The 144,179-nt window shown below is 33.5% G+C and overlaps 2 protein-coding genes across 4 annotated transcripts; one reads left to right on the forward strand and one right to left on the reverse strand.

Moving 5' to 3' along the window:
* Nucleotides 1-26,530: 26,530 nt before the first annotated feature.
* On the forward strand, nucleotides 26,531-90,153 carry LOC139528050 (neural-cadherin-like). Of its 3 annotated transcripts, XM_071323837.1 has the most exons (36): nucleotides 26,962-28,216; nucleotides 35,975-36,157; nucleotides 36,674-36,908; nucleotides 38,172-38,415; nucleotides 39,311-39,419; nucleotides 40,308-40,328; nucleotides 43,024-43,132; nucleotides 46,086-46,336; nucleotides 47,164-47,441; nucleotides 47,711-48,160; nucleotides 48,809-49,186; nucleotides 49,500-49,697; nucleotides 50,340-50,523; nucleotides 53,911-54,051; nucleotides 54,680-54,801; nucleotides 55,731-56,226; nucleotides 57,509-57,904; nucleotides 57,978-58,033; nucleotides 59,313-59,557; nucleotides 60,126-60,295; nucleotides 60,632-60,880; nucleotides 61,335-61,556; nucleotides 61,858-61,966; nucleotides 62,566-62,744; nucleotides 65,069-65,292; nucleotides 72,010-72,272; nucleotides 72,752-73,103; nucleotides 73,661-73,891; nucleotides 77,496-77,697; nucleotides 78,140-78,321; nucleotides 78,953-79,247; nucleotides 81,961-82,150; nucleotides 83,265-83,506; nucleotides 84,031-84,153; nucleotides 84,944-85,042; nucleotides 86,987-90,153. In XM_071323837.1, exons 1-36 carry the CDS (start codon nucleotides 27,199-27,201, stop codon nucleotides 87,241-87,243), a joined length of 8,703 nt encoding a protein of 2,900 aa, XP_071179938.1. In that variant the 5' UTR covers nucleotides 26,962-27,198; the 3' UTR covers nucleotides 87,244-90,153. The 3 variants fall into 3 exon arrangements, with proteins under 3 accessions (XP_071179939.1, XP_071179938.1, XP_071179937.1); XM_071323836.1 differs by lacking the exon at nucleotides 57,978-58,033 and having other exon boundaries at nucleotides 57,509-57,960; XM_071323838.1 differs by lacking the exons at nucleotides 40,308-40,328; nucleotides 57,978-58,033 and having other exon boundaries at nucleotides 26,531-28,216; nucleotides 57,509-57,960.
* A 5,325-nt stretch (nucleotides 90,154-95,478) lies between these two features.
* Nucleotides 95,479-117,738, reverse strand: LOC139528037 (WD repeat-containing protein 38-like). The gene is made up of 11 exons (XM_071323822.1): nucleotides 117,445-117,738; nucleotides 109,347-109,431; nucleotides 107,494-107,635; nucleotides 106,388-106,577; nucleotides 105,751-105,777; nucleotides 103,954-104,062; nucleotides 101,724-101,755; nucleotides 101,050-101,152; nucleotides 97,956-98,021; nucleotides 96,610-96,702; nucleotides 95,479-95,790 (listed from the first exon to the last, which is right to left on the reverse strand). Exons 1-11 carry the CDS (start codon nucleotides 117,669-117,671, stop codon nucleotides 95,659-95,661), a joined length of 1,206 nt encoding a protein of 401 aa, XP_071179923.1. The 5' UTR covers nucleotides 117,672-117,738; the 3' UTR covers nucleotides 95,479-95,658.
* Nucleotides 117,739-144,179: the final 26,441 nt, after the last annotated feature.

Consider the following 144,179-nt stretch of genomic DNA (forward strand, 5'->3'; position numbering starts at 1 on the left):
TCACGCATGACTTAATGAAAAAATGTAGTTTTTGGAATAATTAAGACGTCTGACAATCCCGGACAGCGTACACGCCACCAAAAACAACATTCATACCCATTGCCCTAAAAAAAACCTTGTAGGTCTGTAAATAGAACCATTTCAAAATTGAAATGTCACTTTTTTAGGCAATTTCTCGTGAGGCAACTGTTTTTGTAAGAGTTCAACTCTACGTACAACAGTAAATGATACATGTATTTCTTCGTTAAAGTATTCACCACAGCAAAGCATTCTCTGATTTTCAATATTTTGATCAGTTAAATAAGAAAATTGAGATTTAGAAATGTACATACCTTTTGAAGCGGTGACAATTACTCCACTCAAGCACAACCGGAAAATCCTCTCACGGTTTTCATTGCAGAACCAAATGTTCTGCGTGTGTAGATTACCAGCCGTGTAACAACAAACTGATTATATAGCTGTTTAAGTTACCTGTGTACATGCCATTTTGTCTCAGATTAAAGTTGTCTTTTCGACAATTGTTTTAATCTTTAACAAACAAGTCTGGATTATGGCAGTTGTTTATCATTCGTTTGATGTGTTTGAACTTTTGATTCTGACATTGAATTGTGGCTGTCGTTTGTTAATGTGGTTCATTAGTGTTTCTCGTTTCTCGCTTTTTATATAAATAAGACCGTTGTTTTTCCGGTTTAAATTGTTTTACTGTTCGGTGTGAGCCAAGGCTTCAGGTTGGGGCCATTCTTTGACCTATAATGGTTTACTTTTGACAAATTGACAAATTGTGACTTGGATAGATAGTTATATCATTGGCACATACCACATCTTCATATATCTTATTTGGCCTGGTATGAGCTGAAAATAGACAACTTTGCCAAACTCATTCAAGTTTTAATGTCACTACCAAATAGTATTATACTATGTGGTTGTGTCTTAATTCATTAGCGACACTGTTTCTTGGTTTAGGATTTTTTAATTTCCAGATCATTCGTCTTATCTGATTTCAAATCGTGTCATATAACCTTTTGGAAAAAATCGACCGATTTGAATGCCATGTGACCCAAGCATTGCAAGAAATATTAGCTTGTGGACGAACAGCATTGCGTCGTCTTAATTTAATGTGATCCAACCTTGATTTGTTTGTTAGGATTGGATTGGTCAGGTTTGCACAAAGGTGAACTACTGTAGCCTTTTATATAAATTAGACCTACATGTATAAGTCTTTAAAATAAAATTTGGTATGTAATTCTCAAATTTCTTCAAAATCATACTAAGTACATAACACGGTTAATTAAAAACAGTAAATAAATAAACATAACTATATACAATAACAAAAATACAAAAAAAAATGCTCAGAAAATCGAACAGTACAGATGTTAGTAAAAACACGTGTTGGTCTGAACATACCGGTATGCATTATGGCCCGTTAGAATTATGATCAGAAACATCAGATTTTCTTATTCTTCTGCATGTTTTATTATCGAAATGATCCCACATTGCTGATTTAACTAATCTCCGCTTGCGTCCAATGATATTGTCGCTGTAAGTTCCTACTGGTATATCAAAATACATTTTATTGTCTTTAAAATCCTAGATGAGTTGGAAAGTACTACCACAGTCATCATTATTGGAACCAGGAAAAATAACGTAGTTGATCCTGTCCGTGGGCAACATATGCCTAGATGGATAGTAGACTTCAGTTCGATGATGCAATGGTCCATTAGATAACCCAGTGCTTGTAGGATAATGTGGTATAGGATCATCTCGATGAACAAATCGCCAACTTTTTGTAACAAGTCTGTTATGTTCAAGTGCATACTGACTATTTCCGACTTTTGGCATACCAAATGTATATAATGAAATTTTCTCGTCTTTAATAATATGATTATATATAAGGCTTGCACTTGCTATTGATGCAATAACACCTCCTAGGGAATGGTCAGTAATCAAAATATTGTAATTTGGATAGCTTGAAATTTATTTGTTCCTTCAAAGTTGTAATTACACAAGGGAATATTCTGTCGTGAACTTCTTTGAAATATTCTTGGACTTCACCATTACCGTTGCCTCCCGAGACTTTAGATGAAAACAACACAGACTTCATTTCATCTGGGTACAGTTTAAACTCAGTACTTCCCTGATATGCAAAAACAATAACATTACGCTTTTATGATATCATAACAGTAGCTACACATTCCCAATAAGCGAGTAAGGATAAGTCCTCACAGTGACGACCAATCCATTCGACTATTTCAAAATCATTCATTTCTAACGAATTTAAACATGTACGCGCACCAGTGTGATCGTATATAGTATCGAATTCATAACAGTGTGGCTATGGACATTGATTGGCGCACTTTAATATCCTATTGACTGGGACAGATTAGGTGAACGTTTGTCTATAACGCCCATTGCTCACGACGTCCTTAATATAAACATTTAAACCGTGGGGTCACCAAAGGTTCTCAACGCCTATATAAAATAATTCGAAATACTAATCAGGAATTTGTGCTTTGATTTATATTGATTAATTAAACGTCCTTTACTTGTGTTTTTGTTATGTTTCGACAATCAATTTTCATAATAAGGTATCGCAAAGCCATGTTCTTTCAGAAAAAAGAATGACTTACTGAATGTATGTATTGATTGATTATCTTTTTCGGATTTAACAATTGCGATTGTCGAGTTATGTAATCTTTTAACTTTTATCTGGTCTAATTTTATTTTAGAACGAATGAATAATTCACTTTCAAAAGTTGTGCAAATACGAAACATAAAGACAAAATATACTTCTGCCCTGTCTTTTTCGTACTTGAAAGTTATTGGATAGTAAGAAAGCTATTTGGATTAAACCTTGTGAAATTTGCATGCATTTACGTTATGGTATTGGCTAAATGTATCATTTGGTGTATATAGGAAACTTAAACCGTTCTGCTATACTGCTACTATACTTGTGAAAAACACTTGGCAACAGAAACGCATTCATCTTATCTATATAAAAAAATCGACCCAATTTACATAGAAATGGACGTCTTCGTGCATTTGTGATCGCAAATAAAATATGTTCCGGACCTTATGAGTATTTGGACCATACGTGTATGGTTGGACCATATTAGTATGCCCTTATGGTCATGATATATGCGTATGGTCCAAATACTCATATGGTCCGGAACACATTCATGATATTCTGTGCGTTGTCGGTCGTCTATTAATTTTTTTCTTTTGTTGATGGATTTGACGTCTTTCTGTGAGTGATTATTTGTTCATGACTTAAAACTTACTTGCAAATAATTTAAAAACAAGACTTGATTTATAAAAATGTCCAAACAAACCATGATTTTTTTTTAAACATACATCACATCCATTGCAAAAGGCTAAAATTCGCCAGGTCTTTAATTTCAACTAAGTGAGTTGACTAAATTAATGTTGCGGACCATTTTCCAATTTCCATGCGGTATCCCTATTTTTTTTCTCGCTCATCTTTTATGTTTGTTTTTTTCATCCCAAGACCTCTTGGAGCTTTCATTCTATAAAGTGTGTATTTTGCTAATGATCGAAGGCCATACGGGGACCTATAGCTTGATAACGCCTGTTGGTCCCTGGAAAGAATGTGTCTGATTGTCTATCACACTTCATATTCTTATTTTAACATGCAGTTATATCTATGATAAGAATGAAAATTGAATTGTCATTGAGACAAAAACCCAACAAAAGAGCAAAAAAAAAAAGAAAAAAAAAAGCCCAAGGCAACATGTAGATCTTTCGTATCAAGGGAATTGCTATAAATATATTTATTTCAGGTTAATAGTATTAGGCCATACTCAAGTTATAAAATAGATCTTGTCGTCAACTTTTGCAACCAGCTTCTATGTTTCTATTTGCACTGTTCATCTTTTTTGGGCTTCGACTTTTCCATTGGACAGACAATTTTGTTTTCGACTGTTTTAAAAAGATGCATTTTTTTACAAAATCATACAAGTAGGGAGTCTCTGGCCTTTGGTAGTGTTGTATGTTAATTAATTAATGTTTGTTTATTTATTTGTTTAGGAAATAAGTATGACGTACATTTTCACTGAACTAGGACACTTTTTATATTAGTTTTTCGATATCGCTCGGGCAAAAATAATCACGAATATAATGCCTACCCATGTTAAAACTACAATAAAGTATAGTTTGCATCAATTATTTCTTGAACCTACCATTTTTTTTGTCTGTGTTGGATTTGTGTGGCATTGAAAAAAACCGGGTATAAACTACACAGTGCAGCTTCCAACAAGAATACAAGATTTATTGATTTTCAAAATGCGACCAAAATTAAAAATTTGCTCGCAGCGGAAAAAATTCAACAGTTTGATTTTCATTTAAATAAAATAATTTTTATGATTTACACACCGTTACTTTTTCCAATATAAATATTCGAACTATTTTGTTTGTTGTTTCCTTTATAAATTTACATCATTTTTAAAAAGACCACGCGTCTTCGATATTTAGAAGACTATAAAAGCGATGTTCATTATCTTTCTTCTGCTGTAAGTTTAATTTAGTTATTTTGTGTCATAATTGCCATCTCATATGTTTTAAATTTGAATAAAGAAGATTCAGGTTGTCTTATACGTCAATGATACACAAAACAAAAAACGATAACAAATAAAATAAGGTGCAACATTCATTCTCCATGAAAAGAATACATCACATGGATGTAATTTTTGTAAGAAAAATACCAATTTCGTGAGAAGTTGTGTGTTGGACTTCATGAGCCAAGGCAAACTGACAAATATCTGAATGAACGAATCGATTTATGGTATATAAAAAAAAACAAAGCCCACATGGTTAGCATTGAATAAATAGAAGGCCACTCTTAAATGATCACAACGTAGAAGTTTTTGTTCTCTTAATCAATAAGATATTTTCTGAAATAACGCGGGTCACTATTAACTTAAAAGTTTTTTTGTTTTTTTTTACCATGAATAAACTTTTGTTTTTATTATTATTATTTATTGATATCAGCTATGGACATTAATATTCTTAAAAGTGAAACTGTTGTAAGTGATGGTATAACAATTATTTAAAATAAATTCCTTAAATGATTTGTAAAAAGAAAGTTTCATTTTATGTATCAAAATTTGTAACAAATGATTATTTAAATCCCCACTTGAAGGCCTCCGATAGACTGAGTGAGCATAAAATCATCGCCCACGACAAACAAGTTAAAGGTAAACTTTTTCAGTACAATAACTAATAAACGTTTTACTGTCGACCACACTGTTATGAATTTCGTTCTATACGGAATAGCTGATAGTTTAAGTAGGTAGCATATACGCCTTAGCAGGATTGTATTCACTATACAACTGTGGTTCAGGACAATTCCAAACATCTGTAATTACCTGATCCGTGTTGCATTGATTATAGGGCGTTTCAGATCCTGTTGCATGACACTGCTCATCTAATTCACATCATTTACAGTTATCCCACCAAGATGACCGCTGAACACAATATTCACATCCCTTGTTTGTATGTGTATCGCAGTCTTCATATCCAAGTACAGATGTATTGAAAATTGATAATATCAAAATCATAATGCGTACACATCCCATACTCGTTGATGTATGTGGTTCCTAAAATAGCAAAATGCAAAAATGAATAAAGAAGATATCCTTCGTACGTCGAAACCCATCACTTTTATGACGTCAACAAAAATATTTTTGTTTATACCCCCTGAAAATGGGATTACTAATTATAACAGTAGTAAAAATTTGAATGTCTTTTCATATTTTGAATGCATCTAACATCTTTTTCAAAAGTTGCATTGTGTGTCATTTGTTTGATAACATTACAACATTAAAATATGAAATTTTTCAAAGGTTTGATTTAATAAAGACAACAGTAGTATAACGCTTTCAATGGTCATAAATCAATTAAGCGAAAGCAAATCCGGGTTACACATTAAGACCGAGGGAAACATATTAAATATAAGAGGGAAACAATGAAACAACAATAAAAGAACTGCAACAAAACAACTTTCATTGAAACGGAGTATTAGATAACCACTGCCATGATGTATAATTACAAAAATACCAAACTAAAATGAAAATTCAAAATGTAAAGTCGACCTTTATCAAATTACAAAATCAAAAGCTCAAACACAACAGACGAATGGAAAACAACTTTCATATTCCTGACTAGTACATTTCCTTATGTAGAAAAGGTTAGATTAAACCTGGTTTTATAGTTATCGAAACCTCTCACGTGTATGACAGTCACATATAATTCTTTTATATTGACAACAAAACAAACAGATATCATTAAAGATAATATGTCAAAAATTGGCGTACAGCAGCCAATATTTGTTTTAATCTGAATCACCAGAAACACAATTAAATAAGCATTCAAACAACAACAAAAAACAAAAGAGCACATAAACACAATATAGGCAAAGGACATAATGAAAAATAAAGGCAACATTGCACAAAAGACCATGTCACAATAACAAAATGGCGAGATATAAACAATACTGAGCTAAGCGAACAGTATATCACCAAAATGGACTAAACAATAAAGGTTAAAAACATGCATATTCAAATAAAAAGAACACTTTAACTATATTCAGTTGAATTTGATAGATTGCTGTTAAAGTGAGGGATTTATAATTCTCCAATAAAAAATCATGTCATATATTCTAGTACTGGGATGACAGATGACTGTGTATGTCAAATTCGAGGTATAAGTCTAAAAACGAAGCAGAGGGAGACGTTTCTTTAATCAATAGTTTTGGAAGATATATTAATGGAACCCAATCAGAAAAGTTTGGAAAGTTAATGGAAAGAACACCCTCAATATATCTGAGTGTGTAACTGAATTATCTGCTTTCTTTTATCATGTTTTTTATTCATGTCTGAAGAAACCACAACTCATATGAAAGTAAGAAGAGGTCCAAACAAGGTAGGTCCTCAGATTAATGTTCAATGTAAAAAATAAAAATCACAAACAAACTCCGTTATGTTCATGGAAGCAAAGAAGGGCTGATGATTCTATAAAATCGAATCATTATCAAAAGATATGTTTTTGTATGTGGGATTACCTGAATGCAATTGTTTTCCTATTTCGTTTTCAATACACTCGTAACACGATTTACATACAAAAACAATTTTATTTTCAGGAACAACAACATATTTCTCGTGAAGAGATGATAGACATTCCACAGCTTCCCTTTTTTCTGGAAACGGACCTTGGTCGATCATGGAATAACTTCTGAAATAAAATTCAATCCTTTTCAAACATCTGCTCCAAAAGTATTATCTGAAAATAATAGATGAGTGATTTGATAAATTACTTTTACAACAGCACTTCTGTGTGTTTGCATGCAAGGATTTATAACGTTTGGCCAGCGATAAGACATGGAGTTACCTTTAAATGAATCAAAAACATATTTGTACCTTGTCTTTAATGGTTTACTTTTATATATTGTGACTTGAATAATGAGTTGTCTCATTGGCACTTATACCACATCTTCCTATATCTATTGAAGTTTATTTGTATATAAATGCGTTTCCAACACAAGAGCTAACTTTCATTTCCAAACTTCTGAAGTCATTAAGGTACCAACATTATATTGTCATTAGTTTTTAACGAAAGTGCACCCCTGAAAGGTTCCTTGCTTGATTTGAATAGAACGTATACAGGCAGACGAAATGGCTGAGGCATATGTTGGACAAAAAAAGTCAAAGTTGAAAGGTACGGTTATTAAACAAAAACTTTTAGGAAATTCTGTTACTTGATAATTATTTAAGTTTCCCTGTTTGCAGATGAAAGATATAGAGAATGAACAAAACTCTCTCAATTTTGGAGTTCACAAGTCAAAGTGGAAGATCACTGTTACAAAATACGACATAAGAAAAAAGTTGATTTCCTCGAAAAGAAACTTAGTTTTTAAATGTGTAGCAATATTATCGGTCATGTGCTTCTATATTTGCAGGATTACTCAGTTTCAGCCTTCCCGACTTAAAAACAAATGTATTCTCCAAAAGAGTATTCCATAAATTGGGGCTCTTCATAAAGTATCGATGGGCATTTGTGTTTCTAGATATTAGATCTGAGTTTCTAGATACTAGGACTAGATCTAATTTTAAATCATATTGTCATCCCTTGGTAGATTATTTAAACTTATTTCTACTTATAGAGCTCCTTGATCAGCGGGACACTCCATCTGTTTGGTGTGTTCATCAAACAATTTACCATCATGTTCATCAAACAATTTACCATTATGTTCATCTTCTTCACAAGGTTAAATAAAGTAAGAGGTTGAAGAGCATAAAGAAATCAAAATTACAGCTAATTTCATTAGCAAAATTAGTTGTGGTATGTTTAAAAGAAATAAAAAAAAATGAAGTATGAATGGAATAAACATTGCATTATTTTCAGATATTAACTTTAACGTCAATGGATGATGAGACATCAAAATTCTAATAGAGAAGTGTGCCCTGACAAAGTCATTACCAAACTCTTCCTACAATACATGCAGACTTTATAGATGTCAAACTATTGCCAACCGTAGCACATGAGGGAAAGAGTTTGAAGACTGGAATATCTGGAAATATAATTTGACAAAAAAAACAACATAACATTGATTGATCTATACTGTTGTCACTCATTCTTTTATGTTATGACATTTCACAGTGCATTTCTATAGTAAGAGTGCGATTTGCAAGGGACTTGTTTTGTATTTCGGAATCATTTTGACCTGTTGTGTTGTATTGTAGTGTAACTTCAGATAAACAAAAATAAGGTTCGTGATGTGCTAATATGACTGTCAATAAGACAACAAGTCACTATAGACCGACGGACAAGGATGTCAACGTTACACCCCTCTTATTGGAGAACCGACTAGGCTCTCCATCATGGTATTTATACTTAATGATTTAAAAATTCTATATTAAAACATTGCATGATTATTTTTATTAGTTGTTTGTGTATTTGAAATAGCTGTCAGTAAACTGCGAGCACTCTCAGATCTATGTATGTATGTGCCTGTCCCAAATCAGGAGCCTGTAATTCAGTGGTTGTCATTTGTTTATGAGTTACATAAATTATTTGTTTTTCGTTCATTTTTTGTATATAAATAAGGCCGTTAGTTTTCTCGTTTGAATTGTTTTACTTTGTCATTTCGTGGCCTTTATAGCTAACTATGCGGTATGGGCTTTGCTCATTGTTGAAGGCCGTACGATGACCTATAGTTGTTAATTTCTGTGTCATTTGGTCTCTTGTGGAGAGTTGTCTCATTGGCAACCATATCACATCTTCTTTTTTACATAATGATGAAATTTATTAAAATTATGAAATACCTCTTCACCATCGATTAGACCAGTCTGTAATGAGACAATCGTTCCAAACCCAGAAGTTAGTGTGTGTGTGTGTGTGTGGGGGGGGGGGGGTCAACCATATGTCCCATTTAAATGCATTGATCGTCCAAGAAAAGTGGGTTTCCAACCCCCAAAACCCCCTTCCCTCAAAGATGCCACTAGGTTGATACAATTATGGAATCTGGAAAGGAGTAGGGGGTTAGGTTGGAGGGAGGTGAGTGTGTTTGTGAGAGAGAGTACCGAGTGCGGTAGATGTAGCACTGGTGGTGAGAGTGAGTGAGCGGGTGGTGTGTGACAGAGTGCGTGTGGGTGGGTGTGTTTGTGAGAGAGAGTGTACCGAGTGCGGGTGGGTGTGTTTGTGAGAAAGAGTGTACCGAGTGCGGGTGGGTGTTTGTGAGAGAGAGTGTACCGAGTGCGGTTGGTGTGAGTTTGAGAGAGAGAGAGAGAGAGAGAGAGAGAGTACCGAGGGAGTGGGTGTGTGTGCGGGAGAGAGTACGAGTACCCAGTGAGGGAGTACCCAGTGAGAGTGTAAGACAGTTGGTGTGTGAGAGAGTGGGAACATGGAGCGGTTTGAGTTGCGACAGAGTGTGTGAAAGAGAGAGAGTGGTTTTGGGAAGGAAAAGAGGATATAAGAGAGGGGGAATGAGAATTTTATAAAAAAATTATTTTATGAAATAATTGAAATAATGTATTCACACTTTTATAATAACAAATAAAGAAAGAACTATCTAGTTGGTTGGCTGTAGGTGGTTTGTCACCGTACTGAATATTGGATACTATATTGGGTCCAAATATTTTGCCACGGTATTTTAGACACGGTGTTGTAATACTTGCTATGTGATATGGATATTTCTACTGTTAAAGGCAGTATAATGACCTATAGTTGGTAACAATGTGATCTCTGGTTAATAGTTGTCTTCTTGGCAGTCATATCGTTACTCCTTATTTTAGAATTATTCCAAAGTTCAAAAACAGGGTGACACTGGTTACATTACGGTAGCATTATAACATACTCACCCCTTCTCGTCCAATGAAAAGTCAGTTTTTTTCCCTCTAATTTTCATAGTACATGGCTTTCCATGCACTATGAAATTCTACACATGGATGACTTTTCATTGAAGACTAATTATGAAAGTGAACTATTAATAACTGCACTAACGAAGTGTACACTATCCTGAGGCTTTTTTCCTTGAAAAAAAACCCTACTGAAATTACAAATGAACGAAAAGATTAAAACAAAAATATTTTGAATTTTGCAAATTTCATACAGTTTCTAATGGTATATATGTCGTGTACAAGTTGCGATTTTGTACAGGTTATAACATGTACAAAAACTTTGTACATGTTATAATTTGTACAATGCAAACATACAAGTTATAACATGTACAAAAGTACCTCATAGTACATGTTATAACATGTACAAAATATTGCTACGGTCTTGCCTACGGTAACTTTTGTCATCATTTGTTTACTCTTATATCTACAAAGTGCTTTGCACATCTTCAATGTATGTATAGCATCATAAATATGAGTAACTGTAACAAAAACATGCATTAGAATATAAAATATACGTGTGCATCACATCAACTTGGTAGAAAAAAGTGAAATCGATGGACAATTTTGCTCTCGTAGTACAAAGCAAATAATCTTTTATTGCAAATATTTGCATCAGTTTACAGCTAAATATATACTGTTTCAATATTCTTTTCGTATTTAAGTAGAATATTCGTATTTCCCATAAAACATATTGTTTTCCTTGAGGATCCCAAAATAAATTACTGTACGATCAGTCTAGAACTGACTGTATTCTAGAAGCGATTTCAGATTTTTTGACTGTATGACCAGTCGTGATTTTGAAGAAAAAACAACAGCAATTTGAAGGTTTATTCGTGTATATGTGATATTATGAACTATCCAGGGAACTATAACGTGAAATACTTTCATCAGACAATACAAATATATTTCTGATGAATTTTTTAGACGGCAAAGTAATTGTTTTTTTGTTCCATCAGTCTCATTTAAAATCAAATGCCTAAAAAGTAATACATGATTCGCTTGTGGACTTTGTAATAGTGTATCGTTACAGTTATATGTTTACACGCCTGGTAAACCATCTAATCTCAACCAAATGTTGAGACGGTAAAAAGTATTCTGGCACTTCCTGTTGAGCTTTTCTGGTTCAAAATATTCAAAATAAACACAGGGTAGGTCGAATTTTCGTCAATTACTGAAAATCAATGAGTTTTTTTGTAAAATCGGAGAATGTCATGCCATAGATATTGGAATTACAGTTTGTCTCGTGTATAACACAAATGAATATGATTTAAAATGACATCGTAATGACTTTTCTCCAGCAGGTAAATGTGGCCAGCGCAGTTGGCTATTGACAAAATGACAGTGATATCATTGATAAACTAGCATATATATATCAGTAAATAAGTATTTTTCTAAAACATTATAAACATAAAATTACAGTTTGTTCTTTTTCTTTACTAATATAATTTCCTAAAGCTAAATATGTTATAAAGTATGTCATGTTGAGATTTTCTGGTATCGGTTGAGATATTCTGGAACAATGTTGAGATCTTCTGGTGAATGAAATTTTAAACTATAAAAAGAAGATGTGGTATGACTGCCAATGGGACAACTGTCCACAAGAGACCAACATGACACAGACATTGACAACTATAGGTCACCGTACGGCCTTCAACAATGAGCAAAGCCCATACCGCATAGTCAGCTATAAAAGGCCCCGATATGACAATGTAAAACAATTTAAACGAGAAAACTAAAGACCTTATCTGTATAAAAAAATAATAACGGAAAACAAAGATGATTCAATATTCAACACATAAACAAACGACAACCACTGAATTACAGACTCCTGACTTGGGACAGGCACATACATAAATAATGTGGAGGGGTTAAACATTTTAGCGGGATCCCAACCCTCCCCTTACCTGGAACAGTGGTATATATAACAGTACAACATAAGAACGAACTATAAAAATCAGTTGAAAAAGGTTTAACTCATCAGATGAACAAAAATGCAATTGGACGTGGCCGGGTTCTTGAACATCCCGACAACAAAAAGACACTAGGAACAGATTTGAGAGTACTCGCAGTTAACTGACAGCTAGTTCAAAGCCACTAACAACTAATAAAAAAAATCATGCATCTAAGACTAAACTATCAATCCGTACACATCCAATGAATTTAGTGTAAAGACGTCATAAACAGTCAGAAAAAAACATGACCTTGTGTAGCTTAGTATCAATTACATATACAACTGTCAAAATTCATAAACTTGCCGTATATTGTTTGACATTTCAACAGTCATTTTAATCTTGTCTGTAGTTATGACAGCAGCTTCTAAAGAGGCCTTTGGTTGTAATAGAGTCTAAATAGTAAATAGTTGTGTTTTTAAGTACTAGTATTAAAGTTCTAACGCTAGAGATTAAGTCTAGCGTTTGAGATGCAGTTTTGCACAGAAGCTTTAACGTCAATAATGTTGTAATTGACATCTCCAGGGCTATTAATTATTTATTTATTTCTGTGTAACATATTTGTTGTTCGTTCATTTTTTTTATATTTATAAGGCCGTTAGTTTTCTCGTTACAATTGTTTTACATTGTCATTTTGGGGCCTTTTATAGCTGTCTATGCAGTATATGTGCTTTGCTTATTATTGAAGGCTATACGGCGACCTCTAGTTGTTACTTTATGTGTCATTTTGGTCCCTTGTGGAGAGTTGTATCATTGGCAATCGTACCACAGAAAGAACATTGATAATAAAACGGATACATACAAATTGAAAACAAATCGCGTAAGAAAAGGCAATTATTGGTATGTTAGTTTTCTTTAATATCATGAATATTTTTGGCTCAACTTCTCAATCATGATCAGGCAAAATTATTGGCTTTTTATTCTGACATTTTTTTATTCCTCTTCCACCCCATTTTTCGGCATATAACACGTCCGTTTTATTTGGCCATTACATCGGGGACTCCTAACGGATGCAAATTTTGTAAATGGAAAACGTTTGTTTATCCTTTCGGCGTTCGTTCGAGCTATCTGGTAAGGTGTGACCACAGTTTTAGCAGATATCGCATGCTTAGCATACACACAAATTATTTTTTTTTAACTATCTCCCACAGTTTAGCTACGTCGAATCCAGTTTTAAAATATTTAAAAAGAAAACTGAATTAATATTCAGAAATGGATATTCATTAAATTCATTCATTTCATCAAAAGTTATTATTTAAAGTAGATAATTGCAAAGGAGATGTACATACAATATAGATTACCTCTTACTGTCATAATCTGAAGGAGAACTGGAGGACAAATGTTGAACTATCTCCTGACACTTTAAGACAGTTCTAGCTTGAACAGTTCTAATCAAGAACTGATTTGGTAATTGGTAAGTTCTACCTAGAACTGATTTACACAGTTCAACCTGGAACTGATTCTGACAGTTCCACGGCTAAAACAATCTACGACTAGAACAGAACTGCGACCTGATTTCGCCACGATTGTTTTGAACATGTTTAAAGTTGGCTACTCTCAACACGATCACCAAGTAGCATATTAATCTATTGCAATAAAAAATCATAATATCTAATAAAATTTGTAGATTTAGCTAACAAAGTCCTTATATTTGTATAAAGTAACATTCGTTTATAGTGGAACATTGTTTTAACGTTGAATAAGCTACAATTAAAAATTGCTTGCTGGTCCCTCTCTGTGATTAATAGCATTATATTACGCTGGTTCATTTCCCAATCAATCTGTCACCAAGGGAAGATAAATAATTCGATTTTCGTTCATAGATAAAGGCAGATGTGGTGTGAGTGCCAATGAGACAACTCTCCATCCAAATAACAATTTAAAAAAGTAAACCATTATAGGTTAAAGTACGGCCTTCAACACGGAGCCTTGGCTCACACCGAACAACAAGCTATAAAGGGCCCCAAAATTACTAGTATAAAACCATTCAAACGGGAAAACCAACGGTCTAATCTATATAAACAAAACGAGAAACGAGAAACACGTATATATTACATAAACAAACGACAACTACTGTACATCAGATTCCTGACTTAGGACAGGTGCAAACATTTGCAGCGGGATTAAACGTTTAAATGGATCCTAACCTTCTCCCTTTTTCCGAAACAATAGCATAACATCACAACATAGAAAAACATTCGATAAAATATCAATTGGCAGACTTAACTCAATCAAATAACATATATATGTGGTGGTGTTTAACGACCTTGACTGGCCTTTCAGCCCTCGCACGGTCGGTAATCAAATAACGTATGATTAATAGTCTTTTTTTTTTTTTTTCAAAAATGATGAACGGTTCTTTATATTGGTATGTAATCATTTTAAACGTTTCAAATTTATGAAATTATATTCGTACATCAATGTTTTTGATACACCAATAACAAAAACTGAAATATATTGAATTGATACATTTTGTAATTATTCAAAATTATATCAGAAACCTAAACTTAATTATAAAATAATGAACCTGTTAAGGGGAGAGAATACTCGGATAACTTTTTCGAATTGGCACATAATACAACGAAATGTCACTCTTGCATACAAATGGCACATCAATATAATTAATTATCTGCGAAATCGTCCCCCACCTTCAATGATGATTCTAAATTATAAATATAACCAAAAGTTGTTAATCTATACAGTGGCGGATCCAGGGGGGGGGGGGGGGGGGGGGGGGTTCCGCACCCCCCCTTTATTTTTGCCGATCAATGCATTTGTATCGGGACATATGTTTTGCACCCCCCCCCCCCCCCTTTGCCCTGGGTTACCTGGGTTAGCACCCCCCTTTCGAAAATTCCTGCATCCGCCCCTGCTATAGATAGTTAAGACTAATGAAAGCTAACCCAATGTAAAAACAATTCTTTGCAATTTTTTAAAACTTCCTCAGAAAAATACTCGAGCCACTTGACTTTCATAGCTCAAAATTAACGTTTTTACACAATATTTGAATAAAGTAGTTGAAGATTATTCGCTTCTCAAAGTGTAAGACGCAATAAAAATCGTATGCTTGCACCATCCTACCGAAATACGGATTTAATTAAGTCCTGAACATTTCGACATTTCTTCGTATATTTTGAACAAAACCGGTTTTAACCAACTGCACTACGATCGTCAATAGCATTATTTTTTTAGAGATCGTAGTGCGATCACGACCTAGTGCAGGGGCGTGTCCAGGATATTTGAAAGGGGGGCGTAGAATCAAATATTTCGCCGAGCGAAGCGAGGCGACAAATTTTTTGGACCTTTTTTGGCTTAAAAACATAAAATAATAGAGAATTGCACTAATGTAACGGTTCCTGACTTGGAGCATGTATATTTCATAGTTAAAGTGTCCGGGTGTGACATTTTTTATGCCGAGTTTTCTCCATTAATTGTCTATGGTATATTAAAATGATTGGATGGATCTTGACAGCAGTAGACCAATAACGAGAAATTCCAAACTCAAGGGTATAAGGAGTAACTTAACATTTCAATACCTAGGCCAGGATTTGATGAACGAGAGGCGTGATTACGGTTGAGGGTCCATGGGGAAGCTCAGAAGCTCCTGAATTTCAAATCAAATTATGAAGTAATCCCTCTATTTTTGATTAAGTTCGGGTTTCGTTGAACGACACACATGATACAAGACAAATAAACACTGAAGAATAAAGTTCTTTCGTTCTGAGTATTGCTTTAATGTGGAAATATACATATTTCTAGTATACATGTACCTTGACGCAAAACCTAAAATGAACACAGAAAAATACTGACGGACTCTCATTTTCAATTACTAGTGTGGATTCATAAGAACCATTTTACGTGGATTTTTGACATCGACATCTTTGCGAATTCTTTATCACATCAACAACAATGGATACTAATCGCAGAGTCGAACACGCCGGACTCCGAGAAACGAAATTTTACGGTTGATGATGACCCATCAAATTGGGGAATCAGTATAAAAAGAAATCAGAGTATGTGTTTAATTAATGAATATGATAAATTGCCATCATTCAATACAATACTAGCAGATTATAACGATAGTTTTTGTTTTTTTTTTAAAGGGGGGGCGTACGCCCATTACGCCCTTACCTGGACCCGCCCCTGACCTAGTGTGAGAGGGTTATAATATAAATGTCGCTGAATATTACCAAATATCCTTAAGATGTGCCCTGAATGCAGTTGTAAACAAATATCTAAGTTTTATACAACACCTGTGATTACACTAAGTTGGACGTCACTTATAATACTTACAAAGCAATTTTAAAATCGTCATATCTTTTTTTGTGATAAGTATTATAATGACAAAAATGACATTTTTTACTCACATTTAAATTATCCTCACCCTGAAATAATGTGTACGTGAAAATAAACCTAGAAAATGGGTCCTGTTCGATTGTTTAGTTTTTAACTATTTTATTACTTTATAAATGTACGCATTTTCGGCATCAAATATTGTCTGTTAGGAATCGAATTCATCCAAATCATATTAATGAATAACCATTGTAAAATAATCTTATTTATATTTGTAAGTCATGCATTTTTCTATCGGCAATGCTTAAAATTGTATCTGTATTTAGATTTTATGTTACCCTAGACAGGAAACATGAATCAGGTTAACCATAAAAAAAGGTAAACTCGAATAGTACAGCGCAACCAGAAAGTCTCAACAGTGTGACAGAAAGACTCAACCAATACCTTTATATCTCAACCATTTATATTTTTTTATTTTTTTGCTCAGAGTAGGCTTGACAAACACATATTTGTGCAATTTACAGACGTGGTTATCGTAAAGCCTAAAAAAAAAACACAAATTATTGACATATTTTCTTGCTAAGTCATTAATATCATAGCACTTCTATCGGATTTAAAGAATGTAAACAAAGTGATTGTGACTTCAATTTAAAATATTTTAAACCAAGAAGAGACATATTAGTTACAATTATGATTTATCTATGGCATGACATTCTCCGATTTACAAAAATTTTCAGTAAATCGACAAAAAATCGACCTACCCTGTGTTTATTTTCAATATTTTGAACCAGAAAAGCTCAACAGGAAGTGCCAGAATACTTTTTCCCGTCTCAACCATTTGGTTGGGATTAGATGGTTTACCAGGCGTGGTTTAGCTATTACATTTTTAAAGATTATTTACACCGTCCGCCGTTGACCAATTGACATAAATCAAGCTTGTCTCTTTTAAAATAATAAATAAACAGCTGCGCCATGAGCGCATGATACGCCCGATGTCTTGTGTGGAAGATTTATGCAATAATCATAAATAGTTTCTGGAGAGTTTTAAGCAATTACCATTTATTGCTTTTGAGACACGGCGTTAATATTGAGAATGTCAATTTTAAAGGCAAATTAGCTACGAGATAAAACGAAAAATCAAAACATGTTTTTCTTTGTTCCATCAATAATGAAAGTCTAATACAATGTAGTAAAATAATAATTCATTTTTGCAGCCAGTTTGGTTCAGTTTTATAAAACTAAGATAAAACTGATTTTCAACCGTCTCAGTGATCTCGTGGTAGCGTGTTCGCCTCGAGTGCGGGAGATTTTGGGTGCTAACCCGGTCGGGTCAGGCCAAAGACTTTAAAATTTGGTGTTTGCTACTTCTCTGCTAAGCATGCATGCGGCATTAAGGAATAAGAGCAAAGACTGGTCAGCTTGGAGCAAGAATAGTGTGTCCGGGTAAGGTGACATGTCTCCCTGCGGATTGTTATGTTGAGAACTAGCAAGTTAAAAATCCAACTCAGCGTGTCGGTCTAGTACAAAGCTTAAGCAGAGTTAAAATTCATATTACATTAACATGTTCTCGTCCTGAATATGCATATTAATTTGCCGCTGGACGTTAAGCAGTCATTCATCATCATCATCATCATTATCTAACTGGTTAAGGCAATAAATCAACACAATCGAAACTTTATCATTTAAAATGTCATGTGATTACAAAGTAGGCCAATAAAAATATAAAATATTTTATGTGTATTGATTCCCACGAGAATTATCACATTTTAAGTATTTATATGACACTTATAAGGTTATATAGTTTGGATTTACAGTCGTCTTATTGACTTTGCTATATGTATATTTCCGTTATTCTGAAATTAAGCTAACATTTTTTAAATTATAAGATACCTAACAAAGTGAAAATAAATGTTCGAATACTCCAAAATTGGGAGGCTAAAATGAGAGGCTAAGAGAAATATATTTCATGATTTCAATTATGTATATTCAATACAAAATGTTTGACAATTGATTACGTAATTTCAGCATAAGACAAAACTGTTGTGCCTGTTTGAAACTGAAGAATTTAATATAAATACAATGGGTCATGGGGTTATTTTTTACTTCCTTCTATAACAATATGACGGACGTAATTTTACATCTAGTCATTTTCCTTTTGAATTATATAACTAGTTTTAATTAGTTCAGTTAAAATGAGGTCTGGGTTGGCATGTCAGTAACTGCTAGTAGTCCTTTGTTAATTTATGTATCATTGTCATTTTGTCCAGTTACTTTTGTTACCTTTTCTGACAGTGCACTCTGACTTCTTTTAAACTGAGTTTTACTGTGCATATTGCTGTGTCTTTCTTTTCTACATTGTCTCGACGTACAAAATGACGTATAGGAGAGGGTTGATATCTTCCTTTTAAATTCATGTATGAAAAAACCCGCCTTTGTGTCCGTGCTCCTGGCAATGTGCCAAATGTTTAGATTTTCGTTTGTATTGACCATAATATAGTACAATGGAAGGGTTCCACCCGACATTACTCTAATAACTCAACTTCCCCATTTAATATGTTTCTGGGTAATTCTTAAAAGGCATAAAAAGTGGGATTTTTCCTTGGTTTCAGTATTAATTTACAGAATTATGCAAATGAGGTTGTTACTAAAAATAGAATGAAATTCAAAACCGTGTGGCTTTGGCTATTGATTGACACATTAAATTCATCCATTGACTGGGACAATTAACGTGAACGTTTGTCTGTAACGACCACTGTTCACGACGTACCTACGATAGACATTTAAACTGTGGGGTCACCAAAGGTTTCGTAACGCCTTTAATTATAAAATAATTCGAAAAATTAATCAGGAATAACCTTTATGTTTTGATTTATATAATTGATATGAATCAAAACATCGTGTTATTTCTGATCAATTTTTCTAATTACTTTATTAAGGTGTTGAGAACCTTTGGTGACCCCATAGTTTAAGTGTCTTTAAAAAGTAAATAGTGAGCAGTGGTCGTTACATAAAAACGTTCACCTAAATTGTCCCAGTCAATGGATGAATTTAATGTGTCAATCAATGGCCACAGCCACGCTGTTTTGAATTTCATTCTAGATATTACGATTCTGGGAAAAATTAAGTGGTCAAATTCTTTCATTTTATGTCAAGGATTATCATGATTGTGTATGTCTGTATTTTTAAGTAATCATTATAATCCTATGTAGTTTGTTTTTTATAATTATAATTTTAAATCCAGTTTTCATGACCTTTGTTAGTCTTGTATGCAATTTAATTTTAGTTTATTTTATATATTTCGGAGTTTAGTATGACGTCCATTATCACTAAACTAAAACATATTTTTGTTTAGTGGCCATGCAGCTGAAGCACGACTCCGGCTGCGGGATTTAGTTCTCGCTGTATTGCAGACCTGTTGGCGGCCTTCGATTGTTTTCTGCTTTTTTGTCGGGTTGTCGTCTCTTCAACATATTTCACATTTCCAATCTCAATTTTATTCAAGAGTTGTAGTGGCTGGTTTCAATAATACTAATTTATCACTGAGATATACTTAGTACGCAAAATAACATGACAGAAATACTATATCCTCTCATATAATGATTGTTCATAATTTATATTTTTTTATTATCATACACAATACACAGAGTATAAAACACAGCTTGTTAATATTGTCATTTTATAGAAGGAATTTTTGTCATTTGAATTTTTTCACATTTGTCATTTCGGGGTCTTTTATAGCTGTTTATGCGATATGGGCTTTGCTCATTGTTAATGACCTATAGTTGTTAATTTCTGTGTTATTTGGTCTTTTGTGGAGAGTTGTCTCATGGCAATCATATCACATCTTCTTTTTTTATAATATAAAATTTAAAAAAATTGAAGTGAACGTTAAGAAAACAGAGGTAAAGTATCTCTTTCCCTTTTTTTGTGTGTCAAATGCTGGTAAGGATCAACGGGGGCGGATCCATTAATTTATCAGGGGATGTCAACAAAAACGATCGAACTTTCAAAATATTGTAGTTATTAAGTAGATATTGATGTCATTCAATTGAAGTTAGTATCAAAAAAAAAGATAACATATAGTTTACAAACTTGATTTACGTTTTATTTTTATGTTATACTCGTGGTCTTTTTGTACCCTCGATTGCAATAATGTGTCCGCGTAGGCTGGTGCGTATATATATAAGGACTTTGTTAAAAGCACGTTCAGAATTTGGTTTAGCATGTCTGATGCCTAAAAAGAATTATTCAATAAAAGACACTCTCCAATATTGGAAACGATAATATGACTTTTTTTTTTACAAAATCTATGTTTTGTTGATCTTGTATTGCTAATCATTGACCATTGGGCCAGGGGAGCTAAAAAGTTTAAAAGGGCAGATATAGTACGATGTTGGCGAGCATCAATGAGCGTCCGATAGGTAGCCAAAAAATCTAAGGCAATCTTTTCCTAGGTAGAAAATACAGAGTGTTTCGAAAGTTTAGAAGTTTTGTAAATAGTATTGATACTTCATGTAGTATACACACTTCTGTAAAGATTAAACCTTCCGTGGTTAAATCTGTTTCGGTTGTTATTCCTGTTTGCATTGATTTATGACATCAAATTGCATGCCAAAATGATTAACAAATTATGCAGAAATTTCAATACAACTGTTATATTGTAAATATAAACTTAACATCTTTTTGTTCCCGGGATGAATAAGAATGTGCAACGAATAAACTGGTTAAAACGGTTGCTCGTGAGAACCTTTGTGGTATAAATAGGATTTTTTTTTAAATGCGCTCACAGAATGAAATCTTAACAGATTTGGCTGTTTATACCTGAGTCGGAATATTTTTATTTAATAAATGCAATACAATTTTGTTTGGGAAAATTTTTGTTTAAAGAATTTTTTTATGACAAATGATCAGAGCCGGAATAATTTGTTCTAAAAATTCACAGGCCCCTAAAATATCGAATGGCATGTTCCTGAGAGGAACCCGAGTCGTTCAATTCAGAAAAAAAATAACTTTTTTTCATATCTGATCATGATGCGCCATATTCGGTTTTCTCGTGCGCGCTAAGCAGCGGCTCCCACTGGTTTTTTATTGGATAAAAATCACCAGGGTTGCGTTCAATATCGTAGCCGCTACGTAGCTGCTATCGATATCCATGTAGCAGCTAGTCTATAGCTACACGTTCAATAGTCAAAATCTAAATAGCACTACGTAGCAGTTACGATATTGAACGCGGCCCTGGCCACTTTTGTATGATGTTACAAAACATATACACCACGCCTTACTCATTAACATATTTAAACGAACTCATCCTGCGTATATATTCGTCGTTTAAATATGTTAACTCATAAATAGCGTTGTATATATTATACTTATGTGTTTTCAAGAATAAAATTGAGAATGGAAATGGGGAATGTGTCAAAGAGACAACAACCCGACCAAATAAACTAGAGGCTCTAAAGAGCCTGTGTCGCTCACCTTGGTCTATGTGCATATTAAACAAAGGACACAAATGGATTCATGACAAAATTGTATTTTGGTGATGGTGATGTGTTTGAAGTTCTTACTTTACTGAACGATTTTGCTTCTTACAATTATATCTATAATGAACTTTGCCCATTAGTAACAGAGAACTATATTTGGTAAAAATTTACATATATTTACCAAATTAATGAAAATTGTTAAAAATTGACTATAAAGGGCAATAACTCCTTAAGGGGTCAATTGACCATTTAGGTCATGTTGACTTATTTGTAGATCTTACTTTGCTGAACATTATTGCTGTTTACAGTTTATCGCTATCTATAATAGTATTCAAGATAACCAAAAACGGCAAAATTTCTTTAAAAATTACCAATTGGAGGGCAGCAACCCAACAACCAGTTGTCCAATTCATCTGAAAAATTCAGGGCAGATAGATATTGACTTGATTAACAATTTAACTTCTTGTCAGATTTGCTCTAGATGCTTTGAATTCATAGTTATAAGCCAAAAACTGCATTTTACCCCTATGTTCTATTTTTAGCCGTGGCGGCCATCTTGGTTGAATGGCCAGGTCATCGGACACATTTTTCAAACTAGATACCCCAAAGATGATTGTGGCCTAGTAGTTTCAGTGGAGATTTTGTAAAAGATTACTTAGATTTATGAAAAATGGTTAAAGATTGACTATAAAGGGCAATAACTCCTAAAGGGGTCAACTGACCATTTTGGTCATGTTTGACTTATTTGTAGATCTTACTTTGCTGAACATTATTGCTGTTTACAATTTATCTCTATCTATAATAATATTCAAGATAATAACCAAAAACAGCAAAATTTCCTCAAAATTACCAATTCAGGGGCAGCAACCCAACAACCGATTGACCGATTCATCTGAAAATTTCAGGGCAGATAGATCTTGACCTGATAAACATTTTTATCCCGTCAGATTTCCTCAAAATGCTTTGGTTTTTGAGTTATAAGCCAAAAACTGCATTTTACCCCTATGTTCTATTTTTAGCGGTGGCGGCCATCTTGGTTGGTTGACCAGGTCACGCCACACATTTTTTAAACTAGATACCCCAAAGATGATTGTGGCCAAGTTTGGATTAATTTGGCCCAGTAGTTTCAGAGGAGAAGATTTTTGTAAAAGATTAATTTAATTTATGAAAAATGGTTAAAATTGACTATAAAGGGCAATTACTCCTAAACGGGTCAACTGACCATTTTGGTCATGTTGACTTATTTGTAGATCTTACTTTGCTGAACATTATTGCTGTTTACAGTTTATCTCTATCTATAATAATATTCAAGATAATAACCAAAAACAGCAAAATTTCGTCAAAATTACCAATTCAGGGGCAGCAACCCAACAACCGATTGACTGATTCATCTGAAAATTTCAGGGCAGATAGATCTTGACCTGATAAACATTTTTATCCCGTCAGATTTCCCCAAAAGATTTGGTTTTTGAGTTATAAGCCAAAAACTGCATTTTACCCCTTTGTTCTATTTTTAGCCGTGGCGGCCATCTTGGTTGGTTGACCAGGTCACGCCACACATTTTTTTAAACTAGATACCCCAAAGATGATTGTGGCCAAGTTTGGATTAATTTGGCCCAGTAGTTTCAGAGGAGAAGATTTTTGTAAAAGATTACTTTAATTAACGAAAAATGGTTAAAAATTGACTATAAAGGGCAATAACTCCTAAACGGGTCAACTGACCATTTTGGTCATGTTGACTTATTTGTAGATCTTACTTTGCTGAACATTATTGCTGTTTACAGTTTATCTCTATCTATAATAATATTCAAGATAATAACCAAAAACAGCAAAATTTCCTCAAAAGTACCAATTCAGGGGCAGCAACCCAACAACCGATTGACCGATTCATCTGAAAATTTCAGGGCAGATAGATCTTGACCTGATAAACATTTTTATACCGTCAGATTTCCCCAAAAGATTTGGTTTTTGAGTTATAAGCCAAAAACTGCATTTTACCCCTTTGTTCTATTTTTAGCTGTGGCGGCCATCTTGGTTGGTTGACCAGGTCACGCCACACATTTTTTAAACTAGATACCCCAAAGATGATTGTGGCCAAGTTTGGATTAATTTGGCCCAGTAGTTTCAGAGGAGAAGATTTTTGTAAAAGATTACTTTAATTAACGAAAAATGGTTAAAAATTGACTATAAAGGGCAATAACTCCTAAACGGGCCAACTGACCATTTTGGTCATGTTGACTTATTTGTAGATCTTACTTTGCTGAACATTATTGCTGTTTACAGTTTATCTCTATCTATAATAATATTCAAGATAATAACCAAAAACAGCAAAATTTCCTCAAAATTACCAATTCAGGGGCAGCAACCCAACAACCGATTGACCGATTCATCTGAAAATTTCAGGGCAGATAGATCTTGACCTGATAAACATTTTTACCCCATGTCAGATTTGCTCTAAATGCTTTGGTTTTTGAGTTATAAGCCAAAAACTGCATTTTACCCCTATGTTCTATTTTTAGCCGTGGCGGCCATCTTGGTTGGTTGACCGGGTCACGCCACACATTTTTTAAACTAGATACCCCAATGATGATTGTGGCCAAGTTTGGTTTGATTTGGCCCAGTAGTTTCAGAGGAGAAGATTTTTGTAAAAGTTAACGACGACGGACGACGACGACGGACGACGGACGACGGACGACGGACGACGGACGCCAAGTGATGAGAAAAGCTCACTTGGCCCTTCGGGCCAGGTGAGCTAAAAACAACAGCAGAGGGTCACCAACAGGTCTTCAATGCAGCGAGAAACTCCCGCACCCGGAGGCGTCCCTCAGCTGGCCCCTAAACAAATATATACTAGTCCAGTGATAATGAACGCCATACTAATTTCCAAATTGTACACAAGAAACTAAAATTAAAATAATACAAGACTAACAAAGGCCAGAGGCTCCTGACTTGGGACAGGCGCAAAAATGCGGCGGGGTTAAACATGTTTGTGAGATCTCAACCCTCCCCTATAAGAATGTATTATATATATATAAGAAGATGTGGTATAAGTGCCAATGAGACAAAGTCACAATTTTTAAAAGTAAACAGTTATAGCACAAAGTATGGTCTTCAACACGGAGCCTTGGCTCACACCGAACAGCTAGCTACAAATGGCCTCAATGAGAAAACTATCCACTAGAGACAAAACTAGTGGCGTAGAAGTTGACTTTTTGAACTATAGGTCACCGTTATAACTAATGCCTTCAATCGTGAGCACAACCTATACCGCATAGAACGATATAAAATGTCCCGTAAATGAATACCCAAAGTAGCCCTCAAATGCAGATTTTGATGAAACCCCCAAATCTGTAACGTTTAAATCAAGTAGTAAACTAAACATTTAGTCAGATATCTTATAATTATCATAATTACCAGAATAATGATCAGAACTTTTTTGTCAACACATGCACTATATGTTGCATGTCAAGGAATTAAACTACAATGCAAAACACATTTACCACGTGCATCAGCTATAATACGGTTAGCTTTTTAAAAAAGCTTTTACCAGTATCAACCACCTTGCAAGCCATTACTTTGTTAACGGTAACTTTTAAATCTTCGAAAAAAATATATGAATTTTTCTATCTTAATTCATTAATTTGATATAGTTTTACTAGAGACATGTTATAGAGACATATAACATGTCTCTGGTTTACGTACTACTCCTATCAAAAAAGCTTCGTCAATGAATTACTCACTTTCGGTATGGCTTGTGTCGACACTAATCTTCGAAAAATCACTCTTTTTAGGTACTATTGTGGTATTGTTCCAATTGAGTACCAATGAAACAATATATCTTATTAAGGCATATTCTTTTCACAAGTTCGTTTCACGTGCAACCTCGACTTCTTCTCTTCTTAAATAATTATAAACAAAACAACAAAAAACAGCTGCATTTGTAAGACAGTATATATAATACTAGTCGGCCTTGAAACATCTATACCTTGAAAAAGATAACAAAAAATGATATATAAACTGTAACTTTTGATATGGATTCGTTGAGAAGAAAAATAACACCGAAAGATGATACAATAGTCACTCAGTGCATATAATTATTATCTTATCAATACGTGTCATATTATACACATGCACAGAGTCTGTTAACCCCAAATACCATTCTAATTATTCAGTCTTTATCAAACTTATACATTTTATACAGTATAGAATTATCAATATGGCAACAATTTTACACCACATGCATAACTTTGTTTTTAAATAATGCCATTTAAAACTGATAGTTTACATGCAATTATAATTGTATAAATATTAATTATTCTATCAGATTCCAATTATACAGTATAAAATTATCAATGTTTACATTGAATATATATATATACAAATATATGTTAAATTTTGTGTCAACAATTTTATATCACATGCATAACTCTGTGTTAAATTTTTAAATAATACCGAGTCATTGATTTAAAACTGATACATGCAATTATAATTGTATAAATATTAATCATTTTATCAGATTCAAATTATACAGTATAAAATTATAAATGTTTATTTATATGTATTATCTGTTCAACTTTATGTCAACAATTTTACATAACATACATTCAATTCTTTATCTCGTTTTTTGAAATAAATAATGCATAGTCATTGATTTAAAATTGAAACATGCAATTCTAATTGTATACAGATTTGTTTGAAGTATGTTTAAAATTGAATTGGTTATTATCTCTCACGTTAAATTCCTTTGAAATTTCCTAATTTTGATCATTAAGATAGTATTTTTAACCTGATTAGTCACAGCGACCCACTACATGTCTGTGTGACGCGACTATTTACCTGGATTTTTACCTGTACTATACAAAGGTGGGGATATAATCATAATAACATTCCATAGATTATAGTGTATTATTTCGAATTTCAAAATGTGGATTTTTTTGTGAGAAAAATGTGAACTTGGAATAATTTTGGACGTATTTTTATTTAAATTTGTACATATCATTTGTTTAATTTCATACAACAGTATTTCAAATTTGAAATTGATTGATCAAACTATATAGGTAATCCAAGATGGCGTCTAAAAATCAGGTAACAATCATTTATATGTGTTTGGAATTGTTACTATTTGTTTCGTTTATTTTCACTGCAACTATATTTAAAGACAATTTTGAACTAACGGTGCCAAGTAATGCTAAAACTGGACATATTATCACCAAATTAGGCTGTTTAGAAGACGATATATCAATCATACCGGAAGGAAGTCCACTGGATGAGCAACTATTTTCAAAACTATTTTCTATTGAAAGTGGAAATCTAGTCGTCAAAAGTGATATTTCATTATATGAAGGAACATATTTTTTGGTTTCCGCATTTTCAAACAATAACTGTTTCAGCAATGTGGGAAATAAACGGACGTTTGGCATTTTTATCAAAAATTCCAAGGATTATATGCAACTGGAGAAAAGAATATACCATGGGGTCATACCGAAAAGTTCTAAGCCTGGGCTTCTAGTTGAAGGACTAGAAAGTCTTGTCGGATTAATTAACTCAGATGCTCAAATTTCATGTGACATACATGGTGACAGTTCAAACTTATTTGAACTTGTATCCTCTGGAATCAAACTCATTTCAAAACTTCCAACAGAAAGTAAAGCCTTATATTTTTCCCTTCAATGTACGAACGGCAAAGGGCATGGACATGCCGGTATTCACATTACTGTAGCAGACGACAATCATGGAAACAGTCTGCCACAGTTTCGCAATAGTCTGTCACAGAAGACCAATGTCGCCGTCCAACAGGATAATCTTATCCAATCTTTCGATCAACAGTCGCACCGTCGAGTCAGACGCCAGGCTGTAACACGCACGTTGTCCGTTCTGGAAGATAAAACTGACATCCTTACTTTAGAAAGCCCCCAACCAGGGGTTACCACCCTGCTATGGTCAATTTCGTTAGACGACACTGGCACTTTTATAGTTAATAACCTAGGCAAAGTTAGTGTAAAACCAGGGAAAAAACTCGACTACGATTTCGGTCCACGGAATTATAACATACAGGTCCAGGTCAAATCATCAGATGGACAGCAAGGTAGGTTTATCGTATTCAAAATTTCAAATGTGCTAGAAGTTTATCAGGTTTATCATATTCACAATTTCCACTCTGCTAGAAGTTTATCAGGTTTATCGTATTCTCAATTTTCATTCTCTCCGAACTTTTATCAGGTTTATCGTATTCATGATTTGAATTCTTCCTGAAAACCCATCAGATTGAAAAGAGATTCCCAAAATAAGGCAACTTTATCCTAGCTGGACCTACATTGTACTGACGTCTATGGGGAAGCAACACAAAAACATGATTAACCAAAATAGTAAGACGTCAATATACATGTAGCTATAGAGAAGTGTCTATGCTTAAAACAAGCTCTATAAATCGCCTGGACTCAATAATTAATTTATAAAAAGACTATCAGGTCTCTTCACGAAAACATACAGCAACTTTATATACTGCAATGTTGACTCATATCTTTAAGTTAAACTTGATATTAACTAAGCAGTTACTCAAAAGAGGTATGAATTACTGAGTTGAAGTTTTCAGTTATAAGAATATGAGAAAATTCAGATTTTGTCATTTAACTTAAAATGTATTCATGATCAAGTCATTCAGCAATAACCTTTTCATTTGAGAATAATTTACATTAAAAAAAAAACAACGTTTAAGCAATAAAGGTTATACAAATTTTTATATTTTTTTTTGGGGGGGGGGATTAAAAGTTATTATATTTTTTTTTATAGCTGCTATGAGCATGCATTGCCAATGTAGACACATTTTCAAAACAAAAAGGTTTACTGTAAGTTTGAGGGTTTTAATGTATCAATACGAAAATGAGGTTTTAAAGAGTCACGCTGTTGCAGAAAATACTTCAGCAATTTTTCCAAAAATAATAAAAGGCGGGAATATCAGGATATGGAGTTATATATGTCATGTGTGTGTGACATGCCAGGCATTTGTATTTAATTCACAATACAAATGTTTTGATTGTTGCGTCAAGATCGTTTTTGTTCTGGTATTAAAAAGTTAAATTATTTCTAAACATTAACATAACTGCAGGCTGTTGAACGACAATAATGTATTTAACGTCCTCTAGGCAAAAGAGGCCATGTCAATGAGGTGATAGCCAGTATTTTATCGGTATTCGCTGGTATGATTATTATCGTTTTAACACTCGACATCAGTATGTTCTCCCTACAGTGGTATGGACAGGGAAGTGGTCAGCTCAGTTAATACAACTTGTTTTTGAGTTAAGAGAGTGTCAAAATCACTGATATCTGTATTAACCCGTTTTGTGTAAGAAAACTTATAGACGAACCATATTGTTAAATTTGACATAATTAACTCGTTTATGGCATCCCATTACGGTTCCGTTGATTCTGTTTCAACTGTTTTTTTTTTGTCTTTTGTATGCCGTCACTCTTTGATGACAGTAGTATGTTGTCATCGGTTGTTGCGTGTTTCAATCAAATCATAAATATCGTCTGTGTTATAATTGATGCATTTCTACTCATTGCCAAATTGCAATATTTCTGATTTTAGAGCTATAAAATAGTCCTTCCGAATTAAAAGTTCTACAGTTGTACATGTACATGTACTTCAAAAAAGGAACCGCATACGAGATTCAAGATTTTAATCGTACCTGGTCCATCAGAAATTTTTAAATAAAATCTTGAATCTTCAGAGCTTGCTTACAAAGCAATACATGTACAAATTCCTCTGTTGTAAAATTAGCAAAGCTTAAGTACAACATCTGCATTTTATTCAGGTTGTGCAAAATATCTTTGCTGAATCAATGCTTAGCCTAAACTTGACCCCTGTTGTGTTCACTTATCGCTAAAATGTTTCTCAGGTGCGAAGCTGTAAAGATGGAATGGCGGATCAGTTTATGCTTAGCCTTAAATACTATGACATTTTGAGTTTGGTGATATATTCAGATATGTCATAAATTGATGAAAAATCGTTTATGATAGATAATATTTTGACTCTTGTATAGTATTTTAATTGCATCAGGTTTCAAATGTCCTGTCCTTGGAATAATGAAAAAAGATTGGGGATGGAATTTGTCGTACCTCTTTCGTTATCATGGTGAAAAACCATTTTTGATGTAACTAAACCATGGAAATATTACCGTAGCCACAACACTCAGTGACTGCATTGATATTTTTATCAACCTCGTGTACCATTGTAATACTTAAAATTATCTTAACTATTCTGCATCGTATCTCAAATGACAAATGCTATATTCAGTTCATTCTCAATCTTGACAGGAAACGACATAATACAAAAGTGTATTTTTAAGATCTAGTAACGACATTACTCATCTTTAAACTAACATAAATATGGTATTATTCACAGGTGGTAGGTTATAGGACAATAAATTATACATTCATACAAGCTTTTGATCCGATCTTTGACGGAAGTTTGGTCAGGGCCTTTTAAAATCTTAAAGCCGTTTAGAAGATCTATCTGTGATCAATTGTATAATGATTATAATAGGATTGTAATTTGTTAAATAGATCCATGACCTTCAATTCCAATTGCTTTAAGGCCTTTTAAAAGTTGTGTCCTGACGAATATTTGCAGACTTATCTGTACATTAAAAAAGTATCAATCTAAATGTAAGCTACGCATGTTACGGTTGCTTAAACAAATACTTAATTTTTGAAATAAGTATCAGTGGCGGATCCAGAACTTTTCCTAAGGGGGTGGGGTGGGGATTTGGGGGGGGGGGGGCGCTGACTGACCTAAGGGGGGGCCCGCTTCAGTCATGATTCATTCCCTATATATAATCAACCATTTTTTTCCCACGAAAGGGGGGGGGGGCACCCAGGGTCCCCTGGATCCGCCTAGGAGTATTTTGTGGTCTTTTCCCATGCCTTGTGGCAAGAATAATTTGTTAACAAGTGGACATTTCGTTTTTTTATAACCAGTCAACATCTTCTGCATTGGATATCCACCATGCAAAATAATTAACTTTTAAAAGAATACACGTTGAAATTCTTCCCAAAAATTTTACTTTAGAAAACCTATTTTTATTACCTTTTTGATTCGGGAATTTCTTGCATTATAGTTATGTATACGAAAACAAAAGGAACACACAGTAATTTAGGTAAAGTAAATACAAGGTCATTCATTATTGACACAAGTTAGTGGTACTAAGGATACGCTATCTTACGTTCCCACTCTAAATGTTTATTTTTGAGATAAATTATACCCGGATTTATACTGCTGAAAGGAAATTTGTTGTAAAATATGTGTACATACACCATTACGTATATATATGTTAGTCATACTGTTTTATTTATTTTGAATTGTGGAAGAAATCATTTTTTTTTACCCATATATCTTCTCTCTTTTTTTGGAAAAAAAGCCAAGTGTTTTATTTGTCGCTTCGAAAACACACAAACGACAATCGATTGGACATATTTAGATTTGTTTGTCTATCTTTTCCATAAGTTTGAATGAAATCAAAGTGTTTTCTCCTGAAATATAACATCGAAAAAAAAAATTGAGAAATTTGTCACCCCCCTTTTAATACCCTGTTCCAACGGAAAATATAAATGGTCGAATATATCAAAGCGTCTGAATCCCAAAGCTTCTATGACGTTTAGTTATTCAGAAAAGTTCGATGAATGGTAAAATCCAAACTTTTTAATAAGCTTTGTTCAAAGAGATTTTGAATCGACTTAAATGAAATTATACTAATTAAAGCGCTTTAGTTAGTCATACACTTACACGTTCATCCCCCATGTTCGAGCGACAACATGCATACATGTAGTTATTAATAAATTTGACATCATCTTTAGAATGTTGTCATAAAATTTTCAACTATAAATTGATCAAATGTACACATGCAGGTCATAGTACCGCGTATGATGTCTTGTGATAATTGACATGTTGGTTCTGCATGTTGCCCTTTTAATCTCTTCTTTCAAAAAATGTTTCTTGTTAGTATTTTTAAGAAATCATATTTTATATTTACACATGCTGAATTGTAAAAGTTTTAATTGAAATCACAGACATGGTGATTAATACGATGTATACATAAACAAGGATAGGCGGGGAAACGAAAGTGACTCATTGAACCCGCATTCCAGAGGAAATATAACATTAATAAACATATATGTAATCATTGCACAGGTAAAGGATCAAACAAAAAGACGTGACGATATTTTGGTGAAATCGATATATCAATGTAATTTACCAAAATACAACATGTACAATGTGTGTTTTGTTTTTGTGCATTGAGTAATATTTTCCGGAATTAAATCCGAGATGTTTTGTTTTTATTCGATGAGGACAAAACCGCGGGAAACTGACTGTCAGTGAGCCGAAAATAAAAACAAAATTGTAAAAGATGAGGGAAATTAAAGAAATGATATAAAGCAAAACAAATATAACAATGTCAAATGAAAATTATCGTGACCTTACATTCATATTATTGTCTTTCCTTTGCCACAGCCATAGGCGCTTTTGCCAACTCTTCTGGGAGCCTGGGAATGAACCCCCCCCCCCCCATTTTTATTACATATTTAATTAGAGTGTCTATTGGTGATAGAAGATCAACATTAATAAACAACCGTTATTATAAATTCGTATGGAAAATCTCAAAAGAGCAAGAACACACAAAAAAACAAATTGAGTAAAAACGTGAAAAGTACACCTGTTACAATGTGTTATTGGACTACACATTTAGGGCATAACTTCCTGTGATCATTTGTTCACATTTTCTCCTGTGTCACCCTTGTAAGTAATACTGTCACAGAATATAAGTTCCTTCATAATACAAGTTCCAAATTGAAAAGGAAAAATTATTCTGGAACATTAATTCCACAGGAATAAATATTACAGTATATGTTCCTAACGAAATAAATGGTATAGAATATTTGTTTTAACAGGAATAGATATTATGACAATGTTTATATATTAAACAAAGTGTCCATTGGAACTTCTGTTAGGTGGAACAAATAAACATTGACAATACACCCTATCATATTTTTTACCAAATTATCAAGTAGATTTCGTAACATGGGACTAGTCCAAATAATTGTGACTTCTGGCAAGGCTATTTTAATTTTTTTCTGGGATGCCTTGCCAGACGTCATAATTATTTGGACCAGACTTGGGGTCAATTACATTGGAATGTAATTAATTAAATTACACATTACATTGCAAAAATGGTCAATTACACTAATTACACATTACACAGTTTTTGGAATGTAATTAATTAAATTACAATTACTTTACTAAAGTAATTAATTAAATTACACATTACATTTCATATATTCATGTAAACATAGTTTAAGCGTTGCATTTGATAACCATGAGTAATTTTAATGTTTTGTCATTTAGTCTGCATCTCTCTGGTCTGTACACTTTGACAGCCATTCTCAAAAGTATTTCTATAGGAACTTATGTGACATATATCGCTTGATTAGAACATGGAGGTATTATACTTCCATAATCAGTAGATGTGTTGATAGAAGAGGAAATTAGTTCCTATTAACTTGCCAATACATTAAGGGGTATTTTGACATCTCAGAAGAAAAGTAATTTAAATAAAACATCGCATGAATAAAAAAAATATAAATAAATAAAAAAAAAAATCACTTAATAATTATTAAAAGGTATGCTTGTCACAACATTGAAAATAAGTTTTAGTACAAACAATGTATATAATGTCTATATCTTAGCAATAATTTGCTAATTAGATAAAATATATAGTTATAGTGGCATTGCCCCTGGACATTTTAATTTGATTAGTTGCTGTTTGTTTTTACAGCTGTTAATTTTTATCTCTATAATCCTTTTGTGTATACTAATTTGACAAAATGATTGTGTGCAGTAAATTTAAATTCAAACTGAACTCTCATTAAGATTTTTCACACATTTTTTTGTTTTTGTTTAACATGGTGATTTACTACTTTTCAATCTATTTAGTTAAGATCTTTCTTAAAAACATATGTATTTTTTCAAATCATAAAACTATTCAGAAAAAAAATCTGTTGGTCAAATAAGAAATATAAAAACTTTAAAATAAATTACAGAAAGTATGTGATATCAATATTTGAAAAATAAATATAATTTTACAATTTATATTATTAAACATAAATCCTGATCATTAACACCATAAAAGTACATGTAATTAAAATGTAATTCTAAAGTAATTGTGCATTACATGCTTTTTTCATTGTAATTAATTAAATTACCATTACAAGTAATTAAAAAAATGCTCAATTACACATTACATTCAATTACATGGAAAATTGTAATGCATTACACTTAATTACCATTACATTTTCAATTACCCCATCCCTGATTTGGACTAACATGCATGGCACCTGCATGACAACATATACACAATGAAATAGATTAATTCTGGGGTCCGTTTTTAGAAAACTTGTTGTCCTGAGTGAAGTACAACTTAACACTGGCAACTAATTACATGTATAATGAAATCTAAGGACAGCAAACTTGTATTAGTTGTAACACTCTGAGTTCTAATATCATGAATATTATAATAAGGCCAAAAAAATAATACATTTGTTTGTCGGCTAATGTGTTGAAAAAGTAGGATGGGTAGGTAGGTACAAAAAAAATGTACCGTAGGCAATATCATTTTATTTTACAGACATTTTTTAGCTGGTTTTACTAGGGAATCGGTCTGACTTTAACAGTGTTTGGTACAATGTAGGCACTAAAAACAGTCAGAGCTCAGACATAAATAAGTCTGAATCTGCTTTTGACTTATAGATGTCTAAATTTGTAAGTTTTAGGATTTGTCTCCCTTTAATGCAAGACAAAATACGACTTAAATAAGTCAAATATTGTTAAGCAAGAAATGATTGACCAGAATCAAAAAGTTGCAAATATCGACTCCTACAAGTCGATATTAAGTTACCAAAATTGGTCAACTTCAAGACCCACGCATACTTATAAAAAGGTCATGCATCTAAATCAAATAATGACAACATTGAAAGCCAATGCCTTGTCTTCTAAAGAAAAATATGAATGAGAGTCTGAAAAATCGGAGATCATGTTAATTAACCTTACAATGCAACCACCTGGATCCACACTTAATGAGGTAAAACATCTGTGTTTAGTAAGGATATTCAATTAGATAATTAAATATAGATAGATCAAGTCCTTGTGAACTCTCAGACAGGTTTTTACTGTCAAAGGTGGTGTAGTTTGGCCACCAAGTCAAGTTAAGTTTTTTCATCAACATAAATAGACCATAACAAGTCTGTCCTTTTGTGACTTAGATAAGTCTAAAATTGAAAACACATTTTTATAAAGAATACATGTTTTGACTTCTTTAAGTCAAAAACAGAAATAGACTTGTTTATGTCTGAGCTCTGACTGAAAAATTAGGGTAGGTTGGGTTAGCAGAAACACATGTACAAAATGTATTATTCTTTTTGGCCGGAATATATGGAAATGTCTTTAAAGTTTTACAAAGGGTATTACCAATCTGTAGAAAGTTGGTAGAATTTGTGGAACACAGTCCTCAAAAATTAGCACACGACTAACAAGTAGAAACATTTTCATTTCTGTCGATGTTTGTTAATTTTGTAGTACATTCCTGACAAAAATTTGAAGAACCATCAATTTGTTGCTGTAATTTATGCCAAACCCCACTTCTTATATTACTGTGGACAGTTGAAGTATTTAGTGAACAACTAATAATTTGTGAACCGTTTGTTAACTGTTCTATTTTTTGAAAAATATTGGAATACATATTTAGTAAATTTGTACATGCCATTCAATTATATAAAATCTTAACCTTTGCAGTTCTGAAAACGTACCTAGTTGATATATCCGTCAATGACGTGAATGATGAGGCCCCTCAGATCACCAATCATCCTATTCCATACCAAGCTGCTGTAGAAACTGTCTCCTCCATAGGAACACTTGTATACCAGCTGTCTGCCTATGACCCAGATACTACCGCTGACGTAAAATTCTATCTTGATGGTATGTATGGTTTAAATGCATACTTAGAAAACAGGGTGTATAAAACAGTGAGATATACACAAAGTGCTGAATTCTAAAGCTTGAAACTTCAAAGCATTAATCAGGGTAGAAGAAAATATTTTCAAGGGAAGTAAGTTGGCTAGAATTATAAACAAAATTGTGGTTATTTCAAAATTGATTAATTGATTTTTACAAAATCTATGCAATCTGAAATTCAGAAATTATTATGTACATTAGTTATTGGGGTAAAGTTCAGAAAATCTGTATACCGGTACAGATATATATGACTCAGATATCAAAATGAGAGTTCTAATGATTGCTATATCCACAAGTTGGTCTCATGTGTAGAGTTGTCTCAGTTTCAATCATACGTACCACATCTGTTTTTATAATTAATGAAAATATCGCAAAGATATGATATAAATAGTATAAAATGAAAATTGAAACAAATCTCACTACCATTTTGATATATATATAATGCTACAGATTTTGATCAATCTATGAAATATATTACAGCGCCAAATGATAACTTTGATGTTGAACCCAATACTGGGTGGATAAAGACCAAAAAGACATTAAGTAATTCAAATTCCTTTGTTGTCCGTGCATATGCACAGGATACTGCTGCGACTGGTGCAGAACAGAAAAGTCCTATTGTTACTGTTACTGTATATACTGGTAACCTAAAACCACAGTTCAATGAAACAGCTTATCAAGCTAAAGTACAGGAGACCAATCAAGCAGATCAAACGTAAGTACTGTAAAATGGGTTATTTTCGCTGATATAACAAAATCGCCAAAATAAATTCTGCCAACTGAAAGTTCACATTCAAAGGTAATGATAAATTTTTTGAATACGCTAAAATAATAATCACAAAATATTTTGTATGCCTTATTCCATGAAAATCTGGAAATTTAACACCTACAAAAATAACCCGCTATATGGTATGTATAGGGAAAAATATTATTTTTAATCGATATAATCAAGGTGCAATTTTTTTTATACAGTAAAAAAAGATATGTATCTATTTTTACATAGACGGTTTTGCCTGTTGTCTGCTACTGGTTTTTCTGGAATTTCCTGTCTCGAATATTGTTTCTAATTAGTAGCCTGCTCATGATATTAAAGTTTAATTCTCTTACTTCCCAATTAAAGTCGGCATTTTTTATGCCCCTGCTGTAGGCAATTTGGGAATTAGGTGTTATCCCTAACTGTTTGTTTTCTGTCCTTCCATCCCATATTTTGTTTTGTTTGAAACTTGGAATGGGGGCATTCATCTCCTCAGACACATTCTTAATTTATTTATGTATATGTATTACAACATAATTTGTGACATGATGAAAAGCCAAGTAATATGTGTAAATTTTAAACAGGATGCTCCAAAACAATGCATGATGGGTAGGTTTTATTTAATCACTTGATTAATCAGTTGATTAAATTTTAACTCATTGATTATCAGTTGATTAAATTTTAATTCATTGATTATTTAATCGACACGTTAAATATTGTTGAACAACAGAAAATAAACGACTCGTTATGTAACGACTCGTTAAAAGATTTAATGACTCGTTAAATTTAATCAATCGTTAAAATAACAACAAGTTGAACAACAGACCCCTGATTGTATATAACATCAACAGTTTACATAGTTACAATGGTACACAAAATACTTTATCTCCAAACACCATATTGTTAATCCCACCATATACATTTATGTGGCCCACACAAGTAGAATTAAGAATGGAAATTTGGAAAAACCTGACCAAAATGCAGAAAACAGATCAATGTCAGCAATGGGTCTATAACACTACAGAAAATCCTACAATTTTACTTATTTAAAAAGCTCGGCAAGACATGAGCTTTAAATATTAAAATTTAACTGTCGCTAGTGGAGAAATATCGTTACACACTTGTTTCCGTGGTAGAATCTATATTTCCCCTTTAGTTTTCTAATTCAGATTAAAAGAAAAGTAAAAGTTTTGATTGATTTTAAGTTTTTTCTTTTCTTTCCAGCTTTGACACATTGTCACTCGATGGCAATATTAGTTTGGTGTATGCAATCAATTTCCAGAAAAAACTTGGAGGAACGACTACATACACAGTGTTGGATGGTACTTCAATCTCGGACAAGTTCAAAATTGATAATGATGGTAAAGGCGTTATGTTGACGTCACTGAATTATGAAACAGACCCAAAAACATTTTCACTGACAATCCAAGCAGAGGACAGTTATTCACAGCTAAAATCTACAGTTCCTGTAAGTAAAAAGTAAAATCACAAAATACTGATCTCGGAGGAAAATTCAAAAAGGGAAGTCTGTAATAAAATGGCAATATCAAAAGCTCAAACACATCAAACGAATGGATAACTGTCATATTCCTGACTTGGTACAGGCATTTTCTTTAGAAAAAAATGGTGGATAAATCCTGGTTGTATAGCTAGCTTAACCTATCACTTGTATGACAGTCACATTAAATTACATTATATTGACAACAATTTTCAATGTCATGTAATGTTGTCATTGTACTAGACATGCTAGATGAAGCCACATGTCAGTCAGTCTGTTTGTTTTCTTTTTTGAAGCAGTGATCAGTTTGACAGAGGTGATTAGTTTGGTTATTTAAGGGAATTTTAAAATGTTATGTGGTCTTTCATACAACGTATTAATGGGATAAAATTGTTTGAAGTAAATACAGCCTTTATTGGTGTCACATCTCTACATATATTTGTGCACTTATGTCTTATATATACACAATCATCAATGTTGTATACCAAGATATTCTAAAAATGCATTGAAAGCTTATACACCATGTACACTAAGAGTATGGGCAAATGAAGAATATGAAAATATGGCAGTAAAAAAAATCTATTACAGGTACTAGCTATAATATGTCATTGACTGCTGAATTGATTTTGAAAGCATTCCATTTTGTTAAATTTCTATTTATAAAAAAAATCTTATTTGGTATAAAATAAGAAAAAAGAGGCCATAAAACTATATTTATTGTCTTTAATTTTCGGTGCTTATGTGAAATATATTACTCTGTATCATTCATTGGTATTTGCTTAATGCCTTATCAGCACAATAAAGCTATATCGCTAGAAGATACTTTGTATTAAACTATTGATGATCAATCCTATTTGCATTATAGCTGACAGTTTTTTTGGAGGACAAGAATGAGTTTGATCCAACCTTCACCTTATCTACATACACAGCCAGGGTCCCTGAAGATCTAGCTATCGGCCAATCCATACTGACAGGTAATTACGAAAATGAGTTTCTAACTTGACACTTGTTGATATATCATATAAAAAGTCAAAGTTAAATGAAGAGTGCATGATTCGGATACATTATTTAGATTTTGATTAACCAATGTGACTGAAATACAAAATATGGGAAACGTGTACGTGCATCACTGAAGGATATTAAAAGTCCCATACTGCCTTTCTGTTTTAATAAAAGTTAAATTAACCTATAAAATTTCTGCGTCCAAAATTTTTAAGGTATGTATCATTATGAGAAAACCATAGGAACCTGAAAAGTCTTCATGACTGGAAGTAGGAATATGGTCAGATTTTAGTTAATAAAGTATTGACACAAGATCTGTATATCAATCAGAAAGTAGATCAACCTATATCAGGAAAACTCAGATTCAAAGGTCACATATGGGAAGTTTTAATAAAAAAAAAGAAATATAAGGGAGGTAATAAAAGACCAATTTTTGTAGATTCATTGATATTTTATGGGTACCAAAAAAGGAAAATATGGTTAAAGTAAATGTAAAACATGAATAAGAATGTCAATTATCAATATATTTTCCACAGGCTTTAGCTAACAAATGAAATCAGGAATATCTACAAATTTTTCTAATTTTATGTAATCCACCAAATTTGTTTCAAATCAATGTAAATTAATCTACTGTTATATACTGAGATTCTAGAAAAAACACCCTGCAAAATTGATTTGTTTTATGCTAGGTATATTTACTAGATTGCACATATCAATTTTATTATTTACATGTGAAATATGTATGAAAAGTCGTATTTTATGAGTTTATACTGAAATTTAATAACTGGTATATATATGTATATGTACAAATGGTACATATGAGAAGGTTTCTAAATAAGTTAACATTTTTCAATTTTTAGAACAAGGAATAGCTGTTACAGGTACACAAAGCAGTTTTTCTAATGTACCCCTATATGTGTATTGGTCTATTTTTATTAACAATTTAATTTCTTGTAAACTATTATGTACTAAGATTTTACTGTTTATACATGAAATATATTGGTTTAATACTTTATAATCAAATTCATACACTTTCTTTATTTGCATATATGCAAATACTTTTATAAGATAATTACTTCAATTTATACAAACATTTATGATTCAAATTTTATCAAACTTATATTTAAAGAAACAGTTAATTTTAATATGAAAATCTAGATTTTGGTGTTGATGGCATTGAAATAGGAAATCTTGCTTGAAATAGCATGGAATTTATGGGAAATGGTTTCATTGTTACTTTTTTTTGCATGCTTGATTTATGTATCAAGACAGAAGGTTACTGGCTAAACTAAACAGAAAAATAGTTACGTTTAGAGGTCATTCATCTTTTATTGAAACTTTTTTACCAGAAATATTGATAAGAAAAGTGCCCCTATAATATAATCTGAATACTAACTTGGACGTGTATATGTACAAAATATATATGTATATCATGTATTTATTGATTTCCTTTGTAATCTTACCACTTTGGTAAATTTGTCTTTGTACTCTTCAATGGTAGCAAACTAGCAACTGTGACCAACATTGTACTTCATTAGGCTCTCAGTAATCTATAACTGGCGTTTTGCATTTGCGCCGATTTTTTCTTTCATTTGCGCCGATTTTTGTTTTCATTTGCGCCGATTTTATTACAGGTAAATTACAGGTGAATAGATATAAGAAGATGTGAGTGTCAATGAGAGAACCTTCCATCCAAGTCATGTTATTTTTCATTTATCATTATAGACCTCTTCCATTTGCCACTTGTACAAATGTAATGAATTGTCAATCACAACATGTATATAACTGTTGTCCCCTGCTCACCACTGGGAGGTGGAAGAAGGCCTACATGATACATCTTCAGACTTTTTTCCTTGTTGTCCGTATCCGTAGTTCTTTATCATCTGTCTTTCGGACATTTACCACATGGTTATGCTCGATCTGTGTATTGACAATAGAATCCGTGGTAACTCTGACTTTTGAGAACACTGACCTTCCGATATGTATGGCCCTCAATGATTAAAGAATTTACTTCTCGGTCCGTTTCAATGTGCAATATGACCATCAAGTTACAACGAAGTTCCAGAACAATATGAATCAAAATTCACTTAAACATGGATGAAAAACAATTATAACCAGATTTTACCAATGGTATAGCACAGTACATGTACAAGTTTTAACTTACCTGTAAATCTAATTAGGAGCAAATATAAAATAGGCGCAAATGAAAAAATGAAATCGCCGCCAATGAAAGAATGAAAATTTTCAAAATCGGCGCAAATGTCATACGCCCCTATAACTTCAGAAATTATCTCTTGTTTAGAAAAAGAGTTCTTTACAGTGATTGATTAGACTTTCACAGCATTGTTCTCAGTCTTTTCACATCTCTTATGCAATTATTGTTTTTCAGAATTGATGAAATATTATCAACATTATATCCTTCATTTGGAGGAAAATAGAATTTATGATTAATTTTGCCGATTTAGTTCATGAGTACTGACAGAACTAGATCAACAGTGTTTTACATTAATGTGTCTCTGTCTGAAGTCAGTACTGGTTGATATCAGTCTTGTCCCCTATATAAGAATTATATAATATCTGATGGCAGAACCTTTTTATATTGTCTGTAAAATCCATTCTGAAATTTCTTGGACGAAAAATCATTGAGAGATAGCCAATGGAAAGATGCCATATTGACTCCTTTCTGGTTATATTGTTTGATTGTGTTTTTGGGTTGCTGTCCCATTGATGTTTGCCATACATATTCATAACTTCTGCGTACTCTTTTTAACAAGTTTCCTGTTCTTGTTTGAAATTTCTTCCTAAAAATTATATCCTCTTTTCTATATGGCCACAATTTCTTCAGAGAATCAATCACTTTTATCCTTAGGTTATAATTTTATTAAATGGATTGATTTTATTTTAGGAACTTTTATAAATTTGTGTACTATATTATAAGGTTTAGAAATTGAATCCTATTTATGCAATATTTTATCTTTCTTTGGTACTTTATAAAGTTTTATTTATTTTTACTGACTGTGCAAGGGCTGTATAGCCAGTCAAGGTCGTTAAAAACTTCCATTTGTTGTATTTATTTTTAGTTTTATAAATTTTAAGATCATCATTATAAGATTATAAATCTCCCAAAGACTAACAAATTATAGCAATGTATTATTCCTTCAACCTTCTGTCAATTCTCCATTCATGCATCCACATTTTTGGGAAAAACAGATTGTTACTGATCGCTTTAAAAATTTCACTTTGCCCTTTCACTGACAGCAGCCATAACAGAACTGAAGGATTCTTTTTTGCCCAAGAGTTACTGGAAATATTTCTTTATAAGGGAGACAGTGGGGAAGATACTCAAATTAATTTATTTTGGTTGGTTGCATTTTCCTCAGGATTTTAAGAATTGTAGGAAAAACAAATATCTTATTTTATCAGTGGTAGAGGGGTTTAAAAAACAAATTATATACCTCCACTACACCTGATTGGTTTAAGAATTAATGCTAATTAAAGGTTTTTAATTTTATTTCATATAAAAAAAAACTTCAAAATATTTCAATATAAACATGTGCTTTCCATTTATTATTTCAGTTACTGCTAATGATGAAGATTTAAACTCAGTGTTGTCATTCTGGGTTAGTGAACCATTGTTTAGAGTAGTCTCATTAAGTTCCAATGAAGGTCAGCTGCAAGTTAACAGGTAAGAAAGAATTAGTTTGGGGAGCAACGTATTTTTTGCAATTTGTGAATATAAATATAAACTTTAACATATCAAACTATTACTTACTTATCCTCTTCATCCCTAGTGGGACATAAGGCCACACACTCATATATATAATATATATACAACTCATCTAAACATCAACCCAACAATGTTAGATCTGTAAATTTGCTTTCGCAAATTTTTGGTTCTTCCCTCGCCGGGATTCGAACCCCTGCTACTGTGATATCGTGACACCAAATCGCTTGCACTGCAGCCGTCCCGCTAGACCACACGACCACCTGGGCTCTACTATAATAGAGCTTTCGCTGGCCGTGTGTTACCTTTATATATATATAAACGAGTCTAAATTGAAAATTACGTTCAAACCTATGATTGCGTTGGATAAAAACCGCAATTTTTATACGTGTGCATGTAAAATAAATTTCGTTGTAGAAGGGTCTAAAAACAGCACAAACAACATTTTCCAAAAGACCAAAAATATATATATATATATATATATATATATATATGAGTCTGATCCAATACCTATTAAGTTTACTGGTTGGTAGATTCTTATAGACTCTATATATATATATATATATATACAACTCGTCTAAACATCAACCCAACAATGTTAGATCTGTAAATTTGCTTTCGCAAATTTTTGGTTCCTCCCTTGCCAGGATTCGAACCCATGCTACTGTGATATCGTGACACCAAATCGCCTGCACTGCAACCATCCCGCTAGACCACACGACCACCTGGGCTCTCAATAAAAGAGCTTTCGCTGGCCGTGTGTTACCTTTCCTCGTCAGTTTTAATCTAGCGGCGTACTACAGTACATGATATATAAGGCATGAAGATGTTATTGTTACAGATCAGCTAAATTATCTATAGTAAAGGATCCTACAAATTAATGTAATATACAGTCACAGAAAATAATTATATTTATAAGTACGTCTGAGTCAGTGACAACTCTACAACAGATGTATCCATCGAATCGCCATCAATGATGGTGATACATGGCTGTGTACATAATGTATATACAACTCGTCTAAACATCAACCCAACAATGTTAGATCTGTAAATTTGCTTTCGCAAATGTTTGGTTCCTCCCTCGCCGGGATTCGAACCCATGCTACTGTGATATCGTGACACCAAATCGCCTGCACTGCAGCCGTCCCACTAGACCACACAACCACCTGGGCTCTCAATAAAAGAGCTTTCGCTGGCCGTGTGTTACCTTTCCTCGTCAGTTTTAATCTAGCGGCGTACTACAGTACATGATATATAAGGCATGAAGATGTTATTGTTACAGATCAGCTAAATTATCTATAGTAAAGGATCCTACAAATTAATGTAATATACAGTCACAGAAAATAATTATATTATACAACTCGTCTAAACATCAACCCAACAATGTTAGATCTGTAAATTTGCTTTTGCAAATTTTTGGTTCTTCCCTCGCCGGGATTCGAACCCATGCTACTGTGATATCGTGACACCAAATTGCCTGCACTGCAGCCGTCCTGCTAGACCACACGACCACCTGGGCTCTCAAAAAAAGAGCTTTCGGTGGGCATGTGTTACCTTTCCACGTCAGTTTTAATCTAGCGGCGTACTACAGTACATGATATATAAGGCATGAAGATGTTATTGTTACAGATCAGCTAAATTATCTATAGTAAAGGATCCTACAAATTAATGTAAGATACAGTCACAGAAAATAATTATATTCATAAGTACGTCTGAGTCAGTGACAACCCTACAACAGATGTATCCATCGGATCGCCATCAATGATGGTGATACATGGCTGTGTACATAATGTATATACAACTCGTCTAAACATCAACCCAACAATGTTAGATCTGTAAATTTGCTTTCGCAAATTTTTGGTTCTTCCCTCGCCGGGATTCGAACCCATGCTACTGTGATATCGTGACACCAAATCGCCTGCACTGCAGCCGTCCCGCTAGACCACACGACCACCTGGGCTCTCAAAAAAAGAGCTTTCGGTGGGCATATGTTACCTTTCCACGTCAGTTTTAATCTAGCGGCGTACTACAGTACATGATATATAAGGCATGAAGATGTTATTGTTACAGATCAGCTAAATTATCTATAGTAAAGGATCCTACAAATTAATGTAATATACAGTCACAGAAAATAATTATATTATACAACTCGTCTAAACATCAACCCAACAATGTTAGATCTGTAAATTTGCTTTTGCAAATTTTTGGTTCTTCCCTCGCCGGGATTCGAACCCATGCTACTGTGATATCGTGACACCAAATTGCCTGCACTGCAGCCGTCCCGCTAGACCACACGACCACCTGGGCTCTCAAAAAAAGAGCTTTCGGTGGGCATGTGTTACCTTTCCACGTCAGTTTTAATCTAGCGGCGTACTACAGTACATGATATATAAGGCATGAAGATGTTATTGTTACAGATCAGCTAAATTATCTATAGTAAAGGATCCTACAAATTAATGTAAGATACAGTCACAGAAAATAATTATATTCATAAGTACGTCTGAGTCAGTGACAACCCTACAACAGATGTATCCAACGGATCGCCATCAATGATGGTGATACATGGCTGTGTACATAATGTATATATATATATATATATATATATATATCAAACAATGAACTTGTCTATTATGAATACTTAAACAAAGTTTATGATATAAGGAAAAAAATTGTTGCAACATAAATTTGAAAGGACTAAAAGTGGGGAAATAATTGAACAAAAATAATTTTTCACAGGACATAATACTAAATGATAAAGGGTTTGATAAATCGTTGCAACCATGAATGATATTGGTATCATCTCGGAAGGCTGATACAGAGTTGCCATGATTGTACAACACATGAAACTTGTATTTTCTACTAAATAATAAATGAAATTTTTGAGATGTAACACAATTCAATATTTTGTTTTCAGCACTTTGGATTATGATCGTCAAACTAGTCATCGATATGAATTTGACATTTATGTTAAAGACAATGGCGTTCCATCTCGTACAAGTCAGGCTAAGGTACTGATTGATTTGACCAATGTTAACGATGAAAAACCACAGTTCCAAGATGATAACATGGTCACTACTATTAAAGACAACATTGCTTCAGGAACAGATGTATATTTGGTACAGGCAGTTGACCCAGATGGTGATAAAGTTACATACAGTTTTGAAAGTAAGTTGGATTTTGTTAAAATTCACCCTGTTCTTTTAACATGTTTAATGTGGTACCAAACACATGGACTAAAATAAAATTGGCTCTTTAAATTTTCGTAAAATTTTGACAAAAAATTACTTTGACCCTTTGTCAAAATTATGAAAATTTCAAAAACCACACATTTCATTGTATATATAGATGTTTGAATTACACTAATTTTGATCATTGAGATTCATAATATTTCCCTTACAATAGAACATGATTAAAATGTTTTGGGGATTTTTACAGAGTTATCTCCCCGTAGTGTTATGTACTACCTAAATGCAATTTTTACCAGTTTAATTAAACATTTTCAATTCAAAGAAATTCATTAATTTTGTGGGTACCACATTTCATTGATTACAGGAACATTGTATTTGAGTTCAAGTGAAGAATTGATTTTTTGATTGTTTAAGTTTTGCTTAAAATCCTCTGGCAAATTTGCATTCTTTTAAACACTCAGAATTTGTGGTAAACTTACATTGAAAAAGGATAAATTCACTATAAATAAACTATATATAAACATTATTATTTTACTCTGCAAAATTAGTACATGTATTTTACTTTGTAATCTAGTGCTTTTTGATACTGTAAATTCAGAAATTATTGCAAGGTTTTTATTAGTGCAAAAAATGCGACAAAGTTGTAAACTCAATAATTTAAACTTGCATTCAGAAATATTTTATATGAATTAAACATGATTTTTCTCAACATCGTAAAAATTAAAGTCTAAAGTGAAAAAAATCGCAATAATAAATACACGCAATAATTTCTAAATTTACAGTACATGATTGCTTTTTTTTCAGATAATGCAAACGTGAAAGACATTTTTCAAATAAATGGTCAGACCGGTCAAATCACTGTCCAAGGGTCTGTTCCACCCAACATAGATCAGTATAATTTAAAGATTTGGGCTACTGATGATGGTAGTTGTTGTACAGCAAGCCGACCTAATCAGAGACAAGAATCTACTGTTACTGTTAATATTGTTGATGCTGTTAACACCAAGCCATCGTTTACTGATTGTAGTTCATACCGACCAAAAGTTCTAGAGAATGAAGCTGCTGGTACTTCTGTTTTTACTGTAAGTTAAAAAGAAGATGTATAATAGTTTTCACTGGAATGCCAATTGTGTTGTGAACAAGTTTTTTTAAGACTTATTTGTCAAAACTAATACTATCTATGAAATATGAAATGAAATATAGTGACGCCTGTTTGAAATAAATTTTTTGATGAATTCCTAATAATTAGACTTTCAGTTCTAGTTTATTTTATCGCAGGTTTTAGCCATAGATAACAACAGTGGTGACAAGAGGGGTTGTTGTCTGTTGAATATTTTAATTGTTTTTGCAGGTTTCAGCAACAGATAACAATAGAGGCGACAATGGGGTTGTAGAGTATTTTGCAGTGACTGATAGTCAGACGGTTTATTTTACTATAAATCAGACAACCGGGGAAGTAACCACAGTCATGTCACTCGATAGAGAAAGTTTTGGATCTCGTTATCTTTTCTTCACTGTGCGTGCTGTTGACAAGGGCCAACCACCTGGTGACGATTATTGTACTTTCCCCATTACTATTGATGATAAGAATGACAATAATCCTGAATTTGGAGCAGCTCAATATGCTGGAAATGTTTTAAAAACTGCTGTGGCAAATACAGTTGTGATGACTGTGAAAGCAACAGATAAAGACATTGGCATAAACGCTGACGTAACGTACACTAAAGCTGTAGATACAGAATACTTCAATATCGACACAAACACAGGAGTTATTACTGTGGCAAAGACTTTAATGAGTGCTGTAAGTACCAGTAGTTTATAGGGAGATTGCTGTCTTACTCAGGAAGTGTTTTAAATGAGATGTTTTTTTTAGTCCCCTACCGATGAAGTTACAATTAGAATAACAGTGAACGAAATAAAGGGTATTTACATTTGCTTGAAAAAATGGAAAATCAAAATACAATTTGTTGTTGTGTCTTCAATATGAAATACTGCATAGTGGGTTGTTTTCGCAGGGTGTAAATATTTGCTTTTTTTCCCGATTAGTACAAAATCCCCGAAATTAATTCAGCCAATTTAAAAGTGCACATGCAAAGGTATTGAAAAAACTTTTGAATCCGCCAAAATAATAATCGCCAAAATATTTTGTATATGTAACCTTATTCATCATGTTCAATGAAAATCGAGAAATTTTACATTCACGAAAATATCCCGCTATATGGTACTTTCTTTGTAAGCGCAACATTAACATTGTTCTTAACATTATGTTGGTATCAACTGCTTTGTAAATAGGAGGACTTTTTCCTGAGGGGTTTTGTTTTGTTTCCCACATTAAAATTAGTAGCAAAAATGACAACACTATATAAATAACCAATCATCTGAATAATTTTTAATATAGGGATCCAGATGTATTAATAGAAAATGTAAACTTTTTACTTACATGTTTCAGCCTGACAGTGTTGTATTCCAAGTCAAGGCTACAGACAAAGGAGTTCCTCCGAGAAGTTCAACTAATGTAATCATAACAATAACAATTGCCAATGATGATGGTCAGAACCCACCTGATTGGAGTACAAACAATCCAATGTTTAATGTTAATGAAACAAGTCGACAGGATACGTTAGTCGGTAGTCTAACAGCCACGTCACAAATTGCAACTAGTTCAGGTGTCTCTTTTTCTGCTATTGCAAATGGTCAAGCTGGAAGTCAAGTACCGCCATTCTTTATTCAGCAAGATCAGACAAATTTAAACCAAGTTAATATCTACATCCTGGATTCCTTGAACTTTGAAGATGTTAAATCGTACACATTCCAACTTAGAGCAAGGGTAAGTTGTTTGATATTACAGCAGTGATAATGTGGATTCATTTATTTCTTTGGTACCAACTTTCGTGGATTGATGAAAACTTGTACTGTTAATTGAGAAATTACTGCCAGGTTTTTATTTTTGCGAAAATTGCAACAGAGATGCAATAATTTATACTAGCGGCTGACCAGTACACTAAAAAGCTTAAATTGGACCCTTGTTGGTAACAGACACATTAGTTTTACAATTGTTTGAAATGAAACTCCTTGTGACCCTCTACTAATTGGCTTGCTTGTGACCTCATACTCAATTTTTTTATATATATGATTGACAGGATAACATTGGAGAAGTATACAAAGATGTGTTCCCAGTTATTACAGTTCTAGATCAGAATGATGAAATACCTAATTTCCGTGGAGCTGATCCCCTGTCCACGTATATTGAAGCTTCTGTACAAGAAAACCTTGCCCCAGGAGCTGCAGTAACAACTGTGGCAGCTATAGATGAAGATATCAACCCTTTGTTTAAACAGGTAACTCTTAATTACATATGACATATATTTTGTGTAAAGTGATTTGTTTTGTGAAGTTCAATATCTTAATTTCTGTGGCAATTTTTTTTTTTTTTGTGTTTTTCATGTCCCTGATCATGATGCTGATTGTTGCTCTTTTTTGTTAAATTTAAGGTTGTTTTAACTATTCAAATAAATCACTAAAAACTTTTATTATACTAGTAATGAATTTTGGATCTGGAAACCTTTTATTAATTATTTAATAAACACTAATGTATATGGATATCTATATCCACATTACACTAAACCAGTGCTATTTATTGGAACTTGTATCAATTTATTGGAACTTGAATCAATTTATTGGAACTTGAATCAATTTATTGGAACTTGAATCAATTTATTGGAACTTGAATCAATTTATTGAAACTTGTATCAATTTATTGGAACTTGTATCAATTTATTGGAATTTGTATCAATTAATTTATTGAAACTTGTATCAATTTATTGAAACTTGTATCAATTTATTGGAACTTGTATCAATTTATTGAAACTTGTATCAATTGAATTTGAAATTAAATTTGGGAAATTCAAAATATTTTTCTAAAAAAGGGTTATATAAAATTTACAATTTATGTGAATTATAATGTTTTAATAATGTTACAGCTGAAATACTCTCTATATGGAGCATATGCACAGAACTTCAGCATAGATCAGTCTACAGGTGCAATAACTACTAGATCAAGTTTTGACCGAGAAGCCTCTATCAACCATTATTATTTGTTGAATGTTCGTGTAGATGACGGCTACCCATCAGCCAGACCTAGTGCAAATGGACAGCCTAATACTGGTAAGTATATGACCATTATATTGTGTTATATTTCTTTACCTTATGGAAAGAATATTATTTTATGTGAAAAACATCTAAATGTATTGAAAGAGGTGTCAACTTTTGAAACTTCCAATTTGAATATTCCCTTCAAAGCCTATGAAAAAATAATCATTACTAATTTCACCAATTTTTATTCGCCCGTCGTCTTTCAGACGGGACGTATTATGGTATACCGTTGTCCGTCCGTCCGTCCGTCTGTCCGTCCGTCGTCCACACTTCGGACAATAACTCAAAAAGGCTTTCACTAATGTCCATGAAACTTTGGTGAATTGTTTATATCTATTGATGTAAGCTCCCTTTCAATTTTTATAAATTTCAGATTTTAAGTTTTGGATTTATGGGGCTTTATTTATAAAAAAAGGGGGATTTTTAACACTTCGGACAATAACTCAAAAAGGCTTTCACCAATGTCCATGAAACTTTGGTGAATTGTTTATATCTATTGATGTAAGCTCCCTTTCAATTTTTATAAATTTCAGATTTTAAGTTTTGGATTTATGGGGCTTTATTCATAAAAAAAAAGGGGGATTTTCAACACTTTGGACAATAACTCAAAAAGGCTTTCACCAATGTCCATGAAACTTTGGTGAATTGTTTATATCTATTGATGTAAGCTCCCTTTCAATTTTTATAAATTTCAGATTTTACATTTCCGTGTTATGAATTTTTATGCTTAAAAAAGGGGTGATTTTCCAATTTTGGGACAATAACTAACACTTTCACAAAATTTTATGCAACTTTGATAAATTGTTTATATCTATTGACATAAGCTCCCTTTCCATTTTTATAAATTTTCGATTTTACGTTTTCTTAAGTAATGAATTTTTATACTTAAAAAAAGGGGGATTTTATTGTCGAGCCTGCAACTTTTGTTGCAGAAAGCTCGACATAGGGATAGTGATCCGGCGGCGGCTACGGCGGCAGCGGTGTTAGCTAACTTCTTATTGCGAACCCTATCTTAGTTTTCCATAGATTCACCTGCAAGTTACCTATCCATTTAAACTTTTGTAAGTCCTATTGTCCCATCTAACAAATACAACAGGTATTGTTCTCTGTGTAGTTTATTCACTCAGACCTTTAAATTTCTTCTAGGAGAAATATATCACTCATTGATTAATCTACCTGAGTAAAAAATTGAACTGTCAATGAAGAAAAAATACTTATACCAATACTAAGTAAGGACTCACAAAACTGCATGTGGTGTTGTATTTATTCGATACCTGGAGTAACTCGTTTTTAATGTGTTCAATATTACATTTGTAATACTGATTCAAAAATTAAAAGTTGATTTCTGATCAAATATTCAATATTTTTGTGTGTTTGATAAATAAAAAATTGAATATTATTATTTTTAAATTAAGGTCTTCATAAACATAAACATAAGTCTATAAATGAACAACAACAAAAACATGTAAATTCATTGGAAAGTACTAAAAAATGTGTCTGAAATAAACTTTTTAGTATTAAACCAGATTTTATATTGAACAGATTGAAAATATATTAATGATAATATTGAATAAATACAATATTGCATACAGTTTATGTGAGTTATTAGAAGTATTTCAATAAAAAAGAAGATAATTTTTTGGTCAGGTAAATTAATCAATGAGTGATATATTTCTCCTAGAAGAAATTTAAAGGTCCTAGTGAATAAACTACACAGAGAACAATATCTGTTGTATTTGTTAGATGGGACAATAGGACTTACAAAAGTTTAAATGGACAGGTAACTTGCAGGTGAATCTATGGAAAACTAAGATAGGGTTCGCAATAAAAGCTTTATATTTTAGAAGGTGGAAGACCTGGATGCTTCATACCTTGTATATAGATACCTCATGTTACGAAGTTTCCGTCAGTCACATGTCCAATGTCCTTGACCTCATTTTCATGGTTCAGTGACCACTTGAAAAAAAAGTTAAGATTTTTTGTAATGTTGAATTCTCTCTTATTATAAGTAATAGGTTAACTATATTTGATATGTGCGTACCTTGAAAGGTCCTCATGTCTGTCAGACAGTTTTCACTTGACCTCGACCTCATTTCATGGATCAGTGAACAAGGTTAAGTTTTGGTGGTCAAGTCCATATCTCAGATACTACAAGCAATAGGGCTAGTATATTCGGTGTATGGAAGGACTGTAAGGTGTACATGTCCAACTGGCAGGTGTCATCTGACCTTGACCTCATTTTCATGGTTCAGTGGTTATAGTTAAATTTTTGTGTTTTGGTCTGTTTTTCTCATACTATATGCAATAGGTCTACTATATTTGTTGTATGGAATGATTGTAAGGTGTACCTATCTAGCGGGCAGATGTCATGTGACCTTGACCTCATTTTCATGGTTCAGTGGTCAAAGTTAAGTTTTTGAGTTTTGGTCTTTTTATCTAATAATATATGCCGTAGGTCATCTATATTTGGTGTATGGAAATATTTTATGATCTTTATGTCAGTCGCGCAGGTTTTATTTGACCGTGACCTCATTTTCACGGTTCATTGCACAGTGTTAAGTTTCTGTGTTTTGGTCTATTTTTCTTAAACTATAAGTAATAGGTCAACTATATATGTTGTATAGAAGCATTGTTAGCTGTACATGTCTGCCTGGCATGGTTCATCTGACCTTGACCTCATTTTCAAGGTTCATTGGTCTTTGTTTAGTTATCTTGGTTAATGTTAAGTTTATGTGACAGTTGTATTAAAGCTTAGCTTTATACTTAGGACTATCAACATAATATCAATGATTAGTATAGAAGGCGAGACATTTCAGCGTGTGCACTCTTGTGAAACTTTGGTGAATATATTAATGTAACATCTCTTTTGATTTGTATATATATTTCTAGTTGATCATATAAATTCATTTAAAGCATAAAAGACAAGTTAAAAGAGCAACGGGCGTATCATGCGCTAAAGCGCAGCCCTTTATTAATGATATCTGTCATAATTACTGTAGTGAGAGTTCAAGATCATTGATGGATAGTATATTTACAAATTTGACATTCAAATGAAGTCAATTATATGTGACTTTGTCTACTTAACCAACTTTTCAAGTTGCTTATTAAAAACTCAAAATTTGAAGAAGAAAAAAAGGTTTTGATAAAACTCAAAGTTCTGAGTGAAAACATCCAATTATGATGAAGTAATGCTCTAAAAGGGCTAGATATGGATGTATCTTTCTCTGAACTAAAATGGACACCTTATGAGGAGAATGGTATTCAGGAGAGATTTTCAAAATTTACTGGGCTCCTATATATATAATTCGGTTTTGTACCAATCTATGGAATTTTTTGGTAATTTGATTTTAGTTAACCTTTACTTATAGATAAATAACAATCAGTTATTTCCCTTTGTAGATGTAGCCACAGTTAGAGTAAAGATCGGAGATGAGAATGACAACCCACCTAATTTTGAAAAAACTATTTATTATGCTAATGTCAACGAAGATGCCTTTATATCATCTATAGTCACTACTGTTGAAGCCAAAGATAGAGATGGTGAGATTTCAAAAAATAATGTTTTTCTTGCATGCATGGTCTTTTTATAAGTATTTTCATGTCATGACTGGGTTTTATTAAACTTAAAAATACCTAGAAAAATTTTAGTTTTACAGTTTTATTTAATTAGGAATCAGAATACCAATAAGAATCAGTACAACACATACAGTTTATTTTAGAAATCCGTACACCAAAAAAAGATAATGCTCATTTGTACACCACTTGAGGAAGTCACAGATTCAGATGGCTTTATTTAAAATAAGCATTTATTTGACAGTAAATTTTTTATGTTATTAGATCACTTGAAAATATAATGGAGTTTAGAAGAAATATTATTGAGATATGGTGTAATTTCCATGAGTCAATGACCAACTATACATTACTTAGGAAAAAATGTCAACACCTAAGAGTCCTTTTTGAAAAAAATAGAAGAAAAGATCCAAATATGGCAAACAAAGTGTTTAAAGAATGATCTGAACAGAAACTGTAAACCCCAAACAACTGTTATCTTCATGATAACATCTCTGTTGTCTGAGGAGAGAAATTTTCTTCTTCTTTAAATTCTATAAAGAGAATAAGTATCTAATTTTATTGTTCAGTGACTTATAACTCAGTCATTTTTATTCAGAGGCAACATTCCAGTACAATATCGTCCCTGGTCCTGGATCTTCATTCTTCTCTATTAAAACTCAACAGTTGGTTGGAGAAATTGTTGTAGCAGGAAATCTGGATTATGAAAATGGTGACAAAGTAAGTATATCTACCAATAAATAATTTAATTTTGGATGTAACCCTACTTCTGATTGGCTGACAGTGTTTTGTTTATCAGCTCATAGCCATAATTTAGTCATGTGACCATGACGTCATCTACATGTTTTCATGATTTACTCGGGCTCAAAAAGGAGTTTAGAATTAAATTATAAGGAATGACTGTAATATTATTTCTGTCTATTCGAAATAACATAAAAAATGTAGTGCACACTGTTAAATAACTTACTACCCAGGTTATTCAGTGTGCACCACATTTTTGATGTTATTTCTTCATAGACAGAAAAAAAGATTACAGTCATTCCTTAAGTAAAGTATTCGTGAAGAAAAAAGTGAAATTTGTGATATATTGTTTTTATGGATTAAAAGATTTTTTTTGAAAGTTTTATAATATACATTATATTTGTTAATTTCTAGTTCAGAATGATATAAATAATACTTTTTGTATCAATTGGAGTTTAAATATCATTCATGATACTTTGATAGATAAAAGCTTTCTTCTGGTTTCCCTTTAGGGCTTTTCCAGAATTAATTGCAATTGGGGGGGGGGGGTCGGGGAAGGAAGACACTTTTATTAAAATTTGATGGGTGGTGGTTAAGAAAGATTGCTTTAACATTTAAATGAAATATCCAATTTAAAATGTATCCATGGTGGGGACAAATAAAAAGTGCCTTCCTTCCCCTCCATACATTTATTTTTGGAACAGCCCTTACTAGAAACGCTCTGAGCCAAACATTTGAAAGCCAGGATTGTATAAATATATGTTGAAAGGTTAGGAGCTATATCATGATCTAAAGCATGAGGGAGTTAGAAACTTTAGAAGTTGGAAATTTCATCAAAATATTGTCAGAGGTGAATTTGTAAAACAGTATGTTGAAGATTGTAAAAAAATATATTGTTTCTTTTTTAGGCCTACAATCTAACTATCAGAGTGAATGATGGGAAATATACTGCTGAAACCTTGGTAGAAATAACAATTAATGACGTGAACGACAACCCACCAGTCTTCGACAAACCAAGTTATGTGATCAGAAACGTAACAGAAGAGATGGTCTACTCGCCACAGAACCCACTTATGTTGTTACAGGCACATGCTATGGACCCAGACACCTTCAGAGAGAAAGGCATGGAGTACCGAATCTCTAATGAGGATCCTGTCATTGCTAACTTGTTTTCCATAGATGCCAACACTGGCATTTTGAATCTGGTCGGCAAATTAGATCGAGACAAACCAGATGGCAGAGAAGTTTACCAGTTTAACTTACTTGCTATTGATGAGCCAGGGGAGACAATCAGATTAACAGGATATGCTACAGTACAAATTTTCCCGATTGACATCAATGATAATAAGCCTAAGTTTATACCTGATAACCCAACAGGAACTGTAAATGAAATGTCTCCAGTTGGTAAGTTTTTTAACCCTCTTTTCCATTACTGTAAATTCAGAAATTATTGCATGCATTTATTATTGAGATTTTGTCATTCTTAACTAAGGCCTTTTTTTTTTAATTAGTTGGTTTACGGATCCGCCGACCCGATTTTGTTTAAAAGTGAAATAAAATTAAAATTTTGATTTCGTGTTGTTTTTTATTCCGCCGACCCGATTTTTCGAGTGCTGTGAATAAAAAAATCCGAGGCGTTCCAAAACGTTTTGTCTGTGTCAATAAAGCGTTTGTAGTGAACGGCGTATTTTGAAAAGCTTCGAAATGACGCAGACGAATTCAAAAACCCAACGAGGGAGGACCATGGAGTCTGACGGCTTCATCTACTTTCAGTTGAATATTAACTTTGATGGTCAACGTACTGAGAGCACTTTTATCAAATGCAAACCTAAGCAAACAATCGGCGATGCCATATTCGACAATATGGCTGATGAAAATGTTGCCATTGTCAAGGTACAAACAGTTTCGCCACCAAACAAAACTAGGGCAGACACCCCTACCAGTACACCCGTAGAAGTGCTTGCGTCCTTTGGGGCAAAAATTATATTTGTTTCATTTCTCATTATCATATTCTCATCCTAATTATGCATCTGATTAGCCACTAGACATTAAACAACAATTGACCATCCATCCATCAAATGCAAAGCATATCAAGATAAGAGCTAAACTATTTCTCCTCCTCAACCCCTGTAATGTCATGAATGAACAGCATTTTTTTTTTTTTTTTCCTCCAACTCAAATTTTTCAGAACAGTTATACGTGAACAAAAAAAAAATCTAAGATTGCTATTTTATTTTTATTTTTTTTACCTCCTCCGACCCTAACCTTTGACACTAGTTGTCCGTAAACCAACTAATTAAAAAAAAAAGGCCTAAAATATGATTTTTTACGATATTAGGAAAAATCCTGTTTAATTCATATAGAAAATTTTTAAAATGTGAGTTAAAATTATTGCGATTATAATCCTGTCACATCTTTTGTATTTTAAAATAAATACATTGCAATGATTTCTCAATTAACAGTATCAAAATCAATGGTTTATTTTAACTTAATTTTAAGATCTGATTCTAAAGAAGAAGAGAAGTGTACAATATTTTATTTCAGTTCTTATACATCCTTTGCTCTCAGATTTTTTGGCTTTGAGTGTTCCTGATGAAGGATTTAAAACCCAGAAAGCACTTAAGTAAAATGTCATTTATTTAGCCTTGTTTTCAGTTGTTTTTACAGTATTTTGTTCACTTTTCAGGAACCTCTGTAATGAGAGTAATCGCTGAAGACTATGATGCTGGTCTTAACGCTGAATTTACATTCCAAATCATTGGAGATGGTACCCCAAGAACAGCCTTCAGAATAGAGGGCGACGGACAGGTGTTTACAACAGTAGCAGACCTAGACAGAGAAAAACATGCTCAGTACTTCTTTGTTGTCCAAGCAGTAGACAAGGGAACTACTCCACAAACCAGTTCAGCATCCGTCACAATTAACATCATTGATATTAATGATAATCCACCAGTGTTTAATGAGTCTGTATACCGTGTGACCATTCCGGAGACCCATTCTGGCGCCATTCTTACGATTAAGGCTGATGATCCTGATGTGGATGAGGTGTTGAGGTATTCCCTCAATCAAGATGCTTACAAACATTTCACCATTACAACCCAAGGCAGAGAGGGTATCATTGGAGTGTACAATGGCAGTGTAAGTATAAGTAAAACATTTCACCATTACAACACAAGGCAGAGAGGGTATCATTGGAGTGTACAATGGCAGTGTAAGTATAAGTAAAACATTTCACCATTACAACACAAGGCAGAGAGGGTATCATTGGAGTGTACAATGGCAGTGTAAGTATAAGTAAAACATTTCACCATTACAACCCAAGGCAGAGAGGGTATCATTGGAGTGTACAATGGCAGTGTAAGTATAAGTAAAACATTTCACCATTACAACCCAAGGCAGAGAGGGTATCATTGGAGTGTACAATGGCAGTGTAAGTATAAGTAAAACATTTCACCATTACAACCCAAGGCAGAGAGGGTATCATTGGAGTGTACAATGGCAGTGTAAGTATAAGTAAAACATTTCACCATTACAACACAAGGCAGAGAGGGTATCATTGGAGTGTACAATGGCAGTGTAAGTATAAGTAAAACATTTCACCATTACAACACAAGGCAGAGAGGGTATCATTGGAGTGTACAATGGCAGTGTAAGTATAAGTAAAACATTTCACCATTACAACACAAGGCAGAGAGGGTATCATTGGAGTGTACAATGGCAGTGTAAGTATAAGTAAAACATTTCACCATTACAACACAAGGCAGAGAGGGTATCATTGGAGTGTACAATGGCAGTGTAAGTATAAGTAAAACATTTCACCATTACAAAACAAGGCAGAGAGGGTATCATTCGAGTGTACAATGGCAGTGTAAGTATAATTAAGTAAATTCGCAGAACATGAGAAAAACAAATGCTGATATGGCAGTGGCAGCATAATTATTTGAATAAAAATTTATATTTCAAAAGGGAAGAGATCCTTAGTACTAGTAACTGTGGTTCAACAAATGTTCAAGAACCACTTAAAAGACTACATTTTTTTTGTCAAATAAATTTCTCGACAATTTTTAGCAATAGGATAACTGGTATATGGAATTCTTAGATACTATAATCAATAGGTCAACATAATTTGATGTATGTAATATGATATTGTTAGGTGCACATTTTCATCTGGCAGAATCAACTGAAGTCAGTTTTACAAAAAAAACTTATGACTAAGATTGATCATAAGTCATAAACATTTCAGTATACTTATGATCAATCTTAGTCGTAAGTTCTTTTGTGAAAAGGACATTTATCTAGTTTTCATTGTTCATTGGTTAATGTTAAGTTTTTATGGTGCAGTCTGTTTCTCAGATACAATAGTCAGTAGATTATATATATTTGATGTATGGAATGATTGTTTGGTTTACATGTTCATCTGCCAGAGATTCATCTGACCCTGACCTCATTTACATAATTAAAATATAGGCATATTTTTTTTTAACTTATAGAACCCTGATTATGAAGCAGGAGAAACATTCTTCAATTTAACAGCTACAGTAAAAGATCGTGAAGATAAATATACAGCATCCACCAATATTCAGATCACTATTGAGGATGTCAATGATGAGAAGCCAATATTCATAATCAAAAATAAAGAAATCAATAGGGATGAAGGAATTGCAACTGCAGTCGACACGGAACTTGCCACGTTTACCGCTACCGATCGGGATACCGGCCTAAACGGTGAAATCAGGTTTGTGTAGAAAATTTTAAATTTACACAGGACTTTGTTGAAGGCCGTTCTTTGACCTATAATATTTTATGTTTACAAATTGTGACTTGGTTGGAGAGTTGTCTCATTTGCACTCATACCACATCCTCTTATATCTATTGAACTTGTAGCTGTTAAAATATTAATTCTCTATTTTTAGAGGGTGAACAGTTAGTAATGCATCTTATCTTCCATTATGGAATAACACAATGATATAAAGGCATATAAGTTTCAGTATGAGAAAAAAAAAACTTTTTGAGAAATGACATAAATGTATGAAATAAAATTATTTGATTGGTTCTTACAAGTAATCTGCTATTACAGAAAAAATTACTTCTGTCATGCTCTATGCTGATTATAACAGCTTTAGCTTTAAATTAAGATAAAAAATTCCATGCACAATATTTTTGCATTTTTTAAACAGGAGGATGGTTTTAGTTGACCTTCATTGAAGATTTTCATCTTTTTTTATGTGTTTTGCCTTAGATGATATAAAATTATAATAGATTTATCACAATTTTCACAGTAAGTACATATTTTCTTTTTTTAGCTACTTCATTGGAAAAGACCCCAGAGATGAAAATCCAAAAGAATATTTTAAATTGGAGGAATATGTTGATCCTACTACTTCTAAACTGTCTGCAAGAATCAGACTAAATAAGCTGCTTGATAGAGAACATATTGCTAAACATACTGTATACATTTTGGCTATGGACAAAGGTAAATAGGTCAATATGTAATTAGAATATTAACACTTCAAAATAGTGGCATGTCTTTTTGAAAAATAAACTGTACCAGCAGTAAGGAGAAAGAATATATGCAAGTGCATGTTGTGTATAACAAAAAAATCTATTATACTTTTTTTTTAAAGTATGCCTTTACCATGCAATTATGCTTATGAGTGGTTTTTCAAGAGAAAGTTTCTAACATAAAAACAAATAATTTGAATATTTTAAAACTTCAAACTAATACCTTTATTTGAAGTTTTAAAATATTCAAATTATTTGTTTTTTAAGGAACAAAATCATTGCTTAAATTGAATCAACTTTTTTGTAGGAGTTCCTAGTTTGACCGGTACTGCAACCTTGACCGTCAGTGTAAATGACATCAATGATGAGTTTCCAAAAATCAAAGGTGTTCCCTATGCTAAAATAATGGAAAATGCACCAATCAGTACTCTTGTAACAACTGTGTTAGGTGAAGATCCTGATCTACCTAACAATGGGCCTCCTTTTGGATTTGATGGAATACCATGCACTAGCCAAAGTCAAGCACAGTGTAAATTTGATGTCAACTTTATGGCAGGTAAGACGAATAATGTCTGTTGAGGATTTTCAAAATTATGAAGTTGAACTTGGATTTTTTCTCTTTTAGTACACAGTTTGTAGAAACATCTCCTTGTGCATACTTCACCAGATGTTAATGAAACTTTGTTCATTTTAAGATTTTGACATGAAGATGTGCAAATTTGTAATACATTTGCCAACAAATGCCAGAGTTATGCCCCCTTAACATGTAGACTGAATCAGTAATTGTCTATATTTTATAGCAACAAAAGAACACATAACATTTTGTTTAAAACTCATATTAATCTGCATGGTTATTTTTAAAACAAAATCTTCTTGGATTTTACCTTACTAGTGAAGCCAAAGGCTAATAGAGTATTTAACTTTAGATATCATGAGGATTAGAAGTATATTTGTAATTTAAAACAAAATATCCTCAGTTTTTAATAACAATATTTGTTTTCTCACACTAGCACTGGATGGTGGAAATGGAGGAGCTCAAATCAAATCAAAAGAAGTGTTTGACAGAGAGGTTAAGAAGTTTTATTACCTACCCATTAAAATGTGGGATAAAAGAGGAGTTTCTAATGCACTGAGCATGACTGGTACCAATACACTTACTATTGAGATAGGGGACATAAACGACAACCCACATGGACCAGGAACACAGAATATACATGTGTATAATTACAAAGGTAAATATCAGTCACATGACCTATGAAAGTCACAGACGATTTATTAATAAATTTTAGTATTCATTTACTGTGGATTCATTAATTTTCGTGGTTTGAGGAAGACTTGCATATTCGTGGATATCAAATTTCTTGGTTTTGGCAAAATTTGGATACATTCCTTTAGACAATTTGTAATTCTTTGAACATTTAAATTCGTGATTCCTCTGTACCCACGAAATCCGAATTGAAGATTTTTGGGTTATTGTCTTCTATAAACCCGTTATTGTACACATATTGTGATTATTCCATACTTATCTTTCAGGAATGTTTAAGAATATTGAGATTGGAGCTGTAAACTATGCTGATTTAGATGACCATGACATTGACGACAAGACCTTTGTTGGCCCTGATAATTATCAGAAATTTTTCAGGTAAGCCATCTATGTAATTTATATTTCATCAAAGCTTTTTACAGTTAATTTACCATCAAATTGACTGCTATTTCATTTAGAATTCATGCGAGTTGGTTGGAAGGGACTATGTAAATATCCCTGCAACATTTAACATAAAGTTTAAGTGAAAATTATTACATTTACATTTATACCAAACTTCTTTTTAATGCAAAATACTAAGAAATTCTAACAACGCTTCATAAAATAAACTGATTTTATGTCTAAATCCATTCTTTAAAAAGAGACTCAGTGTGACATTAAAATGTTACAGGATTAAACAGTATATTGTAAACAAACTTATTTTTGCGAGCAATTTATTTTCGGGACTTTCACGGATGAAAAAATAAAGCGAATATAAATCGTCCCGAATAAGTAAATCTTTATTAATCTACATCAAGTAAATAAGAAAATTGCCAATTTTAAAAGCCGCGAAATGGACGAATTGGTATAATGCAAAATAAAGTATCCGCGAAAATAAGTTGGTTTACAGTATTGAATCTGATGTGTCCATGAACATTGATTGAATTAACTTATTCAAGTCTGCAGCAATAAATAAACCATTTTTGTTTCTTTTTAAGTGTTAACCGGGAGTCTGGGATGATAACCATGCTTCACAATGTACCAACTGGCAAATGGACATTTAACGTGGATGTGTCTGACAGAGTCGATAAGTTAACCACGAAATCCTCCGTTACAGTTACTATTGAAGAATTGCCAGAGGAAGCTCCATATAAATCAGGATCTGTTAGACTCTCAGGTGCGTTTTTATGATATGCATTCAAAGATAGTTTTATTTTGTAATTAAAAAAGTCTGAAGAATTGATTTATAAGATAAAAAGTATCATAATAGTTTTACAAGAGACTGTCAAATCCTAGATGAACCTTGATTGATGTCGTGACATTTACAGATAGAACTTTTTACCTCCCTTTTTAACTAATTGTTAGAAAATTTTCCTTATGGATCAATTGTGAATCAACTTTTATAGATTAGCATTTAGATTTTATTTTAATACTAGCCATTGTCAATTAAAAAAATAGCATGCCCTAAATCTTCATTTGTTTATGGGTGTATAAAAACTTAATATTTGTGAAGATAAAACCAAGGTTGTCAAGTATAACTGTTATTTTGCGTCTAATGATACCATATCCAAAAAGACTTTAAAAGCAACATTTTTTATTCAACTTAAATTTGATAAACGACTCTTAAATTAATCCTTCTTTTGATAAGCATCTTTTGGAATTTGATTTTTGTCGAGCCTGCAACTTTTGTTGCAGAAAGCTCGCCATAGGGATAGTGATCTGGCGGTGACGGCTACGGCAGCAGCGGCAACGGTGCTAGCTAACTTCTTAAAAGCTTTATATTTTAGAAGGTGGAAGACCTGGATGCTTCATACTTTGTATATAAATGCCTCATGTTACGAAGTTTCTGTCAGTCACATGTCCAATGTCCTTGACCTCATTTTCATGGTTCAGTGACCACTTGAAAAAAAAGTTCAAATTTTTTGTAATGTTGAATTCTCATTTATTATAAGTAATAGGATAACTATATTTGATATGTGCGTACCTTGCAAGGTCCTCATGTCTGTCAGACAGTTTTCACTTGACCTCGACCTCATTTCATGGATCAGTGAACAAGGTTAAGTTTTGGTGGTCAGGTCCATATCTCAGATACTATAAGCAATAGGGCTAGTATATTCGGTGTATGGAAGGACTGTAAGGTGTACATGTCCAACTGGCAGGTGTCATCTGACCTTGACCTCATTTTCATGGTTCAGTGGTTATAGTTAAATGTTTGTGTTTTGGTCTGTTTTTTTCATACTATATGCAATAGGTCTATTATATTTGTTATATGGAATGATTGTAAGGTGTACATGTCTAGCAGGCAGATGTCATGTGACCTTGACCTCATTTTCATGGTTCAGTGGTTATAGTTAAATTTTTGTGTTTTGGTCTGTTTTTTTTCATACTATATGCAATAGGTCAACTATATTTGTTGTATGAAATGATTGTAAGGTGTACATGTCTAGCGGGCAGATGTCATGTGACCTTGACCTCATTTTCATGGTTCAGTGGTCAAAGTTAAGTTTTTGAGTTTTGGTCTTTTTATCTAATACTATATATATGCCATAGGTCAACTATATTTGGTGTATGGAAATATTTTATGATCTTTATGTCAGTAGCGCAGGTTTCTTTTGACCCTGACCTCATTTTCACGGTTCATTGCACAGTGTTAAGTTTTTGTGTTTTGGTCTATTTTTCTTAAACTATAAGTAATAGGTCAACTATATATGTTGTATAGAAGCATTGTTAGCTGTACATGTCTGCCTGGCATGGTTCATTGGTCTTTGTTTAGTTATCTTGGTTAATGTTAAGTTTATGAGACAGTTGTAATAAAGCTTTATACTTAGGACTATCTACATAATATCAATGATTAGTAAAGAAGGCGAGACATTTCAGCGTGTGCACTCTTGTCTATAAATAACACAGATTATGAAATTTTCTTTTGAATATTCATTCCCCTTGCTTTATATTGCAATAAACAAGCATACATATTAAAACCAACTTGAAAATTGCATAAAAATGACAGAAGTATAAAGTAATGTTAAGTTTATGAGACAGTTGTAATAAAGCTTTATACTTAGGACTATCTACATAATATCAATGATTAGTATAGAAGGCGAGACATTTCAGCGTGTGCACTCTTGTCTATAAATAACACAGATTATGAAATTTTCTTTTGAATATTCATTCCCCTTGCTTTATATTGCATTAAACAAGCATACATATTAAAACCAACTTGAAAATTGCATAAAAATGACAGAAGTATAAAGTTTATGAGACAGTTGTAATAAAGCTTTATACTTAGGACTATCTACATAATATCAATGATTAGTATAGAAGGCGAGACATTTCAACGTGTGCACTCTTGTCTATAAATAACACAGATTATGAAATTTTCTTTTGAATATTCATTCCCCTTGCTTTATATTGCATTAAACAAGCATACATATTAAAACCAACTTGAAAATTGCATAAAAATGACAGAAGTATAAAGTAATTTTTAATTAAACATTATTATAGGTACAACACCAGAAGAATTCATTACACCAGATAGTGAAGGGCTGTCACCTTACGATAAATTTAGAACACGTCTTGCTAATAGCCTTGGAGCAGAAAAAGAGAACGTACAGATGATCAGTGTTTTAAAGAAAGACGATTTCACAGATGTCAGGTTCTCTGCTCACGGCTCACCATACTACTCCAACACCAAAATGAATGGAGCTGTACTTAAAAATAGAAACGGAGTAAGTTTGTAAAAGTAATTTGAAAAGATACAAAAAGTGTTGATTCATAGATATAAAAAAGTGATATTTATTGATTGGTTGGTGTTTGCTTGGTAAAAAATAAATAATGGATATAGTTATATACATGTAAAATAGAGAAAAACAAATGAGTTATTATGAGGCAGGTGTTACCTGTGATAGGTGACAAAGTCGGAAAACCTTTAGAATACTTAAGTAAATTCCGTGAACAGCAGATTTATATACAAACGTTTATTGCAATTCTCCATTTCTCAGCATAATCGCAGTATGATTTGATTATTAAAAAAGGGGGAGGGTTCTAATGGTTCCAAACTGTAAATAAAACTGCAGACACACCACATATGGTCAAAATAAGATTAAAGAAAAAGACCTCACAAAAAGCACTGAAGATTGAATCCAAGTGCTTCATAAGGGTTTCAAAAGCAGTTCTTTCTCCATTATTAGTAGTCATAAATTAGCTAATGGCAACTAAAAAATTCTATATTGATTTCAGAAAGTACAGGGCACCGCATGTAGCACAGCAATTAGTGATAGGTTAAAAATATTTAATTGAGACTTGTTACACTATTTATAAAGTTATTTATTTATATATAAAGAACAAGTGTGGACACAGATGAGTGTGGATAGTATGTATGGATGTTTGACAGTGTCTTATGACAAAATGAGTTCTATGTTTTTTCTATATGGTGTTATTAACTATGTTGCACGATGACAACCAATCTGAGCATTATGAGTGTTATTTATTAAAATTTTTATGCCCCCACCTACAATAGTAGATAGGCATTATGTTTTCTGGTCTGTGGGTCCGTTCGTTCGTTTGTCCCGCTTTAGGTTAAAGTTTTTGGTCAAGGTAGTTTTTGATGAAGCTGAAGTCCAATCAACTCGAAACTTAGTACACATGTTCATTATGATATGATCTTTCTAATTTTAAAGCCAAATTAGACTTTTGACCCCAATTTCACGGTCCATTGAACATAGAAAATGGAAGTGGGAGTTTCAGGTTAAAGTTTTTGGTCAAAGTAGTTTTTGATGAAGCTGAATTCCAATCAACTTGAAACTTACTACACTTGTTGCATATGATATGATCTTTCTAATTTCAAAACTCATAACTGCTCCAAAAGTAATCTGATAGAATTTCAAGCATTTTAAGCCAATATTATCAACATCTACTAATGAGTCTTAATATGTCTACATATCTAAAAAGTCATAGTATTCAAAAGGTAATGCAAAATTATTCCTTTTCATTTTTTTTGTTATATGGATACACATTTGAGTGATACATGTACCAATACAATATTTGTTGTGGTATGAAAGTGCAGTAATTAGCATTTACTGTAACTATGTTAATTCACACAAATTGAAAAATAAACAAATGAATGGACCAGATGCTCCGCAGAGCCCAGCTTTATACGACTGCAGAGGTCGAAGCCTGAACAGTTGGGGCTAGTATTGACACAACATTCAAGCTGGAAACAGCTCTGAGTTTGAATTGTGATTAAATAGATGACACAGCTTAGGTTTCTGACACAGAATGAATGTGGTCTAATGAACTTAAATATTTGTTTTGCTTTTGTGTTAGGAGCAATTCACTATGCTGCTGAATATTAATCCTTTCAAACAAAAATATCTAAAGAAATTTTCTTTTTAATTTCTGAAATGAGAAACATTTAGAGGAGACAAACTTCAGTTAAGAGATCAGAAACTAAAAAAATGTATAATTTTTCCATTTGTAAAAGGGCATACCCTAGAAAGTGCTTGCAATCACTGAATGGTTATTAATGACTGCTTTAATTTATCAGTTGGTAATAAAGTGAATATTGCATTGTATATTGTATAATTGATTTAAGTTGACTGAACAAAGAAAGATAACTCCAATTTTCAAAGAAGATTTCATAAAGCATTGGTATTAGGTAATTCAAGAACCATTCTGGACAAACTCCAATTAAGGGTCTTGAATTTACAAAAATGTTTGTTTTTGGTCCGTAATTATTAGACTGTTTGTCCCATAACCCACACAATATATCCAAACCTTCTACTTATGGTATTAAACATTGTGGTACAATTTCAGAACAATTGAAATACTTATACACAACTTTTTAAACCGACACTAGATTAAAGCTTGTTTTGGGCACCTTTGTACCCCTTATTCCTAAACCTTAGGGACCATAACCCCCAAAATCAATCCCAAGCTTCCTTTTGTGGTTATAAACGTTGTGTTATAATTTTGTTGATTTCTGTTGACTTATAATAAAGTTATTATCCAGAAACCATCTTTCGGACAGGATACCAATTTACGACCCCAAATTTTTTGTGGTTGTGTAAAAATGTTGAACATGTGCAATGAAGTATAGTTTTAGAAATCGATTAGGGAGCTACCATTTGATTTTTATGTGGGGGGGGGGGCTAGGATGAAAAATTTTGTCCTGCCTTTTTTTTTAGTTGTAATCTCTGTCCTGCCTTTTTATTTTTCAGTCTATTCGGTCCTGCCTCTTTTTTTCTTAGCTTATCCTGACTTTTTTACAACAATTGTCATCCTGCCTTTTTTTTTTTGCCAAGTTACTCATCCTGCCTTTTTTTTTACTCAAAATCCTGTCCTGCCTTTTTTTTCAAATTTCATCCTAGCTCCCCCCATAAAAATCAAATGGTAGCTCCCTTAGACTGGATAGGCCTTATAATTTTTTTCCCTCCTAATTGAAGGACCGTTTACACTCAGGGCCGAGTCATCAGATGTATTAAAACAACCTAGCATCATATTGCTAGTAGTGGGAGTAGCATTGTCCGGTAAATTTGTTCCCACTTTTTTTTATAAAATGTATGGTTCAAATCAAAATAGAATGCTTTTATCTCCTGAATACTTACATTGTACATAGAGATGATACTACTTTGACAAATCCTTGTCCATTAGAGTTGTCTGTCAAATCTTAATTTCACAAAGAATGAATTGCATAACAATGAACTGAGCTCAAAGCAAAGTACTTTAATAATACACTTAGACAAAGAGCTAAATCCAGTGATATACTTTGTACTACAGGTCCTTCATGACCATCCATCCACCCAAACCATATCTCAATAACATTCCATACTACATGATTGGATTCAGAAGTCCTGAAAAAGACATGACTTTTTTTATCTTGTTTTAAGTATATATGCACAGGTTAAACCTTTATTGTGGATATAATCATTCAGTATCTAGCAACTATCAATTTGCTTCATGCACATATTGATATAGGTTGATTGCTCCTCTGTTGGAAATTAGAACACACCTCCATCTAATTTTAGTCAACTGACGAAGAAAAATTCAAAACTATATAAAATGTTATCTAAGACTTGTCAGTGTCTATTTCCTTTGCCACTGAATAAGATTCCATATTTACAACCAATGAAAATCAAATATCCCTCTAATAGACTTAGCATTGAAATCGTTTTCTAAAATGGTAGTTATGTGGAACCTAGAACTAAAAAAATTGAAACAATATATCTTAAATATTTCAAATGCATGTACATTTAATAATTCTCCAAAATTCACTTTATTTTTCCTTTTTTGGTTTTCTGTTGGAGACTGTATATTGACCTCTATGTAGCCTTTTCAACTTATAAAAGGGGGGATACATTTCCATAGAATTAAACTTTTCTGAAAGAATTGATTCCATTTATTTTCAATAAACAATAAATATTGAAGTCTATAACAGGCATCTAGGAACAGGCTCAACATTATTTCTAAACATGTATTAATATATACCAAAATGTGGACAAACCTACATTAAATATTCTACTTCAACGACTTTAATTAGTGGAGTAGATCAAATTAAAAAGTCACAATGGTTAAAAACTCCAATGGCAGTCTTTCCTGCTAAAATCTTGATGTGTAGAATGTGATATACCATTTTTGGGTCTATATACTGTCCTTTAAATTTAGGTCATTTTGACACGGCAAAATATGAAAAAAAATGTAAACTATGGTCTGGAAAGCACACAGTTTGTGATATTTTAAGGTATCTTTACTAAGCATGCTAAGAAAACCTGCAAATCTCAGTGGCAGATCCAGAACTTTTCAAAAAGGTGTGGGGGCTCTGATGGACCAGAGGGTTGCCCACTCCCATCAAGCTTCAATGATTTCTTACATATATGTCATAAGCTAAATTTCCCCCACCCCCTTGGTCTGTCTATGCATCTGTTTATCGTTCTGCGAAATAGTACTAATACTAATTTTTCCCCTCCCTTACCTGGCCCTAGACAGTTGCTTACCTTTGTAAACATTTTATAATTATAGTCAGGTATATATTGATTGAGAGTAACTTACATAGTAGTTAATGGGACTCTTTTTCACACGGTTCTGTGAAATATAATACGGCAAATATATACCCGTACATACTATCCGCATAACACAGAAATCCGATAGATTTTCACTCCTCTGGGAAAAATCAACCTGTGAAATGAAATACCATGCCTGGAAAAAAATTACCAGGACAAATTATCCTCAGGATAAAATATCACAGAGGACGAAATAAACCGTTACATTACATGAGAAGCCGGTTTGGTTACAAATAATTATGTCACGTGAAGGCGCACTGACGTCACAATTTGCATTAATTTTGCAATACACTACAGTTCACTCATACAGAACCCATTATCATGCAAACATGCAACGTGAATGTGATTGGTTATCAAATAATACAGAATTTATGCACGTACAGTTAATATAGAAGAAATTAGTTCATCAAATGTGAGTTCGTGATCTTGTGGTTAAGACCGATGGCTACAGTGCTGAAAGTCCTGAGTTAGATTCTCACTTGGGGTGCTAAAAATATCAGTACATCAGAAGGGTAATTTTCACCCTCTCACACACATCTTTGTTAATGTTCCGGGATTGTTGAAAACTTGCATATTCATCAATATTTGATTTTGTGGTTTTAACAATCCAGACAGACAAATAGCAATAAGGTGTTTAGGAAAACATGACCTAAAACCTCCTTCATATATGACAAAAATACATGGGAACTCATATTGAATGGTCAAATGTGTTCAATATGAAAATTGAAATTAAGATGGTAAAATCAAATATTAGCCGTTACTGTAAATGGACTTAAAGTATGACTTTTCAGCAAATTTAAAGGGAAATGACACGGAAGGGGCCAAATAGTGTTCAAGGGGAGCAAATGCTATTTAAATTAGTATGCAGGTTTTAAATATAGAGGGAAGTTGAGTCATCTTTTTGGGTGAAGTTAAATACTGACTAGTGTGTGGTTCTCATTGGGTCTAAGCGTGACCAATATTGACAATTTTTCGCAAGCGTGAAACGTGAAAGTCAAATTATTGTGTCATGAAAACGGGAAATGAGGTCTGTCGTGAAAACGGGAAATGGGGTTCTGCAGGACCCCGGAAATGACAAAAAAATGAAAATTGCTCATGTACATAGTGTAAGCGGGATATGGGAATCTGACAAAACAGTAAGTGGGATCTGGGATCAGAACACCACCCCCCCCCCCCCCCCCCCCCCCCAATGAGACCCCCTTATGTAGATTTACCTTCTAATTCTATATAAAAAAAACACAACTAAGAACTACGTTTAATTCACTTTGACTACTGATATGCAAACCTAGAAATATTTCATAAAATAGTGATTGAAAGATTCATAACACTTTGAAAGGATAATTCAGACACGTGTTACGCGGGGAGCATGTTTTAAATTTGTTTACAAATAATAATGTCAAGTGATCGCGCACCGACCTCAAGTTGCATCGCCCTTACAATTCACTAATACATGACCATTTTCATGCAAACATGCAACGTGAATGTGATTGGTTATCATATAATACAGAAATAATGCATGCACAGTTTAAGAAGAAATTAGTTCAATAAATCGATGCGATTTTCACTTTTGACACGAATAGGTCGGGTTGACATTACTGTCATCGAGATAATATTGAGATAAATGGGATAAAACGGACCGTCAAAAAGGTCTAGAGGAGCACATCAGTAGAACCTTAACATTAATAAGTAATACTTACCAAAATTTCTCTAATTAAAGAACTATATAACTGAAATTTCACAAAGATAACGGTAAACATTTTGTTGATGGTGATGATGCTATTATCGATCCGTTGAATTCAGGGTCAACGGAATTTTTTGCGTTGCGTTTAAATCATTGAGGCCATCTATTTTTATTGCGGGTTCCACATATATAAATCGGAATTAAAGAAAAAATGGAATGTTGTTAGCAGAATCAAAACAGAAATGATGAACATTGCAACATTTTCAGCAAAATATAAATAGGATGGAGGATCTGTGTATTCACATTATTTGTAAAACTCTCCTTATTCATGTGAAGCGTGTGCTTTACATCGAGGCTTGCTATGCTTATCATTGACGCCACAGTACTTCAACCAATCAGACAATGTTTATTTTGGGCATTTGACTTTTTTTAACTCAGATTTTGGAATATTTTAATCGAAATAATAGAAAAATGGAATGTTGTTAGTACATATAAAATAGAAAATGATGAATACTTTTAGCTAAAGATAATTTGGATGGGGGTTCTGTGTATTCACATTATTTGCACAACTCTCCTTACTGATGCCATATTTTGGAATTTCCGTGACCTAAATGGTTCGTGAAAATTAATATTTTTATATATAGTATAGTAATTACTGCAGATAGTGAAGATTTCCTGAAGTTTACTTTATAATTTTATATTTACAGTTTGCGCAAGATGCAGGTGCTACCATTGAAATGATTAATATTGACGAATGTTTAAAGGAATCTTGTGAATCTGGCTGTTACAACTACCTTAACGTGACAGGCAAAGCAAACTTGGTGAACGTCCGGGGTAACGCGATTGTTGGAGTGGAGACGTTTGTTCAAGGGAAGTGTGGATGTCATGAACCTGTCAGTCAGACGGAGTGTGATCCTACATATTGTTATAATGGAGGAACATGCAAGAAAGATTACTGGAATGTTTTGAGGTATGTTGAGAGATGAAGGTCTACTTTTGGCTATCAGACTTAAGCGTCTTACACTAAATTTCACTCATTGAAAATACAAATTTTTATCGTATTTTACATTTTTAAGGAAATTATATGTTTTTCATAATATACATGAGTAAAACAAGTTAGGGGTAAATTATATCCAAACAAGATATGTTTACGACCATCGATATGCCATTTCCAATCACAAGTATATGCATACTTATATTTTACTTTCAAAGCATTGTAATTTCTATGGTTCCTAATGAAGTTAAATCAAGAAAAGCGCTTAGCATACACGAAATTTCTGTGTATCAATCAATAACTAAATTGCTTAATCATGATAAATGACTATGTCAAAACTTAAGTAGGTGTATAAAAATAAATCCACTGCAACTATATTAAGTAAAAAAACTTTGCAAAAGAAACAATTTAGAATGAGTTTATTTTCTATAAAAACAATTATATTTATCTTGTAGCTGTGAATGTTCGGCAGGATTTGATGGACCACGATGCCAGTCAACACGTCATGGTTTTGACGGAACTGGCTATGCCTTGTACAAACCTTTGGAACAGTGTGAGAACTCTGAAACTAGTATAGAATTCATTACTTCAAGTGATAATGGGCTAATTATGTATAATGGTCCTGTGTCAGATAACTTCCAACCTCAGGATTATATGTCCTTGGAATTGGCAGGGGGTTACCCAATTCTAAAAATAGACCAAGGATCAGGAGTACAGACACTGTCTATAAATAGTAACTCACTGAATGGAGGAAGTAAACTCAGTGATGGTAAATGGCATCATATTAATATCAGGAGAAGAGGAAAGGTAAATTTTTTTTAATTTATTTTAGAATGTGACAATTAGTCAAAATATTTTGAAAGCAATTATGTACAAAACCCCAAAGCCGTCTTAACATATCTGTTTTATAAAAATTGTCAAATTTTAGCAACTGATTTATAAATGATCTACAGTGGTTTCATTATTATTCATAGGATACAAATTTTCGAAGAATTTTTAGGTATTTGTAAACCACAAATTTTCTAAAGGTTCATGTATGTATTCAGACTTTGGCAGAACTACAAATTCAAATATACAGCGAAGAACAAGTTTCCTGAAGCTACAAATATTTATACCCACGTCAAATTCAGACATAATTACATTTGACGAAACCAGGAATTCAAATATCCACCAAAGGAACAAGTTTCCTGAATTAACGAAAAATAAATAAATCTACAGAAGTTAAGATTCAAAAACTGTATTTACCGGTACTCTCATTCAGTATCAGAGGTGTAAAGGTGTAAAAAATTATGAAACTTTAGAGTAACTGTATATTTCAAAAATGGTGCAAAATAAGAAAAAAATCTGGTCTATTTTTATTTTAGTTGATCACCCTGACGGTTGATTATTGTAAGGACATTGCACCAACTACTGATGGAATTGTGGATGATAGATCAATATGTGAGATTACTATGTCAACTCCTGGTGAAAATATGTTCCTGAATGTAAATGCTCCATTACAGTTGGGTGGCAGACAGTCACAACCAAACCTACCAGCTGGAATTACCAATAACAAGTTCAATGGATGTGTTAGAAATTTACGACACAACAATGAAGTGAGTTTACTATTTTTAACACCTTTTTAGCTCACCTGGCCCGAAGGGCCAAGTGAGCTTTTCCCATCACTTTGCGTCCGTCGTCCGTCGTCTGTCGTCCGTCGTCGTCCGTCTTCGTTAACTTTTACAAAAATCTTCTCCTCTGAAACTACTGGGCCAAATTGAACCAAACTTAACCACAATCATCATTGGGGTATCTAGTTTAAAAAATGTGTGGCGTGACCTGGTCAACCAACCAAGATGGCCGCCACCGCTAAAAATAGAACATAGGGGTAAAATGCAGTTTTTGGCTTATAACTCAAAAACCAAAGCATTTTGAGGAAATCTGACATGGGATAAAAATGTTTATCAGGTCAAGAACTATCTGCCCTGAAATTTTCAGATGAATCGGTCAATCGGTTGTTGGGTTGCTGCCCCTGAATTGGTAATTTTGAGGAAATTTTGCTGTTTTTGGTTATTATCTTGAATATTATTATAGATAGAGATAAATTGTAAACAGCAATAATGTTCAGCAAAGTAAGATCTACAAATAAGTCAACATGACCAAAATGGTCAGTTGACCCCTTTAGGAGTTATTGCCCTTTATAGTCAATTTTTAACCATTTTTCGTAAATCTTAGTTATCTTTTACAAATCTTCTCCTCTGAAACTACTGGGCTAAATTAATTCAAACTTAACCACAATCATCTTTGAGGTACCTTGTTTGAAAAATGTGTCCGATGACCTGGCCATCCAACCAAGATGGCCACCATGGCTAAAAATAGAACAGGGGTAAAATGCAGTTTTTTGCTTATAACTATGAAACCAAAGCATCTAGAGCAAATCTGACAAGAAGTTAAATTGTTAATCAAGTCAATATCTATCTGCCCTGAATTTTTCAGATGAATTGGACAACTGGTTGTTGGGTTGCTGCCCTCCAATTGGTAATTTTTAAAGAAATTTTGCCGTTTTTGGTTATCTTGAATACTATTATAGATAGCGATAAACTGTAAACAGCAATAATGTTCAGCAAAGTAAGATCTACAAATAAGTCAACATGACCTAAATGGTCAATTGACCCCTTAAGGAGTTATTGCCCTTTATAGTCAATTTTTAACAATTTTCATTAATTTGGTAAATTTATGTAAATTTTTACCAAATATAGTTCTCTGTTACTAATGGGCAAAGTTCATGATAGATATAATTGTAAGAAGCAAAATCGTTCGGTAAAGTAAGAACTTCAAACACATCACCATCACCAAAATACAATTTTGTCATGAATCCATTTGTGTCCTTTGTTTAATATGCACATAGACCAAGGTGAGCGACACAGGCTCTTTAGAGCCTCTAGTTTAAATTTTAAATCCCATTCCAAAAGGAAAAGCACTTTTGATAAAACAAAATGAATAATTTAAAAAGCAATTTTTAGGAAAACATGATATTTTCCAGATTTTTTTCCACCAAAAGGCAGATTTCCTGCCAAAATATTTTTGGGAAAGAGACTTGTAAATTAATTGCCTAATTAACCCAAATATTTGTCCATTTTAATAATTTCATATCCTTAACAAACGTACCGAAATTTCTCAAAGGGCTATATGATAGCAGAATTGCCCTCATAAACAGTAAGAAATATGACATCCATTATCACAGAGCTAGTACACATTTTTAGCTCACCTGGCCGAAAGGCCAAGTGAGCTTTTCTCATCACTTGGCGTCCGGCGTCCGGCGTCCGGCGTCCGGCGTCCGGCGTCGTCCGTCGTCGTCGTCGTCCTGCGTTAACTTTTACAAAAATCTTCTCCTCTGAAACTACTGGGCCAAATTTAACCAAACTTGGCCACAATCATCATTGGGGTATCTAATTTAAAAAATGTGTCCGGTGACCCGGCCAACCAACCAAAATGGCCGCCATGGCTAAAAATAGAACATAGGGGTAAAATGCAGTTTTTTGCTTATAACTCAAAAACCAAAGCATTTAGAGCAAATCTGACTGGGGTAATATTGTTCATCAGGTCAAGATCTATCTGCCCTGAAATTTTCAGATGAATCGGACATTTCGTTGTTGGGTTGCTGCCCCTGAAATGGTAATTTTAAGGAAATTTTGCTGTTTTTGGTTATTATCTTGAATATTATTATAGATAGAGATAAACTGTAAACAGCAATAATGTTCAGCAAAGTAAGATCTACAAATAAGTCAACATGACCAAAATGGTCAGTTGACCACTTTAGGAGTTATTGCCCTTTATAGTCAATTTTTAACCATTTTTCGTAAATCTTAGTAATCTTTTAGAAAAATCTTCTCCTCTGAAACTACTGGGCCAAATTTAACCAAACTTGGCCATAATTATCATTGGGGTATCTAGTTTAAAAAATGTGTCTGGTGCCCCGCCCTATCAACCAAGATGGCCACCATGGCTAAAAATAGAACATAGGGGTAAAATGCAGGTTTTGGCTTATAACTCAAAAACCAAAGCATTTAGAGCAAATCTGACATGGGTAAAATTGTTCATCAGGTCAAGATCTAGCTGCCCTAAAATTTTCAGATGAATCGGACATTCTGTTGTTGGGTTGCTGCCCCTGAAATGGTAATTTTAAGGAAATTTTGCTGTTTTTGGTTATTATCTTGAATATTATTATAGATAGAGATAAACTGTAAACAGCAATAATGTTCAGCAAAGTAAGATCTACAAATAAGTTAACATTACAAAAATGGTCAGTTGACCACTTTAGGAGTTATTGCCCTTTATAGTCAATTTTTAACCATTTTTCGTAAATCTTAGTAATCTTTTAGAAAAATCTTCTCCTCTGAAACTACTGGGCCAAATTTAACCAAACTTAGCCATAATCATCATTGGGGTATCTAGTTAAAAAAATGTGTCCGGTAACTCGGCCAACAAACCAAGATGGCCGCCATGGCTAAAAATAGAACATGGGGGTAAAATGCAGTTTGTGGCTTATAACTCAAAAACCAAAGCATTAAGAGCAAATCTGACAGGAAGTAAAATTGTTGATCAGGTCACGATCTATCTGCCCTGGAATTTTCAGATGAATCAGATAATCGGTTGTTAGGTTGCTGCCCCTGAATTGGTAATTTTGAGGAAATTTTGCTGTTTTTTTGTTATCTTGAATTTTATTATAGATAGAGATAAACTGTAAACAGCAATAATGTACAGCAAAGTAAGAACTAAAAATAAGTCACTATGACCAAAATAGTCAATTGACCCCCTAAGGAGTTATTGCCCTTCATAGTAAATTTTTAACAATTTTCTTAAAATTTGAAGATTTTCAATAACATTTTCCACAGAAAATACTGTGATATAGAGATAATTGTAAGCAGCAAGAATGTTTAGTAAAGTAAAATCTACAAACACATCACCATCACCAAAACACAATTTTGTCATGAATCCATCTGTGTCTATTGTTTAATATTCACATAGACCAAGGTGAGCGACACAGGCTCTTTAGAGCCTCTAGTTGTTTAGGGGCCAGCTGAAGAACACCTAATAGTGTTGGATTTTCTTGCTATATTGAAGACCCATTAGTGGCTTTCAGCTGTTTTTTGCTTTGAGTCCGGTTGTCTCATTTACACAATCCCCATTTCCATTCTCAACTGTATTTTATTTTTCTAGTTGTATGACCTGTATACCGGTTCTGGTACCTACCCAGGAAGTTTTGATGGTTGTCCTAAGGAAGACGATGCGTGTCAAAAGAACAGTGTAAACATACCCAAGAAATGTGGAGATAATGGCGACTGTCAGATTACTGATCTGGCCACTGGTGCAACTATCTGTATATGTAATAGCGGATGGAGAGGTGATACTTGTGATATCCGTAAGTACTTTCACTCTTAATCTGAAAGATTAATTTACACAGAATAATGCTACAAGTATCAAAGTTATGCATCTATTATATAGAATTGTCTTTGGAATTTTCCCATAATTTTTCCAGTTAAAAAATTTCAAAAATTGTTCATGAAAACATTGTAGAAAACATGCACAAGGTTATGCACCTCCCTCTATGAAGTTGTTTCCCATTTTCCACATTCCCATTTCTCTGAATTTAAACGTTCATACTTTATTTTTTTTAAAACATTTTGTGCAACCTATCTATTTGTGTCTTTGATTCATTTTCCAATTGTTAAATTGCCCTCGTTTTTTCAAATAGAAATTATCAACATAAAATATATTTCATTTCTACAAAAAGAAAGACAGTTTATTTGTAACCAAATAGACTATAAATATTTAATTTATTACATGCACATTTTTATTATCAGAAACCTCTATAAAAGATCTACAAGGAACTGGAAGTTATATGGACTGGACCTTAGAGTCAACCTTCCAGAGTTTGTTATCTCACTGGGATACAGATGTCCATGTGATGTACAGAACAAGAGACACTGATGGAGTTATCTTCCATGTCTCTTCCACATCCACCAATGAATTTGTCAGACTTGAGGTATGACCAATTATGAGGTCTCTTCTGAATGTTTGTATACACATGGGATACATAATTACAAGATAACTTGGCAAATACCAAAATAACACTGATAAATACTGTTCACTCTAAAAGATATCGAGACCTGAGAAAATTGAGACTCAACAAATTTAGTTTGAAATGAAAATGATTTAAAAGCACTGAAAATAGCAAAATGACCTCAAACTAAGGACTGCATGTGTCAGCTGTTGAAGAAAAGTCCATTTTTTTTTTTTAATTCAAGAAAATTCAATTATGATATTTTCAATTTTTCAGAGATTTGAAAATTACTTTTAAGTAGATAAAAGGCTATCTCACGTATCCCAAAATTTATATACTCCCATGATCACATACTTCATATTATTTGTCCACCATTACTGGCCAACACAGACCTTCCTGTAAAATTTGGTGTCGTCAGAGAAAATGTCTGATGCAACAATGGAAACGGGATTGTTTTGTGACATCTATGGTTCAAGTGACACAAACCTAAGGTCAAGTGTCACAGAAATGGTCTATTGACAGCACGTGTCACAAAATTTAGTGTCAGAACATAAACTTTATAAAGCTTTTTCATAACAATGTCTGACTATTTTTATTTTTTTCATCATTTCAGATTGTAGGCAATCATCTGCAGGTGTTATATAATTTGGGCGATGGGAATCATGTAGTTAGTCTTGACAGAGTAATGGCAAGTGATGGACAATGGCACAAAGTTCTTATAAAAAGGCGAGGAAAATTCTTGGCTCTGGCAATGGATAACGGGGAAGGGCCTCGATACTCAGAAACACAAGGTCCAGATTATGGACATCATTTGATGCCTATAAAGAATAACCAGATTTACGCCGGAGCAGCCTTAACTTATACCCACAACACGATCACTGTTTCAAATGAAAAAGATCTTAACAGTAGTAAGTAGTTGCTATCTAGTAGAGTATTTAAGCTATGAAAGACTTTTTACAGGGAAGAAGACGTTTTTTTTTAGAATTTTGTGAAGATGTAGAGGGGTATTATACACAATTATACAATCTAAACACAACTGACAACATTAAATTAGGTTATATTTTCAATATTTCACGAAACAAAAGCTTAGTTAAACCACTTTGGATACATACATATTGATTGGCTTAACAATATTTCTTCTTTTTTTTCTCTGACAATAAAAAGTTTGGTTTGAAAAGGCTATTAATTGTTTTATAAGACCACAAAAATTAAAAAAATTTTGGTCGTATATTGGTATCACGTGGTCATCGTTGTCTGCATCGTTGTGTTCGTCTTTAGACGGATTGTTTCTGGGTAATAACTTTTGAATAAGTAAAAAGAAATCAATAAAATTTTAACACAATGTTTATAATCACAAAAGGAAGCTTGGGATTGAATTGTGGGGTTATGGTCCCAAAGGTTTAGGAATTAGGGGCCCAAAGGGGCCAAAAACAGCATTTATCTAGTTTCAGGACAAAAAGTTGTGTATTAGTATTTCAGTTGTTCTGAAATTGTACCACAATGTTTAATACCATAAGTAGAAGGTTGGGATTTATTTTAACCCTTTCACCGCTACACAAAAAAATAGAAAAATGGCTGCTGCTGCTGCATTTTTTTTGTGTTCATTCATTAGAACAGTATATTCCTTTTCAGACTGCTGTATCTTTTTTATTGTAAGAGATACAGAAAAGGTTATTGCATGAAAAATGCTCAGGAGAGTATGAACTGTAATGTTAGGCAGTTATTTCAGTAAAATTTTGATCAGGTTACCTGCATTTTCAGGTAATTAACAGGTAAAAGGTGTAATTTGTTACATATGTGTTGAATTTTGAATAAAAACTACTTTTCGTCTTCATCTATTTTGTTTTTTTTATCTGCCATATAATAAACAAGACACCAATTGCTCGATTCCGTAGCATATTGCACCATACATAACGTATTATGTAATCATGACACAAATCAGTGGCTCCGTCCTCAAAATTTTCAGTCAACCTCCGTTTTCCCCCCTTTTTCTACATCTCGTAATGATTGATCAAATCATATTTCCCACACTAATTGAATGTAATAAACACATTGAGATAACAAGAAACCTTTGAACTAATCCTCGTCATCAGTTTCGCCATAGAAATGCTGAAATATTTCCATATTTACAGCTTCGTTTCCGATTTCCGCCATTTGCATTTGTCAAAATATTTGTTTTTATTTTCCTTCAATTTTCCTTCTACAGTACTGCATGATTTTACAATAAAAATTGCCGGGATTTCAAGCGCAAATGAGACCTTGCATATCCTCTATTCATACAAGGAAAAATTAGAGAGGACCCGAATGAAAACCGAATGGTTTAAGAGTTCTTATGAAAAATCCGTTGTCATCGCGGCATATGCCGGGAATAGCAGTGGCGGACGGCGTATGTCATCGCAGCATATGCCGTGTATAGCGTTGAAAGGGTTAAGGGGTTATTAGGCAAACAGGCTAGGAATTAAGGGCCAAAAAAGGGCCAAAAACAGGCATTTTTCTAGTTTCAAGACAATTACTTGTGTGTAACTGTATGGATCTCTCTGACATTGTACCACAAGTTTTCATATAACACAGGGAAGGCTGTGATTCAGTTTGCGGTTATTTTTCCCAAATATGTAGGAATAAAGGGCCAAAATGAAGCATTTTTCTAGTTTACAGACAATGACTTGTGTTTAAGTGTATGGATTTTTACAAGAAGGTTCAATACCACTAAAGGAAGGTTGGGATTGATTTTGGGGGTTATGGTACCAATAGTTTAGAAATTAGGGGTCTAAAAGGGGTCCAAAATAATCATTTTTGTAGTTTTGTAGTTTTCAAACAATAACTTATGTTTCAGTGTATGAATCTCTCTGAAATTAAACCAGAAGTTTCCATACCATTAAGGAATGGTTAGTATTGACTTTGGGGGTTACAGCTTAAAATGTTTTGGAATTACGGGCAAAAAAGGGGAAAAACTAGGTATTTCTGGTTAATGGACAATTAAGACAATTTAAAAGCAGTGTTAGGGAGGTAATTTTAAAACATTTAACATACAATGTTGGGTATGTTTGGATTTACCTCCCTTACACAACTTGTATATTATGTAAAAAGAAATGTCAGGTTTTGGACTATTGCAAAAGAAAGGGGGTGGTAGTTTTCCAAATTTTTGAAAAGTTAAAAGAAGAAATCTTTAATTGCACAATATTGCGCAATAGATTTGTAAGATCTTGACATTTGTTTTGTGTCAGAAACTCATATTATATCAAAATTTGATCGCAATCCAAATTCAGAGCTGTATCAAGCTTGAATGTTGTGTCTATACTTGCCCCAACTGTTTAGGGTTGGACTTCTGTGGTCATATAAGACTGCACACTGAGGAGCACCTGGTTCAATATTGAAATGAATGTTGGTTGACAAGAAAGAACTTCTAAAATATCCCCTTTAACCAATTATAAAAGTGTGTTTTATTATGCATACATCAAAAGCAACCACAACAATAAATTATGCATGACCCTTGTCCAAAACTAAAAATTCATACCCTTCCCACCCTCAGGCATTTTAATAGAATAGTCCTTGGAGAAATTTGTTGATTACACAAGGTTTAGTTTATACAGGTTTAATAGTATTTCTGATTATTTATTACAGCTTGTTTGAATGATATTAGATTGGCCAATAGCTGGTTTCCAATGACAGCAGGTGAAAGTCAACAAAATGTCAAAATTAAACTTGTAAATGAGCAGAAAGTTACGGATAACTGTGTAAGGAATGACTGTGTTAATGCAGCATGCCGACTTCCATTTGTCTGCCGTCCATTGTGGGAGAAATATGAATGTGTGTAAGTAAACATTACTTAAAACTTTTAAGACACAGCAAGTGTAAACAATATTTTATTATCAATGAATGATAATACCGTATAGTGGGTTATTTTTCGCAGGGTGTAAATTTTCGCTTATTTTCGAGGATAGACCAAAGTGGCCAGAATAAATTCTGCGAATTTAAAACGACACATGCAAAGGTATTGATAAAAAAATTTTAATCCGCCAAAATATTTTGCATACCTTATTCAATGAAAACGCTAAATTTTACATCCTAAAAAATAACCTGGTATAACATCATATGGTTGCATTCACAAATAGGATTCAGAAACAAGCAATAAGTGCTTTTGTTAATCTGTGTCCGTAACATTGATATAATAATTGATTTTGTTTGGGTAAAATATTAAAAAGAAGATGTGGTATGATTGCCAATGAGACAACTATCCACAAAAGACCAAAATGACACAGACATTAACAACTATAACAACTATAGGTCACTGTACGGCTTTCAACAGTGAGAAAAGCCCATACAGCATAGTCAGCTATAAAAGACCCTGATAAGACACTGTAAAACAATTCAAACGAGAAAGCTAACGGCCTTATTTATGTAAAAAAAAGTTTAGAATATTAAGCCTTTCAAAATGAATACTAGCCACGAATCTAATTATTGTTTGTCAGATTGACATGAATTGGTATCTGTGACATATATTTTATGATAGATTGATTCATATTAGTATTCATTTTTCGGGGTTGGTAACTTTCTTGGATTGAGGAAAAATTGTGTTTTTGTGGATATTTGATTGCATTGTTATTTCTAGGTCAGAATAGAAACTTATTGAAAAATAGGAATTCATTGAACATTTAAAATTTACTTACATCTATGTAATCTACAAAAATTGGTACCCAATGAATAATAATAAATTCATAGTAGGCCCCATACACCTTATAGCTATTTGGAAATCTGCACCACTTGAAGTATTGATGTCATACAACAACCACTTTCCCATTGTGGCATCAGATATTTTGTATTATGACGTAAAAATTTAACTGGACCTTTGTGATGTCCAGTTATAATGCCAGACAAGGTATATTGTGCATGATGTAAATGTTTTAATGATACATTATTCTTTGTAGCTGTCCTCTTCACTACATTAAACAAGGCAGTACCTGTGTGCCCTACGACTATTGTAGAATTGACACACCATGTCATCCAGATGCTGACTGTGTAAATGATCCTAAAAATGAGTATGGATATGTTTGTAACTGTCACTCTGGATGGGAAGGACGAACTTGTTACACTCTGATGATAGTTGATTCAGGTTCTGCTGGAGTTGGGGCTTGGATTGTGGCACCAATATTAGTTATTCTGTTGATACGTAAGTATACACATAGAGATGTTTTAAGTTTATACAGGCTACATCAAGCAAATTTGAAAATCACGCAATTAAATCGCATGAAATGGGCTAGTTAGGGCTAAATGCAAATTAGTATCGACAAAAAAGTTGATTAACAGTATATTAACAATATAGTCATATAGGAGAATTCATGTATTGTCATGAATTTTATTTAAAAAAAATCTTTTAATCTAATCTGATTTCTTTAGTTGGAACCAGTAAAAGAATGGTCCAAATTAGCACATAACCTGGTTTCTTTTATATTTTGAAAAAAAAAGAAAACAACATGTTATCAATTTCATTTGTCTGAAGTGATAATCTAAACTAATCTTCATCAGGAACACTCAAAGCCTCCAAATATTTGCAAGCCAAGGATATTTAAGAAGTGAAACAATTGAAGAGCTATATAACCTAAATGAAATTAAAAAATAACAAAATTCACTTCATGATGATGTTTTTCATTATTTTTCATTTTTTCATTATTTTGATTTATTTCATTATTACAGTGGTCATTGCTGCCCTTCTTTGGTGGAAGTGTAGGCAAACAGATGAGGGACTGATTGAGGATGACGAAAAGGAAGATTACGAAGTGAGGGAGAATGTGATGGACTATGATGAAGAAGGAGCAGGTAATTAATGACTGGTTTATTTAACTAATTCTGTCAGAAGAACATTGTACAAAATAAATTTTGAAAAAAACACTTAATTATGTCTTTTTGTGGGGCAAAAGATACAAGAGGGGCATTAAAACTCATAAATCGAAAAATAAACTGACAACACCATGATAATAAAGAAAAAGACAACCAGACAAACAATAGAACACAAAGCACAACATAGAATAATAAAACTGGGGGTTGAGTTGATATGCTCTCTAAAGGTAAGCAGAGCCTGCTCCACACGTGGCACCCGTCCTTGTGCTCATGTTAGTACAAACCCAGTACTAAGTCTCTATTCGGTAGGTCACATTTCAGAGGCTGATTTAAGGGGGGGCCCTATTTCAGAAAATTTTTTGTTGGTTATATAGGGAATCACTGAAGAGTGACGGAATCGGCCCCCTCCCCCCTTTTTTTAGGCAGTCAGTGGGCCCCTTCTTATGAAAATTTCTAGATCCGCCACTGCATTTGTGAAAGGGGAACAGGATTGTAGTTGAAACAGAAGTAACATATTGGCTATCATCTGTGAAAAGGATATTCCATAATGGTCAACCAACTTGTGATGGCCTCAGTAAAATTTAACGAAGGGATTATTTCAACATCACCAGTTGGAACTCTTGGTTTAATAGGTTCCTAGTTAGCAGCAATCCTTTATAAAGGAAATCATGATATGAAATACAACCCTGGTAATATCATACTTTTAATATAGTTATACAAAAAATGTTGCTGAATTTGACCTTGAGACATTTTTATTATATTTTTACAGGTGAAGATGATTATGAAGGTCATATACAAGGAATTGGCAGGTTGCCAGATCATTCTCATTTTGATAAGCCTGTCAATGTAAATCATCTAGGCAAAAGTGGTAAGTGTAAGCAGTAGTTAAACTTGCCTTAACGGTCAACATTTACTCAGTATGATAATACCCTATAAGATAAAAAATAAGAGTGACAAAAATCTTTTTTTAATTTATTTATTATGTGCAGATTTAAGTATTATTGTATAGAAAATGGTTTCATCCTTATACAAACAGGACCACCAACTCTGTAAAAAGATTTTTTTTTTTTATATAAAAGATAAAAAAAAAAACACTATTTCTAAAACAGCAGCATTAGTCATTTTTTCTGACACGGACAATTGGTGTTAGTGCTTTGTGGTATTCTGCAATAATATAGTTATCTCTCTTTTGGCCCCATGTCACATGACAATCTTTATGAAAATCAGGAGATGGGGTATGTGAGCAGTGAGATATCTATCAACCAAATAAGATGGTACATTGTTATGAACAACTCTTTGTCTCTGTTTTTGGGATACGATTGCTTTCAAGCAATCTGTAGACTTATACTGGTGGCTCAGAGCATTGCCCTCACGTCAATTGTTTTATTCTAAACATTAAGGAACATCTCAGATTCTTATGATTGTCTTGCTTTAAAAGGTAAAAACAAACAAAGGGATTGAACTTTAACAACTTTCCTATAATGTTCTTTTCATAATCTTCATGTTTGATAATTCCCTTGACTTATATGCGTGTTTTTAACAACACGGAAAATCAGAATTACGCAGTATTTATATTTAAGTGTTTTTCTAAATTTAGAAACACGTTAGAGGGAATTCCCAGTTTGATAAAATGCGAGAGTTCTCTGAATTCCGATAAATCTATTTCTGTCATATAAGAACTGAAGTGGAGTTTTTCTTATTACCTTTATGAAACTGATATTTGAGATTGTACTTCCATAAAGAAATAGAGAACTATCTAGATCGTTTAATAAACATTTAATATACGTTCTTGCTCCAGGTTTTTTTTGGAAATTATGTGCTTGCGTATAGTTTTCTTGACTTCGAGGGGTTTTCGATTGAATGGTTGCTCTGGATTCCCCACTCAATTAATTAATTTTAAACTCATGGGATCTTTTCTATGTATGTCTGCTATTGAAGGTCATTATTGTTGCATAATTTTAAATCATATGCATCATTTAAATTTAAATAAATATAGTCCACATCGTAAAACACCCCTTCAGGCGAAATGGAGTCTTCCATATTATTGTTTCGAGTTGTCTCCCTTCTGGAAGTAACTTCCGTGAATTCTGAATTAAAACAATACGTCGAGTATTAGCTCGTTCTGTCAATAAAGTGTATTATATTAAAAATGATCGAAATTTAAACCGATAAATGTGTACGGAAAGGAGTCATGATCACTGACCGAAAGGAAATTCAATATTTAAAGAGTTAGGAATGGGGTTCCTCCTAGAATTAACGTAGGAAAATAGGTGATAAGATATGAAGTGAAATACCTTCTCTCACTCTGAGTCTCAGTGACTGCTGTGGAAAGTAAACTTGGAATTGATAGTACAAAAATAAAACACAATAGGCCTAATTGCATTGTTCATACACTTTTATCCGGGATTGGCTATTTTGTAACTATTTTACATGTGCAGTTGAATTAGTTTTGAAAATAATATTATCCAGCTACATGTATACATGTACATGTGTCAACGAAACAACGGCAATCGTATCCCTCAGAGCAATCTGCTCTTTGATTGTAAGAATACTGACACTAACTCGTGAGAAGCCTCTGATATTCTTGCACAATCTAATATCAAGAAACAATCAACTTTGAGGATGATAAGTTTTTGCAACAAACTTCTTAATACCTTATTCAGTATAATCTGTGACCCATTTTAGTCAACTTGAATTCAGGAGAAAACTTGTTTGTCACTTGTTGAAAATGTTAGAGAAACTTTTTTTATCATGAAAAAACGAAAACAAGCATATTATAATAATTAATTGGAATTGCTTTTATTCTTTTCAGCTCCACCACCAGGGGGACCAGGTATTGGTGATTTTATTGGTGACAGACTGGATGATGCTGATGATGATTCAGGTGCACCACCATATGATACAATGAAAGGATTTGATTATGAGGGAGGTGGTAGTGATGCTGGGTCTCTGAGTTCTCTGAATACCTCCACGTCAGGAGGTGACCAAGACTATGACTATCTTAATGAATGGGGACCTAAGTTTGCCAAGCTAGCTGACATGTATAATAAATATGACGATTCAGATTAGATTGAAAAAGTGCATAGAATGAACGTGCCAAGCTTGCTAGAGTAGAACTCATGCATATGAATAATTATGCAATGTGCACACGATCAAATCAGTGGCAGCTGCATCAATGATTATGCAAATTAAATGCAAATATACATTCAGTGTGGAGAAAATCAAATGACTGAAAAAGTTCTTACATGACATATTGTGATATATATATTTCGGGGAAAGTAGACATGAAATTTAAATATATTGTAATTAGCTTCATTTTTTATATGACTTTCGTAGAATTTCAATGAGCTAATGTTCAACCATATTAATATAAGTTCGAAATGTAATATTTTACTAATTTAAAAAAAAAAATTCTGAAAAGTAATTATCAATGAGCATTTTCATTCTAATACATTTGTGTATAGTTACATGAGTTGCAAAATATTTCTAACAAGTGCTCTGTAACTTAATGTCTCGTGTAACTCATTATATCATAATGAAACCAACATTCCAAAGTCATCGTCTCTTGAAATTTATTTTAGCGCCATCAATATTTTGGCAAATCACATGCATGTAATATATTAAAGCTTGAAGTATTTATTTAAACAAAATTTCCAATGTTATCATATGAACGAGGAGGTTACAATGTAAAACCATACACATTTCGTTTTTTTCACATTTTCAGGCATTTTTAACTTGAGATGAATCTCTATTTTTTAACTATTTTTGTATGAATGATTTTTTAAAAGATAAAATGTATCAATTACATATCATTGTTAGTAATGTTGATCCAGTGAAATCTCTCTTTTATTCAAGAAATTTAAAAAAAATAGTGATTTTGATTTATTTTTTTTTTAAGAAATTATAATCAAATGTGATTGATATTTTTATTTGATGTCAAAAATATATATAGATTTAAAGAAAACATTGTGCATGCAAGTGGTGTTGATCAAATTTGTCTGTATTATCAGCTTGAATAAAAGAAAGATTTCACTGAAATTTCATTTCGCCAATCATTCCATTATTCGTTTATTGTAGATAATATTACTGTTGCAATGAGACAATTTGTAAATAATGTAAACATATCATATGACTACTTTATTACCAGTATTTTTGGTGGAGATGATGTGTAGAGTAAAAGAATTAGATCCCATTTGATGTATGGTATTACTGTGGATTCATTTATTTTCGTGGGTACCAATTTTTCGTGGATTGAGGCAAACTTGCATTTTCCTGGATATTTGATATCCTGGTTTTGCCAAAGTCTGCATACAGGCATATATAAAATTTGACATTCATTGAACATTTTAATTTATGGTTTACCTGTAACCACGAAACCCATGAAAATTGGTATCCAAAGAATAATGAATTCACAGTAAATAGATTTTATACCAGTAATGATATATGTATATATGGTAATGTCTCTCAGACATTATTGGAAATCCAATTTTGTAGGATATACTATGAAAATATTCCTTCATAATTCAAAAAAAATTATTAATACTGCTGTACTAATTATTGTTAAAAGGAGAGAGTGTCTATCAAGAAATGTAATTTATATATAAATGAAGTGATTAAAGCTGTATTTGTAAAAATTCATTTTATAGTCCTAATTGACAAATACATAATTTATTCAGAATTTAAGGCATTCTGTATAATTTTAAAAGCGTACACCAACATGTTGTGATTGGCTATACATAACATCTTTAACTACTTGAATAGAAAAAATAGATTTTTTATATTATATACTGTTCATCATTAATTCATTATATATTAAAACCATTGGTGCAGATTTTATTTAGATGTTTATGTCTTTTGTATTGTGATTGTAAATATTCTGAGCCAATTTGTCATGACCTTATTACATGTATATTGTTGGATGTTCCTATCTAGAGAAACTGATTTTAGAACTGGTACCTTTTTCTGCCTAGAGTTATCTCCCATGAAAAAGTTGTAGACAATTTTATCTTGGGCTGGTAATCTCTGTGTAAGAAAAGGTTTCAAAATTTATGAATGTAAAGCTAGTATTTATATTTCTGCCTTTATAACTGAGTTATTATAAGGCAAGAAAATTGGAAAGTACATACATGTACCTTTTCCACAGAAATAAATCACAAGAAGTTATATAAACTCTTTGAGTATTGATACAACAGTAAAAATTACATAAAATAATGATGCTACAATTCACTGTTTCAGAATCTAATGCATTCTGGTTAATATTTTTAAAAGTGTACACCAAAATTCATGATTGGTTAAAAATTTCTTTTAAAATGGAAATTCAACCAATGCATAAAGATTAATGAAACTACCAATAGTCCTTTAAATTCTGAAATGGGGAATTGATTTTCCATGTGACATGGTTTATCCACCAATATATCATTGTGAGCACTCCTAAAGTGCTTTTTGTTGTGAATCTGCTTATGCTTTCAGTTTATGTAAATTATGCACAATCAGCATTTTATTTTTATTGCTAATAGATTTGAGTTTATTTGAAAAAAAATTCTAGATAATTTTGTGATAATTATTTTCATGTATATGCTAACTTTTGATATGTCAGATAACTTATTACTACTGTTCAGCCTAGCTTTTTTTTCATTTAAAACAATAATTCTTTGTAATTCATAATAAATGGATCAAGATTCAATAAACAGAGATTTACACTTAGTATTATAATACCAAGAAATTCAAATATAAGCAAAACATATTTTTCAAGACTACAATGGCAAATATATGCATTTTTTAGCACAGGTCATGAACATATATTATTTATTTTTTGACAGAAATCCATTTATATTCATTCCCATGGTAACAGTTAATCAAAGGTTGTGATGATGTTTTTTTTACTTCAGTCAATTTATACACGTCATTATTTAGAATTACATAGATTATGTTCTGTTTATAAACATGATTGGTCTAGAGAAATTAAATTTTTCTAATATATTTTTTGTTTATTTTCTTCAAACCAGTATTTAACACATAAAACAATATTTAGCAGGGATTGTCAATTATATAATATACAAATGAGGAGGTGTGGTTTGATTGCAGATGAAACAGCTACCCACCAAAAAAGTCATATGACGGATGGAAGCAGCTGCAAGTCAAAGTACAAACCTCAACAAAGAGCCAAACCCACTTTGTAAAAATTTGCTATGATTAAAAGGAGATATAAGGGATACATTAATCAGACAGCAATACAACAACACAAGCAAATGTAAAGTATAAAATAGTTCATGTGAACTCAAGCTCAACTAATCAAAGACAAGTTGGTTTAGATTTTGGAGTTCAGAAATCTGTAGCAAAAAGATATTTTATAGAATTTTGGTTCTACTGCAATGATGTAAAGGGTTTAAACTAAGTTGTTGCACATAAAGCTACTGTAACAAAAATATTCTCAGGCCTTAGAACGTCTTGAAAATGAGGGACTTTAAACCATGTAAAAATCATTTCAGTGCTGTTTCAAATTATTAGATGTACAATATATATGGATATTTTGGTGCAGCCTAATAGACCCCTTTTACTAACAAGCAGTGGTTAAATTTCGTTACACATCCATTATTCAATATTATATCTTGATTTGATGCTAGTAGTGTTTTATTACAATCTTGGACAAGAATTTCCAGCACTTTCAAGATTGTTGGTTTTCACTTGGTTCTCTAGTAACTTCCACCAAATAAAACACGCCTCAAATATATTGCCAAAGTTGCCAAATTTGATATTTTAACATAAAAAAGCAAGAGTGCATAAGCTGGAATGTCTTGCTGCTTAACAGACCCTGGTTGATTTTATGCTCATTCCAGAGAAAGTTTTGCTACACGTATCGCATAAACTTATCAATATCAATTATCCATGAAAATACGGTCAAGGTCAGATACACCAATCCAGACACGTGTTCACCCAACAAATACAGATGACCTATATTGCTTAAAGTAGACACAAATTCAAAATCATGAACACTTATTTCTCGATAAACCATGAAAATTAAGTCAGTTAGGTGAACCCTTGCAGAAACATCTTCACCTCATTCCATGCATTAAATATATGTGACCTTATTGCTTATAGTATCTAAGAAACACAATTAACCAGGAAAACTTAACATTGGACTACATATGAACCTTGAAAATGAGGCTACGTTTGTATGTTAATTGCCATACTGACATGCACACCATACAATCATTCCATACATCAAATATAGTTGAGATACAACTTACTGTATCGAAGACCTAATCACTCCAACCTTGATCATTGATCCATGAAATGAGGTGGAAGTCGGGCATATGCTGTTTGATAGAACCTGAACCATGCAATAAGGTCAGAGACAATGGACATATGACAGATGGAAACTGTAACATAAGGTATCTGTTTACAAGGTATGAAGCTTCAAGGTCTATCCTCTAAAAGTATGCAGCTTACATTTTTATCTATTTACAAAGTATGAAGCTTATCATAGGACGTTTCACTTTTCAAAAAAGGACATAATTATATATAATTCCTGAACTCACAAATCTAAACCAACATGTTACCATGGGAATGAATATAAATAGTTTATGCTGCATGATTGTCTCAAATTTTGAAACTCTTGACACAGGCAAATCAACAAACAAACAAGTACAAACAATTAAGGTTCAATTGTTAGCTAGCTGGCATATATAGTGATAAGCCTGGTACCTGTGATGAAGACTTTTTATAGATGAATTTATAAGGTAAAGTGGAACAGTGCATCAAAATAATAACAGTATTTGTTTTATTCATGTTTATTGCAATGCTGATAACATTTAATACACAACACAGAAGTGAGATATTAGTGATAACTTATGATTTAAACAAAAATGTGTCCATAGTACACGGATGCCCCACTTGCACTATCATTTTCTATGTTTAGTAGACCTTGAAATTGGGGTAAAAACTCTAATTTGGCATTAAAATAAGAAAGATCATATCATAGGGCACATGTGTACTAAGATTCAAGTTGATTGGACTTCAACTTCATCAAAAACTACCTTGAAGCTGAAGCTGGACAGACGGACGGAAGGACGGACGGATGAATGGGTGCACAGACCAGAAAACATAATGCCCCTCTACTATTGTAGGTGGGGCATAAATATTTTAGATTGAACCATATGAACAAACAACAAACACTATAATAAATACTATATATATTATGCATGATCAAACTGTTTGTACTTTGTACCTAACTCTATTTTTTTGTGTGTAATTTAATGTCTTCTACATATTGTGCATTGTTACTTGTGATCCATTTTAATGGAAAATCAATATTTTATTTTTTTTGTCCATCAAAATGCACTATATATGCATGAATGATTAATAATTTTTATTTTTCTTACATTAAACACCATGCAAATCTTAAAATAACAAGAATGTGTCCATAGTACACATAGTACATAGTTCAGTGGACCATGAAATTGGGGTCAAAAATCTAATTTGGCATTTAATTTAGAAAGAGCATATCAAAGGGAGAATGTGTACTAAGTTTCAAGTTGATTGGACTTTGACTTAATCAAAAACTATCTTGACCCAAACTTTAACCTAAAGCCAGATAGACAAACAGACAAAAGGACGAATGGACAAACTGACCCACAGATCAGAAAACATAATGCCCCTCTCCTTTCATAGGTGGGGCATATAAATGGCAATTCTTAAATATGTTATCTATACAAAACATTCAAAGACTTTGAACCTTGATTGAAGGTTCAAGGTCAAATTATTGCAGTGGAAATTAGAATAATTTATTCTTTTACAATAACATACCTATTAAATTTTCTTAACAATAGTGGTTCCCAATAAACTGACCTAAACACAAACTTTTACATGTAACCTATGAAAAGTTTCCATGGCTAAGGGTACTGAGCTATGTAATATCCATCAAAATGAGACTTACAATGTTAATAAAACTGCAACCCAAAATCATTGACTAACAGTTAGTGACTAATCTTGACCTGACCTAATTACAAACCTTAACATGTAAATTATGCAAAAGTTCCAATTAATATACCATGACTGATTGGTTGATTAAAAAATCTCCATGGATATGAGAAGTGCAAATGATGATACATCTGCATACCTAATTTCATTGGCCTACTGTCAATGATTTACCTAATCACAAACCTATATATTGCTGAAGCTGCCAGCAGACAAAGCAAAGTTGTCTCACGTATGTGATTTTGCCAAGATGAAAGCATTTATGAGATTTTGCGATAACAAAGAGCAAACTGAATAATAAAAAAAAAAATATAAGTGCATAGGGGCCTGCCCCTTGGATTTGTAAATGAACCAAAAAGCCATATTAATATGCACATCTTCATGTTAAAATTCAATGATTACCTGGTGAAGCCAAGTTAACAAAGTGCGTACTGAATATTTAATTCTTTTCACAAAATTTATTATCATACAAAAACCTCTTTAAAGATAATTCTAGTTATACATTTAAAGGGTAGATAAAACAAGAGGCTCTCAAGAGCCTGAATCGCTCACCTGAATTTTTTTGGTTTAATCTCATATCAATGATTATTTTGGCTTTTCAATTTATTTAAATGTTCTTTGAATCGTCCTATTTTCTTCAAAAGCAAAAAAAAATCATTTTCTCCTATGTTCTATTTTAGCCATAGGAGCTATGTTTCTTTTGACATACAAGGAAATGAAATATAAAATTTATACTAGATACTCTGAAACTCTAAAACTCATTTAGCCTAAGTTTGGCTGAAATTGATACAGCAGTTTCAAAGGAGAAGATTTTTTAAAGTAAGTCAACATGATGAACAAATTGTGAAAAAAGTCTTTAAAGGGCAATAACTCCTTAAGAGGTCAATTGACAATTTTGGTCAAATTGACTTATTTGTAGATCTTACTTTGCTTAACATCTTTGCTTGTACACACCAGTTTATCTGTATCTATAATAATATTCAAGATAATGACCAAAAACTGCAAAATTTCCTTAAAATTACCAATTAAGTGGCAGCAACCCAACAATGGTTTGTTTGATTCATCTGAAAATTACAGGGCTGATAGATCTTGACCTAATGAACATTTTTATCTCATGTCAGATTTGCTCTAAATGCTTTCGTTTTTGAGATATAAGCCAAAAACTGCATTTGACCCCTATGTTCTATTTTAAGTAACGGCGGCCATGTTTTTTGACGGATCAAAAATCGAAGCACACACTTTCTGCAGGATAATCTAAGGAACAATCATGCTAAGTTTCATCCAAATCCATTTAACAGTTTCAGAGGAGAAGATTTTTTAAAGTTAGCAAATATGATGAACAAATTGTGAAAAATTGTCATTAAAGGACAATAACCCCTTAAGGGGTCAATTGACAATTTTGGTCATATTAACTTATTTGTAGATCTTACTTTGTTGATCATTTTTGCTGTTTACAGTTTATCTTTATCTATAATAATATTCAAGATAATGACCAAAAACTGCAAAATTTCCTTAAAATTACCAATTAAGTGGCAGCAACCCAACAATGGTTTGTTTGATTCGTCTGAAAATTTCAGGGCTGATAGATCTTGACCTAATGAACATTTTTACCCCATGTCAGATTTGCTCTAAATGCTTTCGTTTTTGAGATATAAGCCAAAAACTGCATTTGACCCCTATGTTCTATTTTAAGTAACGGCGGCCATGTTTTTTGACGGATCAAAAATCGAAGCACACACTTTGTGCAGGATACTCTAAGGAACAATCATGCTAAGTTTCATTCAAATCCATTCAGTAGTTTCAGAGGAGAAGATGTTTGAAAAATTGTTAACGACGACGACGACGACGACGACGACGACGGACGACGACGGACGCCAAGTGATGAGAAAAGCTCACATGGCCTTTTAGGCCAGGTGAGCTAAAAATTGGATTGTATGTTATAATTCTAATTTCTATTGAGATCACTGTTGAATGTTCTTACATGTATCTTCTGTAATACTATTAAATGAAAGTTTCAATGGATTTTTATTACTAAAACTATGGATTTTCACTTATTTTGATGCCAAAATGTTTGTTCTGTGTAAAAGATTTTTAGAACTTTATAATACTCAAACCTTCATCAATATGTTGAAGGGAAATAACTCATAATTTTATTAAAGGGAGATAATTTCTGGCACCCAAAATACTAAACTTTGACCCAAAAGCAAAATATTAAACATCTTTTATACAATACAAAATCTGAAAGAAAGAAAAGATATTCTTTTTTTATATTGCATTGAATTTATGAATTGACATAGGCTTGAAGAAGCATCCACATAGCAAATCCAAAGAAGATAATTAAAAAAAGTACTTAATTTTTTTTTTAAATTAATTCAATAAAATTTAAGATATTCAATTCGACATGAATGTCCCCAAAAATATGTAACAAACAGTAATTTTAGTCTGCATTCATCACAAGTGAAAACTATCTGTATTTCCCGTTAACATCCACACACAGCCATCTCTTGTTTAAAAGTCTTTCTCAGGTTTCATCACATAAATTCTACTTTTACTACCGACAGCCATCAGTGGTTTATTGCCTATTTTATCATTGTCTATACAGTACACTCCTTGGGGAAGATCTGTCAGTAAGCCTTTTGTCTGAAAAACAAATCCAACAACCTATGAACTGTTAATTTAGAAATAAATGAATTCATTTATTACTGTGAATCATTGACCGCTGGGGAAAATGCACAAATTAATCAATACAACTGACAAAAGGTTTATGAAAGAAAATTACTACTAAAATTATGAATGCATGTTTTTATTATTGTGAACCTGCCACTGTCACGTTTTTTTGCATTAATGAAAACGTAGAAATAATTTCTGAATTTATAGAACCATTACTATAACAAGTGTTCAAATAAAATATTTTCCAATATCAACTGCTTTATACATGTTTAATCCACCAGTGTTTTGAATTTTTCATTGTGACTGTGGTGGAACTATTTCTTAAGCATAATTATATTTCTTGTATTAATAAAATAATCAAATATCAGCAGGCCTAGCAGATTATTGTCCATGCTTGTTTCAGTAGCTGTGGCAGGTATATTTTGTTTTTTTTCCTCTTTTTGACCCTACTTCAGCTGGTGTTTTTTATGAGAATATATTTATAAGCTCCCAAAGGGTGCATGAATGGTAGAAGTGTCTATTTGGTCAACAACGCATTCCAATGATGGAATTTATGAGTGAAAGCATGTTTTTAAAATGTGAAAAATTGAACCATATTGCTTGATGATTTTCATTTAAACAGAAATTAGCATAAAACAGCCTCTTTTATGGCAACTCGTCTATGAATACAACAAATTAGTTTAAGTCTATCCAGTTACATTCCATTTGTACAAGACATCATTTTTATTTTTTGTTGGCAAAAAATCTTTAATTGTTAATTGTTAATAATATTTTGTATGGCATACATACACTTAAGGTAGACCAGTTTACTACTTTTGCCATGTTTCCATCAGAACCTCCACATAGAACACTCTCCTTAGCCAACCACTGACAACAGTAAAGCTGAAACAAAACATAAGTTATTATATACACCAAGATTCAAACTCTTTCTGCAACAAAAATGTCTAGGACTTCGATTTTCAAGGATTGTATCAGAATACATTGATGAAATAACAATAAACTAAAGTGACTTAAAGAGACATATGGACATGCCTTCATGTATAGAATTTATTGAACAGTTCAAAGTAGAAGGCATAAATGTGAAATTTGAGAAGGAGAAACAGACATTTTACAAGAAGCTGCTTATATAAGAAATCCAAGTGCATCTCCATGGATTTTGACATTTTCACACATTGAAAGGATATTTTAAAGTCTGAAACCACTGACATAACATTACAGTTATCTCTTACAGTTTTCAAAACAGAGTGGGAACCCTGATAAACTAAATGAGCTGTTGTTAGATTAATAGATACAAAACTGAAATTGCTCAGAAAGCCAACATAATTTAGTCTTAAATTCATGATATTTTTTATTAGTTGTTTTTGACTTTGAACTAGCTGTCAGTAACTGCAAGTATTCTCAGATCTGCACTTGGTGTCTTTTTGTTGTTGGGATGTACAAGTACTTGGCCACATCCACTATGTGCTTTTCTTACAGATATTTCTATTTGCATCCATCTGATAAATAAAGCCTTTTTCAACTGATGTTTATAGTTTGTTCTTATGCTGTATTGTTACATCATAAACGTATTTACACTTTTGGTATTTAGCTGCATCTTGCCTCCGAATGACCTTAGATCTACTTCGAATCACCTTTTGACGTCAAGTAACAATCACTTTTAAATTGTGACGTCAAATATTTTAAATTATGATGTCAAAGTTTACGGGAACCTGTGTGATTTTACGTAATGGCAGACAAATTTGCATACAAGTGTAAATACGTCTATTGTCCCAGGTTAGGAGAAGGTTGGGATCCAACAAACATGTTTAACCATGCCACATTCTGTATGTGCCTGTCCCAAGTCTCTTGTGAAGAGTTGTCTCATTGGCAATCATACCACATCTTCCTTTTTATATACTGTGGATTCATTATTATTCGTTGGATACCAATTTTCGTGGATTTCGTGGTTACAGTCAAACCATGAAATTAAATATTCAATGAATGATAATTTTTCTATAGGTTTGTATGCAGACTTCAGCAAAACCACGAATATTTAATATCCACGCATATGCAAGTTTTTCTTAATCCACGAAAATTGGTACCATGCACGAAAATAAATGAATCCATAGTATACATTAATTGTGACCTAGTCCTACCTGACAATGACACAGAGGTTCAGAGGGAATATCTTTCATCTTCTTTCCAGTATCAAAATCCCAAACCTAAAATATATGATAGGCATAGTAAAAGTAGTTTAAGAATATGCTGCATAACACAACTTGTAAAATGATTAACTGTGTAAATTGTTTTGTTATAGTTCAGGTCATTACAATGATTGCAAATGAGACAACTATCCATCAAAATTCAAATGAAGTGGCTGTAAGCAATTACAGACAACAGTATGGTCTTCAACAAGCTTATCAAGTGTTTAAATACCCTTGCTGGAACACTGCGAGTCTGAGTGATCACCAACCCAGAAGCCAGTACTACCATATTGGCATGAAAATATGGATATTGTTTGGGTAAAATTTGCTGCTATAAAATTTTGGAAAAAACTTTAAATAAATAATACATCTGTCTCATGCAAAGGTTTGATTCCTTGTTCAGATTTGACTATTCTGTAGGTCCTCCACTCTTCAATATTTTTAAAGATTTTGGATATTTAAATATTTTTGCCTTGCACATGATTGAAGAGACAATAATTGTTGAAATGCACACCTCGTGCAATAAAATTAGTACAGTTTATGTTATTACTACCCAGACTTGGGGTAATTGTAATTGTAATCGTTAATCAGCTGTAATTGATTACTATTTTTCAAGTAATCAGTGTAATCATTAATCAGCCAAAAATCTGATTACATGTAATTTAATTTAATCAATTACTTTTCAAAATACCCTGTAATCATGATTACTTTTTGATTACATTCTGATTACAATGAAAACAATCTAAAATCGTGTTTTTGGTCTTTAAATGAACCTCTTTGTTATTCATATATGATAAATTTTAAACATACTAAAATGGTTTGGTAACTTCAAGCATGTCTACTTTATTAAAAAATAAAGTTACACTATTGAAAAGTCATCATTAGCCTAAGCAGAGAAATATAATACAATTATATATCTTTTTGGTAAAAGATATTGTACATACATGTATATTCATTGTTTTATAATGATCTTCATATTAATTTTTTATAATAACTGTTATAGATTTAAGTAATACTTTTCTTTAACCCTGAATTATAATCTTTTGTTAATTTTTGTGATTTTTGTCAACTTTGAATTGACAGGTAGGAGACTAATTAATGTTTGTTTTTATTGCAATTACCTATTGAGTATAGCTGTAGGGAAATATATATGATAAAAGATAAATCAGACATGAAAATTTATCTAATTAGCACATTAATTAAAAGTTGGACAAATATGTTGTTTCATTTTTTTTTGTATTTGGACTGGACATGTAAAATGCAATGATTTTTACTTACATATTGTTTACAATTTGATTAAACATTTCTATTAGAATTTAACATAGTTTTAACTGGTAACTTTATTTCATCCACATTTAAACTTCCATAAACTGCAACTTGGAATACATATAAATTATGAAAGAGGTCAGAAGAAAAACAAAAAACTCTTGATTATGAAATATCGTTATTAAATGTATTTCAAAATAATTCAGAGATCATAGGTGATAAAGTGTAATGTATATATATGTAGTGAAATTTAGTGTTTATTTAAATAAATGAAGTTTAATTTAAAGTTATCATTTTATAATTGAACCAAATGAATTACTTTCTCAAAAATGCTATAGTTATATTGAACGTTTATTCATTCACATCATTCAAAATGTTTTGTTTTTAAATTCATTGTAATCAGATGTAATCATGATTACTTTGTCAATGTAATCATTAATTTAATTAGATACTTTCAGAAATGATGTAATCATTAATTTAATTTAATCGTACAAATGACAAAGTAATTGTAATTAATCAATTACATTGAATGTAATCGGACCCATCTCTGTTACTACCACTGGGTTGATACCTGTTTGTAACTATTATAGTGGTTGAAAATTTGGAAATACAGTCGACTCTCGTTATGTCAAAGTCAGCCGGACACGAGAAATATTTCGAGATACACGTAGTTCGACTCAAACGAACACCAGAAGTTCGACAATCTAAGGGACACAACTCTTGCTTAGCTTGGTAAAGCTAAAATAAATCCGGGTGAATATGGAAAGGGGATTGATATTCTAGTATCAGATCGATGTATTTGTATGTCACAGTCTTTTATTATTATAATGACTCTTATTTTTACTTATTCAATTGTTTCAATTAAAAAAAAAAATCCTATGGCTTTTCCAAGAGATTATTTCCAATCGACAGTTTCGTAATTCAGGTCGCTAATAGCTGACAAAATTGTTTATTCTCGGATACAAGAGATTTAAGAAAATTTTGATTTCTATTCATTTTGTTTTATCTCACTCTTTCTTCTCAAAAGAATATATAACAAGATCAAAGACGCCGTTCGAGTAGTTTTTAGGTGATCATCAACGGAAGCCATAATCCTCACTTTATACACACCCAAGCTCATTAGTGTAAATCACAAATTAATTGTTTTGTAAACAATTTAAATACTTTTTTCATGAACATTAACAATGTATCACTAATTATTTATAAAAATTCTATAAAAGATAATCTTAGGTAATCACTCATGGAAATAGCATGTCATAAATCAATACAGTGGTCAATGACCGAAAATTTAATTACACGTGTATTGTCAGATTAACTCTTTAATACATTTAAATCCCGGAGGTCATGTTTTGACATATGTGTATTAGTTCGAGATAAAAAATTAATTTTGAATGCGTTTGTTAACCTTGGGACAGTAAATTTAGTTCGACTCAACCGAAATTTCGACTCTTCCAATTTCGACTCATCAGGAATCGAATAACATACTTTTGTATGGAAAAAAGTTCGGGACCACGTGAAAACTTCGACTCATCCGAAATTTCGAGTCAACCGAGTTCGAGACAACGCGAGTTAACTGTAACAAATTTGAAAACTTGGAAAATTGTCAAATAAAACAAAAATATCACAACAGCAAAACTATCTCAATTTACTGAATCAGTCATAGCTCTTCGGACAATTCTGATGAGATTGGATACAAACATTAAAATATAAACATGCTCATCACACTAACACATTTGTGTGTATTTATAAATAAGGTATTGAGGTTATAATATTAACCAACCTCTAATGGACATTTTCTCCTCCACGAACCAGTTAAGACGGCTCTTTTACCGATAGGATCAATGTCTATTGCATCACCACATATATGTGGACCACTTATTGATCTGGAAAGGAAAAAACATCATAAAGAATCTTATCTAAATAGAAAAAAATATAATAATACTGACATTTTGTTGATGTGGTTTATATGAGTTTCTTGTTTCTTGTTTTTTATATAAATTAGACTGTTGGTTTTCCAGTTTGAATGATTTTACACTAGTATTTTTTTGGGGCTTTATAGCTTGCTGTTTGGTCACAGTGAGCATAGTTCTTTTGACCTTTACTGGTATACTTTTAAAAATTGTGACTTGGATGGAGAGCTGTCTCATTCACACTCATATCCTATCCTCTTATATCTATGTGTCAAGCACCAGAGATAAGATGCTAGATATTAAGTTGTGAATAATTTTTGCAGAGACTAACAAAGATCTATCATTAAATTGTTTATATCAGGAATCAATTCGAGACTGCATGTTATACCTACATATCAATTTCAATCAAGGTTCTTCAAAAGACGAACACTTTTTATATTTTAATTGAACTTCTCGTAACCAATTAAACTTTTTTTTGTAATTAATGATTTTTTATCATGTATGAAGTGTAATGATCTGTGCTATTGATACAATAAATACAAACCTAATTGAATGCTTCTTTCTGTCATCCCAATACTGAAATAAAATTGTTTCAAAATTATCATATTATCATTAACATTGGTTTCTCTTTTACTATTAAATAATGTATCAGAATTTAAAAGTGTCCTAGAAAGTATGATACTGTTGATTCCGTTTTTTTTTGTTGGTACTAATTTTTGATGATTAAAAAAAAATGTATTTCTGTTAATTTTTAATTTTGTGGTTTAACCCAAGTTTGCATACAAGCCTGTAGAAAATGTGGTTTTCTTTTAACCTTCAAATCCATGGTGTACCCATATCTAACCAATCTTGGAAAAAAGGGGTGAATTATCAATATATATTATTTTATACTGACATGCAATTTTATACATTATATGTTATTCTTTTAAAGACAAACAATCATTCATTGGTTTATATATGATATTTTGCTATCATAATGTCTATCATCAAACTACTCTGGTAATGATTTCAAAATGTTGTATTACATAGGATTCTTTACTTCTGATGACAATAACTTTATATAGTGATAAATCAGAATACTTCACATTCATTTATTTTTGTGAATGTTAATGGAAAATCAAAGAGCAGAATGCTCTGAGGGATACGATTGCCATAGTTTTCATTGACACATGTACATGTTTAGCAGTTCTGCCAACTTTTCATTAAGCAAATGGTAGAGATTTGGCCAAAATTAAAAAGATCAAAGAAGTAAAAAATAGATCCAAGGATACTGCCACAAAAAAGCATGAACATGCTAGAGTCTCACGCATTTTTGGCAGCCCTGGTACAGCTGGATAGTATTATTTTCAAAACTAATTCAACTGCACATGCAAAATGTAATAATCTGAATAGTCACTCAACTTTAAAAATAGTCAATCCCGGATACAAGTGTATGAGCAATGTACTTATTGTGTTTTATTTTTGTACTATCAATTCCAAGTTTACTTTCCACAGCAGTCACTGAGAGTGAGAGAAGGTATTTCACTTCGTATCTTATCACTGTTAATTCTAGGAGGAACCCCATTTCTAACTCTTTAAATATTAATTTCCTTTGGGTCCGTGGGCATGACTCCTTTCCGTACACACTCCTCTGTTTAAATTGAGATCATTCTTAATATAATACGACGTTTATCGACATCTAACGAGTTAATTTTTCTTGACGAGTCGTATTTCGACTTTAGATTTTGACGGAAAATACTTCCGGAAGGGAGACCACTCGAAACGATAATATGGAAGACTCCATTTCGGCTGAAGGGGTGTTATAGGTAAACACTACATTTATCTTAATTTAAATGACGCATATGATTTAAAATTATGCAGCAACAATAACCCTCAATAGCAGACAGACATAAAAAGAATCCAATGAGTTTCAAATTAATCAATGAAGCGGGGAATCCAGAGCAACCACTCAATCTGATACCCCTTGAAATCAAGAAAACTATACGCATGCGCATTAATACATAAACAAACCCGCGACTTGCGATTTGGAACAAGAACGTTTATTAAATAATATGATGAATGGTTCTCCATTTCTTTATGAGAGTATCCTACAGTAGTCTAAAATCGGTCATCTTGTCAGTTCGTTAGGTTTTTGTCTTTGAACTTTACACATGGGGAAACTACAGTATCAAATATCAGTTTCATAACGGTAAAATATGGAAAAACTCCACTTCAGTTCTTATATGACAGAAATAGAATTATTATCGGAATTCAGAGAACTCTTGCATTTATCAAAACTGGGGAATTCCCTCTGACGTGTTTCTAAATTTATAAAAACACTAAACATAAATCCTGCTTAATTCTGATTTTCCGTGTTGTTAAAAACACGCATATAGGTCAAGGGAAATATCAAACATGAAGATTATGAGAAGAACATTACAGGAAAGTTGTTTATGTTCAATCCTTTTGCTTGTTTTTACCTTTTAAAGCAAGACAATCATAAGAATCTGAGATGTTGCTGAATGTTTAGAATAAAACGGTTGACGTGAGGGAATGCAGCCCTGAGTCAACGGTAAAAGTCTACAGATTGCAATCGTATCCCAAAAACACAAGATTTATTATTGCAATTTCAGTAAAAGCTGCGTACAGATATTGATATAAAAATCTAAAATTTAAGTATTTTTTAGGATAATAAAAAGATTGCAAAACATTTTGAATTTATAATATGCATATTTGCAGTTATAAGATGATGTCTTTAGAATAAACTTATCACCTCATTAATATTTGTTACTTACATGCACTGTGTCATCCCAGCCTCCAGAAAGAAAAAGATGTGGTTCATCAGGGTGGTATTGAGCTGCAAATACTCTAAAACAATGGCCGTCTAATTTCTGATGAGTATCACTAAAAATCGGATTGCAAACAATTAAGAAACAATGTAGCATTATAACAGAATTAATATGAATTGCTGTTAATCAATTTGGTAAAATTTAGTATGCTATGTATGATCTCCAAGAAGTTTTATTCATTTCTATATTACTGTAATAACCTTCAACATGATGCAAATAAAATTTTCAGAAAGGTAAATTTTCTTGATTTGATAGCATATATATAGCACACTTGTTAGTGGTATAAAGTAGAAAAAAATAGGGTTTATAATTCTGTTCAAATAAGTACATCAATTTCATTAAAACTGCATACATTTTGATTTTGATTTGATTTTTGGTGTTTTAACGCCACTTTTAAGCACTACATTTAGGCTATTTCGTGGCGGTCAGTTTTTATTGGTGGAGGAAGCTGGAGTACCCGGGGAAAACCACGACCTTCGACAGGAAAACTGACAATCATAGTCAATTAAGATTGGAATTGAGTGCACCCGCACAAGGGGGGTTTGAACTTACAACCTCAGTGTTGACTGGCTAGTGATTACAGTAGTAACTACCTAGACCACTTGGCCACTGAGGCCCAAAATACATTTTGAATATAGATTTAAAAGGTATGGATTCTTTTGTTATGTTTTCAATAATTTGTGGAATCAAACATAAAACTTGAGTCTATCTATACAATGATATAATAAATTGCTTTGCCAAGCGCAGCTGGATACAACCGCAGAGGTCCAACCCTGAACAGTTGGAGCAAAAATTGAAACAATATTTGCGCTTGCTACAGGTCTGAATTCGGATTGTAATTCAATTTTTGATACATAATAGGTTTTTGACACAGAATTACTGATGTCAAAGAACTTAGAATTGGTTAATGTTACGAATTAATAATCATTTTTTTTTTGCTTTTGAGCAATACACTATGCTGTTGAGGTCGAGGTCAAGTGAAAACTAACTGACGGGCATGAGAACCTTGCAAGGTACGCACATACCAAATATAGTTATCCAATTACTTATAATAAGAGAGAATTTAACATTACAAAAAATCTTAACTTTTTTTTCAAGTAGTCACTGAACCATGAAAATGAGGTCAAGGACATTGGACATGTGACTGACGGAAAGTTCGTAACATGAGGCATCTATATACAAAGTATGAAGCATCCAGGTCTTCTACCTTCTAAAATATAAAGCTTTTAAGAAGTTAGCTAACGCCGCCGTAGTCGCCGCCACCGGATCACCATCCCTATGTAGAGCTTTCTGCAACAAAAGTTGCAGGCTCGACAAAAAATCGCTGTAACCAAGTGCATGAGTATAATATGTTTAATCACATGATCCCATCTAAATTGTGAAGTGACAATAACTTTCAAAACACTTAACTCAATACAAAACTTCAGTATAAAGTAAGAAGATGTGGTATGATTGTCAATGAAGCAACTATACACTAAGTCCAAGTGAAGCAGATTTAAACCAACATATACATGATATATCACTCTAGGTTTTGCATAGTTTAATGTATATGTATTGCCATTTGGATTCAATATTTGCATCTTAAAATTGCAAACAGGTGAGACATATCTTGGTGTTCATCTTTATCATTTATATTTTACTTTTTTCCACAAAACATAGATATAAAATTTTAAGTTTCACACAGTCACAGGTGTCTTAGTGCATTCCTTTACCAAATGTCTTTAAAAATATACAAATACTTGCATCGGAGAAAAAGAAAGAGTTGATATGCTGCAATAAAAAATTTGAACAACATCAACATCTTTTAATATACAAATAATTAAAATGTACATCTAAATCCTACAATTACTTGTCATTACCTGTATGAGCCTTTCAACTAAGCATAATTCAATTAAATTGTACAGCATCTGAAAAATTTCAAAGTGCATTTTGAGGCAATTCAGTGACGTTCATATTACTTTGTACTAATACATGTATGCAACACAAAAAGAAAATTAAGGGTAATTTCTGCAAATTTCATAAAAAAATATACTACATGTAGTAGTAGTCATATCAATTTAAGATCTGCAAAGAAAAATTTAAAATTACCATTCCAAATTTATCAGTTATTTAACTCTATATTTTGTGAATGACATTATGGTTGCTGATCAATGCAGCCATTTTCCATCTTGCTTTTATCGGTACATTTCAGGAACATTTCTGACACTCAGCTAAAGACAGTTCATTGTCAGTATTTCAACTCCTTATATGAATTTCAAAACGATAATGCTCGTTTATATGCACTTCAGCATGATGTCAAAAAGAAATACCTTTAAATATTTTGATATAAATATGTATATATTTTTTTTGTTTCTTTATCATTCTGATTCTTTATCTATACCTTGGCTCTAATGTTAGTATTTTTTTCCTAGTTGTTCTATCATACACAAACAGTTCAGGTGTTTCTCCTGTGGTGACGAAGCGTAGGCCATCAGAACTGTATGTCACGTTCAGTGACTGTCTGTTTTCCGTCATTGTATTTAGACAGGAACCAGTGGTGTAGTCCCATAGTTTAATATGTCCTGATGCATCTAAAAATATAAACAGGTTAAAGTTAAAAAAAGAAATATAAAACTTGAGAATTTTCTCCTCAGGAAATATACTTCAATAATATAAACAGGTTAAAGTTAAAAAAAGAAATATAAAACTTGAGAATTTTCTCCTCAGGAAATATACTTCAATGAGATTTGAAGATGTTTGAAAATAAATTCAGACAACAATTCTGATTTCTATACCATTCATAGGTTATTTCTTGTCCTGTCAAATCAATAAATTTATTCAACTTAGTCAGTGAAATGTTCAGACCTACATGTATGAGATGAATGAATTTCCTAGGATATTCATGTATCATTCCACAAAATATGTCTTAAATTATTAGAGTACACATATTGTCATGCTCAACATATCCCAACTCATAGAACTACTTTCGATGCATTAGCATGGTTTAAGGCTGCTGGCCAAACATGAAATCATTCTGTTCAATAGTACTATCAACATTGGTGACAAAATTTTAAGTTCATTCTGATTCAACATTGAAAAAATAAAAAATATCTGCAAAAAGAAAGTAGATATCTCACAAAAATCTGAAATTTGCTCATAGGTTACAACTCTCATCTGATGACATTGTCAAATTGACTGAATAAGAAGTCAGTAGATTTTTTAGTAATTTTTGGGGCACTTTATAGCTTGTTGCTTGGTGTAAGCCAAGGCTCCTTTTGAAGACCATACTTTGACCAATAATGGTTTACTTTTACAGATTGTGACTTGGATGGAGAGTTGTCTCATGGCACTCATACCACATCTTCTTATATCTATGAAGAAGAAAAAAATAATCTGATTTTTGTAACTGAAATATACATAGCTGATCACTGACATCAGATTACCAGTAGTTTAGATCCAGTCAATGGGAAGAAAGAGAGTGAGTCAAATAATAAATGATATACTCACATGATGCCAGTAGTTTATCATCCTCTACCACTCCAGTAAATGGGAAAGCAGGGAATCTTATCTGTGTGACAGGTAGATGAAATGTATCTATATCTTCATCTCGTAAACTGTATAATAATTGGTTTTCAAGGTGGTTATATACCTGCAGACAAAACAATACCAATTAGTTGGAAATCATCATGTTTATCATTATTTGTTGATAAGAACCATGACAACAGGAACTTGCAAATTTATATGGAAGTTCAAAAGACTTTTCATAATGCATAGTATTCTACACAACTGGGAAAAAATATGCTTAATAATGGTAATAACATGAATAACAAGAATGTGTCTCCAGTACATGCAGTACATGGATGCCCCATCGGCACTATCATTTTCTATGTTCAGTGGACCATGTGAAAATGGTGGAAAATCTCTAATTTGACATTAAAAGTAGAAAGATCATATCATAGGGAACATGTGTACCAACTTTCAAGTTCATTGGACTTCAACTTCATCAAAAACTACCTGGACCATGTGGACCAAAAACTTTAACCTGAAGCGTGACGCACGGATGGACAGACAAAAAGACAGACGCACAGACCAGAAAACATAATGCCCATAAATGGGGCAATTCAGGGATCTCCATGGATGAAAATTGAACCATGGAGGAACTTTCACCATTACAAACCGTGTCTACGTTGTACAGTGTAGCGTGATCGGAAGTATTTTATCCCTCCATACAAGGAATGGTGAACATGCTAATTCATTGCTTATTTCAATTATATTTATTTGAATTTTCATTTTAGAATTAGAAGTATCAATATTTTCATTTATTGCCGTGTTTAACCATTCAAATGCCAAGCCCTTAGTCGAGAATGACCAAAAGCTGTCATGAAGGTCCCCATGTAGATTTCTTGTATTTTTGGTAATTGTTATGGGGGTTAAAAATCATATGATGTGGAGCTTATTTTTCATGGACACTGTCAAATTCAGAACCCATTACCGGTATGGCTGATTTGCAGCAACAACAAAACGATTCGTACGGGTTATATAAAAGGTTAAAGAGATTTGTAAAGCAAACGTTGACAAATGAAAAGGTTTTTAATGACTTTATCTGGCAAATTGATGCTGTGCAACATGTATCTTTCGAGTCTGAATAGAAACCGGAAACGCGGATGTATCAATTTGATTGTAATATACGAAATGAATTCGGAATTACGATACGATATTTCTTTACAGGAAATATTTAAAGTTTTTACTTTTAAACTTTGAAAGTAATTCTTAATTATCGTTACAGCAGTACTCGAGTTATTTGCGTTGAAATAATATTTACTGTTTTGCGTCTTATTTTGTACTTCTTAAAAAAGGGGGATGCTGATTGCGTAAGTCAAAACAAAGCACGTGTTCGACTTGTTAAACTGTTTTCTTTGTAACTGGATTATTAATTTATTTGTTTAATCTAAATTATCATAATCATTTGCTAAAACTTAGTTGATCATTTTGACAAATGAATCGTCTATCCTCAGATAGTATTCTCGTGTCTGGTTTGTTGATCTACCTGTACAAGCTCAGGTACAAGTGATTAGCGATCTTAATCCATATATTCCTCAGGCGTTAGAACTGTATTGGATTATAACATAAAAAGCCTAACGGTTATTCAATTACATGCATTTGATTATAATTGGTAAAAAAAATGGCGTCGGGCTACAAAAAAGATGAAGTTTTGAACGATGGCGCAAGACAAATTAACGATGGCGCGAGTCATTTGACGATGGCGCATGACATTTGAACGATGGCGGGGCGCCATCGTTAAACAGGCCATGGAGATCCCTGGGCATAAAAAATACATATTGAGGACCACTTATACTTACCAAAATTTTCCCATCAATTAGACCAACAGCCAGCATTGAACCATCAGGTGTAAATTTACAGCACATAACATCTGTTGGAAAATCACTGAAAATGTAAAGTAATTGCATGAATTTACAGAAATAGTTTCATTCCAAATTTTATATTGTAAGTTAAACATTACCTATATGTTTAGGTATCAGTCATGATAACTAATATATAATTATATTTTTTCCTCAACATATTTATTCTATTATCATGGTTATTATGGGGACGGAGTCCCCAATAACAGTAGAAAATTCAATAAAAAAAAAATATGGGAAAATTTCCCGAATTTTTCATAGTACTAATGAACTCAAAATCGTTCAAATTTTTTTTGTCGTGTTTTGAAATCCCGGACCTGCGCAGAAATGTACAATGTACTTCCTTTTTCCGGTCTCGTTTGTATGAAACTTTGAGTAAAATATATATTTATCAGTCTAGTATAAAATAGGAAGGAACGTGCAATACCAATTTCATTTTTAATAATTCCTTGATATGAAAAAATGTTACCTGATGATAGCGTTTCTTTGTTTACACTGCATATGACGTCATAATTTAAATAACATCACAACTAAAATCCCTAACAACAGAACCAAAATCGGAAACGTTACGGTATTTCCGTTTCTTTTTTTTAACAAATATTTAAGTTACAAAAAAATCATTCATACAGACTTCGTCCCCATTTACAGGTAATGCCTGCCTCATATTACAAATGTCATGTATGTACACATGATGAAATAACTGTTAAGAAAACAAGCTTTCATATTCTCTTGTTCATGACTGCCAAGGCACATGATGACATTAAACAGATTTTAGATGTGTGGTTTGGAAAGGAATTTGACGTTTTTAAAACAAAATGTAGATAAAAATTGAATTAAATTTCAAATTTATTTCAAATAAAATCAGAATCTTGCAATGTACAATCTTAATCATGTTGAGTAACAAGTTTATCCTGTTTCTACATGCTCTATTTCATGTATTTGTTTTAATTCCAAGAAAACATTTAATGATTTCAAAGAGATACATGTACATGTATTGCTTCAAACTTATTAAAACAACAATAAACAAGCAGAGTCAGTATTTACAAAAACATGATAAAGAGACAAATATTTTCTTTACAATGCGTCATGTGCATAAGGGAAATCGATCTGTCAATTGTAAAATCATTGTTTTCTCTCATTTTTCTTTTCTCCATACATGTATTCTACACTTAATTTGCCAAAAAAAAAATTGTTTTAAATCTATCATGTCTATCAATATTCAAATTTTTTTTACAAATTTTATTACTTAAAATAAACATTAATTTCAAATCTTCATTCTAATTCAATTAAATATAATATTAGTTTATGGATTCAAATAAAACTTATATAACTCATATAAATGTTGTACTACATTGTACAAAGATTACATAAACTTGTGCATTGACTGAATATATATAGCACAAAAGTTTTATATTTCACAAAGTTATGCACATGAATGCACTTTTGTAAGTCCTTGTATTCAATTCAGAAAACAAAAGAATTCTTTACATTTAATCTAAACAATACCCTTCATTAGTTGTGCTCTACATTTATAACTTCTTTACTTACATGTACAACATTTATTACAAAGAACTAACAATCCCATCTTAAAACAAGGTTATAAATAGGACTTTTATTCAGATATCAAAGGTCACCACAAGCGGTAAATAAATTGTAAGGAATCATGATACCGTCAATAAGTAGGATGTACGTTGTATGTTGTCATTTCCAGTTGCAATCGATAGTCTAGTCAAAGCTTTGTTTCCATTATCTCCAGATATTACATAAATGCCTGAATTTATTGAGAGAAATGTCTAAAATGACCTTGTCTGTTCTTATAATGTAAATAATGAAATAAATGGATGAACCCTTTTACAACATAGATAGGCAGTGTTTACAATTTTCATAAATTTTCTTTAATCTCTAGCCGAAAGACCCAAGAAGGCTTAATTTGCTTTATCTATAAGAACATAAATTAAACAAACATTTTGGGAGTGAGTTTAGTCATGATAGTAATAGATCACAAATTTAATGTCAATTTTAATTTTACGGCTGAATTTCATTTGACTTCCTCCAAACTTTATATGTAACTTCCAAGGTTTGATCACCATCATCATCTCATCTGTAAATATATCTTTTTTACTACTGATTGTTAACAGTCCAACAGCGTTAACTCCTGCAATAAGCAACTCTTTTATTTTAATTTACAACCCTGGTGCCAATTTTCTTCCAGACAGATCATTTGGTGTACCCTTATTCATGCAATTTTTGTTGAACAGTTCGTATGGATACTTTTGCAGGTGTTCAAGTGTTATATTCTTTTGTGATATCCTTAGGGTTGAACAGCGAAACTTTTCACAATCCGTGACAGGGTGTTTGTAATTACTTGCTGTATGGTGAGTTTTCTTGAGGCACATTTTCCGTATTACCACCAATCAGACAACACTTCAAAAGCCTGGAAATTCAGATTTAGCTATTCCTAAGCTTTTTGCAACTCTGATTGCTTGGTGACCACTTTAAATCAAACTTTTGATAGCCTTTTTCATGTTTTTGGTGTCATCTGTCAATTCTTTCTTGTACTTCACTATTTTTGTTGATGTCAAAAATGGCTAAACTTTGCTTTGATTCCAGTTTAAAAATCCTTATTTACAAAGTTAAGTTCAAGTAATTCCCTTAACATGTTATCGATACAACATCCACATTATTAAAAGTCGGACAACGAAAATTATCCCCCAGCACTATTAAAAAAGTTGACTCAATTAAGGCACCATGCTGTAGTGAATATTTGTAATGGAAACAGGACAAATTGCCCAACTGGCAAATCGCCCACTTTTTCACCAACTTGAATACACCTTATCGCTATTCCCGGCTGACCCGTCCGCTTGAACTTTTGACGTCAACAACAATCACTTTTCCATTGTGGCGTCAGACATTTTGTTTTATGACGTCAAAATTTTACGGGAACCTGTGTGATTTCCAGCAATGGCGGACAAATAGCGATAAGGTGTATTGGGTGACCCCCCCTTTAAAAAAAATTGCCCCACTGTAAAATGGTGTTGTGATCCCGAGTATATACAAGATCAATATATACCTTGGATGGTCGTTCCTGCAGTCAGGAACGGCCGATTGCTCTTCTGGTGATAATAGACGTCTGCATATAGCCATTAGTTTCAACCGGAAGAGGATGGTTTCTGGGAAGTTCTTCGGACATTGTAGATGGTCTGTCTGATGACCTAAAACTACCCCCCGGATACTACACTCCCCCCAGTTTTATTAATAAGGCCCCCTCTACTGATGGGGGCCCTGTGATTTTCGCCCAAAATCAATAAAATACTGAAATAATACCAAATTTAGAGAAAATATGCATCAATTTAAAAAAGTATATACCCTATCCCCCTAATAATTTTTAAAAGAATAAAACCTATCCCCCCAAACGGACCCTTTGTATCCATGGGTCTACTGATTAACTAAAAGCTAGTACAATGGGTTCCCAACCAATTGGGAACCCAGACAACTGTGAATTGTTCTTGTCTGGATCGTATACCAACTCTTCCCTGTCTTTATACAAACTAGAACTGGGCCATTTAGTGGCTGCATGTCCACTATATAGTTGGACCCAGAAAGTTGTGCTGATCCATTCTCCATCGTGAAGAGTTTGGTTTCATTTTTCCTCACTTGAACTGTCTTTATGCCTTTGTTTGGGTAGGGAATTCCAGGGTCCCACTGTCTTCTGTTGGGACCCGATCTAACTGTGCTCACACAAAAGACTGACGCCCCACTGTCTACTGGTGGCGGCTTCTGCTGATTAAAATACCTAGTGCCAACATTACCTGTTTTGAAAAGTAGCCCCAATCCCAAATCGGGGCTTTCTGGATTAATGTATACAGATTCCTGGTTGACCGGATTGTTACTTTCTGTTGCGGCTTTTCTGTCAGTTTCTCCCGTTGAGGAAGGGTCCTCAATTGGAGGTGAATGACTGTTTTCAGTATTGTCGGTCATTCCTCCGTCAACAACAGGAGTAGGGAAAACTGTGACTATCTTCTCATCATTGGCCCCTTCTACCAAGGTGGTATGTGCCTCACTGTCTGAGGTGGAGTCCCAACTTTCTTGGGCCTCCTCATCACTTGCCGAAGTTGTCTCTGTTGGGGCAGCAACCTTTTGAATGCTACTGTTATTCTCAATTGCCAGGATAGCTCCGTTGGGTCCCCTCACAATATTGGCTACTGGACCCTCCTGGTCTCCTGTGAGCAATGCTAAAGTATCCAAGTTGCCTTGGGGCACCTCACATTTCTCTACTAATGGTATGGCTGGGGTATCCACAATGAAGGAATACCCCTGGCCATGGTTGGCCCTTATTTTCCAACAACCACTGTCTGAGTCCTTTATTAAAGTGAACCTCCTGTCCACATCAACCGTGACCAGTTTATGAATATCAGGTAAGGAGTACCTGGCAAAGCCTGGGTCCCTTTTAAGGATTTCCTCAACTAATAAATACCCACCTGGGAGAAGGCTGTGGTCCAACCCCGGTGCACCATGTCTCAATATGTTCGCGAGACATTTTAATAAGTAGCAGTCCAATCCGCCTGAAGGAGTTGCCTCTTTGTCAGAAACAGAGCATTGCTCTGACTCGATCTCTGCTTTGACCTGTACTGACACACTGGGTTCTCTGTTCCCCTCTCTGTCCCTTGCACATACCCCTGGGCCAATTATAGCTATCTCCGCTACTCTGCCTTGGGGTACAGACTCTACTACTGAGAGGCCTAACTTTATCTGCGGGGACTCACTCCGGCCTCCTGAGTAGTCCCGTTTAAGTTTAATGGTACTGTTGCCGTTCTGCTTGACTGAATTGTGGAGGTAACAGTTCTATCCTTCCCCTGTAAATCCAGACAGTCCTTCTTAACATGTCCAGGCTTAAAACAATGGTAGCACACTCCCTCCCATGGAGGCCCTCTATCAGTGGAGGGACTCCCTGAGACAGACTTACCTCCATAGTTTGGGCATTCCATTTTGGAATGGCCCCTCTCCCCACAGTGGTGGCAACTTTCTGTCCCTGTTTGTCTGCCAGGTGAGCAGCTTCCTGTTATGGGGCTTGTGAGGAGTTGTTTGAATTGGTCCATCATGTCGTCTAATTTTTCGTTGACTTTACCAAGTTTGTTTTCAAACTTCTTATTAGACTTTTCTAACTCCACTTTCCATGTACTGGCTGGGGCCCTCTCAAGGGGCCCCCGATACTCACAGATGGCCTCATGGTGGTCTCCATACTGCCCATCAGTTACCTGCCTAACCTCACGCCTATTTGGCTTCCCATATATTGCCTGGGTATTATGTTGGAATAGCCGTATTTTATCTACGTCCTCCTCTATGCTTTGGGGCTGAAGGTTGGAGACTTGCACTCCCAACTGTTTGTTTTCAATACCCTGGCACAGCCGCATTACGGCTTGCTCATACATATATTCTTCAGGGAGGTTTCTAAATGCCCTGGTGGCCAAGGACAACACCCGATCAGCCCAGTCCTCAAGAGACTCCTCAGGGGCTTGCCGGGCATTGTTAAACTGGACCTGGGCAGTCTCAGGGAGTAACTTGAAACCAAAGCGCTTGTGAAGCTTCTCCACAAGCTCCCTATAACTCACCTCCTTGTCTCTTTCTGTTATGAGGGCATAATATTCACTGGCTTTTCCCTCAAGACACCAGCAAAGTTGGTCCTTGCATTCCTGGGGACCCCATTCAGAAACTTCCGCATACCTTGCAAATTTTGTGAAAAAGGCCTGCCAGTTGCCCTTCCCGTCATACTTAATATTTTTTGGGGCATTGGTAACTTTAGAGATGCCACCTAAAGTTCCTCGTGCCCCACCTCTGTTGTCAGGTCCCCTTGTGTTTTCCTTAGGCCTATCCTCATTATATGGTACTGGGTAGGCCTGTTGTCCATAGCCCACCCCTGCGGTGACCCCTTGTGGGAGCACCGCTGTATACCCTTGATTATACTGGTTCTTGGGTTGCCTATCCCCATTGTCATGAGATGGGGTCTGCCTTGTGTCCGCACCCCTATTGTCTTGCCCCTTGCCATACTTACTGCAGGCCATCTCGTACTGTCCCCCACCAGTGTTAGCTGGTTGGGTACAGGGTGCTGACCCCTGACCTGCATAGTTGCTTGCGTGACCCATGGGGTGTGAAGGTGTGCCCCAATAGTTCAGGGTAAGTTTGTCCCACGCACTGTCTTTACCTGGACAATATGGCTTGTTCCCAATACTACCCCTGTACATGTGGTGAGGGGGACTACCTTGGTTTGGGTCACCAATATCATGGTGACTCCACTCTTTTTTCTGTAACTGTTCCCTGTAGCCCCCATCCCAATTCCCTGTAGGTTCAGGTCTAGCATTTGCATCACCGGGATATGAACTATATTCAAGGAAGGCAGAGTCCATCTGGCTTGGCCCTTTCAAAGGCCCAGGACTTTGCCCCTGGTGCCATGCTTCTTGTCTAAATGCAAATTGGCCTTGTACTTGGGAGGGTGTGCCCTGTGGGGCAATGTGTCCCCTATCTAACATCTCACCATGCCTGCCTTGGGCCTTAGGTGGTGGCCCAATATTTTGGCCACCTCCATTTGGGCTGAAGTCCAGCCTGGATAAGAGGCCCCTTGTTACTCGTAGGTGGGAGATAGTGGACAAGTCTGACTCGGTCACAAAGCCCTTGCTCTCCCTAATGTCCATTATTTGCTCCCCAGTTTTTATGCCTATACCTGGGAGCTGGAGTAACTCTTGAAAGCTACAAGTGTTTAGGTTTACAACCGACATTTGTAACTGTAAATCACTGAACAACAATTTATAACAAAGTTTATTTATTTAAAGAATAAACAACAACAAACAACACACTCAATACCACAATTTATTTATTTAATAACACAAATACTAGTACTACTGCTAAATAGTGCTTCGGGTAACCCGTCCTTCTGGTCTGCGGTTAACAAAAGTAAACAAAACAATAACACAAAGACTGGTAACCCGTCCTTCTGGTCTGCGGTTAACACAAGTAAACAAAACAATAACAATAACAATACGACTGGTAACCTGTCCTTCTGGTCTGCGGTTATCAGAAGTAAACAAAATAATAACTTGTCGACTGGTAACCCGTTCTGGTCTGCAGTTACCGGTGACTGGTACCCAGCTGTCCCTTCAGGGTCAGCAAGGTAACCTGACGTCTACTTGCACAATCCTAAACAACCGTGAAGTATTCCTCCAAAATACTCCACGAGTGCCTGAAATGACTTATTCCCGCGCTGGAATAAACCAAATCACCTTTCCCCTCCTGCCTGAAATGACTTATTCCCGCGCTGGAATAAACCAAATCACCTTTCCCCTCCTGCCTACTATTTTTTGCCGTACACTACCTGCACGGCAAAAACATAAAAAATACTCAATAATACGCAAAAATCAGGGGTTCTACCGCGCTGCAAAACCCCTGAAATGTTGTGTAATATTCTCTACCAGAGTATTACACAACAAAAACGATCGGCAAAGGATTCCCCGAATCCTTTTCCGCTGGAAACACTGTCGAAGCGAACGTCGCCTCAAATCACAAAATGAGCTCTTAATTGCAATGCTCCACGCAAATAAGTGCTCGCAGCGCCAATGTTGTGATCCCGAGTATATACAAGATCAATATATACCTTGGATGGTCGTTCCTGCAGTCAGGAACGGCCAATTGCTCTTCTGGTGATAATAGACGTCTGCATATAGCCATTAGTTTCAACCGGAAGAGGATGGTTTCTGGGAAGTTCTTCGGACATTGTAGATGGTCTGTCTGATGACCTAAAACTACCCCCCGGATACTACAATGGGTTAAATCTCGTTTTTTGTGATAGATTCATTTGTTATAGACACTAAAATGATTATGTTGAGACTTCCAGTTCACACAATAGGTTGACACTAATAAATACTATAAATTATCAAAGCCTCAGCATAATATTAATAAAACACCTCCCCCTTTTTTTTTACTAGTGATGGCAACTAATCAAACTGTGAAAATGACTTCGGTTGTGCGGGTGCAGTGTTATAAAACTTACATTGTATTGATCAGTTTAAGAAATTTTTCTAAATGAGGTCCAGAGACAGAGTCACGTCGATGGTGTACAGTTTCGTGTGAAATATCCGGATCTTGTGAAAATGAAAGTCCTCGGGTAGGCGTATGAGTCGAGGAATTTGCAGGTGCTTCAGTGCTGTCATACGTAAAACTTTCCTCTTCTATAATTCCTGACATAGTAGGGTCTGGGAGTGAGTCTATCATATGCATATTTAATCTCAAACTGACGTTAAGTTGAACGGTCTTTTCTGACAAATCTCCTTGCCTTCCCAAAACAAAACAGGATCGCAGATAATTGAAGGTAATTTTTAATTGGTCAAAACATTTCTAAATATCATTCTAAGTTTTTTGTTACTTATAAACATTGTACAATGTAAATCTTTATAGAAATAAATTTTACTTTTGTGTGTGTGGGTTTTTTATTTGTTTGTTTATTTTTTACTATTTTTATGTCGAACCAGAGGCTTACCTGTGCGACATCGGGGTTATCTTTCCTTTTCTTCCTGATATATATCAGTTTTTGCAAGGATTACTATACAAATCCTTGGTTTTTGTAACAAAAAATATGTTCCGGCGTGACATTTGTGAGGCCCCTCATGGGGGGGTCCTAGTAATCACATAATCACCATTTTTTTGCCAATATAATCACATAATCATTAAATATTTGCTTATCTTTAGTAATCAAATAATCATAAACTAAAAATACAGTCCTAGGTAATCAAATAATCATGAAATATTTGGCTTAATAATCAAATAATCATTAAAAAAACGGCCAAGTAATCACATAATCAAAAACCCCATGAGGGCCCTCATTTGTTCCGCTGAAACAAATTTCATAAGAAATATGTTCCGCCGGAACTTATATCAAAGAAAATATGTTCCAGCACTGTAAAATTTGTTCCGTAACTAAGTTTTTGACCAAATATGAAATAAGTTCCGGAACAAATATCATATGAATTTTGTTCCACATGTTCCAGTTAATATTAAAAGTTTTAAATAAGTTCCTGTGATATTAGTTCAAGACCAATATGTACATATTTTAAAGAAATCAATGAATAAGTTCTTCTTAAACCTGTTTTCACTGAAATAAGTAACTTTGCAACATATTGATCAGCGAAACATTTTCTTGTTACACTTCAATTATAAAGCAAGCTGAATGCTGTACTGAGTGTGCTGGCATGGGATATGTGTGCAATTGTAGGCATGACTGTTAAGTTCTACAGGATAAAGTGATGGTAATTTATCATAATTTGTATCTATGTTTTATGTGGTATTCCTCCTTGGTTCCTGTTAACTCAGTGTCATGGCCCTGTTTCTAGCCATACATGTACTTGTCATGGAACAGTTTCAAAAGAGAGTGTCTTTTGTTTCTTCATGTTTTTTGGAATCATTAATCAGTTATTTTGTCCTTTTCAAATTAGTTCATATGTTCATGTTCGTCTTTGTCACTTTAATTTTTTCTGAAAGATTTTTTTTATCCTACTCTTTTCTGGCTCAAAGTGGGACTGTCATTTTGATATTTTTTACGTTTATAGTTAAACATTTGCTATAGTCCACAAGATTTTTATTGAATGATTTACATTTTTCATTTATTATATTATCAATATATACTTATTTTTATAATGCACTTGAATGATAACTTTAAACTCATTGATGACAAATGTTCAGTATATAACCTGTTTAACCAGTGGAACATGTTTCACAGACTAAGAACTTATTTTACCAGTTGAGGAACAAATTTCACAAACCCAGAACTTATTTCACCAGGTAAGGAACAAATCTCATAAACCTGGAACCTATTTCACTAGGTAAGGAACAAATTTCACCAACCCGGTACTTATTTCACCAGGTAAAGTGTGGAACTTATTTCATAGAGATGGAACAAATTATATTGAAATTATCTATGAAAAAGTTCTCCCAGATATTAGTTCCAATGGAGTTTTTCACAGGAACAAATTTTGGCTCACATTTTCTCATTTCTTGCTCACATGTAAGACCATGTATATACTGGAGCACAGGCACAGGCGGAAACCCAGTTGAAATAGAACAAAAGAATCGAAGCTCTTTGTTAGATAAGGCGATAAATGCTTGGCAGTGGCTATTTGACCGGCACCGACTAAATAGCAATCATTAAAAATACAGTACAATCAAAAATAAAATATTGAAGATGTTCATATATTAAATAAATAATTTATAACTTAATAATATGAATTAAAAGCATGAAAACACCATCAAAAGATCAAAGAACTAGCTGCAAACTGCAGTTCAACAGAGGAGCTCTGGTTAGTCTTTAAGACCAACTTGGAGGAGGCGTATTCACAGGTTTTAAATCAAACTTGGTATCAGATGAAAAAGTCGAACTTGTCACTGAATGTGAAATTGTATGGACCATGTGGACAAAAGTAAAACTACAGAGTATGAAGGATTTAAACTATACTTGGCATCATTTTATATGCCACACCGTAATATGAAAGACATCATCAAACTTAAAGAGTCAATAAACAAACTGGCTGACGGTAATAAATATAAACAAATGATCATAGTAGCTAGGGGACTTCAACTGCCCTGACATTGATTGGGACACCCTCGTAATGAAGTCAGGGGCACAAGACCGTGAAGTACAACAAGCACTTTTAGACACCTCCATAGATCTTGGGCTTATTCAAGTACAAATTTAGAGAACCAACTAGATAAAATAACTTACTAGACCTTGTTTTCACAAATAATCCATCATTGTGTAAATCTTCAACCAGCATCCCTGGTATCAGTGATTATGTCATGGTAGTCACAGACTTTGACATAATTCCACACTATATCACACAGTCAAAGCGTAAGAAAGACATGTTCAACAAAGCCGACTGGGACTCAATCTACAAAGAAATGGAACAACTTTCAACATCTATGGAATCCCAAATCGCCACTCCAATAGAGGAACTATAGTGCTTGTGTCGCTCACCTTGGTCTATGTGCATATTAAACAAAGGACACAGATGGATTCATGACAAAATTGTGTTTTGGTGATGGTGATGTGTTTGTAGATCTTACTATACTGAACATTATTGTTGCCAGAATTATTTCTATTTATAATGACTTGGCCCAGTAATTACAGTGGAAAATATTTTTAACAAAAATTTACAAAAATTTATGAAAACGGTTTGAATTGACTATAAAGGGCAACGACTCCTTAAAGGGTGAATTAAAAAATTTTGGTCATGTCGATTTATTTGTAGATCTTATTTTGCTGAACATTAATACTGTTTACAGTTTATCTCTATCTATAATAATATTCAAGATAATAACCAAAATCTGCAAAATTTCAATTCGGGTGCAGCAACTCAACAACGGGTTGTCTGAGTTGTCTGAAAATTTCAAGGCAGGCAGATCTTGACCTGATAAAAAATGTTACCCCCGTCAGATTTGCTCTTAACTCTTTGGTTTCAGAGATACAAGCTAAATCTACATTTTACCCCTATGTACTATTTTAAGCCATGGCCGCCATCTTGGTTGGTTGGCCGGATCACCAGACACATTTTTAAAACTAGATACCATAATGATGATTGTGACAAAGTTCTGTTAAATTTGGCCCAGTAGACGGACGACGGACGACAGACGCCAAGTGATGAGAAAAGCTCACTTGACCTTTCAGGTCAGGTGAGCTAAAAAGTAGATGTCCAAATCTGTGTAAAATCTATGGTTTAAATATCCTGCTATGCGATAAAGGTCCGTGTAACAATTATCAATTCAAAGTTTTAAAAAGTTTAAAATTTTAGATTTTTGGAATTTTGATCAAAGTTTCAAAATATCAAAATTCCAAATTGTGTAAAAGTTTTGAAATTTTGAAATTTTAACCAAATAATTAAAATATTAAAATTCTAAATATTGTTTTTAAAATTTGATCAAACTTTGAAAATACTAAACCCAACGTGCAATTTTGATTATTTCACTCTATGAAAGTTTGATTTTTTGAATTTTTGATTAATATATCAAATATAGAAAAATGGGCGAAAAAAGGGGTACTTGTAAACTGCAAAACGAAATAAAAGCAGAACGAAACGAAACTGGATGACTATAATAAATATTTCTCAAAAGAAGAGAATTCATTTTAAACATGTTAAACGCACGGCTCTGATACTGACCATTTTACTTGCTGGTTTTCCCAGCACCCATATTTTAGGAGTAACAGTAAAAACTGACCAACTCGCAGTAGGTCAAATAGTATGGTAAGGTTGAGTATATAAAAGAGAAGATGTATATATATATATTCTACTCAACTTTAAGCAATAAAATGGCTCAATACACGTTGTATTATCTCATTTGATTTCGAATTTTTCTGTTATGCTTTACGACTTCTTACTTTCTGCAATCACGTCGGCAGATGAATATATCATTCCATGTACATTTTGAACGATCGTCTTTAACGTTTTAATCAACTATTTCTGTTCTTTATAAATTGTTGTTCCTGAAGAATGTAGATCCAGAAAAGCGTTTCGGTCGTAAATTTTAACGTTTTGTATTCATTCTTTATCGAATGCATGACGATGATATATTGCCTTGTATCAACGATTTCAGATCTAAGTATTGGTACAGCAGGAATTGTGAATTCATGGTGTCGCAATGAACTAAAAGGAATTGAAAAAGCTGGTATTGTTTTATCTCATTAAAAAGAATGGCCAACGTAGATACAAGTATGTTGTCTTGGGGAGGGATGAACCATACTTCAAGTGTGAAGAATCACTCTGATTCAAACAAAAAATTCTCTGAAACTGACATTATCAAGATGCTTGATTTCTTGATTGACAACATATTTGTTACGTTAGGAGGACGTGTTTTTCAACAGACTATCATCATTCCAATAGTAACCAACTGCACCCATCTACTTGACGACTTATTATTATGAGGCTGACTTCATACAGGGACTTCTTAGGAAGAAACTAATTTAATTAAGATACGACTATCCTTTAACTTTACTTTCCACTATATAGATGATGTTCTCTCACTACATATTTGAAATTTGGTGACTATCGAGCTAGAGATAAAGGATACAACAGATACAGTTAAATCTGCTTCATATCAGGCTTGACTTACACCTGCAAATTGTCAATGAGGGTCGGTTGAAAACAAAACTTTGCGACAAAAGAGATGATTTCAGCTTCCCGATTGTTAACTTTCCATTTCTATGTAGCAGCACTCCAACAGCGCCTGCATACGAAGTATATAAAACACCCAATTGATACTAAATTCCGAGGCTTGTATTTCCTATCATGATTTCCTTGATAGAGGATTGATGCTCACAACGAAGCTATTATAAACCAAGAGTTCCAAATGGTGAAGTTGAAATCTTCCCTTTGCTAATTTTAGGGACTCCGTCACGAGTTGTTTGACCGTTATTAAATATCCGATTCACAAATGATATCAGATATATATATGTTCCATATGTCGTAACTACAAACCATCTTCCGTTTCATTACGAATGTGACCTACCGAAATAGATGTGTGTGAAGTTAGCAGCCGGTTCGTTATTCGATATTCGATATTCAATATCCAACCGGCTGCTAGCAGCCGGTTGGATATTCAAAATTAAGTTGAAAATAAAAAAAGAATAATACTTAATAACATTAAAAGCATGATTTTTATAGTTAAAAGAACTGATAAGATACGTAGGAGATAGTTTCATGACCTCTTCAAGCTGTCGCAAATTCTCGTTGTTCTCGAATATAAACCCTTTTCTAATTTGCATATTTGTCTAAATGTAATATAGATTAATGTCAATAAAAAAAAAATCAAAGAGGTACAGTACTTTAATACAGGATTTTTCTTAAAAACAAAAACAAAAACCGATTACTCTAGAAAACAATTAGGATTATAAATAGAAATATTTATGGAAAGCCCATAAAAGAAATATATAGTGAAAAGCTACCTGAGACCGCTTAAATGAGGGTGAGACCCCCCGGTCTTTCAATGTCCACAAAATTTAAGTAAATCATAGACTCTGTATATATAAAGGTTGTATCAGAAGGATTGACCAGAATAATGTCATATTCGATATCTATGGAGGGCTTGTATTGTCACTTTTCAGCTAAAAATTATCAAAATTTTAGGATAAAGGGCACAGGGCAATGGTGGGAGCCCCCTAATTGCTTAATCTTTCTAATATTATGCAGACATTTAGTCAATAGGTAGATACACACGTGAATAAAAGTAATTTGGATAGACTTACTGTCTTTAATGTTTACGGAGCGCCCAAAGTGCCAGTTTGATATTCAAAATAGATAGTGAAAAGCTACCTGAGACCGCTTAAATGAGGATGAGACCCCCTGGTCTTTCAATGTCCACCAAATTTAAGTAAATCATATACTCTGTATATATAAAGGTTGTATCAGAAGGATTGCCCAGAATAATGTCATATTCGATATCTATGGAGGGCTTGTATTGTCACTTTTCAGCTAAAAATTATCAAAATTTTAGGACAAAGGGCACAGGGCAATGGTGAGAGCCCCCTAATTTCTCACTCTTTCTAATATTTTGCAGACATTTAGTCAATAGGTAGATACACACGTGACTAAAAGGAATTGGGATAGACTTCCTGTCTTTAATGTTTACGGAGCGCCCAAAGTGCCAGTTGGATATTCAAAATAGATAGTGAAAAGCTACCTGAGACCGCTTTATTGAAGGTGAGACCCCCCTGGTCTTTTAATGTCCACAAAATTTAAGTAAATCATAGACTCTGTATATATAAAGGTTGTATCAGAAGGATTGTCCAGAATAATGTCATATTCGATATCTATGGAGGGCTTGTATTGTCACTTTTCAGCTAAAATTATCAAAATTATAGGACAAAGGGCACAGGGCAATGGTGAGAGCCCCCTAATTGCTCAATCTTTCTTATATTATGCAGAAATTTAGTCAATAGGTCGATACACACGCGACTAAAAGGAATTTGGGTAGACTTCCTGTCTTTAATGTTTACGGAGCGCCCAAAGTGCCAGTTGGATATTCAAAATAGATAGTGAAAAGCTACCTGAGACCGCTTAAATGAGGGTGAGACCCCCCGGTTTTTCAATGTCCACAAAATTTAAGTAAATCATAGACTCTGTATATATAAAGGTTGTATCAGAAGGATTGCCCAGAATAATGTCATATTCGATATCTATGGAGGGCTTGTATTGTCACTTTTCAGCTAAAAATTATCAAAATTATAGGACAAAGGGCACAGGGCAATGGTGAGAGCCCCCTTATAGCTCAATCTTTCTAATATTATGCAGACATTTAGTCAATAGGTGGATGCACACATTAATAAAAGGAACTTGAGTAGACTTCCTGTCTTTTATGTTTACGGAGCGCCCAAAGTGCCAACTGGATATTCAAAATATTTTGTGAAAAGCTACCTGAGACCGCTTAAATGAGGATGAGACCCCCCTGGTCTTTCAATTTCCATTAAATTCAACCAAATCATAGATTTTATATATATAAAGATTGTATCAAAAGTGGAATGTTCTTGAACGGACTGTTTGCTGCAGATCAGATCAGACCAGAACCCTAGGCCTAGTAGAATCGATGACCTAGTTTAAAATACAAACCGTCACTATAGGTTGAATGGAAAATATACAGACCTTTATCACACACCTTCACACAGCTCACACAACCACCCCTTTTGATGTAAAATCCAGGTCCAAGTGCATTGTTGATCGCTATTTCACACAGACAACTTAGGGCTCCAACACCTCATGCTGACATGAATTGTGTTCGCCAACATAGGAAAGGCTCGCATTGCCCTTTCCGCTAACATGGATAGGAATCCACTTTCTTTTTGAATGTTTTTCTTCAATTGGTTAGTGCTTTTTTCCACTAGAACCATTTTGTAGAAGCTTGGTGATCTTTTCAATCTGTCGCGGGATAAACAACATCTTGTGTTCACCATGCAGGTTTGTGTGGGATAAACGAATGGTGACCGGGAAACCTTTTTTGTCTGCTCTCTGTAATATTTAGATTGACCTTTTATAAAGTTCAAACCGTATTTCAATAGACTATTTATTCATGCCTCGCGAAGATGGAAGCGGATGGTGAGATGTTCTCTGCGGAGATTGTGGAGGATCGCCGTCTGGATTGGTGAGGTATGTCTGCATGCGATTCATGGTTCTCAAGATCACGGGTAAGAACACCATATTTTTTGGGGGTTTGAATGATCTTTACCCCGGAATCGATTGCAGGGGGGGGGGAGAGCTTCAGATAGTGGACTGTTGGGAGCCGTGTATGTAGCTGCTATTGATGATGCCACTGTTCACCAGGATGCTGTTGATGATTCTGATGCTAACAATGTCTTCACCCTCTTTGTAACATTTGTTGCCCGATCAAATGTGTAGAGCTGTCGCTTAAATCCCAATGTGGTGTTCGATTCCTTAAATTGTAGTTGGGGGAGGGGGTTGAACAGAGTAAAAATGCGACTGTCGTTTCTAGAGACAAGGATGGAAAACCCTTGTTTTAGGTCTGTGTTGTGGACGATTTGCTGCAACAGTGTGGTGTCCATTTATTTATTAAAACAAGACGTTCAACTACTGACCGAACGATTCGAACTGGATGCCTAGGACTCCTACGGAGATTGGAAGTGCAAATGCTTCGGTGTTGGCGGGAACATAACGCTCGAATTCCGCTCGAATTTGGATTTCCGCTCGGACTGATGACTTACATCGATGACCAACAGCGGCTATATATCAATGAAATCAGAGGGGTTGACATTACCGTTACTAAGGAGGGTGTCAATGTTGTAGAATTTCTTTCTGAAGTCTACATCCTCCTTGAACACTATGGCAACCTTGTTTTCTGAAAAAAAACCCGGCATTAAAGTCGACGGCTGAGTAGCGTTCAGCTTTGAGGGTGACATGGATATTTTGCAATCGACAGCGATTGAACACGGAAGCATTATTGGTTTTGTCATTATCTCTGTCGGTTTGAAAGGCAACGATAATATATCTTGGCTTTTCGCGACCACTATTGGCAGCTAGGCGGCAGTTAAACTGTGAGGCTTGGAGAACGACTATGAAATCACACTGTCTCATGCGAAATCCACAGAGGATCGTGGATTTTTTCTGGATGGTTTTGTACAGTTGCATCTTGTTTTCGTCTGCAGGAGTGACGCTCCAGAGTTGGTAAGTTGGGCGCCGGCTTAAGGTTCGAATTCGTGAACCTAGTATTAATATTTTTGAAGACTTTCATCGAAGGTCAACCCTTCTGTGATTGTAAGGATGTCAGACATTATGTATTTATTTATAGCATTGGAGGAAGTTGGGATGGTACCGATGCCACGACCAGAGATGAAATTGTTTAACTGGGTTTGGTTGTTGGGCTTTCTGCGTTTAACACTGAGCTGTTGATTGGGCTTGCTGCGTTGGTCAATGGGTTTTCGAGTGCGGGTCACTTTGTCAACGACATGGTTGACGACTACCACCTACCACTCCTATCATGGCTGCATTGGTGGCAGTGCTCATAGGCCTACTTTTCAATGTCTTGGCAGCAGAGGAGGTGAACATGCGACCAGCGATACTGGTGATAGTGTCAAAAAAACTTCTACCACCGTATGCATACTTTCAAACAAAACCTTTCTTAATTGAGGATATTACGATGGAGTTGCTTATATTCCTTGATGCTGATGTGTTCACCTTTCTTTATGGCATCGATGATCGCCATAATCGCGTTGCGCACACCATTGTTTCCAGCACGGTATGCAGTGTTGCACAGATCCAAGCAAAAAAGGAGCTGGTCAAAGTCGGAGGGTAGAAACACGGTTTGAAGTCCGCTACAATGCTTATCTTGCTTTAGATGTGAGACACAATCTTCGTCCACTTAGATCTTTATCGCCTTAGGGTTCTCGAGAGGGTTAATTGCCTTGATACATGCACCGGAACTGTGCAGGATCTCTGCATAGTCGACAAGGTCTTAAAAACTTCGGACTCGAAAGATTCTGATTTCTTTTTCACCATGAGTTCCCAGAGGTTAAGGGTTCCTTTGTACCTCACACCATCCACGAAAATATCATAGTCGTCAGAAGTAACTGGTTAGCTTCCGATGAAGAGATCGAGATCCAAAGGTGTGGTCGGCGAAGGATCGTTACTGATCTGCAAATACTGCTGTGCTCGAAGTCCGAGGATGGTGTCTATAGGTGGTGCAATGGATAGTGGGTAGTCGAACTTGGGCGGTGGAGGCTGGAGGGCTGTCACTGCTGCAGGAAGTTAAACGATCTTTTAGGTGATCGGTGAAGCTGCCTCTCGCTGAGCCTCAACCACAGGCTTAACACCTTGGAAAGATCAGGGTTGAGTCCAATCTTCTCCAGGCGATGCTGCATGTTACTGGCTTGAATCTTCCGCTTGATCTCTTGCAACTCCTTGGCGAGCGCCTCACACTGTTTCGGGTCTGTAATCTTTATAAACGTTCATTTATTTAAAGCGTTGACGTGAACCTTCCTAAGTGAAGGTTTGAATACCTGTAAGCGTTTGTTTGAACGCCCCATAGCGTTGGTTTGAACAGTTGTACCTTTCCTGAAACTATAGGCATATATCTATCGAAAGATTAAAAAAACACACATGCATTTTTGCTTGTTTTTCCATAATTTGAATTGAAAAGGTCGAGCTATAAATATTTGTTGATAAACACTACAATAATTTATGGACCTATGGGTGGTACGGATAGAAAAATACGGACTGTCAAACAGATACATACCATATAAAACATGCTAAAACAATCTAAATGTTCATATAACCCCACTAAGGAGGCTATATTATTCTTCAATTATCTAAAAATGTATTTCATTGTACAAAAACTTTCATATTTAAAAAATTCACCATGGCCATAATGCGATACTAAACTTCTATTAAACTGTGCATTGCTACAGAACCTTATCGTTTTTGATTTCAACCTTATCGGTAAATCAAAGCACTCAAAGTCCGCGTACACTACGAAAGGGACTCTCATCGGGTTGGCTTTGTTGACAAAAGTCAGCTGGTATGTCCCTTCTTTGGGCAGCTCTGATCTTGGCTGCCTTGTGGTTGACGCAACACTCTTTGTTGGTTTCCAGAACTTCCTTGCTATAAACGTGGTTTAAGCACATGTAGCCTTGGATCAGCAGTAAGTTGAGTTCTCTCTCCCGCTGTTCACCAATGTTTGAAATGTGCAGCGGGTATACTTCACTATCATCTATTCTAAATCAAAGGTTAATCTACCCTTCTCAAGGGTTTCAAGCAAGTCCGTGGTTGAAGGGAAAATCTGGTTTCCCGAGTGAAAGTATCCCACGTTCTCATCATCCATCTTACCTGTTGGGTTAATCTTCACAGTGCAGCATCACATTGACTTGTTATCCTTTCAATGCCCAATCGTCTATAAGTTCCACTCTTGACATCTGAGAGACCTCAAGGAAGGTCTGCATCTCCATGTCAATAATAGTGGTCATCTTTCAGGTAGTAAATACATCTTTAAAGGCTTTCTTCAGTGGATGTACCTCAATTTTACCCCCAATGATTTCCTATCTTCTCTGATCTGTTCCTGTAACTTATCCAGTAGTCGATCTTTCGACATCCTGCTAACCTCTATCAACTCATGCTGTTTGGCTTGGGTGATAATATCCTTCCTAGTATAGGGTTGGAACAACGCTAAAAAAATGTTGGTCTTCGTTCCGATCAACTGATCAAACTGATCCTTCCTCATCCGGGAGTACCATCGGCGGTGGTTCATTTTGGCAATACCACTCAGGGCTTTGACGTTTTCAACAACTAATTCCAGCTATTAATAGTTATTGGATCGATGTCTTAATCTTTATAACAATCCAAAATAAAATCAATTTGTTTCACCCAAAACCAATATCCACGATTAAACGGTTTTTAGACCCAGCTTTTGATCTTTCGATCCTATCGTCCATATCAAAAAATATAAAATTCGTGGTAATCATACCCGGTGCGCCTGTTTTTTTTTCATCCCATAGCTCACAATTTGCCGAGCTCAATCGGTCTCTCTCTTTGTCAAGACGGTGGTCAGCTGCTTGTTTAATCTCTCACAACCCCAAGTGGGGATATGGTTGGCCCTTTCCAACATAAGGTTATAATTTCTGCCTACCTATTAACTAAATGTCTGCTTAGTAATACAAAGATTGAGAGATTAGATGGCTATCACCATTGCCCTGTGCCCTTTGTCCTAAAATTCTGATAATGATTAGCAGAAAAGTGACAATATAAGCCCTCCATATATATATCGAATATGACAATATTCTGGGAAATCCTTCTAATACAACCTTCATATATACAGAGTTTATGATTCAATTAAATTTTATAGACATTGAAAGACCAGGGGGGTCTCAACCTCATTTAAGCGGTCTCGAGTAGGTTTTCGCTATATATTTTGAATATCCAACTGGCACTTTGGGCGCTCCGTAAACATAGAAGACAGGAAGTGTACCCAAAGTCCTCTTAGTCACGTTTGTATCTACCTATTGACTAAATGTCTTTAAATATTAGAAATATTGAGAGATCAGGGGGCTCTCACCATCACCCTGTGCCCTTTGTCCTAAAATTTGGACATTTTTTGACTGAAAAGTGACAATCTTAGCCCTCCGTAGATATTGAAGATGACGTTTTTCTGGAAACACCATCTAATACAATCTTTATATATACAGAGTCAATGATTTGGTTGAATTTTAGGGACACTGAAAGACCAGGGGGGGGTCTCAACCTCATTTAAGCGGTCTCGGGTAGGTTTTCGCTATATATTTTGAATATCCAACTGGCACTTTGGGCGCTCCGTAAACGTAAAAGACAGGAAGTGTACCCAAAGTTCTTTTAGTCACGTTTGTATCTACCTATTGACTTAATGTCTGTTAAATATTAGAAAGATTGAGAGATCAGGGGGCTCTCACCATCACCCTGTGCCCTTTGTCCTAAAATTTGGACATTTTTTGACTGAATTTTTTTTTTTGGCTTTCCATATATATTTCTATTTATAGTTAAAAATATTTCCAGAGTTATTGGTTTTTCTTTTTGTCGTAAGAAACATTATACACAAAAGTACATCTTTGAAGTCGTTTTTATGACAAAACTCTATATTACATACAGACAAATAAGTCGCACGGAAAAGGGTTTATATTCGAGGACAACGAGAAATTGCGACAGCTTGAAAAGGTCATTTAATGATTCCTACGTATCTTCTCAGTCCTTTTAACTATGAAAATCGTGCTTTTTTTTAATTTCAAGTATTTAATTTCTTATGATTTTTCACTAAATTTTGAATATCAAACTGGCTGCTAGCAGCCGGTTGGATATTGAATATCGAATAACGAATAACGAACCGGCTGCTAACTTCACATACATCCGAAATAGACTATTTACCAGGTTTGTAATGGTATGAGCAACACGACGAATGCCATATGTGGAGCAGGATCTCACAACCTTTCCAGAGCACCTGAGATCATCCCTAGTTTTTGGTGGGGTTCGTGTATGTCTTTCTCTTGCCATGGCGTTGTCAGTTTGTTTTCGATTTATGAGCTTGAATGTCCCTCTGGTATCTGTCGCTTTTATAAGTGTTCTGTGTAGGGTTATAATGCTTTTTGTCGTTTCTGTCTTTTGGTTTTCTACATGATCATTAGTCATATGTTGTTAATGGATTAAAGATTTCCGAATTCCCCAACTGGTATCTACATTTGTTTTTCACTGTCGTAAACAACCTTTTACATTTATGATATTTTGGATGTATTCTCTTTTTCGTAATGATAACACACTCTGTCCACACAAATGAAATACTGTCATTTACAACTCTATTAAAAGTTTTATGTAAATAATTATCAAAGGTACCATGAATATAATTTAATACGCCAGACGCGCGTTTCGCCTATATAAGACTCATCAGTGACGCTCAGATCAAAATAGATATAAAAGTACAAAGTTAAAGAGCATTGAGGATTAAAATCCCAAAAGGTTGTGCCCAATACGGATAAGGTAATCAATGCCTGTGATAAGAAAACCCTTAATAGTATTGCGAAAAAAATCATAGTTTTGTAAACAGGAAATTTATAAAATAAAAAAATACCATTTAATTTATATTTATGTCAACACCGAAGTGCTGACTACTGGGCTAGCGTTGGCTTATATGTAAATAGTATATTTTGATTTGTGAAAATACAATATAACTTGGTGTTTAAGAACAAAATATATTCACGATCATTATGTTAAACTTAAAATTGAAATATGTTCAATGCTATTTGCAAGGAAATGGACACAGTATAACAGTTAATCTAGCTGATCATTAAAACTGATTCATACACAGAACGGCGAAATCAGTCTGCGGTAAAAGCAATCGTGCAATACAGCGGAAGAAAATTTAATTCTGAATTACATACGCATATCTTTTTTTTTTGTCATACGTTTAAAAGCTCACAAGCTGTTATATATATTTTAATATTAAATGATCTAAGTCTCATTTCTACTCATGATTCTAATAACATCGCTATTTCTTTGTAACGTTTATTCTTTTCATTACAGTATCCATTCCTGCAGTAGAAAATTCTTGAATTGATAATTATACAAAATAGTTTATGTCATTGATATTGTTGAATGGATGACACATGTGGAGCATGGTTGTTTTTTTGGTAGGTTTTGTGTTGCTCAGTCTTCAGTTTATGTCATTGATATTGTTGAACACAACGGATGACAAATATGGAGTATGATCGGGTTTTTTTTGGTAGGTTTTGTGTTGCTCAGTCTTCAGTTTTCTATGATGTGTTTTGTGTGCTGTCTTTAAATTTTCTAATAAGACATTTTATTAAGGGCTTTCCGTTTTTGATATCCCTTGCAGTTGGATTTTTTTGGGTTACTTTTTGCAATAATGTTAATGAGGTTTTAGCTTAAGGATTTTTTTTTTTATGAAAAAAATATATCTTAACTTCTTACTAATGCATTAACAAATGAAATGAACTACTAGTAGTTTAGTGACATTTTTGACGCGTGAAAAAACCCAAACTTACGAAGAATCTATCAAAAACATTCATTGATAATCAAGATTTTCAGTAATTTTGTAAAATTGTTGAGGTTGAAAGCTTTATTAAATACTTTTTAAAAAAAAATCAAGAATCGAAATGTCTGTCATACTTAATTTTCGAAATTGTTTTGTTTTAAATTAGTCATTTTTTCAGGTCAAAAGGCTTTTAATTTTCATTTTGGAGCCTTTTACAGCCGAATATACAGTATATGATTTTCACACTGTAGAAGGCTGTTCGGCTGACTCTAGTTGCTTCCATTCTATTCATTTGAAATTGTGTAGATAGTTGTCTCATTGGTAATCATACCACACTGCCAGTTGCAAAATTCCAATTTCTCAAAAATTGAATATGAGCGAACATGTACATGCATACATTATGTATCCCTCATCTAACACGACTTAGATAAAGAAATAAACACTTACAACGGCAACTTTCACAACACATTGATAGCATGTATTCTGGGTTCTTATAGCATTGACCATCTTTAGCCCAGGAACGACAACTTGGGTCCTGGTTAATACAACCTACAATGATTTTAATTTTGGATGTAACGTGTCTTCTGATTGGCTGACAGTGTTGTCATCTCATTAACATAATTCAGTCATGTTATCATGACGTCATCAACGTTTCTTCATGACTTACGCTGGCTTAAAAAGGACTTTAGAATTTAATTGTAAGAAACGACTGTAATATATTTTTTGTCCATTCAAAATAACATAAAAAATGTGGTGCACAATAAATAATAACCAGCTACGTGGGTTATTCAGTGTGAACTTCAGTTTTGATTTTATTTCTTCATAGACAAAAACAATATTTATGTCATTCCTTAAACATCAAAGTACATGCATGTACATACATTTGGATGTGAGGCGTTTAACAGGCAAGAATGATTAATTTAAAGAAACGTATTGAGAGAATATTTCAGTTGTCGTACAGCACATTGGAAATAATATCCAGCGTGATTGTATCATGTGTATCAATTATTCAATTTTCCGCTTCTTGATAACCTTGGAAAGAGCTGGCATGTCAGTAACAGCTATGTAGTCCTTTCTTAAATAACGTGTCATTGTCATTTTGCATAGTTTCTTCAGTTAACCATTATGAGATCGGACTCAGACTTCTTTGACCAGAGTTTAACTGCGCGTATTGCTGTGGGTTTTTTTTATTCTACATTTGGCTATAGAGGTATAGGGGAGGGTTGAGATATCACAAAACACATTCAAACCCTCGTATGCTTGCGCATGTCAGGAGCCAAATCAAATCAACCTACTTGCTATTGTATTCTAGACTTACCATTACAACTTTTACAACAGTTAACAGACATATAACCTGGGTTTTGCACACATTGTCCAGTACCGGCCCAGTCTTTACAACTTTTGTCATGGTCTCTGCAGTCTACAAAAAGCGATATTACAATGCACATTTTTGATGAGTACCTTTTAGTGAAGCAGTGCGTCTTCCTATATACCAGATATTTATTGACCTAATTGTTATCTAGAATTCTGCGACACTTGACCCAAGAAATATCGATAACTGAATCTTTGAATCTTAGAAAATTATTTTTATTTTGTTGCGTACAACTTTCAAAATCTTACGGGAACGTGTGAAGTGTCTAAGAATGGCGGAATATGAAACCTTGATGCGACTGTCATACACGTGAGAGGTTGATATAGCTATCTATGAAACAAGGTTTAATCCACCATTATCCACTTAAGGAAATGTGTGTACCGAGTCATGAATATGACAGTTGTTATCCATTAGTTTGATGTGTTCGAGCTTTTAATTTTGCCATATGATTAGAGACTTCTCGTTTTGATGTTTACTCTGAGTTCAGTATTTTTGTGATTTTACTTTGTATTATTGCAGTTTTTTGAAAATTGAATTAAGATCATTTACATTTATTTTATCCTGGTACTTTTGATAATTATTATACTAGCATAGTGTTACTTTTGTCAAATGTAAACGGGATATGTTATCAAGTTTAAATCACAAAGTTTATTATTTAAAGTAATTCATTTAAGTTACTTCTACAGCAAGGCGTATGGTCGTCAAATACCTTTAAAATCCGAATTTTAATGCTCAAATTGAAGAAAGTTTGAAATCGTTATAATGATGTACTTCTGAAAGAGAACTTGGGTCAGCAAACCTGAATAATATTAATCTACTCATCAACGTTTGGTTAAGATTCTGATTGTTGAAAATTCATTGGTGCATTTTCACTGCACTTTTACTAACCAATATAACTCATCTTAGGTACTACACCTATAACCGAACGATTCGTTTACAGCGGTAAATATATGACTACTGTAAATTCAGAAATTATTGCGATGTTTTTATTATTGCTAAAGTTGCGACAGGGTTAAAATCGCAATAATTTAAACTCGCATTTTGAAATTTAGTATATAACTTTAATAAGATTTTTCTCAATATCGCAAAAATTAAAATCGCATATTAGTCTATAATGACAAAATCGCAATAATAAATGAACGCAATAATTTCTGAATTTACAGTATATACTCACTGCACTGTTTATCACTAGCATAACTCACCTAAAGTACTATACCTATACATATTACACATAGAGTCTTTTACAACTGCAACTATATGAATATATATTCATTGTACCATGTAACGCTAACATACCTCACCGTGAGTACTGTACCTATTGGCTATACCTGATTACACATAGAGTCTTTTAAAACTGTTACTTTATGACTATCTACTCACTGCACCGAGTATTAGTAACATAACTCACTATGAGTACGGTACCTAATAACGATAACTGATAATCCAAAGAGTCGTGTAAAACTACTGTAACTACCAATAACTCTTAGTTCAAAGAGTCGTTTACAAATGTAACAATATATCAACAGCATTATTTACCAGGATTATTTACCAGTATCCATTGCACCATTCAAAATTTGAACTCATAACATCATGCAACTTAACCGTCTTTCTGTATATAACTACTTGGCGACAGAACCGTTTAGAACTGTGACTACTTATATAAATAACTGTTAACAACTTTTAGGTAGAACATTTGATTAATCGTTTCAGAACCAAAAATTCCAAAAGATTTTCTCTTAGACAAAGGCTTTCTTACATAGTAGCTTCTTATCCTCATTAACGGTGACAGCTGTAATAATTAAATGAGGCAATATCAACAACAAGTAAAATCACAAAAAAATACCGTACTCCGAGGAAATTCATATTTGAAAGTCACTAGTCAAATGGCAAAATCAAACGCTCAAACACATCAAATAAATAGATAACAACTGTCATACTACGGACTTGGTACATGCTTTTCTTTTTTCTGTAGAAAAATATGGATTAAACCCGGTTTTTATAGCTAGCTTAACCCCTCATTTGTATGACAGTCGTATCCGTTTCAATATTAAAACCTATCTTCTTACCTATAAATGTTAAACCACGTATTAATTTCAATGTTCTAACCTCAATACAATCCCGTTCAAGCCTAAACTTCGTAATCTTAACCACGTATCTATCTCAATGTTCCAACCTAAACTCCTTACTCTTAACCACGTATCTATCTCAATGTTCCAACCTAAACTCCTTACTCTTAACCACGTTTCCATCTCAATGTTCGAACCTAAACTCCTTAGTCTTAACCACGTATCCAACTCAATGTTCCAACCTAAACTCCCTACTCTTAACCACTTATCCATCTCAATTTTCAAACCTAAACTCCTTACTCTTAACCACTTATCCATCTAAACTGCTTACCGTACTGAGTACCATAAACAGCACTATTTACCACTACAACGACTAGGACAGCAAGAAACAACATCATTTTGTGGGTTCCTGAAAATATATATTAAAACTTTCTTTACAAAAAATTACAATTACTCTGATTTAAAAAAAAAAATATAATTCTTAAAATGTATATAAAACTGGTGAAACACTTGATACTATGGACGCAAGACGCATGTGACAACTTCACGACAGGCGTTCTTTATCTGATAACATATAAATATACAACACCTATATTTCATCTGAAATATAGAAGCTAAATATGAAATGATATTGATGTAAGTATTATTATTGTATAGCAATATAATATTTCCCACAGAAAGTAACCAAAAGTTAGCGTGCAATAAATTCCAATATTGCACTAGTGCAATAAATCTTCAAAATTCATGACGTCATCAACGACAACATCTTAGTTTAAGCCAGTTTTTACTTTCAAATATTATATTGCTATACAATAAAATGGTTATTGCATGAATATTGGGGAATATTGTCCCTCGTAGAAAATATATTGCACTCTCAAGCTCGTGCTATATACAATTCTACTCGGGACAATATTCCCCAAAATTCATGCAATAAATCTATATTATCGTTTACGACATATAAAAAACAGCTGTCTTGTAAGTACTCAATCTTCATTCTTCCATTCACCAAGCCCTCTGCTACAACCCTTAATGAAATCGACGAGTAAGGATTTTACTCGACTAACGTAAGGTACAATTTAAATTGAAAAAATGGTGATCTTTTTCTTCCTCAGCAACATAGAACCAATACAATTTTCATCAGGTATCATTTTTTTTTATCAAATTTAAAAAACCCAAAAGTTAAAATTATAAACGTAAAAAGAGTAAAACTATCTTTATTTATTTACCAAAAATAACCTTATATTGTTACATTATGGAAGCTTCGTTGTTTCTGTAACTCACATTGTTTAACAAAAGGTTGAATAGCTGATTACCTTTCCAGTTAAAAATTAAAAATCGGGATTGCTACAAATGCTTTCGTTCAAGTTTGGTTATGAATTAAACTGATGTTGTAGAAAATGTCTAACTGTCTTGTAGTCTACATTTAAAATAATTAAGTTATATGTACGAGAAAATAGAGCTTACCTTTTCTGTGTTTGAACTGCTTGAATTTCAATTACCAAATTTACATTAGCAGATGTTTATATATACCATTTGGTCAAGTGATTATGTGTAATATTTACTGTAATAAGATACTTCATAATGAAATAACGTTAAGTTCATGCTATAAATACATGTAATTAGTAGATAATACCTAATTTCATGACTGTCATTTTCGTTTCTTCACATAAATGACAATAATTCTAAATGTTTGTCTCCTTACATGTTACTTAGTGAAATTTAGCAATTAAGAAAATTAGAAATGTTATACATGACAGCCTGTTGACAAGTAATTTTTATATTATTTTGGGTTAAGTTGATTCTCATTCGCATGATTTTGACATTTCAACAACAAATGCTGTAAGGCTTACTATTTGATACTGATTCTTACTTTAGATATGACCCCTACTTTCTACACTACAGGTATACACAACATATGATTTCTGGTTTAATATTTGATACAGATTACTGCTTTAGATATTATACATATAAGCAACACTACATGAATACAGATGAATACTTGAAATATTACCCCTACTAGTAACACTACAAGACACAAATTAATACTTTAGATATTACCCAAACCAGCAACACTACATGTATACAGATTAATACTTTAATAGCTATAAATCCCACTGTCTACACTACAGGTATACACAACATATGATTTATGGCTTAATATTTGATACAGATTCCTACTTTAAATATAACCCTTTCTAGCAACACACCAGGAAAACAAATAGATACTTTAGATATTACCCCTACTAGCCACACAAAAGGAATACAGATTAAAATACTTTAGATATAACCTTGATGAAACAGATTCTTAATTAAATATAACCCCTACTTTCTACACTCAAGGAATACCCAACATATGATTTCTGGTTTTATATTTGATATGGATGCCTACTTTAGATATTACCTTTATAAGCAACCCTACATGAATACATTTTTATACTTTAGATATTATCCTACTATAAACTGCAGGAATACATTCTTCTTAGATATAACCAACATTATAATTTCTGTGCTCGGAAAAATAGAGATTTAAAGAAAAAAAACCTTCTTCATCTTGACAACGACTACTATGCACAATTTAGGGGTATCATTTGGTTTAATTTCATGGATCACATGTGTTCTGTCAAAATTCTTGAAGGCCATTGGCAGTAATAGATATTTCCAGTGTTGGTGTATATTCATTATTCATTTATAGTAGTAGGTGTAATACCATCAAATCATGTACGTCACATCCGGTTAAATACGAAAACGGGTCGAAAAAATAATAATTTGAATTCAACAGTTGTAGGTAATTAATTTTATATTTTATTGCAGTAAAACATTTCTACACCATAAACACGTATCTTGTGTATTTCTATGCACCATTTTTTTTTGGGGGGGAGGGGGATTCTAAAAGAACATTTTAGAAACTTGAGATTACATATGATTACTAAAGCTTGTACACAGTTAAAAGAAAAAGAGGTGAAAATTTGATTGGTTAACTTCCAGTGATGAATATTTTCGTATATGCAATGACATGTGATGTGTAATTTTGTCAATAGAACTGGGCAGGATAAAACTATACTCATGCCAAGAATTTTTTATTTGAAACACAAATAAAATCTGCTTTCACAAAGACTAATAGGGGAACATCGATGGTGGTATTACACCTACTAGTAATATGGGAAGCTGCACATGTGAGTGGTCTCATTTGTTAAAATTTCTTGCTTTTTAAGTGAAATATTACAAAAAAATGAAATAACTGGAGTGCTTTATGTCTTCAAAACACATTTTATGAGAACATTCACTTAAAATAGGAATATACCATGAATATATATCAGTAGACAGAATAAGCCATACTCAGTGTTTTTGGAGTTTTTTCTCCTTATTTCTTATATTCTGCTATAAAGCAGACTTTCCTTTTTTATTGCTTAAATACATATAAATATATAGTTATAAGTAAATGAAATTAGTTTTTAAGCAACTTCAACAAATTTTTCACTTTAAAAAGCTTTTAGTTTCCCTCTATGCGTACATTTAATTTGTACACAAGGACTCTTTGAAACATCCTTCGACAGTTAAAGTTTTATATGGTTAGTTTATTAAGCTTGAATACTTCAATTACTCATTTATTATAACTTTTCTATCACAAATGTGTGAAAATTACCCAAATGTTTTATTTATCAGCTCAAAGAATTGACATTTTGAGGAAATGAGAGGTATAAATTGACCAAAAGAGACATTATTAGAAAGACAAAGAGGTCAATAAGTGGTATCATTTTTATCTTAAAGTCAACTTTTATATCATATTCAACTGTTTGTAGGTAGATGAGATAATTAATTGATCATTTATTGGTCTACATTATTTCATGATGCGGCGCGTAAATTGGATTTTTCGTTTTCTCAATTGTTGAACTGAGTATGACAAAATTTGACAGGAATGCTTGAAATAACTAATATTACATATGTCTAACTATAATGAGATATTATCATACAATTTGAATGCATTAGTTGTAGCTTTATGTAGCTTCATGTGTTACAGTTATTCGATTTTCCCCCCATGTTTTCAGTAATGAATGTCCTGAAATTGCACAAATTTACCATATAGTTACAACCATACAACGGGTTTGTAATAATACGAGCAACTCGACAGGTGACACATGTGGAGCAGAACATGCTTACCCTTCCGGAGCACCTGAGATAACCCCCAGTTACGCCTTGTATTTGTCTATGTTGTGTCTTGTATAGTACTATTTTTCTGTTTGTCCCTTTCTTTTTTAGCCATGACGTTGTCAGTTTATTTTCGATCTATGAGTTTGACTGTCCCACCATACAGTTACTGCGATCATGCAGTGTCATTTGTTATTCATGGCGTACTAAATTATAATCGTATAGTTTTTAATTCTAAAAACGCATAATTATATGCGAAGTTCGTTTTCTTCGACATTTCGTAATTCTCCACTATCTATAGTATATGTTCAGTGAGTACTTCTTAGTATCTTTGTAATCATTATTAGATATATTTTCGATTAGTTAAGTTGGAAAATAGTTAGATAGAATTTTAGTTTGAATAGAGTTAGAGAATATAGTTAGAGAATGGCAGAAAGTTTACGATCTCGTAAAGGCATAAATTACAAGTCGCTGAATGATTATGGACTGCCAGAATTAAATTTGACAGATCCTGTTAAGATTTCCACACCTAGGAAAAAGTTGGAACTCACCACAGCAAGAATTTTAGATAAGGTAGTGGCCGAGGACTTGGATTCTGACGAAGAAGGAAGTCGCTCAGACGAAGAACTAGAACAGTTACGTAAGAAGTTGAAGAACACAGAAGATAGTATAAGAAAGAAGAAAGAGGAGGAGAAAGCAATCTTAAAAAAGAAAATAGAAGAAGGGGAAAAGGTGTTGAAGTCAATGAAAGGTGAGGATAGTATAATAGATGACAAAGTTAAATTAACTGATCTTAGAAAGATGGAAAGGCTTAATTCAAAAGTTGATAAAAAATTGTCAGATATGGGGTTATTTGACAAACCTGAAATAAAAGGAGACGCTAGTAAAAAGAAAAGCAAACTTAAGATTAAACTAAGTTCAACAAGTTCAGAGAGTAGTTCTGATGATGGGGTAAATAGAAAAAAAGGTAAAAAAGGGAACAGTGATAGAAAGAAATGTATAGCTGTTTCGGATAGTTCGTCCGATTCGTCCGATTCGGAAGATGATTCTGAGTGTGAAAAGAAAAAGAATAAGCGTAGGAAAAGAAAAATTAAATCTGGTATTCAGAGTAAGTCGTCAGATAAAGTCAAGAATCAACTTTTATGGCCTCATTCCGCTCTACAATACGAGTATGTAAATGAATCAACCTCCTTTAAAAGTTTAGACATTAAATTGTTTACCGCGGGAGAGCTTGAAATTATCACAAGTCATGGTATTTCTGAAACAGAGAAATCGGGTAGATTGAATCTTTTAAAGAAAATTACTTACTATAGTAATATTTATGCTTGGAAAGGTCTTCTCGCCTTTTATGCAGCATGGCTACGTAAAATAGAATTGGGTCAAAAATCTTGGAAAGATGACCCTACGTGTATTGAAGTTCCGGTTTTAAGTCCTTACATTTTATCTAAGTCGGAGAGCTCTTCTGGTAGTAAGACATTTAAATCAGATTTCACAAAAAAGGAAGAAAGTATTTGGTTTTGTACATTATATAATAGAAATCGGTGTACGTCAAAATCCACGCCGCATCAAATTAATTTCAAAGGTCAATATAAGACTGTCTTACACATTTGTGCAGTTTGCTGGAAAAAGGATAATAAAAAGTTAAATCATCCAGAATGTTCTAATACTTGTCCTAATTTCCCTGTTTGACTAGATCGTATTAAAAAGCTTGATCCTGATGCGGAGATTTTTTATCCTCAATACATGAAAGACAGCTTGAAGAGAGATAACTCTAATATGAAATTTTTATCAAAGAACAGTGGTAATAAAAAAGAGAACGATAGTTCTGAAGCTTGTAAAAACGATCTTTGTAAATTAGTATATGAGGGTAAATATGATGTTTTGAAAACTGACAAGCTTTTACATGATCACGATTTAGTTTTTAAATCGTCAAAATTGAATTTTGAAGACTGTAAAATAAAAACACTATCAAAAATAAATGTGGATTATTTTAAATTGATGCTTAGTGATTATTCGGACAGACAAATTTGTAAATTGTTAGAATTTGGATTTCCAATTGGATTTCACCGAAATAAGGAATCTATGAGTTTATTACGAGATTTTAAGGCTCAAAAAGAGGTGTTACAAGTTAAAAATCATCGTGGGGCAGTAGAGTTTCCCAATGATATGGAGAAATATTTGGTAAAAGAACTTACTAAGGGGGCAATTATTGGCCCTTTTCATGTGAATCCATTTGATCATGGTATTATTTTATCTCCATTGAATACGGTTCCTAAAAAGGATTCAACGGAAAGGAGGATCATTCTAGACCTAAGTTCGGCTGGTGGAACTGGTGTAAATGAATTTATAGATAAAGATAATTATTTAGGTGAAGCAGTTTCTTTAACATACCCAAGAGTAGATGATTTAGTTTTGTTAATAAAGAAAAAGGGAAGTGGATCTCATCTTTTCAAACGGGATCTTGCCCGGGCTTACAGACAAATTCCAATTGATATTGGAGATACCTTTTTAGTAGGATTTGCTTGGAATGGACATATATTTTTTGATATTGTGCTGTCTATGGGCTTAAGATCAGCTGCACAAATATGTCAAAGATTGACAAACGCTATTGCTTATATTTATAGCTCTTTAGGGTTTGATATCATAAACTATTTAGATGACTTTGCCGGGGTAGAAAGTCCAGAATTGTCTTCAAAAGCCTTTTTAGAATTACAAAATGTGTTAGCTTCTTGTGGAATTGAAGAGTCCGAACATAAAGCTGTGGGTCCTTCAACTAGAATGGAGTTTTTAGGAATTATTTGTGACTCAGTTAAAATGACTTTAGAAATTTCTATTGAAAGATTAACAGAGATAGATTTAATTTTATTGGAGTGGGTAGGAAAAGAATTCGCCTCTAAGCGTGAAATTCAATCGCTTGTTGGAAAACTGAATTTTGTCGGGTGTTGTGTTAGACCCGGACGAGTTTTTATTTCTCGAATACTTAATTGGTTAAGATATATTTATCAAGATGTAAAAAAGAGCGAGGTGCCTGAACTTGTTAAAAAAGACATCTTATGGTGGAAAAAGTTTTTACCATTATATAATGGTGTATCAATGATGTTAATAGAGGAATGGTCGAAACCAGATGAAATTTTCTCTTCTGATGCATGCATGACAGGTTGTGGTGGCATGTTCAAAGAACATTTTTTTCATGTTGAATTCCCTGATGCTATTGTTAATGAACAGCTTCATATTAATGCATTAGAAATGTTAACAGTAGTGGTATGCCTGAAATTATGGGGAACTAAATTGAGAGGAAAGAGAATTATGATTAAATGTGATAACCAGGTTACATGCCTCTGCTGGTGGACTATTAGTCCCCGAGGGTATCACCAGCCCAGTAGCCAGTACTTCGGTACTGGCATGAAAATACGGATTTTTTGTGTTATTAAAATTTGCTGTAACAAAATGATAGAAATTATTATAAATTAAGGAATGTATCTCCCTCATGCAAAGCTCTGATTCCTTTCACAGATTTGGCTATACTTTTTGGACCTTTTGGATTATAGCTCTTCATCTTTTATATAAGCTTTGGATTTCAAATATTTTGGCCACGAGCATCACTGAAGAGACATGTATTGTCGAAATGCGCATCTGGTGCAAGAAAATTGATACCGTTAATGTTATTACTATCACTGGGTCGATGCCTCTGCTGGTGGACTATTAGTCCCCGAGGGTATCACCAGCCCAGTAGCCAGTACTTCGGTACTGGCATGAAAATACGGATTTTTTGTGTTATTAAAATTTGCTGTAACAAAATGATAGAAATTATTATAAATTAAGGAATGTATCTCCCTCATGCAAAGCTCTGATTCCTTTCACAGATTTGGCTATACTTTTTGGACCTTTTGGATTATAGCTCTTCATCTTTTATATAAGCTTTGGATTTCAAATATTTTGGCCACGAGCATCACTGAAGAGACATGTATTGTCGAAATGCGCATCTGGTGCAAGAAAATTGATACCGTTAATGTTATTACTATCACTGGGTCGATGCCTCTGCTGGTGGACTATTAGTCCCCGAGGGTATCACCAGCCCAGTAGCCAGTACTTCGGTACTGGCATGAAAATACGGATTTTTTGTGTTATTAAAATTTGCTGTAACAAAATGAT

This window comes from Mytilus edulis, chromosome 6, assembly GCF_963676685.1.
Source record: "Mytilus edulis chromosome 6, xbMytEdul2.2, whole genome shotgun sequence".
Lineage (NCBI taxonomy): Eukaryota > Metazoa > Mollusca > Bivalvia > Mytilida > Mytilidae > Mytilus > Mytilus edulis.

What these genes read in the sequence shown, in the direction of transcription:
- LOC139528037 (XM_071323822.1), bottom strand. Translation starts at nt 117,671, where the DNA reads ATGCATATGATAGACTCACTCCCAGACCCTACTATGTCAGGAATTATA. An exon ending in CTTAAACTGATCAATACAAT is followed by an intron (nt 109,432 to 117,444) that starts GTAAGTTTTATA and finishes TTACATTTTCAG; the next exon opens with TGATTTTCCAACAGATGTTA. An exon ending in GGAGAAAATGTCCATTAGAG is followed by an intron (nt 98,022 to 101,049) that starts GTTGGTTAATAT and finishes CATATATTTTAG; the next exon opens with GTTTGGGATTTTGATACTGG.
- LOC139528050 (XM_071323836.1), top strand. Translation starts at nt 27,199, where the DNA reads ATGGCGTCTAAAAATCAGGTAACAATCATTTATATGTGTTTGGAATTG. An exon ending in CTGGTACTTCTGTTTTTACT is followed by an intron (nt 47,442 to 47,710) that starts GTAAGTTAAAAA and finishes TTGTTTTTGCAG; the next exon opens with GTTTCAGCAACAGATAACAA. An exon ending in ATGAATTTGTCAGACTTGAG is followed by an intron (nt 78,322 to 78,952) that starts GTATGACCAATT and finishes TCATCATTTCAG; the next exon opens with ATTGTAGGCAATCATCTGCA.